The following is a 121,896-nucleotide window of genomic DNA, read 5'->3' as shown; positions in this document are numbered from 1 at the left end:
GGTGTTGGAAAAGACTCTTGAGAGTCCCTTGGACTGCAAGGAGATCCAACCAGTCCATCCTAAAGGAGACTGGTCCTGGGTATTCATTGGAAGGACTGATGCTGAGGCTGAAACTCCAATACTTTGGCCATCTCATGCGAAGAACTGACTCATTGGAAAAGACCCTGATGCTGGGATGGATTGGGGGTAGGAGGAGAAGGGGATGACAGACGATGAGATGGCTGGATGGCATCATCAACTCAATGCACATGAGTTTGGGTGAACTCTGGGAGTTGGTGATGGACAGGGAGGCCTAGTGTGCTGTGGTTCATGGGGTCGCAAAGAGTTGGACACGACTGAGTGACTGAACTGAACTGAAGTTTGTGGACTCACTTGGAGGAAAAAACCATCCCTTATAACACTAGGGGCTAAATAGGTTTTGCAGATTATTAAACGACTGTCTTTCCATTGTGAATCTGCCTCCTGAGATTAAGTATCTTCATTCGAACAAGATAAAAGGAGACTTTTTTAACAAAAAAAGTTTATTTTCTGCACTAAAATTTATACAGCTGTAAACTTAAGGAGTTATCCAATACTTGTACAAATCTGGGGAACAGTTAATAAGCACCTTCAATTGTTTCCACAGTTTAAGAATTTACCGTTTAAAAAATTTTTAGAATGAATCTAGCAAAATGAATAAAAGTTATAAACATTATACAAAAATCATGACAAAACATTTGATATAAAGGGTTGGATATGGAATGATAAATAGAAAAGGAAAGTTAAACTAATTTATGTGGTTGGGCTATATAAAAGACTCATGTGTTCCCCAAACCTTGTGATTCTTGGGGATATAGTTGCTTCTCAAAACAAACTCCAATTATTCAAGGAAAGGCTCTTTCCATTCAGGCTCCTATGTGCTGTAGAAAAGCAGTGTGTGTACAGGGGAGTTCAGGGTACTGAGGTTTGCAGATTAGAAGAGGGATATCTTCCTTAAGGAGAAAAATAGGGAAATTCTTTCATGTCCATAAGTGTAGAAATGTCCTCTGGCAAGGAACATACCATTTTTTCTTTGGCATTGTTTAAGAGCTTTTCTTATTGCTATTGTTAAATCTCCTCCTTTATCCTTCCTCTTGGGTTTTCCATTTCTGCTGTTGATCAATCTCTTCGTGATACTTTTCACAGAGTCTTCTCACTTTTCATTGAGTCTTCTCACTTCCTTAACCCGATCTTCACTGACTCAAATTCCTTATCCTTAGCTTTCAATTCAAAATTTCCATTTTTTTAGGACTTTGGGAAGCAGTCACCGCACCCCGCCTCCAAATACCACTATCTATATATGGTCAGGAGATGTTTTCTAAACAAGCTCTAGAAACATAAATGTGAAATGTGGTAATGGTCCTTTTAATTACACCAATGAGGAACAAACAGTTTGGCCTTCCTGGATTGTGTCTGTGGATGAGACTACAGTGAGCAAGGGCCATGGATGGAGGATGAACAAAAGAGCACAGAGCTCACGATTGATTGCAGATTGGCTCTCATGGGTGGAGGGCAGAGATGAGGGACTTCAGGGGGTCCCCAGTCCCAGCCTGTATCTCAGATGGGTCTCCACGTGGAGGCTGGACACGGGTGCCAGCAGTGGGGCTGTGCTGCCCAAAGAACCAGATGCTAGGATCCAAGTACTTTGGATAAAGAGGAATACTTTGGTAATCTTTGGTATAATTTAAGGCACATCGATAAAATCCCCATCCTCAAACATCTGACTCTGCACCTTGAATTTCTCTGGACACACTTGATTTAAGCCTTTGCCTACCAACAACTACTTCAGAAATGCCAATAACTTATCTGGGAGAGGCTGCTCAGTGTCATCCACCAAATACCCATATATCTTTTGGGCACGGTGAGTTTTGACCAAAAGGCAGGGCTTGCTCACATCCTGCCTTGGGCAGGATGCAGGATGCAGGTAATATAGAACTCAAGGGTTAAATGCTATGAGTATAAAGAGGGAAATTAGAGCACCAAGAAAAACTGTGGGAAAGCAAGCTCCCTCCTTCGCTCACAGCCTTGATGTGTCCAGCAGCTGATGGAACAATGGGTGTCTCAAAGTGAGGCTGAGCTCGTGAGGCCACAAGGAAGGGGGGCAGCTCAGGCCATGAGAAGCTCTGCTCACCATGGGGGTATGAAGGTTGGGGCCAGTTTCCAGCACAAGGATGGGGCATATAATCCTCACTCAGGGCTGTATAAGCTAGTCTGAGGGTTAGGGTCAGGGAGACTTTGTGTAGGAGTACAGGCTTTCCCATTCCAGAAGCTGAGGGCATGTGTTTTGGGGAACAATGAAGGCAATGCTGTTGGGGCTCAGGCTGGGTTGGACCTGGGCCTGGTGGCCATTCAGCCACCAGGTCAGACAGTTTTCAGTCTGGACCCTTTCAAGAAGGGCGCTGCTGTGAAATACTTTGGAGAGCACACAAGGAACTCTTCATTTCCGCTCAATACAGTCAACTCCCAGGGTATTGTCAGGGCAACGGCAGGTCCTGCTTCCTGGGGTGGCCAAGCAGAGGTGGGTGCAGCCACCGTTGTTCACTGAGCAGTAGTTGTGACCTGGAAAAGGCAGAAGTAAGCTCAGTGGTTCGATCAGTTGAGAGAGTGACCTCCATACTAGCCCCCTGTTTGGTCTCTGGGAGGCCAAGCTTAGGGGGGGTCCTGGAGAACAAGGAAGCTGTATAGAAAATTTAACTCAGCTTATCTCCTAGCTGTTTCCTCATCATTAAGGATTTGCCAAATGTGCAAAAACCTTGATTCCTGATCTGGGGGATATGCAGATTTACCATCGAAGCTATTAGCAGAGCTCAGGGGGGTTTTCAGGTCTGGTCATAACATGGAGCTGGAATTTTAAAGCAGAATATGCTTTCTATGCAGCTTGGCCGCTTCCCTAGGGGGCAAGAGGGAAGCCAGGAAGGAGGGAGCCATAGCATAGACTCTGCAGCCAGGCTGCCTAACTTACCCCCATGTCTGCTGCCACGAGCACTGGAAGTGACCGTGTGACTCTGGGCAAGTGGTTTCAGTATCCTCATTTATAAAGTGGGCAAAATAATAACACCTACCTCATAGGGCTGCTATGAGGATTAAGTGAACCAGTGGATACAAAGCACGTAGTGACTTTTAATACACGGGATGTACCCAGCTCACAGGAAGTATCACATCCATGTTTGCAATTATTATTGCTATCAATTATTGTTGTTGCTGTCTGGCCAAATGGATGAACTTTTAAAGCAGGAGAGACCCTAATACTGCTTTTCCTCCTTGGAGCCTGAAGACAGCATACTTTTAGACCCACTCCAAGAGTCAATACTTCTCCTCACCCTTATCCACTATCCACTTCATTCCCTAACATTTTCTGTTGATTCATCTGGTTTACCCACTAATTAATGAAGACCCTTGATGGAATGGACTAGGTCTCACCTGCCCTGTGATCAGGGCTACCACAGGCCACATAGGGGGCAGCCAGAGTGTGGGCTCTGAGCCCCAGGGGCCAACCCAGCCCCTGACTACATAGAGCACAGGTGAGTTACCTTCAGGACACTGAGACAGGGCGGAAGTGATGCCATAGAGCCGGGTCTGCTTGTGGGGGTGGAAGGAATCCGTCTCTTTGGAAACAGCGAGATCTACAGCGACCACAGAATTCCTACAAAGGATGGAAAGTTAAAACGCATCTAACAGCAGGATTTCCCTGATGGTCCAGTGGATAAGACTCTTCACTTTCAATGCAGGGGGCGTGGTTTGATCCCTCATGCTATGCGGCATAGCCATACAAACAAAACCCAAAAATATACTAACAAAAAACACATCTAATGGCTTGAACTTTTCTCTACAGGGCAACCTCTTTTGTCGCTTGGAGGATAAAGTGAACGCGTTAGTCTCTCGGTCCTGTCTGACTCTTTGTGACCCCATGGACTGTAACCTGCCAGGCTCCTCTGTCCATGGGATTCTCCAGGCAAGAACACTGGAGTGGGTAGCTATTCTCTTCTCCGGGGGATCTTCCCGACCCTGGGATTGAACCTGGGTCTCCTGCATTGCAGGTGGATTCTTTACCATCTGAGCCACCAGGGAAGCCCTTGGGGGATAAATTGGAGGCCATAAATGGCTTCCCAGGTGGCTCAGACAGCCAAGAATCTGCCTGCCCATGCAGGAGACACAGGAGACGTGGGTTTGATCTCTGGGTTGGGAATATCCCCTGGAGGAGGAAATGGCAACCCACTCAAGTATTCTTGCCAGGGAAATCCCATGGACAGAGAAGCCTGGTGGGCTACAGTCTGTGGGGTGGCAAAGAATCAGACAAGACAGCACAGACAGACACACAAAAAACCAAACAGATACACTGGCCTTACTTCCTAGCCATCCCTCCCTCTTCCTGAAGCCTGCAATTCTCTGGCTTCTTAAAGAAAGGACGAAGGTCAGCTAGCTCTGCCCTCTGGCTCTAAATCCCAAGCTGGGAAATCCACTTTCTATATTGAAGCTCCTGCCACAGCCGCTTGCTTGGTTTAAGCCTACTTTTCTGCAGGAAAGGTCAAGAAGGAGCTTTGGGAATACTGCAGTATAAGAATTATAATAAAATAGTGGCATGGAGTAGGCACGGTCTCTCCTAGGGAGAGAAGGGACACACGCAGCAAGTCCCCATTTATGGACTTGAAGCTGCCCATCCAAGAGCATCTAGATGATACATGGCACCCCCTACTTCCCTAGGGTTACTGCCCTCTCCTTCCTTGCCCTCCTCTCTGACAACCAGAGGGCGAGGCAGAGGGGGCATCTCTGGAGGCGGGAAGGTCAAGCCAAGAAGCTGCTTGGAAAGGGTGTGGCCTCCAGAGAGGGCAGCAAGGCAGGTCCCCCAGCCCCCGCGCTGCAGCAGCTGACGTACGTCTTCCAGTCTGTGTAGTACAGATTCTTCCCAAAGCTCGTAACGGCGAAAGGATACTGCAGCCCTTCAAGAACCTTGCGTCTGCTGGACTGACCAGGCTTCAGGCACTCGGCCCGGTGGGCGCCTGTGTGGGATGAGAACAAGTCGCCCATTGTTCACACAAGAAATGGCCCCTTTGTGTCCAAAACGAAAAGCAAGGAGGGCAAATGTTACACGCTCAGATCCAAGAGGACACAAGATGTGCTCTCCTAAACTGGGAAGCTGTCTGTTATCCTCCCACGCCCCTCTCACTGCTCAGTCCCACCTCCATCCGGTACCCACACCTGGTTCTGACGGGGAGAAGGGAGCCAGAGCAGAGGAAGAGCACCCCATCTCACCCATTTCTGGAGCAGCCAGGGGCTTAGGAAGAAGGATGCCATCTTCCAGCTTCTGTTCAAATCCCTCCTGCCTGAAGCTCCTCTAGACCTCCCCTCCCTGTTTTCAGAGCCCTTAGAATTGCTAAGCTGCTCCCACTGGGTGAGCAGGTACGCACAGCCGCGCATCAGTGGCTGCATTATGACCAACTTAAGGCTTGGGTTTTCACTTAACTGTGCTGCTTTACTTCCTGCATCTCCCGTGGCACCTCACAGAGTCTAGAACAAAGGAGGAACTCAACAGAGACTTGATGGATGCCTGACATTCTTTCCCAACTGAGCATCCTGCCCACATCAGGGGCACCCCATATCTGCCCAGGCAGGAGCACACATCGGGACTGCCTTACTTTATCTTCCTTGGCTTCAAGTCCTGCCTTAGCCCTCCTTGGGGACAAGCAGGAGCTACAAAAATGTAAGTCATGAATTGCTTAATAGGTACCAGGATGAGGACAGGCTCTTGGGGGTCAGCAAACTTTTTCTTAAAGGGCCAGATAGTAACTATTTTAGGTTGTGTGAGCCAAGAGGTGAAATCGAGGACATTATATAAGAATTTGCATAAGCTTTTAAAATGTAACATTTAAAAATGTGAAAACCTTTTACAGCTCCCAGGTTATACCAAAACAGGTGGCCAAACCATTTGGCCCAAGGCTGTAGTTTGCTGACCCCTGACCTGGAAGATTGAGAATACTCCCTGGGCTACATCAAGCTGAGGGAAACAGTTTTAGAGCAAAGATATGCAGCTGATGTTTGTGCAGAAAAAAAGCAGTTATCTTATGCCTTATTCCCCACAATAGCTACTCTTGATAGTACAGTGGGTAACAATGATTATTTGGTAAAAAACGGTAAAAAACCCAGGAGCCAGGCCTGGGGCTTTCCGTCACCTGCATCCACCCAGCAGAGCTGAGACGAGTAGGCATCGAAGGTCAGCCCATTGGGCAAGCCCAGGTCGTCCTGCACCAGGATCCTCCGGTTTGTGCCATCCATGTAGGAAGTTTCAATTTTGGGGTTATCTCTGTTCCAATCCGTCCAATAAAGATTCCTGGAGCAAAAGGAAATGAAAGCGGAAGAGAAACAATGAAGATGTATGAGAAAAAGTTCACTTAAAGACACTTAAAAAGAACCTATGATAGGGAATTCCCTGGCAGTCCAGGGGTTAGAACTTTGCATTTCCACTGCAGGGGGCATGAGTTCAATACCTGGCCAGGGAATTAAGATCCTGCAGGTCATACAGTGCAACCAAGAAATTTAAAAATAAAATAAAAATTAATGGCTATAAAGGATCTGGAGGTGCCAAGACACATTGCCTTTGTAAAGATCCTTCTATTTGGTTTTTCACTTGAATTGTTCTGTTAATAACAACTTCACTTCCCTTAAATATAACTGACATATCTCAATGAAACTGTTTTTTAAAAACAGAGCACCATAACTGACATAAACACATGTGGATTCTCACATGCTGTCAGCACTCAGGAAGGCACAGCAGACCCAGAGGATGAAGCCCAGAAGCAATGCTGGCAGGATAAGTGGTCAAGGCACCTGAAATCAGAGAGGCGGCCAAACAGCCACAGAACAAGAGATGTGGTCTCACGTCAAAGCATCAAGGAGACATGGGCCTAGGGTGTAAGACTCAGAGCCTGCAGTGAGGGAAAGAATGTGCTCACAAAACCCCTAGGGAGGGCCTCCAAGGTGTTCATGCTGGGTTGGGCCCCCGGAAGGAGCCCCAGGGGGACACTGATGCTCCCTTGATATTCTTCTGGGGTTGATACAACTCAAATATTTGATTAACATTCAATCCAAGTGGAAATATCCAATTTCTGAGCCGTCAACTTACAAAGCTCTTGGTAGAAGATTTGAAAGTGGAGCATGGTACTGAGTTCATGATTCCAGTGGATTATAATAAATGTTCTGGCTTCACCTCAGATATCTAGAAGCCACCAATTGTGGCCTCATTCATCCTAAACTCATTCATTTCAGGACAGCAATGCTGGAGTTACAGTCGAACTTTGAGAATATGCACAAGGGCAGATGCAAATAGAAGAGACACACACACAGATTTACACAGAGATACCCTTTCACAGGGGCTTCCCTGGTGGCAAGATCCCATCCCAGTGTCCTTGCCTGGAGAATTCCAAGGACAGAGGAGCCTGGCGGGCTATAGTCCACAGGGTCACACAGAGCTGGACACGACTGAAGCGACTTAGCATGCACGCACCCTCTCACGGAATCTGTTACGATGCCTCTGGGATTCACCAAGTCAGTCTCAAACAGCACCCGGCGCTGGGTCCCATCTAGCTTCGCAACTTCGATCCGATCCAGTTGAGAATCCGTCCAGAAGATGTTGCGCCCAAGGTGGTCAAGAGCAATGCCTTCGGGGCTGCCAAGATCTGGAAGTAAACACCAAACATTACTGATGTTTTTTTTAAACGAGTAAGATGAGGTTTTTCTGATTACTCAGCGCTTTTTCATCTGGCATCCAACCCTTGCACTTTGAGAAAACCAATGGGAGTGTTAAATGCTTGTTAAGATAAACAACACTTAGTGACAAACGTTACGGGGCTACTCGTTCCCTTGATGGATGTCCATATGGCGAATGGACGGATGTGTACCATACTGGGAACCCGACCCATACGGATGCTGCAGCTGTGGTTGTTCAAGGAGCCCACGGCCAAGCACAATTCAGACTGAGTTCCAGGCTCTGTGGGAGCATGGAGCAGGAACACTGGACTTAGCCTGGGGAGACCAAGGAACACTTCCTGGGGGAGGCAATGCCTCATAAGGCTGGCTACTGCAGGAGCAACAGGACTTTCTCAGGCAAAGACCCTGGTCAAGGTTTTCCGAGTAGTGAGACCAGTACACTGATATAAAGGAAGAATGGATATGGCTTGAAGTATACAATGTCATTCTGTGTGGCTGGAGACCCCGAGGGTGGAGAGTGGCCAGAGATGAAGTTAGGATGCATGTGTTAACAAGCTTAGAGCTTATCTCTTATGTAAAGGGGAGGCACAGGAAGATCTAAAGATGGGGAATGGGACAGACTTATCTTATTCATTAACGGGGGAAAATAGGTCATTGCCAAGAAATAATATATGCAAGAAATCACAGCTGTTATTACTTTCATACAAGTGTTAAGAGTACAAAGAAGGGGTATCAGTGATTGCAAATAACACCCCAGAAGTCTTTACTAGGCTCTAAGTAACTGATTTTCAAGCCAGGGGTTACCACAGTATAAGCTGACTGCAATGGGAGCCTTTAGCACCCACCAAACCTAATCAGGAGTTCAAGACTGCAATGGTTTCCTGACTATAAATACAACCAAAGGGTTTTACTGGGGTCACCTTGGACTCTTCCCCTCTGCTGATTATGGAGGTGAAGGTCATTTAGTATGGCTGGAAGTGGTAACAGGAAGGGGAAGAGCCAAGGATGGAGCTACCCTGCCCCAGGGACTTGGTATGAAACCAGCCCTGCAACACTGTGTTCTTTCATCAATAGCGAAGCAGTCCCAACCCTCAGCCCCCTCCGTATCAGCTTTCACTAAACTCCTACGATGATCATGACTATGAATGATGGAAACATCCAAGCCCCCCTGAAGGACTCCCACCAGAGAAAGCTTATTAAGAGTTAGAAACAATTGTTTCTAATTCTAAACAAGGTCTTTATTATTCCAACCCAAAGCAAAGATTTATAAAGTATAACAAACTGGTTCCAAATGGGGAAAGGACAACATCAAGGATGTATATTGTCACCCTGTTTATTTAAACTTATATATGCAGAGAACATCATGAGAAATGCCGGGCTGGATGAAGCACAAGCTGGAATCAAGATTGCCAGGAGAAATAGCAATAACCTCAGATATGCAGATGACACCACCCTTATGGCAGAAAGCGAAGAAGAACTAAAGAGCCTCTTAATGAAAGAAGAGAGTGAAAATGCTGGTTTAAAACTCAACATTCAGAAAACGAAGATCATGGCATCTGGTCCCATCACTTCATGGCAAGTAGATGGGGAAACAATGGAAACAGTGACAGACTTTATTTTGTGGGGCTCCAAAATCCCTGCAGATGCTGACTGCAGCCATGAAATTAAAAGACACTTGCTCCTTGGAAGAAAAGCTATGACCAACCTAGACAGCATAATAAAAAGCAGAGACATTACTTTGCTAACAAAGCTCCATCTAGTCAAAGCTATGGTTTTTCCAGTAGTCATGTATGGATGAGAGAGTTGGACTATAAAGAAAGCTGAGTGCCAAAGAACTGATGCTTTTGAACTGTGGTGTTGGAGAAGACTCTTGAGAGTTCTTTGGACAGCAAGCAGATCCAACCGGTCCATCCTAAAGGAAATAGGTCCTGAATATTCATTGGAAGGACTGATGCTGAAGATGAAGCTCTAATATTTTGGCCACCTGATGCGAAGAACTGACTCATTTGAAAGACCCTGAAGCTGGGAAAGATTGAAGGTGGGAGGAGAAGGGCATGACAGAGGATGAGATGGTTGGATGGCATCACTGACTCAATGGACATGAGTTTGGGTAAGCTCCGGGAGTTGGTGATGGACAGGGAAGCCTGGTGTGCTGCAGTCCATGGGGTCACAAAGAGTCGGACACAACTGAGCGACTGAACCAACTGAAAATATTTCCCACATCCTTGGAGGCAAAGGGACAATGAGACTGACTTCCAAAGACCCCTTCAGACCTTCAGACAAAATCAGAAGAAATCATTCTAGGGTATATTTGGAACGAGTACATCCTGTCTGAGAGGCACAGGCTATTCAGACATGGTGGGACCAGGGAAGACTGTTTAACAAGAGTATCTTTACAAGTTCCCGGAAGGAACTCCATGCCAATTGTCTTTTTAGAAACAGCCTGGTCTTGACGTCAAACCCAAGAGCAACCAGAACTCCTCCCCCAACCAGAAAAAAACTTCTTTAAAGGCTAAGGAGCCAAAAGGAAAGGCCTGGAAAACCTCATCCTTTACTGTGAGTCAGGACAAGATGGGAAAATTGCAGGGCTATATATTCCACACTGATTATATCAAAAGGAAACAGATGATGATACTTATTAAAGATATCTGGCTAGGACTTTAACTCAAGGAAAAACAGAGAAGCCCGGGATTCAGACATTATGAAATTAGGAAGAAAAAGAAAAGATACCCACTACCATTTTCACTCGCTAGGAAAATACCATGATGAGAATGTAAGTGGAAGCTTCTTTCTCTTTTTTGAAATTAAAAGGACAATGTATTCCTAGTGATCTTTCTTCTACAAAGATCACATTCTGATTTAATTCTGTATTTTCACAGTGGGCTTTTGTCTGGAATGTTTCTTACTGGTCTTAATGCTTTCTTGGATCATTATCAGTTCCAAAAACAACAGGAAATAGCAAACGATGACCTACTCCCCACTTCCTGTGGGTTTTGAAGTCAAATTACAGATAATAGAAACAACATTTTCAACAGCATTAAGATGCAAAAAGTCATCTTCAAACTTGTATTCATTAGAAACTTCATTCTATTCATTAAAGCAAGCCATGAAAACTAGCAGACATTATTTAAATAGCACGTTGGCTTCCAGAAAAGTATTTGAGGTCTGTGTCCATAGTCGACCTGTGTAACTCAACCTCAGCTTAATTCCTGCTATATTATCTCTTATGAAGGAGCCAAGGAAGGAAAAATATATCCCAGCGGCTGTTCCACAGGCACTTCTGACACTATCAAAAGTTGTTAGAGAGATGTTAAATTAGAAAAGCTACACCTAGCCCTTGGAAGAAAAGCTATGACAAACCTAGACAGAGTATTAAAAAACAGAGACATGACTTTGCTGACAAAGGTTCGTCTAGTCAAGGCTTTGGTTTTTCCAGGAGTCATATTCAGATGTGAGCGTTGGACCATAAAGAGGGCTGAGTGCCAAAGAACTGATACTTTTGAATTGTGGTGCTGGAGAGGACTCTTGAGAGTTCTTTGGACTGCAAGGAGATCAAACCAGCCAATCCTAAAGGAAATCAACCTGAATATTCACTGGAAGGACTGATGCTGAAGCTGAAGCTCCAAAACTTAAGCCACTTGATGCTAAAAGCAGACTCATTGGAAAAGACCCTGATGCTGGGAAAGACTGAAGGCAGGAAGAGAAGGGGATGACAGAGAATGAGATGGTTGGATGGCATCACTGACTCAATGGACATGAGTTTGAGCAAACTCCAGGAGATGGTAAGGGACAGGGAGGCCTGGCATGCTGCAGTCCATGGGGTTGCAAAGAGTCAGACACAACTTGGCAACTGAACAATAACACTCAGCCCCAAGCATCAGTAAAAAGAAATACCAAAGAGGCTCAAATATTTTAAAGATGTATCTTTGCTTTTTCCCCCAAGCCAGGAAGTCCTTAAAGATGTACCTTTGAGTGTTTTGCAGAGAAAACAAGATGATTTTACATAGCACATCTCATTGGCAAGGCAATGTTTTTTGACTGAAAATATCTGCAAGGCAGCTGGTTAAGTCACAGACTGAGCAATGTGCAATATTTGACCTTTTCAGTAGAGGAGAATTTTTACAGGTCCTTGGACTTTTTGTCATAATGGACTTGAATCTTGATAAAACATATTCATTTAAAATAGTCTTGACTTATTGACTGTAGGCATTAAAATAATAGAGTCCTTGGCTTAAATTGGCACCCATAAGTTAAGGAATTGAGGTTAAATGTTAAGGGGTAGGCTGTGCCAAAGTGTCATGTGGTTTACCATTAGTGATGCAACAGAAACAGAAATATCTGTAAAAGTTCAGCCTACTTTGCTGTACTCCTCTGGCAATCTGAGCAAGGTCCAGTGAGGGTGAGATGGAATAGAGGAGACCCACCCCACCATGAGGTTACAGGTTGAAGTGATAACCCTTCAAATTGAAAACTGTCTTGGGAATAGACTCACCTCTCAGGGACAGTATTTGCCAATATGCTTGTGACCCTCCCATCTTTATGATTTTTCTGTTTATTGCCTCATGGACCACCCCAAGGGGCAGACAGTCTGAGAATCAACTCGAGGCTCAGCAGCCAGAGGGAGATGCATATATCCAAACCAGATGGTTGAGTTTAGCCTTTATTATTCCTTAAAACTGGCTACATACGCTTTCAGAGACAGGCATGGACACTTACCCTGTTTTAATTTTATTTCAGCAACACATCCCAGCTAAGATGTTCATGATTTAGTGATGAGTCCTTGGACTATTCAGAGAAGGCTAGAAAGGGTGATGTTTGGGCCCGAGAACCCAACCCATCTCCAATCACCATATCCTGCAAGCAACCATACACCACACGACTCTGCTCTCTCCCCCAAGAGCCACGTGGGCTACTAAAAGCAAAACCCAGAATGCTTGCTTGCCCACCTTGTCGAACGATGGTGGCTGGCTCTCCGCCATGCAGACTGGCTCTCCCGATGGAAGGTTGACTGATGTCGGTCCAGTAAACCATCTTGTCCACACAGTCGAAGGCCAGTCCGATGATGACTTTACCCTGGAAGTGTAGACCAGTGGTGAGAGGGTCCCTCTACTCGCGCCTCATGATAGTAGGGATCTTTCATGTGCTTACAGGCATTTGGACACCTTTCAAAATGAAGTGTCTTCGAGTCTTTTGTCCATTTTTAAAATTAAATTATCGAGTGGCAGGAGTTTTTTATAAACTTCAGATAAAAACCTGTTGTCATATAAGTATGTATACGTATGGGGCTTCCCAGGTGGCGCTGGTGGTAAAAAACCCATCTGCCAAAGCAGGAGACGTAAGACACATGGGTTTGATCCCTGGGTCAGGAAGATGCCCTGGAGGAGGGCATGGCAACCTGCTTCAGTTTCTCTCAGCAAATAGCACTTTTTCATTTTCTTAAATGATGTTTTTTGGGAGCAAAAGTTTTCAATTTTTGTAAAGTCCAATTTATTATTCTTTTATGGATAATGCTTTTTGTATATTATCTAAGAAACCTTTGACAAACTGAAGATCATAAAAAAGAAATAAAACACATAAATATTGGAAAGGAAGAAGTAAAATGATTCTATTTTAAGACAATATGATTATTTATGTAGAAACTCCTGGGGAATCTATACTAATATTTTAATTAATAATTGAATCTAGCAAGGTTTCAGAATCCAAGATCAACATAAAACTGTATTTCAACATACCAGCAAGAAGTAGGATTTTAAGATAATAATGTTTATAATAGCAACAAAACCAAAATATTTTAGGCTGAATACTATAAGACATTGCATACCAAAATTAAAGAAGATGCAAATAAATGAAGAGATGTTAGTTTAATGGATCAAAGATCCAATGCTATCCATATCAAAATCCCAGAAGGCTTTTCTTTCTTTCCTTTTTATAAAGTAGAAACTTACAAGTTCACTCGAAAATATATATGGAAACATAAGTAAAGCCCCTGGACACCACAGAAGTAAAAGACCAGGAAGATGTTTTAGGAGAGAACCAGTTATCAGCACACACTTCCCCTTTAGAGGTCAGGTCATAAAGGACACAGAGACCCTCACCTTACACCGTATACAAAAATAAGCTCAAGATGAATCAGAAACCCAAATGTAACCATTAAAACTATAAATTTCTTAGAAGAAAACATGGTTGAAAGCCTCATAGTGTTTGATTTGGCAATAATTTCTTGGCTATGACATCAAAAGCAAAAAATAGATAAATTGGATCTTATCAAAATGGAAAACTTTTGTTCAGTAAAAGATACAGTCAACAAAGTGAAAAGGTAACCAACTCATGGAAGGTGAGGAAATATTTGCAAGTCATGTATCTGATGAGGGGTTGATAAAATATATGAAGAACTCCTACAGCTCAGTAACAACAACAAAATAACCACAAAATGGGCAAAGGATATGAATAGATATTTTTCCAAAGAAGATATATAAGTGGCCCTTAAGCACATGAAAAGATGCTAACAAATGTCCATCTAGTCAAAGCTATGGTTTTTCCAGTGGTCATGTATGGATGTGAGAGTTGGACTATAAAGAAAGCTGAGCACCAAAGAATTGATGCTTTTGAACTGTGGTGTTGGAGGAGACTCTTGAGAGTCCCTTGGACTGCAAGGAGATCCAACCAGTCCATCCTAAAGGAAATAGGTCCTGAATACTCATTGGAAGCACTGATGCTGAAGCTGAAACTCCAATACTCTGACCACCTGATACAAAGAAGTGACTCATTGGAAAAGACTCTGATGCTGGGAAAGATTGAAGGTGGGAGGAGAAGGGGATGACAGAGGATGAGATGGTTGGACGGCATCACCGACTGAATGGACATGAGTTTGAGTAAGCTCTGAGAGTTGGTGATGGACAGGGAGGCCTGGCGTCTGCAGTCCATGGGGTTGCAAAGAGTCGGACAGGACTGAGCAACTGAACTGAACTGACCTGAACATCTCATTCACAATCCTTGTGAATGTGAAGTGAAAGTCACTCAGTCGTGTCCAACTCTTTGTGACCCCATGGATTATATAGTCCATGGAATTCTCCAGGCCAGAATCCTGGAGTGGGTAGCCTTTCCCTTCTCCAGGGGATCTTCCCAATCCAGGGATCGAACCCAGGTCTCCCACATTGCAGGAGGATTCTTTACCAGCTGAGCTACAAGGGAAGCCCAATAATACTGGAGGGGGTAGCCTATCCTTTCTCCAGGGGATCTTCCTGATCCAGGAATTGAACTGGGGTCTCCTGCATTGCAGATGCATTCTTTACCAACTAGAGAAATGCAAATCAAAATCACAAAATACCACTTCACACATATTAGTATGGCTACAATTAAAAAAAAATAATAATGTGTTAGCAAAGTAGCAGGGAAATTTGGAATTTTTGTGCTCTGGTGGTGGGAATGCAAAATGGTGCAGTTGCTAAGGAAAACAGTATGGCAGTTCCTCAAAAAATTAAAAGTAGAATTACCATGTAATTTCATGTCTGGTTTATTTCCAAAAGAAGTGAAAGTAAGGACTTGAACAGATGTTTATAAACCCATGTTTATAGAAACATTAATCACAATAGTCAAAAAGCAGAAGCAGCCCAAGTTCTCCACTGATGAACAGATAAACAAAATATGAAATATCCATATGATGGACTATTACTCAGTCATAAAAAGGAAGAAAATTCTGACACATGTCACAATATGGATGAAATCTCAAGATATTATGTTAAGTGAAGTAAGCCAGTTACAAGAGACCAAGCACTGCATGATTCCACTTAGAGGAGTTTCCCTAGAACAGGCTAATTCATAGAAAGTAGAATGAGGTTGCAGAAGACTGGTGGAGGAGGAGGGAGCATTAGTGAATGGATCCAGAGTTTCAGTTTGGGACAATGGATGGTGATGACGGTGGGATTTAATGCCACTGAACGGTGGCATTAGGTACAGTTAAACTAAAATACCTAGGTGGTAAAAACAGATAGCTAGATGGATGTATCCATAAATGGATAAATGATTGATAGATAGATAATAGATAGGAAAGACACAGTGAATATTGTTTCAGCACCTTCCCCTCCATGGATCACATCTCAGTTTCCTGCTTCTCACAGCCTCATTTGACATTTAAGCCTCTCCCCTGGGTGTTGGGGGAATGGCTTTCCCGACTCCTACTACCTGGGAGTGTGTGCTGGTGGATATAAGAGAAGAACAATGATTGACCCTTGAGGGATTTGTGCTTCAGTGAGGTAATAGGAAATCATAAAGATCACTTATGCATTCCTTCAGTAAATACTTCTCAAGTGCCAAACACTGTTTGGGGTCTGGAAACAGCATTTGAAACAAACACCTCCATGAAACAGACGGACAACTTCTGGTCTTGGTGTGCTTACAGTCTTTTTTTTAATTGGGGTATAGCTGCTTTACAATGCTGCGTTAGTTTCTGCTGCACAACAAAGTGAATCAGCCATAGGTATACGGCTATCTCCTCTCTCTTGGACCTCCCCGCTGCCCATCCCCTCTAGGTCATCACAGCACTGAGCTGAGCTCCTGCCCATCCCCTCTAGGTCATCACAGCACTGAGCTGAGCTCCCTGTGCAAGACAGCAGGTTCCCATCAGCTATCTGTTTTACACATGGGAGTGCCCATGTCAATCCCAATCTCCCAGTTCATCTTGCCTGCCATCCCCCAACCCCACCCCATCCACTCATCCGTTCCCTATGCCTGTGTCTATTCCTGTGTTGCAAATAGGTTCATCTGTACCATTTTCCTAGATTCCACACACATGCTTTAGTGTATGATACTTGTTTTTCTCTGATTTATTTCACTCTATATGACAGACATTAGGTCCATCCAGGTCTCTATTCTTGGTGGGAAGAGATACATGAGATACAGAACATGTACCCTGAGGAGTAGTGCTGAGTGTTTGCTAAAAGACAGAGAAGGGTGACTGGAGGCTGCAGTCTGAACAGGGCAGCCAGGACAGGCTTCTCCCAGAGGTGATGTGCAGCAGAAGTTTGTGTAAGGTACATGTGGCCGTGTCTATGTACATGTCAACCGTGCAACGTACATGTGAGCCGTGCCAGGGTCTAGAGCGAGAAAACTGCAGGCAGGGGCCAGCAGATGCAAATGCCCTGAGGTGCACGTGTGTGCGGCGAGTTGAGGATCAGCTGGAAGGCCAGAGGGCTGCGGCCAGTGAGTGAGGGGGCAGCTGCAGGAAATGGGGTTGGGACAGGTAGCCAAAGGCCACGAAAATAACTGATTTTTTTTCCCTCTGGGTGAAAGGGGAATCCATCAGAGGGCTTTGTGCTGGGGAAGAACAATCAAGGCTGCTTTGCAAGAGGCTTTTGAAAAGCATTTTTTACCATGGATGGACCTAAAGATTACCATCTCTAGTAAGTTAGTAAGCCAGAAACAGAAAGATGAATACCATACGACATCACTCACATGTGGAATCTAAAATATGACACAAGTGAGCTTATCTATGAAACAGAAACACACCCAGACAGAGAGCAGACTTGTGGTCGCCAGGGCAGTGGGGTGTGAAGGGGCAGGAACGGGAGTTTGGGATTAGCAGATAAAAACTATTGTGTAGAGAATGGATAAACAACAAGGCCCTACTGTATAGCATAGGGAACTACATTCAATATCCTGTGAGAAACTATAATGGAAAAGGGTGTGAAAAACCATGTATATATGTGTGTGTGTGTATAACGGAGTCACTTTGCTGTACAACAGAAATTAACACGACATTGTAAATCAACTATACTTCAATAAAATAAAATTTTAAAAAAGAAGCATTTTTACTTTGCAGACTTTTTTTGACCTTGGTCAAAAAGAAGAGCGGTGTGGCCGTGTGTGGTACCTATGATGTGGAGATTGATGCAGGAAGAGAAAATAGGGCAGGCAGCAGAGACAGGGGAGTGGGGAAGGAAGACGAGAAGAAAGCAACATTTCTATCCAGAATTTTCAAGAAGGCTCTGCAACCAGCACTGAGGGGTGATGAGGATTTCTGCTGGACTTTCATCTCCAAGGCCAATCTCCAAGGCCTGATGGACCACTCACTGCTACTTCTCCCCTCCTTAGAGGACCCTGATGGCCCACCAGTGTCCTGGCACCCCTGTAGTCCACAGTTGGAAGCCTCCACCAGGTCTTAAGTTTGATTTCCTGGCAGAAGGTCAGGATCCCAGATAAAACAACAGCTTCTCAGAGTGTCCGACCTCTATCTAACAGACAAAAATTCCCTAGCTCACAAAACACATCTTTGAAGCTTTGAAAAGCTCTGGTTACTGCCTCCAGGCAGACATGAAGATCTTGAGTTGAGTTGCTGCCAAAAGATGAGTCATTTTGTGAATTTAGCAGGGATGGTGAGATCAAACCTGACAGATGCTCGCAGATAAGATACAGTAAGCACAGGTGATGCCCTCCACTAGGGGTCAGATTCCAAAGTGGTCTCTAGCAGGCATTCCGTTTCTGTTCCCACCCTTGAATCTTCTGGAGGGAGGGGAGGGGACTTAGAAGTAAAGTGGTCTTATTTAGAGATAGACACCCAGGGTCACACAGAATGAAGAGGCCCTAGGTCCAGGGATCTAGTCCCAGTCCCTGGTCTGACCACACCCTGCTTGTTGCTCCAGGTCATGGAAGCAGAAATTGTCACTGAAGTGCCATCAGCCAACACTCACCGGGGCGTGAAGCAGTGTCTTGGCTTCCGACTTGGTCATGGTGCTTCCCTCCAGGGGAAGGCGCTCTATCTTCCCTGTCTGGGCGAAGAGTAGATGGGTCCCAGGAGGCAGGGGGATCACAGTGGTAGGGACCGGGGGTCCATAGTGAACTGGAGGAGCCACTGTACTCAGACCTGGGTGGCGGGAGACGGCATTGAGCAAGGCCCGAATGCAGCAGGAATGCACAAATACACGTGTGTGGGCACACACACACGGACTCATACACGTGCACCCACACGCCTGGTCACGCCACCTTCTCGGCACCACAAACTGCACAGTCACATGTGCCTATTAATATCTGAGAGCACAAGGAACAGAAGGACCACAGCCAATGAGAAGGCGTTTGTGATGAAGATGACACAGGGCTTGAGTATAACATTAAACGTCAAGTGGAAAAAACAGCTCAGCCTCTCCCTCAATGGAACTAACCTGGCTATGGGTGCCCTGCTCTGGATGCTGGGCATCCAGGCTGTGGCAGCGATCCAAAACAAAGAGACAGCAGAAACCCCGAAATCCTGGCCACAGGGAACTCGCACCCCCACGGGAAGCTGCTGAGTATTTTCATGCCCAGTGGACTTGAAAGTCTAGGCAAGTCCATCAGAGTGGACTTGCCCGCTCACCCCATCCCATGGGGGCAGGAGGGTCTCAGGCCCCACAAGCAGGAACAGAGTCCTTCTGGACTTTCCAGGACAAAACGAGGCGGGAGGCTCATCCTCCCTTAGACGCAGCCTTGCCTCCCTGCTGAGCTGCATGCCCAGCAGAGCTCTGGTTCACCTGGCAGAATCTCCCAGGAGGGGACATGCACCCTGGCTGAGGGTAAGGAACACACAGAGGGTGTCGGGGAACCTGGGTCCCCGACCTGGTCCTGCCACTCACCACGTGGACACATTATGGACCTCTGCAGTGAGAGGGTGGAACCAGGTCATGGCCAAGATCATTTTCAGTTCTTTCCTCTGGTCCATCTTGCCTGTTATACCCACTCAGTGACATAAACCAATCTGGTGGATCTCTTTAAATCTCTAGAATCTATCCCTGAGGTGCAGGTCAACCCTCGCCATTTCTCACCTGGCTTAACTGTAAATACTGCAGCAGCCCCCGGCTCCCCATGGCCATGGTCTCATTCCTTCCTCTCAGCTCTTCTAAAACTGAAACCTGGTCACATCAGCACCTGCTCAAAACCCTTCCTGGGCTCCCCTCCCCTGTTCTCAGGATCAAGCCAGATCCCTGCGCAGAGCCTCTGATGTCCTCACTTCCACTCTGCTCCCCCGGCATGGGACACAAACTCCTGATGGCTTCCTTCCTGCCCCTCAACGCGCTCCTGACACTGGAGCACAGATCTCCTCAACCCCACTTCCCCAGTGCAGGTGACTCTGGTCCTGTCAAGGCCTTGGGTCAGGCGGTATTGCCTGCAAAGCCTTCCCTGGCCAGCCCACGACCCCCCAGGTCAGGGACACTGTGGTCCTTGGTCTGCCTCTCTCTGAGGGTTCCTTTCCCTAGCCTGCCTCTGCTTCCCTGGCCCCTGAGGTTCTAGGGCCCACACTGGGGCCTTTCCCTCTGCAGATGCCTGCAAGACCATGGCATCTGACACACCAGGTTAATGCTGGCTGGGTGGGATAATGAAGTTTGTGAGTGATCCCTTCTTAGCAGCCTCTTAGCAGCTCTGGGAAACTATCTGGTAGGGGATCAATTTATGATTATTGGCTATCTGGTGAATGGAGATGTCAAGAATGATTATATTCGATTTCGGTAACTTGTGACAATTAGCCTTTTCTACATCTGGGACTGAATTTTAGAGCTGAGAAACATCTTAGAGATTATTTTGCTCAAGTGAGATGTTGAAGTCAAGGGCGCCAAAACTCAGGCAAGTGTCTGTCCAGTGTCACACAGCCTGGCCCTAGTCCCAACTTGACGCCTTCCTACCAGCACGGATTGTCGCAGAGCCAGCTGGCAGAAACCTTTGTGGCTGTTGGTTCCTGGCATCATTACAAATGGATCAAGCACCTAAAGGTCCAGGCACAACCTTGCAGGAGGCTGGTGTGACTAAGAGTTCCATGCCTGAGTAACAGGGTGCTGAGGAGGGGCTCTGGTTGGTCTCTCCCATGCCTGCCATGCCCCAGCACAGAGCCACTGAAAGGCCAGGCTGCCCAGCGCAGGGTTTACCCAGAGGAGCCCCAAGCGCACACACACACTTTCTGCTATCAACTGCAATCTTATCCAGCAGGCCCTGCCCATCATTTGCACAAGACAGGTTTGCACCGAAAAGGAAAAGAAAAGGGTGAGAGGAGAGAGAGGGTGAGTGGGGAGAGAGATGGTGAAGAGGGCTGTGAGTTACAGGGAGATGGAAAAGGGGGCTGCAGACGGGAGAGAGGAAGGGACGGGACGGGCTTTGAGTCAGTGGAGCAGGTCAGGATTCAGGGCAGGCAGAAAGCGCCAGCTGTGCCCCAGGCAAGGGTCCCCAACAATGCTCGCGGACGCCCGGACATCCCATCTCCGGCGCGCTCTCTGACTTACAAGGTGGCCTCATCCCAGACCTAGTCCTGGTCCCCTGCACCTCTCGGCCGTCGCGGTCCACACACCAGCAGTAGCCAGTGCTGCTGTGGCACTGGGTGGGCACGTACTGTCCATGCTCATCACATTCGGGGACGAACAGCCCAGGGGGCCGGGGCCGCGAGGAGTCCGCCGTCCCCAGGATGTGCTCCCGCTCATGCTGGCATCGGGTTTTCTCCACTACTGTTAGAGAGAGGGGCAAAAAGAGGGTCGTCAGTTCAAGCCCCTGCACCCAGCTCGGAACCTGGGGAGCTGCCTGGTCATTGCCCCGTTTTGTTTTATTAATTAAAAAAAAATTTTTTGTTCACCTTTATTGAAGGATGTTGGCTTACAATATTCTATTAGTTTCAGGTACATGACAATGATTCAAAATTTTTATAGATTATACTCCTTTTAAACCTATTATAAAATACTGATTTTATTCTCTATGTTGTTGCTATTGTTGTTCAGTCGCTCAGTCATGTCTGACTCTTTGTGACACCATGGACTGTAGCCGGACAGGGGTCCTCTGTCCATGGCATTTCCCAGGCAAGAATACTGGAGTGGGTTGCCATTTCCTCCTCCAGGGGATCTTCCTGACCCAGGGATCGAACTTGAGTATCCTTCTTGGCAGGCAGATTCCTTACCATGAGCCACCTCAAAAGCTCTATATTCCCTATGTCATGCAATATATCCTTAGAGCTTATTTAAAAATTTTTTAATTTAATTTTTACTTTATATTGGAGTACAGTTGATTTACACTGTTGTGTTAGTTTCAAGTCTACAGCTAAGTGATTCCGTTATACATATACATATATGTACTCTTCTTCAGATTCTTTTCCCGTACAGGTTATTACAGTGTATTGAGTGGAGTTCCTTGTGCTCTACGGTAGGCCCTTGTTGATTATCTTATATATAGAAGTGTCTATATGTTAATCCCAGATGTTTTATTAATTAAAAATTTTAAACATCATTATTAATTAGTGGACTTAACAGTCAAGAAGAGTATGTCTGCATTTTCTTTTCCTTTCTAGGCCATTTATTTTTTCAGTTTTGAAAAACAGAGGCAAAATTGACATAATATATAATCAGCCGTTTTACAATGAATAATTCAGGGGTATTTAGTGCAGTCACAATGCTGAGTGACCACCACCTCCCTCTAGTAGTAGCAACACATTTTCCTTACCTCAAAAGGAAATCCCAGATCTATTAACTAGCTGTCTCCACTTCTTCCTTCCTCCCAGCCCCTGGCAACCACAAGTCTGCTTCTGTCTCTATGGATTTACCTATTTTGGTTTGTTCTCATAAATGGAATCTTACAATGTGTGACCTTCTGTGTCCAGCTGCTTTCACTCAGCAGGCTGTCTTCAAGGTTCATCCATACTGTGGCCATGTGACAGGGCTTAGTTCTCTATTCATAGCTGAATAATATTCTATTGCATGTCCACACCACATTTTGTTTACTATTCATCACTTTATGGACAGCACTGACATTTGTTTTAAGAAACTTTAAATTTTTCTTAAATGTGTTCTTTTTGTCATTACCAGCTTCTTGATTAGCCACACTGAGTCCAGGTCAAAGATATGGGTGACCATAGGGCACATTTACCAGCATACGTGTGTTTCCTTTTAATTATGGATGTGAGAGTTGGACCATAAAGATAGCTGAGCACCAAATAATTGATGCTTTTGAACTGTGGTGTTGGAGAAGACTCTTGAGAATCCCCTGGACAGCAAGGAGATCAAACCAGCCAATCCTAAAGGGAATCAACCCCGAACATTCATTGGAAGAACTGATGCTGAGCTGAAGCTCCAATACTTTGGCTACCTGATATGAAGAGCCAGCTCATTGGAAAAGACCCTGATGCTGGGAAAGACTGAAGGCAAAAGGAGAAGGGGGCACCAGAGAATGAGATGGTTGGATGGCATCACTGACTCAATGGACATTAACTTTAGCAAACTCCAGGAGATAGTGAAGGACAGAGAAGCCTGGTGTGCTGCAGTACACGGGTCACAAAGAGTCAGACATGACTAAACAACCAAACAACAACAACAAAAGCCGCTTCCATACTGACTAGAGCTTAGCCACGATAGCATCAGACAGATGCAGACAGGTCAGCGTCGCCATGGCCTGTGCAGCATCCTCCATGTAGAGATGCCCAGGCACAGCCGAGAGCCACACTTCAGCCAAACCGAACGATGGCAGCTGCCCTTCTTTTGCAGGCCTTTCCATTCCCCCATTCATCCATCCTTTCATTTATTGTGTGACTCCCCCTCCTCCTCCTTCGGTGAATCCTTTAAGAATTAGCTCAGGCACGTGCTCCCTCCAGGAAGGCTTCTCAGGCCCTCCAAGAGTTCCCAGGGTGCTCTGGGTTCTCGTCACTCTGATGCTGAGACTCAGAGGCTGCTCCCTGTCTGTGTCCCTGAGCAGATTTTAGGCTCTGAGAAGACAGTGAGTGACTACATCCCCTTAGCCTTGACTTGGGAAGCACTTCCTGGGCTGGAGTCGGGATGCACATGGGAATAACTCCCAGGTCCTGCCCTCAAGGAGCTCATGGAGGGAAGGGAACAAGCAAACACAGAGTGACAATCCAGTGAGTCACTGCTTGACAGGAGAGCCTATGTCACAAAAGATACACAAGACATCCTTTCCTTTTTTTTCTTGGCTGCACCACATGGCTTGCAGAATCTTAGTTCCCCAACCAGGGATCAAACCCGAGTTCTTGGCAGTGAGACTATGCAGTCCTAGCCATTGGACCATCAGGGAATTCCCAAAATATCCTCTCTGTAGGGCTTGGAGAGCAAAGGTGTGGTGGAGTCCTTTTTTATTTTAATCTTTATTGGAAGACTGTGGTTATACAATCCAGGGCAGGGCTCTACTGACTTTTTCTGCTAAGGAGCAGAGAGTAAACATTTGGGTTTTGTGGGCCATATGATCTCTGTCACAATTCAATTCTATGGATGTGGCATGAAAGCATCCAAGTTTAATATATAAACGAATGTGTGTTTCAATAAAACTTTATTAACAGACACAAACGGTGGGCCACATTTGGCCTGTGGGGGATGTAGCTTTCAACCCTGGCTCTAGGACATTGCTAGTTACATTAGGGAGAAACCTCATATAAATACTCATGTATTAATATATTACTGTGTTAATACCATATATATAGTAATAATAGAACAGATAATACTATATTACATATTTCATAGAATTTTACATCTAAAAAGTGTTTTTGTTCCTCAGTGCCACCACTTCTGCTCTTGTCAGCAATGCCGGTCAACCAGTGATGTCAGGAGTAACTAATCCCCTGGTATTATATGAGACAAGAGTGGAATGTGCTGAGACAATGTGCACGGCTGGAATTTTAAGCCCTGCACTCCATGTTCATCTGTGACTGTATCCTCACCAGGCCTTCGCAGCGCCATTCGGGGTGTGCTGCCAGTGAGTGTTTCAAGTGCCTTTGTCTGCACTGCCAGTTCTCACGTCAGCCTGCTGGATGTGGCCGCCCCCTTGATTACAAGCAGTAAGCCCGCCAGAAAAGTGTGTGTTGAGCCTGGCAAGGGGCAACTGGGTCTGCTCGTTTGTCCCAAAGGCTAATAGAAAAACCAAAAACAAGGTCCTACTGTACAGCATAGTGAACTACATTCAATATTCTGTGATAAATCAGAATGGTAAAGAATATAAAAAAAAAGAATGTCCATATGTGTGAAACTGAGCCACCTCACTGTACAGCAGAGATTAGCACACACTGTAAATCAACTGTTTTTGTTCAGTCACCCAGTCGTGTCCAGCTCTTTGTGACCCCATGGACTGCAGCACACCAGGCTTCCCTATCCTTCAGTATACCTCAGTTAAAAAAAAGAAAAACAAACAAAAAGTATTTGATGTAGGAATAACCAAACAAAGATACAAAATAAGCCATCCGGTTGATAATAAAAATGTTGGTCCCGCTCACTCTTAGGGGTAGGGCTTGCTTACATCCTCAGTATCTTACATTTGTACAGGGTTTTAGTTTCTATACCAGCTGTGTCTGTTCACACAGGGTTCACTTAATTCTCGCTATAATCCTGTGCAACAGGCAACTATGGCTTTTACGTCAAATGAGAGAATTGAAGTTTGGATCGGCTCCCCCAGGCCACAGCACTAGCAAATGCTTTAGCTCAAGCTAGAATCCAGGTCTCTGGATCCCCAGCCCAGCCCCTGGCCCTCTGCACACACATGCCCCGTGCCCAGGACGGCCTGTCTGTGGTCTCTCTCTCTCTCTCTCTCTCACACACACACACACACACACATACACACTGGCTTAACACACTCACTGAAATTATCTGTGGCCCACAAACTTGTTTTCCTTCTGTCAGCATCTATATTTGGTGTTGCCTTTCCAATCAGAAAACACGCCTGGTGTTCTGTATACTGTCAACAAAACCAAACTTTTAAGGGAATGGGGGTACCTCTCTTTTCTGTGGCTGACAGGACTGTGTGAGCCAATACACGAAATCTCCAGTGATCTAGAATTTCCAGTGGAACTGTGAAGTGCTATATCTTGAACTTACGTAACAGTGGGGGGAGACCTCAATGGTGCCACAGGAAACAGAACTTCAAGTGTGTTTACGGAGGCTGTGCTTATGTTATCACTGTGCTCCTGGGAATGGCTTCTCAGCCTGGCCCACAGCGGCCCCTCCAGGCCCGCATGGGGAGGGTCCCACTATGGGTGGGGCAGGGGTGGGATGGTAAAGACACATATCCCGTCCTGGCTGCTGGTTGATAAAATGACAGCTGAGGCAAGATTCTCCTTAGTCTTTACTCATCTACTCTCTTTACTCATCTTTATTTATTCTTTCCTCTCTTTACTCGTCTCTTTATTTGCTTGAGGATATACTAATCTGGGGAACATCAGGGAGTCTGGGGTGACTTTTCTCAAACTGAGGACAAAGAGAATGGCAGGAGGTCCTTCAATAGATGAAGGATAAGAAAGGGACGGCAGAGGGAACTACAGATAGAAAAACAAGCTATGCTCCTAAATCCTTGACCCACAGAAACTGTGAGGTAATATACATTCACTATTTTAAGCTGCTAACTCTGGGGGATAATTTGTTTCAGAGACATAGATAACTAATATGGCAGTTTTCAAACTTCCTGACCATGATCCATAGAAATGCATTCCACTCTGCAATTCAGGACATATACACATACACACATTTACACATAAACACATGTGCATACAACTCAGTCATGCACTGGACAAGGATATACAACTATCATTTCATGAGACAAGACTTATTCCTACTGCACATACTCTGCATACTCTATCTTCTTGATTATTGGTTCCTATTTCATTCCATTCCGTTCAAATGAAAATGGTAATAACAACCCACTAAGCTGATTTCACAATCCACACACGCATTTTGGGCAAAGCGTGCAGAAGGGCAGCAGAGAACAAGTCATCATTTTTTTCTGTTTTGCTTATCGTTGGTTGATACTGCAATAGCCATGACCTTAACTGACTAACCTCTAAAGCTAGTTTTTTATTTAAAAATCAATCCCCTCTGTATAGAGTAGGTATCAAAAAATGCTGAATGTCTAATCCCTACACTTCATTACATTTGGCAATAGGAGTTTGAATGATACTATACTTAATTTTTTTGTCAATATTTCATTAGGTATTCATTTGTCAATATTTCATTAGGTAGTCTTTTAAAATTTTAAAAAACACGATGAAAACCTCAGGGTTCCTATTCCAACTGGAAATCCATTAGAAATACAAATGCAGCAAGGTTCCCTAACCCCAGTTTCCTCTCCTGTCATAGAAGGTAACCTTTATCCTGAGGTTTTGGCTTCTCATTCTCATGTGTGCAGTTTATCATTTTATGGCATATGTATATACATATGCAGGTTTCTTTTCATATAGACTTATATTTTATATAAATGTAAGCACACTGCCTATATTCTTTTGTGACTATTTTTTTAATAGGTAAGAAGTAAATTTATCGAGAGAGAGAGACACAGAGTGTGGGCCATCTCGAAAAGTGAGAGCTTTCTATGACTACATTTTTTGCCCAATAGACTGTTGAGATTTATTCATTAACTCTAGTTCATTCATTTAATTAATTAATTTTGGGGGCCACACTGTATGGCTTGCGGGATCCTAGTTCCCTGAGCAGGGACTGAACCCAGGTCCACGGCAGTCAAAGTGCACAGTCCTAACCCCCGGACCACTAGGAATTCCCTTTAGTTCACTCATTTCGACTACTGCTATATATTACTTCATGGTATGAATTGTACCCAAACTCATTTGTCCACCTCTCCTGTTGGTAGTCTCTTAGATTTCTTTTCTCTTAGAAACAATACTTGATGGAGACATGTATATTTCTAAAGTACATTCTCTCTCGAGCATATAAATAGATGATGAATTTCTTGAGAAAACAGGATTAAATACCAAAACAATCCTAGCAAAGAACCCTGATTGGTTTTATCTGCTCTTGTATCCCAGGCTACAGGTCTGGGTTTGTTTCTGTGTAGTCAACAGAGCCAAGGGGGCAAGGAGTTGGGTCAAAAAAGCAAAAATAAAAAAAATGAAACATCTGCTTCCTTTTGAACTGGAAAGATGTGAAGGAAGCCTAAGGAAATAGTGACTTAGTCATTTTTAATAGTTGCTGGAATGTCTTAATTAATTTCAGGCACAAAAGGTTGATGCTGCCTGGGCTCATCTAGGCTGGGGGTTGGTAAATTTTTTCTGTCAAGGGCCACGTAGGAAATATTTCAGGTTTTGCAGGCCTTGAAGGCTCTGCCGCAACTACTGACCTCTGCCTTTATGGAATGAAAGCAGTTGTACACTATTCCTAAACTAAAGAGCCTGCGTGTTCCAATAAAACTTTATTTTCAAAACACAGGCAGTGGGCCAGATTTGACCTGCGAGTCATAGTTTATGGACCTCTGTCCTAACCAGAAGAAAACAATTTAGACCAGCAATATGTAGTATTATGCATCAAAATTTAAACTTAATTTAATATTTTTCTCATTTTAGATCCTCAACTATTCTAAAAACCAGTCACACCAGTCCTGCTGAGAGTATGAATAAATAAATACTTGTATATACCACAGTAGGAATGGAAACTAATGTAGTCACTTATTTCCTTGATAACTATAAAGAACCACGAGCCCTACCATGGACCACGTAATTCTGCTGGACACTGGAAACAGGAAAATAAAATGCACAGGTACCTATGCTCAAAGCACTCAAGGCTAGTGGAGGAGACAGACATTGAAACAGTTCTTAATCACTCAGAAAAGTGGTTATGTGGGAAGTTCCATGTATTTCTTATTGAAACATTGATAAATATACTTGACCAACAACAGTAGCAACAATTAAAGTAAATACCAGCACAACTGGTTAACTCCAGTCAGAGGTGTCAAATGCATCCTTAATCTCATGACAGGTTACCACATGATTTGGGGAAGTGAATTCAGGTTAGAGTCCATTGGGCAGAGTTTAGTCTTAGTTCTGGCACTTACGACCTCTGGGATTTTGACTGTGCTTTTATTTCTTTATGTTTTAGCGTCCTTTATATAAATAGAAATAGTAATACTACTTGCTTTAAAGAGATGATTAGGAACATTACATGAAACGGGAGATAAAGTACCCAGCACACAGTAGGCGCCATACAAAAGGCAGCCAATGATATGTATTCATTCAAAAGTGTTTGCTGAGATCCAGGATCATTCCAGGTACAGAACTAGGGCCATCGTTGTCCTATGGTCTAACGAGATGATCACAGAAGTCTCAGGTCAGTAGGCAACTTTAGAAGCTCCACAGTCCAGGTATAACAGGTAATACAGACAATTCTGAAGAGTCCTAAGTCTGCCTGTTCCCATAACTGGTGGGCCTTCACCTTCCTCACCCCCACCCCAGCTCTGCTCCCCATGACTCTTCAGAACCTGCAATGGTTAATTCTAGGTGTCAACTCGATTGGGCCACAGAATGCCCAGATATTTGGTCAAACATTATTCTGGGTGGTTTCTGTGAGGGTATTTTTGCCTGAGACTAACCTTTCACTCCATAAAGTAGGTAAAGCAGATAGCCCTCCCTTACGTGGGTGGGCCTCATCCAATCAGTTGAAGGCCAGAATTGAACACAAATGTGGACCCTTCCTCAAGTAAAAAAGAATTCTCCCTTCTTGATGACCTATGAATGGAGCATGAGCTTTTTGTTGCCTTTGGACTTGAACAGAAACACTGGCTATCCCTGGGTCTCCAGCCTGCTGACTACAGTCCTTGCAACTAACGGACCTCTATAACTGTGTGTGGGTCAATTCCTTCTAATAAATCTCTTTATATGTAAATAAATACATTTCTCTCTCTCTCTCTCTCTCCACACACACACACACACACACACACGTTCATTAGATCTACTTCTCTGGAGAACCCTGAATAATACAGATCCGTTCTTACTCCTCTGATCTAGGTGTGGTACCCTTGGAACTGTGCAGTACACAACTGTACTGCTCAAAACCACAGCTGTGCTCTGATCACCCACCTCAGCTCTCCACGAGCCTCCCACATACCCACCTTGTCTTCTCTCCCAGAGCTATATACTCATGGATACAGACAGCAAAGACCTATCTACTCCAAACACCCCAACACCTCACCTCCAGGCACACAATGGAAGCCGTCTCCTTGGTAACCAGATTTGCAGCGGCACGTGAAGGACCCTGGCGTGTTGTAGCAGAAAGCATCGGGGTGGCATCGGCTTGGCTGGCATTCATCCACATCTGCAAGACAGCCACCAAGCCCAGGGAGACTGAGATTTCTTCCAGAATTCCTAGTTTACACAATAATATAAGCCACTCGCTCTCCATTTTTAGGGACCCAATTTCTGATCTGGGAACCACGATTTAAGAACTCACTAAACATTAATTATAAAAACACTGATTCATCGATTTCTATCTAGTGCATTTACAAATGCATTTCACTTTGATGTTTTCATGAAAAATCAAGCATACAAAAGGAAAAAAAATGAAAGGATTTTTATTCATTATTTCCTTCTTATAAATGAGAGCTTCAAAAATGTCTAAGAGTTGAGAGACAGATGATTAATTGATTGACAGAAAAATCTCAGAGACCAGAGAAAATTCATATTCTCAGTAACAAAGAAAAAGTATTTCAGAAATCATGATCTCTTAGAAAGGCTTGGACTTTCCAGAAATACTCTAGGGCATAATGTTAAGTAATTTTGCAAACCAAGGGACCAGGAAACTTTGTTCAGAGTTATCTTATTTCAAACTATCTTGAACAGCATGCTGGCCACCAGCGATCGGCTATCTGAGATCTGAGAGAATTTTATGAGTCATTTATTCTCTGCCTCTGCAGTCAAAAAGGGGACTTAATTTTTGGGGAAGCACAAAATTAGAGGAGGCCAGATGAACAACTGTATGCTGCTGCTGCTGCTGCTAAGTCACCCTTAGACAGCAGCCCACCAGGCTCCCCCGTCCCTGGGATTCTCCAGGCAAGAACACTGGAGTGGGTTGCCATTTTCTTCTCCAATGCATGAAAGTGAAAAGTGAAAGTGAAGTCGCTCAGTCGTGTCTGACCCTTCCAGGCTCCTCCATCCATGGGATTTTCCAGGCAAGAGTACTCGAGTGGGCTGCCATTGCCTTCTCCGGAACAACTGTATATATCTTAGTGAATAAAAGGCTGGACTTTAAGTTACATGTGTGTAAGCATTGTTAGTCTTTTCATGAAAGACAAACAATCTCCTTAGTCCCTAGCAGACAGCAGGCGTTTAATTATGCCTGAACAAGCAAGTGACATGGAACAAATAGTACAGGGAGAACAGGTGTCTTCTCCAACAAGACACAGCTCCCCAAATAAAATGCATAATTCAAACTACCAGAGACACAAAATGCAGCCTGTTTACTCAATAGAGTTGACAGATTTTGTTGTTGTTTAGTTGCTAAGTTGTGTTTGTGACCCCATGGACTGTAGCCTGCCAGGGTCCTCTGGCCATGGGATTTCCCAGGCAAGAATACTGGAGTGGGTTGCTGTTTCCTAGAGAGAATAATTCTCTTGGATTCAGAGGTGGGTGAGTAACTAGCATATGATAAGCATCACCTGGGGAATTGTTTCAGGTCTCACAGAAAGGCAAGTCAGAGCAACCACGCACCTTGGCAGGCTCGGCCATCCCCAGAGAAGCCTGGGAGGCAGGAGCAGGTGTAGGAGGAGCCGCCCATGTAGATGCACCGGGCCCGCTGGGGGATGTCACAGTCGTGAAGGCCAGTCTCGCAGTGGTTGACGGGGCGCAGGCCCACGGCAGCTTCAGACAGAAAGTTAACACACAGTGTTTAGGTGAGTCCCCTAAGCAGTCCCCAGGCCTTCCAAGCAGTGTAGTCCAATGAGCTGGAGACTGTGCCTGGGGCCCAGCCTCCCGGACGTCCCTTCAGGCTCATCCCCGCTCACAGCGGGGTGCTGTCCCTGCTCTCCTTTGTTTCCTCCCCTGATCCCACCTCTGCTAAGCGTGCACAGACTGACCCCACAGTGGGTCATACAGCCTGGCTTCCGACCTCAACTTCAACCCAGGGCTCTGTCTCAGGCCACTCTCCACACCCAGTGACTGGAACCCGATTCCCACTTCATCCGGATATGGAGGTGGACGCTGCAGGCAGACACGCTTCCTGTGTAACTGTTGGTGGAGCGTTTGGGCCTGAGGGTCTGAGACTGCCACACAGTATTTTTGACTTTGGCTCACTGTGCGTGCCTGAAGTCACTTCAGTCACGCCCAACTCTTTGTGACCCTGTGGACTGTAGCCCACCAGGCTCCTCTGTCCATGGGATTCTCCAGGCAAGAATATTGGAGTGGGTAGCCATGACCTCCTCCAGGGGGTCTTCCTGACCCAGGGATCGAACCTGTGTCTCTTACGTCTCCTGCATTGGCAGGCGGGTTCTTCACCACTGAGCCACCTGGGAAGCCCTTGGCTCACTAGGTGGGAGGAATATTTATTATGAATGCCAAAGTCAAAGTCACCCAACTTCCCACCAAGGAAGGAGAAATCAACTCCCAGGAAGTGAGACAGGGAGAGTGGAATGACTGCAGGGCTCTGGGGAGGGAAGCCCTGGGTTTCAACCAGGTGCATATGAGTCCACTATGTGACTTTGGATAAATCCTACTAACTTTCCAGAGTTGCACTTTCTTCCTCTGTAGAACAGGAATGACTTCCAGCTTTTCAAGCACAGACAGGTCCAGGAGATGGGTTTATTATTTTCTAAAGGGTCCTGATAACAAGACTCCTAGGATGAGGACTCAGGAAGCAGGCATGTGACACAGAGGCTAGACAATCAGACTCCAGCTTGTACTCTTGCCTCAAGATGACAGTCAAGGGTTGAGATGAACTAACTCAATAAAAAATGCTTGAAATAATCAAGGAAACTTGAATATGGACTGGGTATTCAATCATGTTAAGAAATTGTTCATTTTGTTAGGTATGGTAACAGCTTTGTATTTGTATTAAAAAAATTGCCCTTATATGTCAGATATATATTATGCATATAATGTGCATAAAAAACTAGTAACTCTAGTTAGATGACAGGATATTGGGGGTTTTCTTTAAAGACTGAAATATACCAGCAAAATACTACCAGCCTCCCCAGCAGTAGCAGTAGTAGTAATAGGGATGGAAAAGATCTTCACGACCAAGATAATCGCGATGGTATGATCACTCACCTAGAGCCAGACATCCTGGAATGTGAAGTCAAGTGGGCCTTAGAAAGCATCACTACGAACAAAGCTAGTGGAGGTGATGGAATTCCAGTTGAGCTATTCCAAATCCTGAAAGATGATGCTGTGAAAGTGCTGCACTCAATATGCCAGCAAATTTGGAAAACTCAGCAGTGGCCACAGCACTGGAAAAGGTCAGTTTTCATTCCAGTCCCAAAGAAAGGCAATGCCAAAGAATGCTCAAACTACCGCACAATTGCACTCATCACACATGCTAGTAAAGTAATGCTCAAAATTCTCCAAGCCAGGCTTCAGCAATATGTGAACCGTGAACTTCCAGATGTTCAAGCTGGTTTTAGAAAAGGCAGAGGAACCAGAGATCAAATTGCCAACATCCGCTGGATCATCGAAAAAGCAAGAGAGTTCCAGAAAAACATCTATTTCTGCTTTATTGACTATGCCAAAGCCTTTGACTGTGTGGATCACAATAAACTGGAAAATTCTGAAAGAGATGGGAATACCAGACCACCTGACCTGCCTCTTGAGAAACCTGTATGCAGGTCAGGAAGCAACAGTTAGAACTGGACATGGAACAACAGACTGGTTCCAAATAGGAAAAGGAGTATGTCAAGGCTGTATATTGTCACCCTGCTTATTTAACTTCTATGCAGAGTACATCATGAGAAACGATGGGCTGGAAGAAGCACAAGCTGGAATCAAGATTGCCGGGAGAAATATCAATAACCTCAGAAATGCAGATGACACCACCCTTATGGCAGAAAGTGAAGAGGAACTAAAAAGCCTCTTGATGAAAGTGAAAGAGGAGAGTGAAAAAGTTGGCTTAAAACTCAACATTCAGAAAACGAAGATCATGGCATCTGGTCCCATCACTTCATGGGAAATAGATGGGGAAACAGTGGAAACAGTGTCAGACTTTATTTTGGGGGGCTCCAAAATCACTGCAGATGGTGATTGCAGCCATGAAATTAAAAGATGCTTACTCCTTGGAAGAAAAGTTATGACCAACCTAGATAGCATATTCAAAAGCAGAGACATTACTTTGCCAACAAAGGTTCGTCTAGTCAAGGCTATGGTTTTTCCTGTGGTCATGTATGGATGTGAGAGTTGGCCTGTGAAGAAAGCTGAGCACCGAAGAAGCTTTTGAACTGTGGTGTTGGAGAAGACTCTTGAGAGTCCCTTGGACTGCAAGGAGATCCTACCAGTCCATTCTGAAGGAGATCAGCCCTGGGATCTTTGGAAGGACTGATGCTAAAGCTGAAACTCCAGTACTTTGGCCACCTCATGCAAAGTATTGACTCACTGGAAAAGACTCTGATGCTGGGAGGGATTGGGGGCAGGACGAGAAGGGAACGACAGAGGATGAGATGGCTGGATGGCATCACTGACTTGATGGACGTGAGTTTGAGTGAACTCCGGAAGGTGGTGATGGACAGGGAGGCCTGGCGTGCTGCGATTCATGGGGTCGCAGAGTCAGACACGACTGAGCGACTGAACTGAACAAAATGCTTTATAAAATGGAAATTGAATAATAGGTACAGCAGGGTTCACTATGTTTTTCTCTCTACTTCTGTATATGTTTGAAATTATCCATAATAACAATAATTTAAGCCTAAAAAAAAGTCAAGGGCTGAGGTCTAGGAGGTGATTTCTGATGGCTGGTTCAGATACTCTAGGGTTCATAAGGTACTTTAACTTCTGGTTTTATAGTTCTAAGGCCCAGGTCAGAGTCGTGGCCCTCACAATGTCATAATAGAACCTTTCCTTCCCTCCAAGGAGGCCCTCAGTGTTTAGATTATACTGGATACAAGAGAACTCCTCATCTTTTTCCTCAATGAGTCTTTCCAAGATTAATTCCAGTTTATCCTGCCTCAAGGGCTTCAGGAGAGAGAGTTCTTAACACTGCCAGAGGACAGGTAAAGAAGAGGATGCTCTTCAAAGGTCTGGGTCCATGCTGCTGCTGCTGCTAAGTCACTTCAGTCGTGTCCGACTCTGTGCGACCCCATAGACGGCAGCCCACCAGGCTCCCCCATCCCTGGGATTCTCCAGGCAAGAACACTGGAGTGGGTTGCCATTTCCTTCTCCAATGCATGAAAGGGAAAAGTGAAAGTCAAGTCACTCAGTCGTGTCTGACCCTCAGCAACCCCGTGGACTGCAGCCTACCAGGCTCCTCCGTCCATGGGATTTTCCAGGCAAGAGTACTGGAGTGGGGTGCCATTGCCTTCTCCGCTGGGTCCATGAGAGGTTGGCAAAGTACCGTATTGGTGGATGAAGGCCCAGCCTGTGGACTTAGCAGCTTAAACTCCTGAAGTTGAAATGTTAACTAACTCCCATGGATTGGAACAGGGATCACTGAAGCAACTCCTATGGGCTAGAGGGTTACTAGATTTTAAATTGCTAAAGTGGTCCAAATTTCTGTCTGGAAAACAGAAAACCAGATTACACGGAACCAACCCAAAGCCACACTCTGTTTCCTTGAACCCCTCTCGTCGTCTCACTTCCCATCATTTTTAACGTTCTTCTTTCCTCCAGGGTCCTCTCTTGACCAGTTCCTTCAGCTCACAAAATGTGAAAAGGACACACTTGGAGAATTGGGGTCAAACAAAGGTAGAAAAAATGTATTCAGACAGAATAATCAGCAAAGGAGTCTCAGTCCTCCTCCATTAAATATTTGTCATTTAAAGAATGCAAGTGATCACTCCACAGGTTGTGTTTGCTCCTGCCTCACTTTGCCCCACCCGTCATAACAGGGAAGGACCTTGCCACAGCCTAGATGGATGGGTCCTGCTCAGCCATCACCTTCATCTATGCTTCTGTTTATTTTATTATTATATGGGGGGCAGCCAAGCTGCGAGGCTTGAGGTACCTTACTCCTCCAACCAGGGGTTGAAACGGTGCCCCTGCAGTGGAAGCAGGGAGTCTTTTAACCACTGGACCACCAGTTCCCAGGATCCAGTTTGAACAAGGAATGCCGGGAGAGTGAAACTGACCACTAAATTATCCAATGATGAGCCAGAGTATATTTTTTGCTTTCAGGCAGACTTGGTTTTATCCAGTGAGCCATCACTCTGTGTGGTTAAGTCTCAAAGGAGCCAATTAAAAGAGACAAAAGGCCAAGTAAAATGGAATTGCGTAGAGGCTACTGACAGGGGGAGAAGCACTTGAACTCGATGATCTTCAAGTGGTTTTCATACTTGTTTCTAAGCAATGGGATCCATTACTCAAACAAAATGTTACTCGAAATTTCATATACAGGAAAATGAAATACTCTGTCCTTGGCTTACTTGTGTCCCTATTGGCAGATCCTGGGCATCTCTAAGGGCTCCTTGGGACACAGGAAGCCCATGGTCCAGTCTAATCACCTCATTTTACAGGTGACAGAGAAGTTAAGTGTCCTCCTCAAAATCAAAAGCCTAGGAGTAGACATTTGCTTACCACCTGTGTTACACCCTGCTCTAGCCCTTCCATGAGGGTGGATGCCAGGAAAAGCTGGAAACAGAAACCCAGGACATCATGCCTCACACATGTCTGTCCCAGCACTGTTCATGTCACCACCCAAGGGTTAAAGGATCTGCCACCCAAGTTTGAGCCGAAATGTAATGTAAATGGTACTGCCACAAAAATAGACCTTTGAATCTCCTTCATTGAAAAAAGCAGAGAAAGAAAGGCCAAATTCAAAGAAATTGTTGTTCTCAATGGGAAAAACAAAGATAGAGGGAACTTTAGCAGAGCTGAAATCTCAGCTCTGTGCAAAGGGACCTGGCTGTATCTCAGTACACAGATGTTTGGGTCATACTCAAAATATGAGAACAGCCTGTTCCCTCCACCCTCAAGACACCACCTCACCCTGGGACCTTGGCGGCCTCATATGAGTTTCAAGACACAGCAAACACAAAGCCTGCTAGGGTTTAGTAAACAGCAAGGAAGGGGAAAAGAGATGGTTCCTTGATGCAGTGAAAGAGAAATATGTTTTAAATTGGGAATAAATGTTGAGCTCAGATGCCCCTTCAGCATGTTGCCCTCCAGACCTAGAAATATCCAAGAATCTTTGAACCTGAAAGTCTTGGAAACTACAGGTCAAAGTGCAGCAGTGGGTAAAGGGGGGGAAATTTAAATAATCTGGCTCTTTGTAGTCGGCCCATCATCACCACCACGTGGGATCTTAGTTCCCCAGTCAGGGATTGAACCCAGGGCCTCTGCCGTGGCAGATGCAATCTTAACCACTTAATCTTCCGCCAAGGAAGTCCCCTTAACTTCTAACTTTGATAGGCTATGAAGTTATGCTAGTACTTGTGGTTTGTAAAACAGAAATCCACAAACAGAAAGGCCCCAAATGAGTTTTAGATGCAAACCAAGAAGAATTTAATCAAAGGCAGATAATGACACAAATACCTATAAGGTGTTCCCTCCACATGAATCCCAAGGCCACTGATTATAAGGAGAAACATGTCTAATTGTTTGAGTAGCTATTTAAAGAATAATGGAAAGAATTAAAAGGAGTTTTATAAGAAGAGAATGGTATTACTAGTGCAGACAAATAATACTGCTTATGCCTTGTATCTGTGACTCTCCAGGTAGTCAGAAGAAAGGAGCAGAGACTGATTCACCTTTGTAAACGGCCCTCCCCAACAACAAAACCAGGAATCTTCCATCTCAGCCAGGCTAATTACTGAGGCAATACCATTCACACAGGCACTGACATACATCCTATGAACACTCGTTTTGAAAAGTCATCTACTCACAGACATAAAGAACAGACTGGTGGTTGCCTGGGGAAGGGAGGTGGGAAAGGGAAGGATTGGGACTTTGGGGTTAGCAGATCCAAACTCTTATGTAGAGAATAAACAGCAAGGTCCTACTGGGTAATGCAAGGAGCTGTACTCAATATCCTGGGATAAACTATAATAGAAAAGAATATGGTAAAAGAACATAAACAAAAGTCACCCACAGCACTTACCCACACATGTTCCCGCCTCTGAAAACTGGTAGCCCTCCACACACTCACAGCGGAAGGTTCCTGGGTGGTTATTGCAGATCGCGTGATTGCCACACACCGAGGGCTGCTCTGAACATTCGTCGATATCTAAAGCAAAATTTTGTTTTAAGTGCAGACTTAAAAAAAACACCTCTCCCAACATCACTATACATAATAAAATATAAAGTATTTTGGCCTGCAAATGGATCCATTTTAAAACACATTTTTAGTATTCCAAAAGTATCAGTAAATATTTTCTTCTGTGCATAACTGGAGATAGTGATCCCAAGGCCCTCCTCATAAATAAAACTGTGCTTCTCCCACCTCCCCCCAACCCTTTCCACCTTCCATCTCCTGGAGTTAGTTGTTGACCCAGGGACCACTAACATCAGATGGGCACATCTGTATTAGAAAGATGTGCAGACAAGTCTCCCAACTCTGAATAAGGTTCCTAAGCTACAGACTGTAATTAAATATGCTCTGGTGGTGCTAGTGGTAAAGAACCAGCCTTCAATGCAGGAGACATAAGAGACGCAGGTTCGATTCTTGGGTGGGGAAGATCCCCTGGAAGAAGGCATGTATTTTTGCCTGGAGAATCCCATGGACAGAGGAGTCTGGTGGGCTCCACCAGAGTCAGACATGACTGATCACGCATGTGCCACCATCTTGAGTTTAAGGCACTAAAAGGCAAATCAATAACTCATAAGATTAAAAGTGATGTTCTGTCATAGGACAATTCTGCGGTCATCGAGTGGTATGACGGGAACAAAGAAATACACATTTCAAAGCTGAACACACACATACATATACACGTGTTAGTTGCTCACTTGTGTCTGACTCTGTGACCCCATGGACTGTAGCCCGCCAGGCTCCTCTGTCCATGGAATTCTCCAGGCAAGAATACTGGAGCTGAACACAGCTAGGTTCAAATCCTGCCTCCTTTGGTGACTAGCTTGTGTGGTCCTGGAGAAGCTGCCAAACTACTCTGCCTCAGTTTCCCTGTTAGTAAGTACGTACACTACTATTTATCTTGAGAAGTCCTTCTGAAGATTGCAGAAAATAGATGCAAGCCTGACCTGCTCAAGAAATGTACCTATTGGGACTTGCCTAGTGGTCCAGTGGTTAAGACTTCATGCTTCCAGTGCAGGGCCATGGGTTTGATCCCTGGTTGGAAAACTAAGATTTCTCATGTCATGTGGTATGGCCAAAAAAAGAAAAAAAATTAAAAATAAAAGAAATGTGCCTATATTAAGTATAATACCTATACCACCAGCATGAGGCTGTTCCATTTCTAGGAACACAGACCTTGGATGGCCACGGCATTGGGAGGCCAGTCTGTAGTTACCACTGCTGTAAGGCTGGTTGGCCCAGACAAAAAAATCAAGCTGATCTGTCATCTCCTTGGTTACCTGCCCACTGATGATTTGAAATAAACACAGTCACACAAGATCCCTCTGTGCCAACCTCATTCTCAGGGTGTAGTTACTTCTGGCATTTTTCGAACTCTTGGAGATGCATGTGAGGAAGATTTCATAATGTCTGAGACCACACAACTCCCCTCCCCTCTCAACCTCCCCTCCTCAACTCCATAACATGAATCTTGCTCGTGCGTTTACCTCCAGTGGCCTGTCTAGCCAGTCTCTTTCCTGATGAGGCAAAAGTCCTGCTGGCTTATTAGACAATGTCACACAACACAAGCATTTTTGCCACTTCAGCCCCACAGTTGGACCTACACTCAGACAAAACACAAACCAAATGGCATTCAGCTTTTTGAAGCCATACTGCAACGTACATTTCTGTGACATGCTTAAGATATAAAATCTCATATCACTTACATGTGGAATCTAAACTATGGCACAAAGGAACCTACCCACAAAACAGATCAAACCAGTCCATCCTAAAGGAAATCAATCCTGAATATTCACTGAAGGACTGATGCTGAAGCTCACGCTCCAATACTCTGGCCACCTGATGTGAAGAGCCGACTCACTGAAAAAGACCCTGATGCTGGGACAGATTGAAGGCAGGAGGAAAAGGGGGCGACAGAGGATGAGATGGTTGGATGGCACCACTGACTCAATGGACATGGGTTTGAGCAAACTCCGGGAGATGGTGAAGGACAGGGAAACCCGGTGTGCTGCAGTCCATGGGGTTACAAAGAGTTGGACGTGACTTAACAACTGAACAACAACAACTGAACAGAAACTGACGCATAGACATAAAGAACAGACTTGTGGTTGCCAAGAGGCAGGGTGGGCGGAATGGATCGGGAGTCTGGGTTTGGTACATGCAAACTACTACATTTAGAACGGATAAAAACCAAGGCCCTACTGTATAGCACAGGAAACTATATTCAATATCGTGAGATAAACCATAATGGAAAAGAATATTTAAAAAGCCAAGTATACATGTGTATAACTGAGTTCTTTACTGTAGAGCAGAGACTGGCACAACACTGTAAGTCAACTATACTTCAGTCAAAAAAAAAGAGCTGCAAGATGTCAGCCCAGGGGACAAGTCCAAGTTCTGCTGGAAGGTTGCAGAACAAAGCCCCACCGAAGCCCCCTTTTAAGAAGCTGGAGCTGGGTTGGGGTAGAGGGATATTCAGCAAGTGTGGCTTCCTGGCTCTATCCACCAGCTGCTGCCTCAGCAACATGGGAGGAAAAGTCATTCTGGCTTCACTGCCTCTGCACTGCAGCTCTCAGAGGACACCCCGTGCAGACTGCAGGGCTCCACAGCCGAGACTGAGCTGCCAGAGCACAGAGCAGCAGTTTTCAATCACAGGGACAGAACACAATCACCAGGGGATATTTTCCAAGCTTCATTTCCCCCGGAAGGTTTTTAAAAAAGTATTTATTTATCTGGCTGTGCTGGGTCTTAGTTGCGGCATGTGGGATCTTTAGTTGCAGTATGTGAGCACCTTAGTTCCTTGACCAGGGATGAAACTCAGGCTCCCTGCACTGGGATTGCAGAGTCTTATCCACTGGATCACCAGGGAAGTCTGCCACTGGGAGGTTTATGGAAAGGGAGATTGCATATTTCAAGAAAGCTTCTTAGGTGATTGGAAGGATGTCCTCTGGCAGGCCCTACTGGGAGAACCACTGGCAAATAGGATCTGGGGGCTCCTGGGATGAGGGAGGGAATGGTTCCCCAGCACCATTCCCACCTCCACAAAGGTCTACACGTAAGAGCCAAGCTGGGTGATGCCTTTTTTTTTTTTTTTTTACAGCAAAACCCTAGCAATCTCCCTGCTGATATCTCACGGTCCTTATAGTTTGGAAATTCTTTGAATGTCTGATTGAAACCCTCTTCTGTAAATGGAAGCTAGGACTCTAATCCATTCTTCAGTAGAAACAATGAACTAGTGATAACTGTTCCTTATAGAATATCATAATATTTCCTTGAAGATTATTGTTCTTGTTTGTGTGTGTGTATGTGTGTGTGCATATGCTCTCAGTTGTGTCCAACTCTTTGTGACCCTGTGGACTGTAGCCCTCCAGGCTCCTCTGTCCATGGAATTTTCCAGGCAAGAAAACTGGAGTGGGTTGCCATTTCCTACTCCAGGGATCTTCCTGACTCAGGAATGGAAGCTGCGTGTCTTCTGTCTCCTGCATTGGCAGGCGGGTTCCTTACCACTGAAGCACCTGGAAGTCCATTACTGTTCTTACTGGTCAATATCTGGACAACATTTTCTCTAGGAAGAGATTTCCTCTCAAATAAACCATTCCCTAACTCAACAGGAAGATCCTGAATTATTCTTGTAATCACTGCTTCCGTTTTGACTTTTTTTCTGAGTGGCTACTTTTCACATATTTTCAAAAACTCCAACAAATAATAGTTTCTCCAGTGTGTCCTCCTCATAAATGCCAGGCTCTGGGAGGAGACTCGTCTCAGGACAGATTTGTTAAATGCCTTGAGTGCACTCAAAATTACTCAATGAGAGATTGTCCAAAACTCTCTCTTACAGCCTCCCAACTGAGAAATACAGGGAAGCCGTCCTACCAGGCACCAGAGCTCTGATTCAACTGGAAATCTTCTCCAAATTACCCTGAACAGTCACCTTGCAGTATCCAACCAACCCCATCCTTGTTCTGGATGTCATCTATCATTATATCAATGCGACACACGCTGAATGACAAAGGCTCATCCTCATTCTTCTCTTCTGAGGCACTTTCTAGGTCAAAATAATATGTGAAGTGATCTGCTTAATGCAATTTCCTACCAACAGCCTGGTGTCTCAATGCATTAATACTACGAGGCTTATTCTCGTGACTCAGAACAAAAAGTAGCAGGACTGGGAACAGACCCACGTGCAGATTCCATGGGGCAAATCTGCCACGCTGAGGGCTAACCATAGGGCAAAACCAGGTACACATGAACATGTCTTCGTGGGTGAGGACATAAGAAGGGTTTCCAGGACAGCAACACATCAATCCATAAAGCATGGCTGGTTGTGCCTTGGGAGATGAAGCAGCCAGCCAAAGCAGGATTAGCCCAAGGTTATGGCTTCAGCGAGGCGGGCATGGCAACCCACTCCAGTATTCCTGCCTGGAGACTCCCTTGGACAGAGGAGCCTGGTGGGCTACAGTCCATAAGGTTTCAAAGAGTTGGACACGTCTAGAGCGACTAAGCACTCATGCACGTATGGCTTTAGCAGTTGGAGAAGATGGCTCCATGTTTTATTACTGTTCAATTTGCTTAGGAAGCTGAAGCTGGGCTGCATAAAGACTACAGAGTTGGAGGCTTCTGCTAGAGAAATGGGGTCGCCCCATCTCTATGTGTTGTCTGGCAGGGCTCTGCTCACACACACACGGGATCATGCTGCTCTAAACCGGCCTGAGCCAATTCAGCCATTCAAGACTGGTGGGCTCTCTGGGGAAATACTGGGAAACTCTGAAGATCAGAGGTGAGTAGGAACTATGTCCCCTACACAGTGGTATGTTACAAGGGAAACAAGTCTCAGACTGAATTCTGTCACACAGACAAAGATATCAGCAAGCTGGCTGAACAATCGTACAAGCTGTTTCTGTAAGCCTAGTTTCTGTTCTTCATCCTTTCAGGCATTCCAGCGAACACCATTCGTAAATTTCACTCTGAAGCAAATGCAGCATGATCAGCTAACCTTCACACTAAATCAGCACACTAAAGCTGCCATTAATTGGAGGCATTCAGTGGATTCAATTCAGTGGATTCCAGACCACAGGCATCATTCCCATACTCCAAATTCTGCTGGGCTACACAGATTATTTTGGCTACAGTCATTCAAGGGGGCTGCTCATCATTCTAACCAAACAGACATGTGCACACTACCCATTTCACTAGGGAAGCTTACCTCTAGCATTCCTTACATTTGTTGGTGAGCATACCGTGGCAGGTTAAGGAAGCATTCGACATTGTGGGTTTTTGGCCATAAGGCTCAGCTTGTGGGATCTTAGTCCCCCGGTCAGGGATCAAACCTGTGCCCCTTGCAGTAGGAGCTCAGAGTCCTAACCACTGGACCACCAGGGTTAGCAAATGCTAACCCTAGCATTTGCTATTCTTACACTAGTTGCATCTGTGTGGATTTTTCATCAAGATAGGAGTCAACTGTCTTTTGGTGGCAAATTAAAATTTAGTAACAAACATAAATATCAAGCTGTTTATGTGAAAGTATTCAAAGTGAAATTTTAAGTAATAAGTATTATACAATGAAGACAGTGGAATAGAGGCACTTAAGTCAGGTACTCAAGGTCCAACATTCTAATATCCTTGGTTCCAGTTTCCCATCTGTAAAAACAGGAGTAAACTTCCCACCCATGAGGGTGGCTGCTATCAAAAAAAACAAAACAAGTGTTGGCAAGGATGTGCAGAAATTGCAGCCCTTGTGTACTGGTGGTGGGATATAAAATGATGCAGCTGCTGTGGAAAACAACGTGACGGTTCTTCAAAAAAGTCAAACACAGAGTTGATGTGATCCAGCAATTCTACTTCTGGGTATATCCCCAGAAGAGTTGAAAGCAGAGTCTTAAACAGATATTTGTACCCCTATGTTCACAGCAGAAATATTCACAAGAGCCCAAGAAGTAAAGCAACCCAACTGTCCACAGACAAATGAATGGTTTTTGTAAAAAAATGAATATATGCATATCATGGACTATTTCTCAGTTTTACAAAGGAGGGAAGGGGGTAAGGGGGAAGGGACAAACTGGAAGATTGGGATAACACAAACACACTACTATATATAAAATAGATAACTAATAAGGGCCTACTGTTTCGCACAGGGAACTGTACTCAATACTCTGTAATGGTCTATAAGGGCAAAGAATCTAAAAAGGAGTAGATATATGTAAAACATATTCACTTTGCTGTACAGCTGAAACTAATACCACATTGTAAATCAACCATAGTCCAATAAATTTTTTTTTTTAAGTAAGGAAATTGTGACACAGGCTACAATATGTATGAACCTTGAGGGTATGATGCTATGTGAAATAAGCCAGTCACAAAAGGACAAATAGTACATGATTCCACTTACATGAGTTACCTAGAGTCCTGGAATTTGTAGAAAGTAGAATGGTGGTTGCCAGGGGCTGGGGCCGGGGGCTATGGAAAGTCATTATTTAATGGCAATAGGGTTTCAATTCTGCAAATGAAAAGAGATCTGGACATGGACGGTGGTGATGGTCACACAACGTGAAAGTACTTAATGCCACTGAACCGTACACTTAAAAATGGTTAGAATGATCAATTTTATATTATGTGCACTTTACCACAATTAAAAATGATTTTTAAAAGACAGAAATGAAAACATCTATCAGAGCTGCTGAATTAGATGAGACGGTGTTTGTGAAGCACCTAACACAACAATGTTACTAACAGTTATGGACATATGTTAAGTCACTTGAGTCACGTCAGACTCTTTGTGACCCCATGGACCATAGCCCCACCAGGCTCCTCTGTCCCTGGGATTTTCCAGACAAGCATAACGGAGTGGGTTGCCATTTCCTACTCCATATGGTCATATTATGTGTAGTTATAAGCAGCCCTGACTTTCTCTTTCCTTTAAACCTGTGTATTCTCAAGATGAAGTGGTGTATGGCCTTATAAATTCTGCTCTGCTGCTTAGAGTCGGGGCATTGGATCAGATGATGAAGGGGCCAGGACCCTTACCATCGTGGGGAAACACCAAGTGTGGGGCTTAAACAACTCGGCACACCCATCAGTATTTATCTCCCCTGTGTTTCCTTGCCTCTCCCAGCTCTCTGCTTTACAGTATCTGTTTGCCCCCCGCAAGCCTCCCCACACACGTCAGAGTGAATGGCTGTACCATAGCAGGTCCGTCCGTCTCCTCGGAAGCCAATGGAGCACTCGCAGGTGAACTGGGTCCCTGGGCCAGGGCGACAGGCCGCATTGGAGTCACACCCATGACTGCCAATGTAGCAAGGATTCTGAAGGGCATCAGGGGAGCCATCTGCAAAGGCAGAGACATTGAAACCACGTGAGGATTCAGAAACACTTACAGGTTACCTCCTTCCCCAGAAAGTAGGACAGGATTGATGACCAGGAAACCTGCTGACTCCTGCTCACTTGAAGTGGGATCAGCAAACTACATCCCTTTGGACTCATGTCTATTTTTATAAAGTTTTATTGGAAACCGGCCACATGCATTTACTTGGAAGTGGTCTATGCCTGTTTTTGTGCTACAGTTGTAGAACTGCACTCATGACAGAAACTGCATGATGAGCAAAGCCTCCAGGATTTGCTGTTTGGCCTTCTAAGAAAAAATATGCCAACCCCTGATGCCTGGAGCTACAGCAGTCAAAGGAGGGAGAGAAACACCTGCCCTCTTCTGGTGTATGGAGAGCCAAGGGCCAATCTGACCAGCTGGAGAAGTGACCTGAGTATGGAGGGAGAACCAAAAATAACTGAGATAGAGAAATACCACACCCAGACACCAAATATACAGAACCTCTAGGGCTTAAAGACTTGGACTACGTGAGGCCTTGAGGCTGGGCTATCACACTGGCTCCAGCTTCTTCCACAACCAGAAGCAGCCCAGCCCAGACCCCAGCTCCACACTGTGCTGTCCCAGGGCAGAGAGCTCGCTGTAGGCTCTGGGCCTGACTTTTAGCAGATTTGATTTGGATTTCCCCAAGCCCTGAGCACACATTCCTTTCACAGTGAGTGTCAGAGTTTTTTAAAATAGGCACATGAAAAGATGCTCAATATCACTAACTATCACGTAAATGCAAATAAAAACTACAAGGGGTACTACCTTTCGCCAGTCAGAATGGCCATCATTAAAAAGTCTACACGTAACAATGGTGGAAAGGGTGTGCAGAAAATGGAACCCTCGTGCACTGTGAGGGAATGTAAATTTGTGTAGCTACTATGGAAAATGGTATGGAGGTTCCTCAAAAAGCTAAAAACCAGAGTTGCAATATGATCCAGCAATCCCACTCCTGGGCATATATCCAGACAAAACTACAAAAAGATACATGTCCCTATGTTCACAGCAGCCAAGACAGGGAAGAACCTAAACGCCCATTGACAGATGAATGGATAAAGGTGTGGTACATATATACAGCAGAATATTACTCAGCCATAAAAGGGAAAAGGGAATGAAATAATGTCATTTTGCAGCTACATGGATGGACCTAGAGACTACCTTACTAAGTGAAGAAGTCAGAAAGACAAATACCTATGTTATCATTTATATGTGCGACCTAAAATATGACACAAAGAACTTATTTACAAAACAGAAACAGGCTCACAGACACAGACAACAGACCCGTGTTGTCAAGTGTGGGGGGCAGGGGTGGGCGAGAAGGGGAGGGTAGGACTGGGGAGTTTGGGATAAGCAGATACAGACTATTACATATAGAATGGTATAGAATGGATAAAGAACAAGGCCCTACTGTATAGCACAGGGAACTATATTCAATATTCTGTAATAAATCATAATGGAAAAGAGTAGAAAATAAATACATAAATAAAAATAAATGCCCGGCTGCAGGCAGGTGCAGCCCTTGAATGGTCTACTCTTTACCTTAGGTTTTCTAAGAATCATAGATGAGAAGATGTTTATTTTTGTCAGGAGCTATTTTAGCATGACTTTCTTCTTACCGAGAACAAGAGATGAAGAACAACACGTCAAAAACACAGAGAGGGCCACGCAGGTAGACACACACACACACACACACACAACTCCCAGTCCGAGCCGCCACCTCTTACCCCTCACAGGACCAATGGAGTTGCTGAGAGCGTAGCGCAGGATCCTCTCCTCCTGGTTGTACAGGACAAACACGCTGTCCACAGAGAGCTGCTGGGTGCTGGGCAGGGCGGGCCGGGAGTCGTCGTGGAGGCACTCCCGGAAGGTGATGGTCTGGCGCCACCGGTAAGTGTGGGCGTGCGAAGGGGCAGTGCCATGTCGCTCGGGCTCCGTCACCGTGTACTCCCGGGTGGAGGATGATGTGATCACTGGATATGGGTGGCAAGCAGGAGACAGAGGAGAGAGCTTGAGGATGCAAGAGGCTTAGGACATGAAAATCATCAGCAGGGCTTCCCTGGTAGCTCAGTGGTAAAGAATCTGCCTGCCAATGCAGGGGACACGGGTTCGATCCCTGGTCCGGGAAGATACCACATGCTGTGGAGCAACTAAACCCCTGCACCAAAACTATTGAGCCGGTGCTCTAGAGCCCAGGAGCTGCAACTGCCGAAGCCCTGGGACCGTAGAGCCGTTGTTCCGTAACAAGCGAAGCCACTGCGATGAGAAGTCTGCCCCCCGTAACTAGAGAGCAGCCCCCACTGGCAGAAACTAGAGGAAAAGCCTGACCAGAAGTGCAGACCCAGCAAAACCCAAAATAAATAAATAAAATAATCAGCAGTATTCTCTGCTCATAATGTGACCAGATGACAGGTCAGATGGAACAGGATAAATAAGACCATTTATTTCAGTGTTGAGATTCATTCTGCGTTAGGAATATTTATTGCTTTTTCTCATCAAGTGTTTCTCTGTAAGTTCCTTAGTCAGCCCCGGGACTAAGGCCTGATGGAAAGAGCACCAGCTTGGAAAGAGATACGCGAGAATTCACAACTTGGACCTTCATTCACAAGGAGCATGATCACAGACCAGTTACTAACTTCTTTACCCTGTTTCCTTTACAACATGGACTGGGGTAAGGATGAGATAATATATATAGAATGTCTGGAATCAAGCAGGCTAATCCTCTACAAGACAAACTACCATTTATGGAGCACTGACCATGTGACAAGCAGAGTGCTGACTGCTTTCTATGGGTCATCTCACTTAGGATTCAATAAACAGTGGCTGCTATAAATAACTCTAGATTAAACGGTTCTCTGATGTATAAAAATGAGACACTAATAGGTTTCAGTAGCCAATTTCTATAAATTACTAAAGAGCTGTGAGCAAATCTCAATAGAGAAGAGAGACAGTCTTCCCTACTCAGAAGAGAGCTAGTTTACTTTTGGCCCACGCAGTGAAAAATCTTGACTTCCTATTTAAAAAAAAAAGAAGTACAAAAGGCTCTTTATATTTGTGTGCTCTGCTGTAGTTGGTAATAAAAGCCAGAGGATAAATAAAAGATTGGTGTAAGCTGCCTCTTGTCCAGTTCCCATGTGCTGGACTGCCAGAAACACCATCTGGTCACAGCCTGACTTGCAGGTGGGGTCCTCCTGATACTCCTCCCACCTCCTACCCACCCTCTCATTTTCCCCAGGAGAGCCCGAGCAGGCCACGAAGTCATGGTAATTGGTACAACTTTTCTAGATGGCAATTTAGTAAGAGACTTTAAAGAGTTTCCTTTGACTCATCACTTCTATTTCTAGGAATTCAGTCAGAAAAGAACCAGAAATTTGGTCAAGGTTTATGATGAAGATGATCATTGCAACTCATGGAGACAAGGAAAATTGGAAATAATGTAAGCTTTAGAAAAGAGAATGGTTTAAATTGACAGCCATACAATAAAATGGTATAGATTCATTGAAAGTGTTTGCAAAGCCTATTTAATGGAACTATCAAGCAGTCATGATTTGACCTAACCGGAAAAGTAAACATACAATAATGCGGTATGATTGCAATTTAAATCAAAACTATATACTTGACTGTAGAGTATACAATAGTATTGCATCAATGTTAAACTTCCTGATTTTGATGATTGTACTGGGACCATGAAAGAATATTCTTGTCATTAGAAAAAACATGTGAAATATTGTAAAATATTTAGGAGATGCAGGATCACAGCATCTACAACTTACTCTCTCTTATATATAAGGAAGGGAGAGAACAATTAAGAGAATGTAGCAAAATGTTAACAATCGGTGAAGCTGGGGAAATGATATGTGGATATGGTGCTATTTTCAACTTTCTGTAAATTTGAAATGAAAAGTTTAAAAACTACATATAGATATATAATAAAATTATTTTATTCTGAAATTATATCATATGATGAGCTATTTATGTTGGGCTAGTACACATGTTGATATATATGTGACTATATGTGTAATATACATATGTTGGGATATTTTTATATATAAAGAGAAGTACATGATTTTTCATATATAAGGATAGAATACATGTTGATATATAAATATATATATGTGAGGTATATATACGTTGGGATATATTTTGTATATAAGGAAAAGGCTGAAAGAAATACACTTAATTTAATAATTGTGTCCTGGTTTTAGGTCTGTAAGTCATGCTTATTTTCTTTTCTGCGCTAAAGTCTCTCCAATGAGCATGCTCAATGTCTGTAATTAAGGGAAGGTGATCTGAGTAAGGTAACCCCTGCGTTTCCCTTTCTGGAGGCCAGGAGACAGCATGAGCTCAGGCTGGAGCCCACATGCAGCGCTGCCCTGGGTTGAAGGATGCGGGACGCGGCTCACCCTGCCGTGAGTAGTGGTAGAGCTCCGTGTAGGGTTCGATGTGCACCGAGGAGCCAAAGGCGATCTGCGGCACGCGGCCCTCCAGCTCCGTGTCAATGGTCAGGTGTCCGTGCTCATCAATGCCGCTGAACTGCTGCTTAATGATCAGCTTGTCCCGGTGCCCCACAAAGGTCACCTCAGCCTGGCGGGTGAACTCCCCCCCTGCAAAGCAAGGTCAGTCTGTCACTTTGCTGTCAAAGAAGTCACATTCATGCCTGCCCAGACTCATGGTGGGGACAGGTTCACACCTCCTCTACAGACGCTTTAGTCTGGTGAGTAGAAACAGGGCCAGTGATGTCAAGGAAAGGGCCATCCTCTCAGCCCAACTCAGTCACGCACAAGGAACAAAGCCATTTCCCATCCGAAAACTAGCATCTGAGACAGGCGGGCTCAGGATTTGTGCTGGAAAAAGCAGGGTATTGGGGTTTGTGCTCAGTACTGGTCGGGTAAACTTGAATGAGTTACTTACACCCACTGAGCCTCCATTTCCTGATGATGAAACTGGTGTACAATATCTATCTTGCGGAAATTAGATAAGTATGTTAAAAAGTGCTCTGCCAAATGTCAAGTGCTCTAAGACATCAGTTAAGGGGATGACTATTGTTCACAGCTACGCCCCAGCCAGGATGGGTGAGTTGTTCAGGGCAAACCATCACCAAGTCCAGATACCATCCTAGAAGCACATACCATGGGTGCTGGCTCAGGAACTCCCCTTGGTCTATGCAGGGCAGCAGCCCCAAACAAGCAGGAAAAAAACATTCCACCTTCTTCCAGCTTCCTCCCTTTTCCACGTATGCAGTCTCCCCTGATAGCATGGCTGGCAGCTATTTCATGATATGTGAAAATTATATGAAATTTACATTTCAGTGCCCATGAATAATTTCATTGGAACACAGTCATGCTCATTGATTTGTGTATTATCTATGCCTGGTTTCAACTGATAAAAACAGAGCTGAATAGCTGCAACAGAGAACGAATAGCCCAAAATATTTAGGCAAAGCTTAAACTATTTATTCTCTGGCTCTTTGCAGAAAAAGTCTGACAACTCCTGCTTTACAGTCCCCAGGTCCAGGCAGATATCCCGCTGATAACACATGTTCTGGGGCAGTTAAGAAGGACCACTGTAGAAACAAATATTTGCTGTTGTAGGGAATTTGTAAAGATTACCTCTGCCTCCCTGAAGTTGGTGTAAGTCACAACGTAACTTCAATTTAAATCGACCCATATACAAAGCATCACCAATATGAAACCGCTCCCTGATCAAAATGTAATTCTAGACAGTCTTAGTTAATGTGTTGTTGCTGTTCAGTCGCTCAGTCGTGTGCAACTCTTTGTGACCCCATGAACTGCAGCACGCCTGGCTTCTCTGTCCTTCACTGTCTCCCAGAGTTTGCTCAAACTTATGTCTGCTGATGCCATCTAGCATCTCATCATCTCTCGCCCCTTCTCCTCCTGCCCTCAATCTTTTCCAGCATCACATTCTTTTCCAATGAGTCGGTTCTTCGCTTTAAGTGGCCAAAGTAATGGAGCTTCAGCATCAGTCCTCCCAATGAATTCAGGGTTGATTTCCTTTAGGATTGACTGGTCTCATCTCCTTGTATACTAATGAAAAACTTGATGATTTTACCCTAACACCTTACTTCCAGAGCCACAAAATACTTATTTGTAACTTATCTGCAGACACATAGAGTTCCCTTTCCATTCAACCCAGCCCATTAATTTTAAGGTCAATTACCTGTGATGCTGAAGCCATTCTTGAATCCGTCTTGCTCCACTGCAAACATCCATCCAATGATGCCTCCAATAGGGGCCAGAGGAAGCAGAGAGTACCCGACAGTCTCAGGAATGGTGCTGATGGCTGTGTAGGACCGCCCATGGTTCATTACCACGTACGAATGGAGGTCGGTGTTCTCAAAGACAATGGGGACCTGGCTGTCCCCCACAAAGATCCTCCCTTTCACCTTGCCGTTAACTCGCTGTGGGGAACCTGAAAGAGAAACGAAGAAAGAAGCCAGCCCTTCAGAATAGAATAGTGTGTCTGGTGGGCTCTGTACCCATAAAGCAAAGAGCCCAGCAGTGCTGGGGTAAAGGGCTTTTGGGGTAAGTGAAGGAAGTCATTCTTCCCAAGACGAAGGCAGTCCCTGCAGCTGTGGCTATGAGCTGCAGAAATTCCAACTTTCTTCCTCTCTTCCATATTGATGGATAATGGATAGCAGAAAAGTGGGACCCACTGTATGATGAAGGAACATCAGAGGCAAATAACACAATTTCAGGAGAATAGCATCATGGGTGATCCAGAACTAGGTGATATATAACTGATTACTTTTGAGAATATCAGGGACAGAATTAGTCATTTCACTGGGACAATGGGGCTAAACTGGATGGGACATTAGGTTGTCTGATTTATAACTTATCTTAAAAAAAAATAACTATTTTTGGCTGAGCTAGGTCTTTGTTGCTCTGCATGGGCTTTGCTTAGACACAGTATGCAGGGGCCGGGGGAGCTACTCTTCACTGCGATGTGCGGGATTCTCGTTGCAGTGGCTTCTCTTGTCTCAGAGCACGGCCTCTGGGTGCCCGGGCACAGGCTCTAGGTGCCTGGGCTTCAGTGGTTGTGGTGCACGGGTGTAGTTGCCCCACAGCATGTGGAACCTTCTTGGATCAGGGATCAAATCCATGTCCCCCGCACTGGCAGGTGGATTCTCACCTACTGGGCCACCAGGGAAGTCCCTAAGACTCTTAGGAACTTCTCTTAAAGAGCATCTCTGGCTCAAATATAAGTTGGCCAGTCTGAATCCTAGACCCTCACTAACCCAAGCCAGATAGAAGTAGCCACAGTGGGTATTGCAGGTCACACAAATATGCCCTCTGACCCATAACCAGCTTGTGGGCTGGGGTGTGTTTGTTGTTGGTCATTTCCTTTAGATGACTGGGAAAGATGTGAAACTTACTATGGCATATTTACAAGCTTTTTTCACATATTACCAAATAGTATATGTAGGACCCCATTTTAAAAAATTGCATTAATGATAGATGCTAGCATACTCATAGAGGAAAAATGTCTGAAGAGAGCTACACAAAATTGCTAATAGAGGTTAATTCAGGGCGATGTGGTGAACTTTCATTTTCTACACTATATATCTCTATAATGTTGGGATATTAATAACTTACATGTATTTATTATTGCTTAATCAGGAAAAGAAAAAATCTCAAGAAATCAAGTTGTTCTTGAATTTGAATAAGAAAATGGAAGGTTGCCATATGACCCAGCAATTCCAACTCCTGAGTATATACCCAAGAAAACAGAAAACACATGTTCACTTGAAAACTTGTACATGAATGTTCTTAGCAGCATTATTCATTAACAGCCAAAATGGGAAAGCACTCAAATGTCCATCAACTGACGCACAGATAAATAAAATGTGGAAAATCCATACAATAGAATATTATTTAGCTAGGAAAAAAGAATAAGGTACTGGTACATCCTAAACATGGATACACCCTGAAAACATTATGCTAAGTAAAAGAAGCCAAACATGAAGGTCCCATGATATATGATTCCATTTATATGGAATGTCCAGAACAGGAAAACCCACATGGACAGACAGCAGATTAGGTGTTGACAGAGCCTGGGAATGAGGATGAATTGAGGGTGGCAGCTAAAAGATCCAGGTTTGCTTCTGGCATGATGAAAATGCTCTAAAATTAGAGGTAACAGTTGAATAACTTAGTGAATATACTAAAAACCACCAAATGGTATACTTTGATTGTGTTACTGACATCTTAAAAAACAAAAGCTGAAGGAAGAGGTAAGTACATCAGGTTTGATGTAGAATTAAACTCCACCACTTATTGATTGTACATATCATGTTTCTCTTCCTAGACTGTAAATGACTAGAGACAGGACCTTCACACCCAACTCCCTGGTTCCGTCGTAGCAGAGTTTTCTGTACTTACTTTCTGTACTTACTTTCTGTACTTACTTTCTGTACTTACAGTACAGTTCTACAGTACTGTAAGTTCTACAGTAAAGCTTATAGACTAACCTCAGACAAATGAGCTCTCACCTGAGCACTGTCGTCTGTGTTCTGACGACTTTCTGCTGTGTTTAATATATCCTAGGGCTTCCCTGGTGGCTCAGACAGTAAAGAATCCGCCTGCAATGTGGGAGACCTGAGTTCGATCCCTGCATTGGGGAAATCCCCTGGAGGAGGACATGGCAACCCACTCCAGTATTCTTGCCTGCTGAACCCCCAGGACAGAGGAGCCTGGTGAGTTACAGTCCATGGGGTCACAAAGAGTCAGACACGATTGAGCAACTAAGCACAGCACAGCTACTAAACAGGGTCACTGAGGGCCTTCCCTGGCAGTCCAGCAGTTAAGATTCCACACTTGAACTGGAGGGTGCATGGGTTCAATCCCTGGTTGGGCCCTCATGCCACACAGTATGGCCCCCAAAGCAACAAAACCCCCCAAAACAAGGTCACTGACAAGCCAAGGCAGATTCGACACACAGAGTATTTCTGCACATAAACGGTGTCATTACACTGGGGGAATGCTATGGAGTTAGAAGACTAATATCAAAAAAATGCCTCCCCCAAACAATTACAGAAACAAGCAGGAAAGCCAAGGGAAGAAAACCACATTTTTTCCGTCAAACTTGGAGCTAGAAAAATATTTCAAAAGTAGTAAGATTCCAACAAATATTTAAACCACAAAACTATGACAGGGCGTGTTTAGAACGTCAAAAAATGTAGCTGAGCAATCTTTCATATCCAAGCTTGCTGCCAAATGCAACCTGTCAGCATTTCCAGCTCTGACATTTGGCATGGAAAGAGCTCATGAGATCGATCTTTGAGAAGAAGGGTTCATTGTAAATTGTGGAAGTTCTTCCCAGGGCAAGCAAAATATAAAAGCCAAGCCTAAAACAAAGCAGCAAAAGCATGTCATTCCTGGGGCGACGGGCAAGAAAAGAGATAACACATTTATAGATGTTAAAAACATCCCCCCAAATCAATATGCAAAGCATACAGAATTTTCTGACCTTGCTAAAGACAATATTTAACAAAACCTAGAAGGAACTTTTTTTTTTTGAACCTTTCTTTTTTTAAGCAAATTAAAATAACTGATTTAACTTTAGCTATGGCAGGAAATCTGAAAAACAGAAAAGCATTCCTCCAACTGAGTTTTATTTAGTCATATTTTGCCAAGCAACTGAGGTTCCTCCGTAAACATATGAGGAACATGACGGGTGACAAGTGGAGTGATCTGGCATCTGCAGAGACGTGTTCAGTATGGTTTGCTTTATTTTTGCTTTCATTCTAATTTATGGTCTTGGGTTCCCATAAGTCTCCCTCTCTAAGTAAACTGTTATCCGGACCCTCTAGACTTTTGCAGAGATTTTTCAGAACATCTGAGAACATCAAGACTGGTTGATCCTTTTTTGGGGGTGCAGAGCTCAGGACTGATGCCAGCCCACAGCCAAATATGTTTTGGAGTTGACAGCACAATGGGTCTGGTCTCCAAAGTTAGCTGTGATGCGCCCCTTCTGCTCCTCCATCACCATGCTGGGGTTCCGGGAACATAAGGACAGGAATACCAGAGAGTAGGGGGACTGGAATAGTCCTTACCCCCTACATATTGCATTGGCCAGAAAGTTGGTTTGGTTTTAAGTACAAATAAAAGACACATTTTTCATTTTCACCAAGACCTTTACTGAACAGAGTACTTATTGAACAAACTTTTGGGCCAACCCAACATTTTGGTCTTCACCAGCCCACCATGGCCCTGCTGGAGTTGAACCACCATCAGCATAGTCTGAGCGATGCCAAAAGAAGAGGTTTGAAAGAAACAGGAAAACGAGGGGGCCTGACAATTCATGGTCCAGGTTGCATAATTTCAACATTTCAGCCTGAAGATGGGTTCTCAATGGCCATCATTTCAGAGATGGAGAAACACCACAGGAAAGAAAGAGGCCTCCCCTTATTAGTAAAAAGGGCATTCCCTAGGACCTCTTCCTCCTCACCCCCATAGAGAAATACAGGCAAGAACGAGGAATGAGAGATGAAATATCACTGCCCAGCTGAAAACACCACCTACCTTTAGAGATCTGGGTAAAGGCAAGATTTCAAAACAAGCACCAAAACAAAACCACTCCTCCCTTTTCTCCCCTTAAAAAGGATCAGACAAAGACACAGTACCTTCTGCAACACACTGCCGGCCGTTTCCCGTGTAGCCAGCAACACAGCGGCAACAGAAGCCGGTGGCAAAGTCCCTGCACTCTGCGTGCACAGAGCACTGGTGCCTGTTGTTGGCGCATGTCTGCCGGGAATCCGTGTTGTATCTGAAAACTGCTCGGAGAGAACACAGCACACCAGTAAGCACTTCACCGGCTCCGGACGAGGAGCCTTTAGAACACTGCACCCTCAGCTGTGCAAGACTGGACGTCTGCTCAGGCCGTTCAGACACAGGCCTCTCTATCTGTGGCCACTTAACTAGTACAGTGGTTCCATCACTCAAATCACTGAGGCATGTAGGTCTAAAAGGAGTTTGAGAAATCACATGGGTGAATTATTACTATTTTAATTTTTACTTTTGGGCTGTGCCATGAGGGATGTGGGATCTTAGTTCCCTGACCAGGGACTGAACCTGCTCCCCTTGCGATGGAAGTATGGGGTCTTAACCACTGGACTGCCGGGGAAGTCGCAAGGGTGAATTTTTTAAAAATGCTATAATCCAATGTCCTTAGTATCAATGAATCAATATTGGGTGATAGCTGTCCAATGTCAGTCTTAATATGGCATCCATCAAACATCATCAGATATGCATCAGACCAACCTTTCTAATAAAAACAGCATCAAATTTGGGTGCAGACGTTAAAATATTTTAAAATTATATTTTATCGTGGTAAAAATACATACAACATAAAATGTGCCATTTTAATGAGCTTAAAGTATTTTAAACTTTTTGGCCCCATTCGTCTCACCAGGGGATAAATCAGAAGCTCTTAGAGTTAAAAGCTGGTTAGAAATAATTCCTCAGTCATACCTGCTCTAACAGCCTTTGGCCCAAGAAACATGAATTTCTCCCTAGTGCAAATGGTTCTCCCTCCCAGGTTGATTTTATTAGAATGATGAGCCAGCTCATTAAACTTAAAAATGCAGAGCACACTAATTTGGAATGAATTCAAAAGCACAAGGAGGGATGAACTTTTGGAGGGGATAATGACCCAATTTATAATTGGTATGAGTGAAAATAAAAGTAAAGTTTGACCCCAGGTAGATTCCAGGAGTTCTACACACCCAGAAGGGAATTTCCGGGATGTATAAATGGCATTTGAAGCCAAGAACACTTGGGCCCTGAGCTGAACGCATGTGATGCTACTGATTGCTTAAGCTCAGCTCCCAGTGGGTCTGTTATAGCTGATGTATCTGTGGATGACTATTCAAATAACACCAGGAATGCACTGCTGGCTACAGAAGACTGACCTTTCTAATAAAAACAGTGAAATAACTCGGATCAAGGGCAGAGAAAGATCTCTTTTAAACACAGTTGGGGTTCAGATCTAGGCTTTTTGTTGTTGTTGTTATCAGTACCAAGTAATATATTACCATGAGTTGTTGGGACTAGCTATGCTCTCATTTCAAAGTGATGGCTTCACAAATGAGAATTTCAGAGACACCTATGTGAGGTGAAAACAGGATGAGACTCAAAACTCAACATGCATGGAGGCATGCTAAGTCACTTCAGTTGTGTCTTATTTTTTGCTGACTCTGACCATAGCTCGCCAGGCTCTGTCCATGGAATTCTCTAGACAAGAATACTGGAGTGGGTTGCCATGCCCTCTTCCAGGGTATCTTCTCAACCCAGGGATCAAACCTGTCTCTTTTACATCTTCTGCAATGGCAGGTGAGTTCTTTACCACTAAGAGGTTTCCCTGGTGGATCTGACAGTAAAGAGTCTGTCTGCAATGCAGGAAACCTGGGTTCAACCTGGGTTGGGAAGATATCCTGGAGGAGGGCATGGCAACCGACTCCAGTCTTCTTGCCTGGAGAACTTCATGGACAGAGGAGCCTGGTGGCCTGTAGCCCATGGGGTCACAAAGAGTAGGACACGACTGAGCGACTAACACTTTCTTTACCACTAGCACCACGTGGGAAGCCCTCAGAACTCAACATATGCAAACAAACATGCCCATGACCTACCTTGGGGAGATCACTCTGAGACCCAGCTGTAAGAGCAGAGTGCCACATGCTAGATGTCAGCATCACCCCAGGAAATCCAGGGTGCCATGTGTGTAAGGGGAGCCCTGAGACATGAACCCATGTCTGCATGATGTCACTAAATGTCACCTCTCCATCTCTGTGCCTCAGAAGTAAGTAAGAACACTTCCCTGGCCACCAGATCCTGTCCATGCTTTGGGATACTCGATAAGAACAAACATTTATGATTATTGTATGAGACAAACCACAGCAAGTAAGGAGAAATAAAAATGGGTAAATAACGTGGAATGGGATAGATTTTTCTTTTTTTGAGTGTGATTATTTGTTTATTATTAGCTTCTACTATATTTCTTCAAGGTTTTCAAGTGTGGGAAATGTGACTTTGTTTATCTTAAACTCTTTTTTTTTTGGGGGGGAGTAGATTTTTTGAGGGCCTTATGATAACTTCATAGTAGAAACAATCATAGTAATTATCATTTAAAGGCTTGGGCCATCCCCTTGACAGGAATATTACTGGTCAACCTGAAGGGCAAAAAAAAAAAAAAAGAACACAGTCTAGTTCCAATGTCTTTTATAAGACAATTCAAAGCATGATGGGATTCAAATGGTATACTTGAAAATGCTACATTTTCCTCTGAAACTAGCAAAAATCTGATACATTCCGTTCAGTTCAGTTCAGTATCTCAGTCCTGTCCCACTCTTTGCAACCCCGTGGACTGCAACATGCCAGGCTTCCCTGTCTATCACCAACTCCCGGAGCTTGCTCAGACTCACGTCCATTGAGTCACTGATGCCATCCAACCATCTCATCCTCTGTCATCCCCTTCTCCTCCTGCCTTCAATCTTTCCCAGCATCAGGGTCTTTTCAAATGAGTCAGTTCTTTGCATCAGGTGGCCAAAGTACTGGAGCTTCAGCTTTAGCGTCAGTCCTTCCAGTGAATATTCAGGACTGATTTCCTTTAGGATGGACCAGTTGGATCTGCTTGTTGTCCAAAGGACTCTCAAGAGTCTTCTCCAACACCACAGTTCAAAAGCATCAATTCTTTAGCTCTCAGCTTTCTTTATATTCCAACTCTCACATCCACACATGACTACTGGAAAAACCATAGCTTTGACTAGACGGACCTTTGTTGGTAAAGTAATGTCTCTGCTTTTTAGTATGCTGTCTAGGTTGGTCATAGCTTTTCTTCCAAGGAGCAAGCTTCTTTTAATTTCATGGCTGCAGTCACCATTTGAAGTGATTTTGGAGCCAAAGAAAATAAAGTGTGTCACTGTTTCAATTGTTTCCCCATCTATTTGCCATGAAGTGATGGTCTGATATATTGATTTGGCCAAAAAGTTAAGTTCATTTGGGTTTTTCCATAACATATTATGGAAAAAACAGATGTTATACTTTAAAACCATCCTTGAAAAGTGGATCTGGTTATTTTGTATTTTTAATGTTCACAAACTAACTCTGAAACTGACTGGAGCCTGGAGGAAAAATAATCAACCATCCTCCTTCCATAAACCAAGAGGAAATAAATGTCAAAGATAAACCGTGTCAACAGAGGAACTTCTAAAATGTTTTTTCAGGTGAGTGAATATATTGCTGATCTCAGAAATCACAAATAAGGACATCTGACTTTCAAAATAATTCTAAAGCACTTTTCTCTTTAAAACACACACAAAAAGAAGAACAGGAAACTTGAAAGAGGACACATTCTACAGTCTCCCTAACCCCAGCCCTAATCTTGGATCCCTTGGTGTCTTTGCAGCCTTTGGGTCCCTCCACCCCATGCTCTGGTGGCTCCGATGGTAAAGAATATGCCTTCAATGTGTGAGACCTGGGTTCAGTCCCTGGGTCAGGAGGATCCCCTAGAGAAGGATATGGCTACCCACTTCAGCATTCTTGCCTGGAGAATTCCATGGACAGAGGAACGTGGCAGGCTACAGTCCATGGGGTCGCAAAGATTCGGGCACGACTGAGCAGCTAACACTTACACTTTTCACTTCACCCATGCTCTGTCGCTGTAAGTTCCACCCCTCCTTCTCCACTCTCATCCTTACAAACCTCCAAATAATGCACACAGCTGACACCCCCCCAGTAATGCTCCCCTGTGTGGAAATCCAAGTATCCAACAACATACCACATGCCACACAAATGGCCTTACCAATTTCTGTTTCCTCGACTTCATCCACATCTATGACTTGGGGCTGCTGCTGGGGAAACCTCTCCCCGGGCAGCTGGAAAGATCTGGTCTTCTCCGTGGGAGGTGTGAGGGGTCTCTCAGTAGCCATGCGGCGGGGGGAGAGGTCACTGGGCGTGTTGTATGTGCCACTGTCTCCCCTTCCTGGGGCCTCATAGGGGAAGGATGTAGTAACCGCGTCTTCCAGGCCCACACGCGTCACTGAGTCATAATCCTCGTCGTCATACTCTGTTCCGTCGTCCAGTCCCAGGTTCACGTCTGCGGGGACCACGCCGCTGGCCGTGGCCGGACTCCCGATCTCAAACACCCAGATGCCCTGTACCCCAGAGTTGCTGCTCCTAGAGGGAAGGACAGGCTTCTTGGAAACAGGCCAGCAACTTACAAACAGCCCCCACCAACCAAGAAGAAGGAGCCCTGGAGATCCATGTCACTTAAAAACCCCATGGCCTGCTACTGCCCACAGCCTCAGTGCAGGATAGGAGAGCAGATGTGGTCCTGTCTGGTCCTCACAGAGCTGAGACCATCCAGCAGGATATGGTGGAGATGTATCCAGTGGGCACAACCCTAGCAAAGGCTTCTTCTCAGCCATTCCAGAGGCATGCTCAGGGATATTTTCAGACCTTAAAATGTGTTTATATGAATCACTGGTCAGTATGAGCAACATGTTGACTGGATTTGTGTGCATTTTTTTCCATTATGCTCTTTCTGGAGACATGCTGTGATATGATAGTATTTGGTCTTTGTCTCTGGTTCTGGCATATAACCCCCAAATCCTTGTAATCTCTGCAGTGATAAGAATGCCTTTTTGTATGCTAATGAGATGGCTAGTGGCTGGGGACCCTGGGTAGCTTCAGAAAGGTGGTTGGTCACTAGGAAGACCAAGGCATGATTATAGGGTTGGAATTTTCAGCCCCACACCCTGACTTCCAGGAAGGGGGTGGGGAAGTGGGGTTGGAGATTAGTTAATCACCAATGGCCAATGATTTAATCAATCATGGCTATGTAATAAAAATTCCTAAGTTATCCGGCTGACAGAGCTTTTGGACTGGTGGACACAGTTGAGGTGTGCTAGGAGGGTGGTGTGCCCAGAGAGGGCATGGAAGCCCCTCACCTCCTCCTCCCCTCAAACAGGGCCCCCTGCCCTATGTATCTCTTCTATTTGGCTATTCCTGAGTTGCATCCTTTATAATAAACTAGTAATAGTCAGTAAAGTACTTTCCTGGATTCTGTGAGCCATTCTAGCAAATTATCAAACCTGAGCAGGGAGTCATGGAGCCCCAATTTATAGCTGGTTGATAGGAAGTGTAGGCAGCAGCCTGGGACTGTGGAGGGATGTCTGAAGGGGGGCAGCCTTGGAGGACTGAGCCCTTACGCTATGAGGTCTGTGCTGATTCCAAGCAGTTAGTGTCAGAACTGAATTATAGGATACCCAGTTGGTATCTGGAGAGTTGAAGAATTAGTTGGTAAGAGGGAAAAAAACCCCATGTATTTAGTGTCAAACGTTATCAGTGAAAACAGGACAGACTTGGTTTCCTAGAAATCCTAACACTGTTAGCTGTGGAACCGTGGATAGGTCTCAGTTTACCTTTTTATGCTCAGAGGGTATAGTAAAATGCAAAGGATATTCAGAATCTAAAGGCATCTTATAAAACACAACAGGATAACCCTAATCTCTACTTCTTGCCCTACCATTTTTACTGTTCTGATACTGTTTTACTATCAGAAATTGTATAAACTGACCAGATTATACGATAGAAAGAAGGGACATACACTATTCAGTGGAGAACACTGAGCAAAAGACTGGGCTGGGACAGGGAATGAGAAATCAAGAAAAGTCCTGCAGAAATCGGACGTCTAATTGGTCTGTCTACCTGGGACTTGAATAAAGGCAGTGATGTACAGGAGCTTGCTTGAACCAGCTTATAAAAAATCAAACTATATAAACTTACAATTTAACTATATTAAAAGCAGAGTCAATAAATGCTCCAAACTCATCCCATATGAATTATGTTCCTATTGGCTATGTTCTTGAAGTTATCTGAATCTACTGCACCTCTAGGGTGAGAATACTATATAATGGTTCACCTTTTCTCAACCTCCAGGTGAGTGACATGATGTAACAGCTGAAAACTGGACATGGTAGAAGTGTTTATACCATGGAAATAGGCAAATCCTATAAATGAGTGAGGGCTTCCCCAACCTGCACAAAGTCAGTTGTTAAATATTTACCAGTATACTGTCGAGGAGTTTTAGACTCCATTGACAAAGTGAAATTGGGAGGAGGAGGTGCTTCATTTTTTAAAGGATAATTAAGTTTAATTATTAGAAAAAAAAGTCTGAGCTTTTCCCCCTTTTGCCAAATTCTACAAAATAGACCAAGAAAGCACTGTTTCTATTATAACAACATTCCCCACCCCCAGTCAGTGTAGGGAAAAACCCTCTCAGCCATGGGTTCATAGCAAGAGATAGTTTTGAATAATTTGTATTTCTAACTTTATAGAAGAGATGATAAAACTGTTTCAAATGAAAATGATATCTAAAAACTTGGATGCCTTTCATTCTACGAGTATATTCCCTGAGTTCATCAGGAAAAAAGTACTATATAATATAAAAACTATATACAAAATTAAAAATTTTTATTTGTTTTTGGTCACACTGCACAGCTTAAAGGATTTTAATTCCCCAACCAGGGATTGAACCTGGGCTGTCGGCAGTGGGAGTGCAGAGTCCTAACTATTGAACTGCCAGGAAAGTCCCCTACAGGATTTAAATCCACATTTTTAGGTAATATTCTATAAAGCCCATTACATTATTCTTATAAAACAGTCAGATGAGAATCTTATTAAAGGGAGAATCTACTGAAAAATAAAAAAGCATACTTGGCCAGATTTCCAATTGATTCTTTGTCATTAGCAAATATATTATAAGCTCCGTCACTCTTCCATATTAATCCTACTAAACCTTGGCTGAAAGCAACCACCGCAGGAACCTGGTTCTCCTCCTTCTTTGAGAACGTCGTGTAGAACTGCAGACCATCCTCAGGATAAAGGAAAATGGCGTAGGTGCTGGAATCAGAGGAGGCCAGAATGGACTGGAATGTGTTTCTCTGTGAAGATGAGTTAAGATTCAGTTACTCGGGATCTTAAACTGTGCTATTCACCAGACTACATATAAAAAATACAGAGATGGCACTATTTGCACCTTATTCTAAAGAAATATTTTTGTAGCAAGGACAGTATTCCGGGATAATTCCACTTAAATATCTCTAAGGCTATGTCAACATGAAATTTTCTAATTAGTCAATGAATACCTTCTGCATAACTGTGACCTTAAGGTTAACCAAAAATTATAGAGATGTTACCTCTATCTCTCAAGCAAATTTGCAAATTCTTATCCCTAGAATTTGTTTCCACAGCCATTAAACATATTCAACCACATTTATTATTTAGTTTATTAAGCCCTAGCACTGTTCAGTAAGAAAGAACATGAGCTTTGGAAGAAAACAGATCTGGATCCAACTCCTTGCCCTCATCACTGGCTGAGTGACCTTGGGCATGTTACCTAACCTCTCTGAACCTTGATTTTTGAATCTGTAAAATGGAAAGAAAATCATCTACCGCACAGAAATGTTAGGAGGACTATGTGAGCCAGCATATGAGAATCGGGCAGAGAATGTATTCCTTCACGTTAGAATGTATTCCTTTCCTGTGCACCAGACATCGCCCCAAACACTGTGAAGACGAAGGATAATACATGATCCTGGCACTTGAGAATTTTCAGTTTAGGTGGGAAGACTGACATCTGAACAAAACATTCCCAAACTAAAGAATGGATTCTGTAACCAAGCTGCGTGCAGGCAAAGTGCCCAGGGCTGGAAGGGGTGGGGGCAGAGGAGGCTGAGTGAACAAGCAGGCGCTTAACACGAGCAGTGAGGGTCAGGGAGAGGCCATCGCAAGCAGAGCACAACTAGTGCATGAGATAGTGGCTAAAACAAACAAGCACAAAGCCTCATCAGGGAATTGCAAATAATCTGGTCCAGCTGCTACAGTGGGGAGTGGAGAAGTCAGGATGAGAGGAGACTGGGCCCACGAGGCAGGCAGGAGCTCTGTACAATGGGTCGGGCAGTTATTACTCAAGTAAAGAGGATGCACACTTGAGAAATCTAAGGTTTTATTTTATTGATTTATTTTTTTGCCATGCCATCTGGCATGTGGGATCTTAGTTCCCCCACCAGGGAAGGAATCTGGTGTCTTAACCACTGGACCACCACGGAAGTCCCATAAAATTGAAGGTTTTAAACAGTTTTCAAGCGTGTCACTCAGGCGGGTACAGGTGGCAAAGCAAAACATGTCAGATTTCTCCAAGTGTGCTCTATGGGATGCAATGTGTCTTATTTGGGAGGGAAAACGGTACAGCCAAGAGGTTTAGGGATGACTAAATTAAACTAAGTTAAGCAGGTTTCTGTACTGTAGGGCTTTCCACAGTGAGACACCAAGAGGAACCTATAGTTCTAGCATTTCCCAAACTCATTTGGCCCAAGGAGTCTTTTTCCTCAAGGACTCTCTGTAAGACCAGTATTCTGTGGTACACACTTTGGGAACCACCAGCCTGGACCATTTCCTCCATTTAAAGATGCTTTTGGACCTTTCAAGTTGTACTCTACCCTGTCATGCTATAAAACTTAAATAATGGTGGAGTGAAATTATTTTTCCATGGAGAAACTGAAGCATGTCCTAAAGTCTCACTTCAGATCTACAGATGGGCTTCTTGACCTGCTCAAAAATTCCCCTTCTTAGGAAAGAGACACGTGTACCCCAATGTTCATCGCAGCACTGTTTATAATAGCCAGGACATGGAAGCAACCTAGATGTCCATCAGCAGATGAATGGATAAGAAAGCTGTGGTACATATACACAATGGAGTATTACTCAGCCACAGTTCTAATGAGGTGGATGAAACTGGAGCCTATTATACAGAGTGAAGTAAGCCAGAAAGAAAAACGCCAATACAGTATACTAACGCATATATATGGAATTTAGAAAGATGCTAACAATAACCCTGTGTACGAGACAGTAAAAGAGACACTGATGTATAGAACAGTCTTATGGACTCTGTTGCAGAGGGAGACGGTGGGAAGATTTGTGAGAATGGCATTGAAACATGTATAATATCATGTATGAAACAAGTTGCCAGTCCAGGTTTGATGCAGGATACTGGATGCTTGGGGCTAGTGCACTGGGACAACCCAGAGGGATGGTATGGGGAGGGAGGAGGGAGGAGGGTTCAGGATGGGGAACACATGTATACCTGTGGCAGATTCATTTTGATATTTGGCAAAACTAATACAATTTGTAAAGTTTAAAAATAAAAAAAAAAAAAAAAGAATCGGGAAAAAAAAAAAAATTCCCCTTCTAAGCACAGGTCCAAGCTCTACACACCCTAACATCTTTCCCAACCGCTGAATCTAAAAAAACCGCAGCCCTGCTTATGAAGAAACCTGTGTCCTGAACCATTCACATGGTACAAATAGATGATGGGTGGGTTGTTCCCCCAACTAGAACATGGGTCTTATCTTTAGTTCTTCACATCCCTTGGGACTGCTTTATTATTTTAATTTATCACTGCATATTCATAAACTTGTAATAAATTCTCTATCTAGAAACCACCTCCCAAAGTAAGAGCAGCTAGGGCTGTAATTTATCAACTCTGTTCTTGCCATGTGGCTCGTTATCTCAGGGATCTTGGCTTTCTTTACATCTGATCATCATTACAACACAGATTTAGGTAGCCTGCAGATAAGATTTTGGACATTTCAGATCTGCAATAAATAGCTTATTAGATTTTGCTTTGGATGTCCTATCTTTATCAATCGCATGGACATGGTGTACATCAGAGTAGCACAAACCAGAAGACCAAAGTGTGCAAAGCCAACGTATTAGACTCTTTGCCCCTGTGCCTGGACGGGTGCTTACCTTGCCTTCCAGGGTGGGGTCCTTGCTAGGCCCTTGGTAGGGAGCCACGGATTCCCAAGTGACAACCACCGCACTGCTGGGCTTGAAAGAGACTTCTGGGAACCCTCTCTGGACACACTCTGCTGCCAGCTGAGTGACAGAGGGAGACAAGTCTTCCCGATAGTAGACCTTCCCCAGGCCATCTGTTGTGTCCAAGTCCGCCAGGAAAGGGGCGACTGCTCCAAAGGTTGGTGGGAAGGGCCCAGGGTGGGTTTCTTTGGCTGGGGGTTCACTCATGGCAATGATGCCATTGGTGGTGACCTGTAAAAAACCAAGCATCATTAAAAGGAGTGCAGAGACTTAGAACCAAATTTTGTGCATTCTCAGTCATGTCCAGCTCTTTATGACCCTATGGGACTGTAGCCCACCAGGCTCCTCTGTCCATGGGATTCTCCAGGCAAGAATACTGGAGCGGGTTGCCATTTCCTGACCCAGGGATTGAACCCACATCTCCTGCATCTCCTGCACTGGCAGGGGGATTCTTTATCATTGAGCCACCTGGGAAGCCCAACCAAATATTGGGAACCACCCAGATACCCATCAACAAGAGAACAGGTAAATAAATTCTGGTCTTAGCATACAGTGGAATACTATACAGTGATTTTTAAAAATACACAAAACAACATGAGTGAATCTTATACATATTAAGCCGAGCAAAAGGATCCAGACACAACCATAGTATATGCTACATAATTTCACTTATATGAGGTTCAGATACAACAGAATTGGCAAAAGACATGATCTGGAATTATAAAACTCAGCATTCTCTTCCTAGAGAGGACAGCCTACTGGAAGGAGCAAGGGCAAGAATCATAGACCTTGGGCCTTCCCTGGTAATCCAGTGGTTAAGAATCCGCCTTGCAATGCAGGTGACACAGATTTGATTCAGTTGGGGAACTAAGATCCCACATGCCTTAGAGCAACCAAGCCCTAACACAGCAACTAGAGAGCCCAGGAGCTGCAACTAAGACCTGACCCAGCTAAATAAATACATAAATAAAAGAATCACAAGACCTGACTCTGGCATATGACTTGGGCAAGGGTCCTAAACTTCAAGTCTCAGACTTCCTATGTGTGTGCTTTGTGGCACAAAAAGCACCATTCAAACATAAGTCATCACCAAAGCCTGGCTTAATTTACTCAACAGATGAACTAATCGTGACAAACCAGGGCTGCGCTAGAGCTGTGGGTCCACAAATGGGCACCACCCAGATTCTGCTTTCAAGGCGCCCACCATCCAGAGGATGTGGAGGACTAACGCAAAAGACGACGGGACAATAAGTAAATGAGAGTCAAGGAGTAGATGTGACTGCGCCACGAGACTGTCACTACTGTGAACAGATTAATGACCTACATCAATAGCTAACTGTATTGGATGCTTACCATGTTCCAGACCTCTTATTACTATCGAATCCTCAGAAGAACCCATAAGAATAGCTAGTACTATTTTTTAAAATTCTGAGGGTCATTTTTATTCCAGTAAATTTGCTTTTTCCCCCAAATTTTCAAGATACATGTATTATGTGCATGATCAGAAAACAAAGTTCATATGTAAATAAAAGAACATTAAGATTCCAATGGGAAGCAGGCCAAAGGGTATTTCAAACAGTTTTCAAGAAGAAAGACCAATAAGAGGAATATGTTCCATTTCAACCTCACCAGTTAGCAAAAGGTGCCAAGAAAAGCAATCAGGTGCTACTCTCAGCTGACAGTGTTTTTAACAGCCCTGCTATCTGGGATCCCAAAGATGTGTGCATTTGAATTTCTTCTAAAATAGGAAAAATGAGTATGACAATGAATCAAACCTAGATTAAACCTGTCTTTTGCCAATGAAGTTGTCAAATAGAACTTTTGCTGTTTGTCATGTAGGAAGGACCCAAGAAAAGCCATTGGTATTATCCACATTTTTCTTAAGTGGAAAATAAGGCATTAATAAGTGAATCAATTTGTCCAAAGTTACCAATAAGTGGCAGCACCAGGATTTGAACCCAGGGAGACCAACTCCACATCGACCCTTCTTAATCACTATGTTCACTTAATTCACTTAGTTCACTGTGTTCACTTAATCACTTAATTCAGCCTTCTTGAAACCAGTTATCAGTTACCACTTCTTGAAATCAGTCATCATGTTTTTTCTTTTTTGTCTGCACTGGATCTTTGTTGCTGCACGAGGGCTTCCTCTAGTTGCGGCAAGCAAGGCTACTTTCTGGTTGCAATGCTTGGGTTTCTCACTGTGGTGGCTTTTCTTGTTGCAGAGCATGGGGCTCTAGAGTTCAGGCTCAGTAGTTGTGGCATATGGGATCAGTTGCCCCATGGCATGTGGGATCCTCCAGGACCAGGGATCAAACGCACATCTCCTGCATTGGCAGGCAGATTCTTAACCACTGGACCACCAGGGAAGTCCAGTTAACACTTCTTGAAAGCAGTCTAAAGCCTATGAAAATATTGCTGTGTTCTTACCCAAGTAAAATCCACATTCCCTGGGAAAATGGGGAAGTGTCCATAGACCCCTGGTGGTGGGCATGCTTGGGCCTCCCTGCAAAACCGGGCTTAGGATGAGGCTTTGAGTCTCTCCTATATCCTTCCAGGGCTTCCCTGGTGACTCAGTGGTAAAGAATCTGCCCGCAATGTAGGAGATCCAGGGTCAGGAAGATCCCCTGGAGAAGAAAATGGCAACCCACTCCAGTATTCTGGCCTGGAGAATTCCAAGGACAGAGGAACCTGGTAGGCTACAGTTCAAGGGATCACAAAGAGTCGGACACGACTGAGTGATTAACACACACATATCCTTCTTAATTGGAGAAGGCAATGGCACCCCACTCCAGTGCTCTTGCCTGGAAAATCCCAGGGACGGAGGAGCCTGGTAGGCTGCAGTCCATGGAGTTTCGAAGAGTCGGACACGACTGAGCGACTTCACTTTCACTTTTCCCTTTCATGCATTGGAGAAGGAAATAGCAACCCACTCCAGTGTTCTTGCCTGGAGAATCCCAGGGATGGGGGAACCTGGTGGGCCACCGTCTATGGGGTCGCACAGAGTCGGACACGACTGAAGCGACTTGGCAGCATCCTTCTTAATGCATAGTCCGCTGGGGGCAAAGAACACCACACAAGTGGTCTTTTTACTTCTGGAGTCCATGAATTTTTAAAAAAATCCTGACTGCAATGGGAGTGACTTTGCATATGGTCGCCTAGTTTGCACTTCAAGAAGCTACAGACTGGAAGAACAGGAATGCATGGAAGGGAGTTGCAGCTGTTCAGTTGATTAGAAGTCCTGTGAGTTTTCCAGGTGACTTCCTTCCCTCCCTCCACTTCCCATGGCCTCATCATTCAGTCACTTCAGACCTCACTCCTAGAGGAGGGGGCAGGGGCAGACAAGAAACCCTACAACATGCCAAGAACCAGATAAAAAGGTTCAGCGTTGATGGAGCCAATTTGGGCCCTGGGAAGGGAGAAGAGCAACAGGTTTGGGAGTTACTGTAGACTTAGCAAAACCCTCCCATTTTACCAAGTTCATGGGCTGTTAAGTGTTCAGGTGACATAATTTCCATCACCACCTGGCACCAGCAATGATTATCTGGAATGCATGGACAGGCTGTAGAGAAGGGAGTTGGGGAAGGAGCTTGTCCAGCTGGTCTCTTGCCCTTTTTGCCCCAACCCCATCCAAACATCTCCCAGCACAAACATCCTGATTGGGTTGCCGTGTGGGAGCGTGGGAAACAGCTCACTTTCTCAAGCCACCAGAAGTTGGCAGTTACCAGCTGCCAGTGGGAAGTGATCACACGGAGGCCCCATACAGACAACTTGGTTTTAAAAAGCTGTTTTCCAGTGAAATTTAAATCAGGCCAACAGTTTTGAAAACGCTCCCAGTGTCTTTTATTATTGAGGATCTGGGCACAGGAATGTTCCTATTTTCACAAGAAATGCTTTAGGAATTGAGGTTTTAGACAAGTATCATGAATCCCTGCCTGCAAATACTTTGGACAAAGACCAGATAACCCTCATTAATATTAGCACTATTAGGAAAATTACTTTTCAGCCAGTTTTATGGCACATTCAACTCACTTCTCTGTGATAATGAAAAAAAGATGTCATATACAGAACATCCCGAAGTTTTGATTCTTAAACGTCTCTGTAAACACTTTTGATTTTGTTTTTGTTTCCTCCAGATGTAACAGTTAATGGCAGAGCTGATGAACAACGTTCTCTTACATTTGGGTGCCAGTCTCATCTCACAAATCCATCCAGCTTGTAATGCTCCTACTGGACTGGTTCCTTTTCTCAACCTTTTTAAAGTTGAGCAATTCAATAGAAGGGCAGGCGCACAGAAAGAAGGGCCTAAAAGGCCCCTAGTGGACCAGGAGGAGAGACTGAGTACAACTGAGACAGGCTTCGAGCGCCTGCACTTGGACCTGGACAAATGCCTCCCCCAGCAACAGAATATAAAGAAACTATAAAGTACTAAAAATAACCACACGCATGGGCAGTTGAGACACATTGAGAACAAGATACAAAAGGGCCACAAACCAAGGGCCACTTCTGAGGAGCCTGGAGCAAAAGCAGGTAACTGCACATGATCCCTGCACACAGCACCACCAAGGGGGCAGGCAGACCACATAGGCCTCCTCTTCGGCCCAGCTCGCCAATCTGCCCCCACCCTCACCCCGTTTAGGGGACCAGTTCACTTCTCTCTAGGAGAGCGAGCAAGGGCACCTGTTTCTTGTTTTTGCTCCCTCGTGCTACAGCATGAGTCCCCATAGAGCCTTGCCTGAGTTTCTTGTCTGGCTTCTTATCAATTTCTATTGATTAAAGAGTCCAAGAATCAGGTGCGTAACAGCTTCTCCAAGGGGACGAGACTGCAGACCACAGAGAGTCATGTAGTCCCCCTGTCCAGCTGCCCAGGGCTGTGCCCATAACAGCCACTGATTGACCCAGCTGCTTAAGCCAGGAGACCTGGCATTCGGCCTTGATTCCTTCCTCTTTCTCATCCCATGTTCTGTGTGTCCTGTCTCTGAAGTATACAGCACTTTCTCCATCCCTGAGACCACCAGCACCCTCTTCCCCACCTCTTGCATCCACATAATGGGCTATTTCTCACATCTTCCAGGGCGCCACTGAAATAACACCTTCTGAGATTTCTTTGGGTAGTATAGTCATTTTCACAATACTGATTCTTCCAAGAACATGGTATATCTCTCCATCTGTTTGTGTCATCTTTGATTTCTTTCATCAGTTCAGTTCACTCACTTAGTCGTGTCCAACTCTTTGCGACCCCATGAATCGCAGCATGCCAGGCCTCCCTGTCCATCACCATCTTCCAGAGTTCACTCAAACTCACGTCAATCGAGTTGGTGATGCCATCCAGCCATCTCATCCTCTGTCGTCCCCTTCTCCTCCTGCTCCCAATCCCTCCCAGCATCGGAGTCTTTTCCAGTGAGTCAACTCTTCACATGAGGTGGCCAAAGTACTGGAGTTTCAGCTTTAGCATCATTCCTTCCAAAGAAATCCCAGGGCTGATCTCCTTCAGAATGGACTAGTTGGATCTCCTTGCAGTCCAAGGGACTCTCAAGAGTCTTCTCCAGCACCACAGTTCAAAAGCATCAATTCTTCGGCCCTCAGCTTTCTTCACAGTCCAACTCTCACATCCATACATGACCACTGGAAAAACCAGAGCCTTGACTAGATGGACCTTTGTTGGCAAAGTAATGTCTCTGCTTTTCAATATGCTGTCTAGGTTGGTCATAACTCTCCTTCAAAGAAGTAAGCGTCTTTTAATTTCATGGCTGCAGTCACCATCTGCAGTGATTTTGGAGCCCCCCAAAATAAAGTCTGACACTGTTTCCACTGTTTCCCCATCTATTTCCCATGAAGTGATGGGACCAGATGCCATGATCTTCATAATTTTCTGCATACAGGTCTTTAATCCCTTTAGGTAGGTTTATTCCTAGGTATCTTTCAAAAGAACTAGGCCAAAAAATTTCACAATTTGTATGGAAACACAAAAGACCCTGAGTAGCCAAAGCAATCTTGGGAAAGAAAAATGGAACTGGTGGAATCAATCTCCTCGACTTCAGACTATACTACAAAGTCACAGTCATCAGGAGAGTATGGTACTGGCACAAAAAAACAGACATCTAGACCAACGGAACAAAATAGAAAGCCTAGAGATAAACCATGCACCAATGGGTACCTTATCTTTGACAAAGGAGGAAAGAATATACAATGGAGAAAAGACAGCCTCTTCAATAAGTGGTGTTAGGACAACTGGACGGCGACATATAAAAGAATGAATTAGACACTTCCTAACACAATACACAAATATGAATTCAAAATGGATTAAAAACTTAAATGTAAGGCCAGAAACTATAAAACTCTTAGAGGAAAACACAGGTAGAACACTCTGACGTAAATCAAAGAAAGATCCTCTTTGACCCACCTCCAAGCTCAATGGAAATAAAAACAAAAATAAACAAATGGGATATAATTAAATTTACAAGCTTTTGCACAGCAAAGGAAACTATAAACAAGAAGAAAAGACAACTCTTAGAACAGGAAAAAATAATTGCAAATGAAACAATCAACAAAGGATTAATTTCCAAAATGTATAAGCAGCTCATGCAATTCAATATTAGAAAAACAAGCAATCCAATTAAAAAAATGGGCAGAAGACCTAAGTAGACAGTTCTCCAAAGAAGACACACAGATGGCCAATAAACATATGAAAAGATGCTCAATACTGCTCATTATTAGAGAAATGCAAGTCAAAACTACAATGAGGTACCACATCACACCAGTCAGAATGGCTATCATCAAAAAATCTACAAACTATAAATGCTGGAGAGGATGTGGAGAAAAGGAAACCTTCTTGCACTGCTGGTGGGAATGTAAACTGATACAGCTGCTATGGAGATTCTTGAAAAAACTAGGACTAAAGCTACCATATGACTCAGCAATCCCACTACCGGCCATATACCCTGAGAAAACCACAATTCTAAAAGACACATGTACCCCTTGGGTACCTTCAGGCTTCCCACTAGTGGTAAAGAACCTGCCTGCCAATACAGGAGATGTAGAGAATCGGGTTTGGTCCCTGGGTTGGGAAGATCCTCTGGAGAAGGAAATGGTAACCCACTACAGTATTCTTGCCTGGAGAATCCCATGGACAGAGGAGTCTGGTGGGCCACGGTCCATGGGGTTTCAAAGAGTCAGACATGACTGAAGCAGCTTAGCAGCAGCAGCAGCACCCCGATATTCATTGCAACACTATTTACAATAGCCAGGACATGAAAGCAACCTAAATGTCCTTCAACAGATGAATGGATAAGAAGTTACTTTACATATATACAAAGGAACATTACTCGGCCATAAAAAAGAACAAATTTGAGTAAGTTGTAGTGAAGTGTATGAACCTAGAGCCTATTAATACAGAGTGAAGTAAGACAGAAAGAGAAAAGCAAATATTGTATATTAATGCATATATATGGAATCTAGAAAAATGATATGGATGAACCTATTTGCAGGGAAGGAATGGAGACACAGATGTGGAGAATGGACTTGTGGACACAGCAGGGGATGTAGAGGATGTGACAAATTGAGAAAGTACTATTGACATATATGCACCACCATCTGTAAAACAGATAACTAGCGGGAAGCTGCTACATAACATAGGGAGCCCAGCCTGGTGCTCTGTGACAACCTAGAGGGGCAGGATGGCAGAGCGGGGGTGGAAAGGGGTGAGGAGAAATGGGTGGTAAGGAGAAGGCTAAAGTAGAAATAGATGTGCTAGGAAAATTTGTTTAATTGCTTACACTTCTCCAAACTCACCATGGTGTTTCACCTACTTAACTGCATAAAAGGTTTTGCATCTATGTTTCCCTTGGCCTCAGAGATCCTTGCTTAGCTTTCATCCTTGGCAAAGTCCCATTTCTTCCTGTGAAGCCCTCCTGCCCTCTCCAAGTAGGGTTTACCACCAGCTCCCGTACATCTGCACCTCTCTCTCTTTTGTTAAAAAACAACAGAAAAAAAAAAAGGAGCAAACAACAATAACAAAAAAGGAAAAAACAAACAAATAAAAAGACAACATGCCCAAAATGGAGTCACTTATGCTAAGCCCCACATCACCAAATCAAGCCTTAATTATAGTTTCCACTATATGCAGGAACCATCTGATTAGCAGTAGTGAAGTAATCTGCTGGGTAGACCCCTGCTACCTTAAAGAAAAATAACTTTGCAATAATACAACCTACTTTTTTCTTTTGCCAGATAACTTTCCTCTTCCCACTCCCTTCTGCCTAATAAAGTCTTTCATTTCATACAGCTCCTCAGAGCTCCTTTTTATTTGCTAGATAGGATGCTGCCCAATTCAAATCAATTTTTGCTCAAATAAACTCTTAATTTTTTAAAATATATGCCTCAGTTTATCTTTTAACAGTTTGCAAATTAGCACCTTGGAATCCTGATTCAGGTTCCCTGAGTTGCGATGGCACCAGCACATTCCTTGCTGTAGATTATGTGATCAGATCAGATCAGTCGCTCAGTCGTGTCTGGCTCCTTGCGACCCCATGAATTGCAGCACGCCAGGCCTCCCTGTCCATCACCAACTCCCGGAGTTCACTGAGACTCACATCCATCGAGTCAGTGATGCCATCCAGCCACCTCATCCTCTGGCGTCCCTTTCTCCTCTTGCCCCCAATCCCGCCCAGCATCAAAGTCTTTTCCAATGAGTCAACTCTTCGCATGAGGTGGCCAAAGTACTGGAGTTTCAGCTTTAGCATCATTCCTTCCAAAGAAATCCCAGGGCTGATCTCCTTCAGAATGGACTGGTTGGATCTCCTTGCAGTCCAAGAGACTCTCAAGAGTCTTCTCCAACACCACAGTTCAAAAGCATCAATTCTTCGGCGCTCAGCCTTCTTCACAGTCCAACTCTCACATCCATACATGACCACAGGAAAAACCATAGCCTTGACTAGACAAACCTTTGTTGGCAAAGTAATGTCTCTGCTTTTCAATATGCTATCTAGGTTGGTCATAACTTTCCTTCCAAGGAGTAAGCGTCTTTTAATTTCATGGCTGCAGTCACCATCTGTAGTGATTTTGGAGCCCAGAAAAATAGTCTGACACTGTTTCCACTGTTTCCCCATCTATTTCCCATGAAGTGATGGGACCAGATGCCATGATCTTCGTTTTCTGAATGTTGAGCTTTAAGCCAACTTTTTCACTCTCCACTTTCACTTTCATCAAGATTATGTGATATTTGATCAAGATTATGTATTATATTAACACATATATTATTTATATATTAAATTAATTAATTTTAATATAATATATATTAATAATCATCATTAATATTTCATCAAGATTATGTAATAGGGAAGAGCAAATCTGACTCCACATTGGATCTTTCTTTTCCTTTATCCTTTGTATCCTATTGCTTTTGCTACAAGAATGTTGCCTAGGGCCTGAAATATACAGGCATTTTCAAGGCTCTGACCTTTAAAGGTATAACACTTTCCATTCACTAGAGATAAAAAGTTGCAGAACAGAGAATAACATTTGTCTTGTTGAAGTTTATAGGGACATTGTCACCAAACCTACATGGAGGACTGTTGTAAGAGCAAAGGATTCTCACACCAAAAAGTTTGCAGCAACCAACACCCCTTCCTGTTTGGTATAAAAAACAACCTGACTCGTAACTCAGGAAAGATGGTTTTTTGGGACACAAATCCACCATCTCCTTGGTCTGCTGACTTTCTGAAAAAGCCACTATTCCTTGCCCCAACCACTCTCATTTATTGGCTTGTCATGAGGCAAGCAGTATGAGCTTGGACTTGGTAACTGTTACATGGCAAAACTCTTGTGAATTTGGTGGAGGGGAGGGGGGTGCTGTGCCATGTGGCTTGTGGAACCTTAGTTCCCTGACCAGAGATTGAACCTGTGTCCCTTGCAGTGGAAGCTCAGAGTCCTAACCAGTGCACTGCCAGGGAATTTCCAAAACTCTTTTGAACTGAATGCATTGCTGAGAAAGTCTGTCTGGATCATTGAGGGCTAAAGTAGTAATAATATTATTGTCTTAGGGTAACTCTCACCAAATACTGCCTAGCTGAGGTTTTTGGTAGAGTAAATAATACCTTGCTTCTTTATTGAAAAACAGCCACATACAGCACATTGAATCTTGCTGACAGTTTACACTGCGAAAAAAGAAGTTCCTTCAGCAAAGGTAATGTTCAGCCTAACATTTTACTAGCACAACTTAACACCCCTGTACAAAACACACCTATTCATTCACCCCAAGGAACACACCAAACACCAGGCTCTTCATCCAGCTGCACCATCAATTACATCACAAAATGCCTCTGGTGAAAATGCAAGCCCCACACAGCTAACAGCTGGATCCACTTACAATCCTTTCAACTCTGTTGACAGTAAGAAGACGTGGGACGGAGCACAAACTCACAATGGAGGAGTGGTCCCTATTTTAAAAAGCACTTCCAATCTCCATGCATCTTTAAAGTGAACTCAGAGACACGTGAAGACACGTGAAGGAGAAAGTCAAAGGCAGATACTCCAAACATTAAAATTATGTGTTAGATTTCTCACATTTAAGTGCACACTGAGGCAATGAAATAACATCCATTTTTTGGCTCCAAAGAGCCTAGTAGCAGAACCTCAGGGCAGAAAGCAGCCTGCAACACTGAGGGGAAAGCCTTCTTTAGAACAGATGTGGTTAAGAATACTTGAGGTAGGCACAAATAAGAAACAAATGGGCCCCTTTTAGAAATGCAAATAGCTGTACTGGGAAGACAATGAAATTGGTAGGAGTTGCAAAAGCAAACTCCAAGGGTGGGAGGAAGCAGGAACCTAAGGTAAAGTAATTTGGGGCCAAGAAGGAAAAGGCAGCAAATGCTTCCTGCTAAGTTTGAGGCCTTTTACTAAAGCTGTTCACACTTTTAAAAGTTTAATACCACCACCTGCTTTTCAGGTATATGAAACAGATAAAGAAATGACAAGACTTAATTTAGCTTCCAGTCACACAGTCCGCAAGAGATGGGACCAAGATTTGAACCCACACCTGGTCGGGTCCATGACCTGCGCTCTTTCTGTTATATTCAGCCATGTAGTTTAGAGAAATTGGGAGCAAAAGTCCTGGAAGTTGCAAAGCTTCATGGGGTGGCTTCATGCTTAGAGGTTGGGCAGCTAGGAAAAGCTGGAAAACAAAAAGGGCCTAAGAAAACAAAAACTTGAGGAAGAAGCCCCTGAAATAGCCTGAACTAGTAACAGTCAAGGTGGTGGAGATCGACTGATTCCAGCTTAGAGCCCGAAGCGGGACCTGGGGCCTGCCCCACTTTTTTTTTGTAATTTGGCTGCAGCATGTGGGATCTAGTTCCCTTACCAGGGATTGAACCCAGGCCCCCTGTGCTGGGAACTTGGAGTCTTAGCCACTGGACCACCAGGAAACCCCTGACCTACTTTTGTTGTATTTGACAGTTTACAAAGCATTTTTACTCCAGCTATCACAGTCAAAGTGCTCAGTTGCTCAGTCGTGTCCAACTCTTTGTGGCTTCATGGACTGTAGCCTGCCAGGCTCCTCTGTCCATGGAATTTTCCCAGCAAGAATACCGGAGTGCGTTGTCATTTCCTACTCCAGGGGATCTTCCCAACCCAGGGATTAAATCTGCATCTCTCATGTCTCACTGCATTGGCAGGCAGATTCAGTATCATATTCATCCTTCATTTGAGAAAAAAATGAATTTCCGTTTATAAGACTTGCCTAACATCATACACTAAAAGTGAAAGAGGAAACAGACAGAACAGGCTCCATCTTGAAAACAGGACCCTATCTTGGGCTGGACTGTGGACTTTGAACTATATGCCCAGTATTTATGGAAACAACATACCAACTGGAAAACCAGGCCCCCTGAATGGAAGAGCCCCAGGGCTCGTACCTAGACTCTCTGTTGCCTAAAAGAATACCCTAATTATCTGTGTAACCGAATAGAATCATAAATTCTATTATGCTTACCGGGGTATGACCACAGGCCTGTTGATAATTGTCCACTGTTAACTACCTAGGCTTAAGGCATATGGATCCAGGCTAACTTTGATTGCATCTTTCTTTTCCTTTGTTCAGACCAGTTTCAGGGAATTTGGGGAGGTGGGTTTGGGCACATGCACTTAGGGTATATAAGGTTTTCAGAAAAACTAGTTAGGGTCCTTGGCTAAGAGGAGACTCTGCCTTGGGCCCACCGGTGGAATAAACTGCACTCCACTATCTGCATTGTCCTTCTGAGTGAGTTTGTTTCCCAGAACACGTGGCTACAACATTTGGTGCATGGGCCGGGAAACACCTCACTTTGAGAAGACAAGTCCCATCTGGGACTACTCTGAGGCCTTGCGGCTCGAATCTTCTAGAGGAGGCATGGCGCCTCGCCCTTCTGGAAGGATTCTGCTTCTCAATGCCCAGACCCTTCATGTTAGCAGATAGTGGGCGGCAGCAGGGGAACTGAGCGCTCAGGTGAGAAGGAACCCACCCGGTAGGATGGAAGAGAGGGCCTGATCACCCCTCTGGGAGGGACTAGAAGGAGCGGGGACCCACAGGAGCCTGGAATTGGCAGGTGGCAACACGCTGACGAGTGTGTTAAGGCTTAGGAAGGAAATTTGTGAAGGTCATTTAGGAGGTGGTGTCCACGCCGTCTAGGGGAAAATTATTACCAAGCCATTGCCAGGGGATTTTTAGGAGAAGAAATTTGGTTTTTGTGTGTTCGTATTCTGCTCTCCCCAAGGAGGTGTCCCATCTGCTATGAAATTCTTGACCCCCTCGGAATTGTCAGGCTAGAAGAAGGGGGATACATAAGTGAGTACAAATTGGCTTTTCCAGAGACGGCCTGGGACATGGGATATTTAACCCATCTGTATTTTCATCCGCATCTAATCAAGCCCACCAAGGCAGAATGGACTTAAAAGTTAAGGGAGACACAGTCTTGGACCACGTGGTGTTCTGGTTCGGCTGTGCTGACCGGCAGGTGAAGACACACAGATCCCCCTTCTCCCTCTGGGATCTGGCAGGTAAGGCTCTTCTCACCCCAATTAGGAAGGAGGCAGAATGGCAATTTAAGTGTCATTGAGTGGAAATATCAGAAGTACATAGGGTACTGAGAACTTCGTAGACAGAACAAAAAGGAAAAGTAGAAGGTCCGAGAAGGTAAGCAAGATGGGGGGAAGTGAATCTAAGGCAACTGTATTGGAGCGCATGATTAAACATTTAAAGAAGGGATTAGGAGGAGACTATGGGGTGAAGATGAAGCCTAACTGCCTCCACATACTCTGTGAGGTCGAATGGCCCCCTACGGGAGTAGGATGGCCACCAGAGAACACCACGAACTTACAAATAGTGGAAGCAGTCTAGACAGTAGACTGTTGGGATATGCAGTAGTCATGGAAGAAACCATCGTTGGGGCTAGCTCTCTGCCATCACACTGGTCCGCTCAACAGGCCGAACTATATGCTCTAACCCAGGCCCTCCAGCTGTCAAAAGGTAAGAAGACAAACATTTATGCAGACTCCAGGTATGCTTTTGCCACATTACAGGGCTCTGTATAAGGAGAGAGGCCTCTGATAGCTAGTGAAAAAGATATTAAAAACAAGGAAGAAATTAAGACTCTATTAGTGTTCTTGCCTGGAGAATCCCAGGGATGGGGGAGACTGGTGGGCTGCCGTCTATGGGGTCACAGAGTCGGACACAACTGAAGTGACTTAGCAGCAGCAGCAGCAGATGCTGCTTGGGAACCACAAAGGGTTGCAGTCATACACTGCTGAGGATGTCACAAGGAGGATACTCCCCGGGCTCAGGGAACAGACTGGCAGATAAGACCGCTAAACAAGCGGCTGAGGGCTTGGGGGTGACAAGTGAAGCCCCTGTTAAAGCTCTCATATTGGCGGAGCTACCTGAGCTAACGTTAGACTCTCCAAAATACACTGGAGCCCAAAACCAACTAGCCAAGGCAGAGGGGCCATCAAGACTGAAAAGGGATGGTGAAAATTGCCAAGTGGCAAATTATTAGTACCGGAGGAGCTGGCACCCACTCTGTAAGCCAAACGCACCAAGCAACCCATCTAGGCCATGATAAACTGGAAGAGCTAATCTGAAAATATTTCTTGGTTTCGCGCCTCTCTTCCCTAGGCAGGACAGAATCTCAAAATTGCCCTGCCTGCTCACAGGTCAATGCTGCCTCTCGGCACAGACAGAAACCTCCAGGGATTCAGGTAAGAGACTCGCTGCCCTTTGAATACCTGGAAGTGGACTTCACTGAAATGAAACCTCACCGACACCACCATTACCTGCTGGTCATAGTATGTACGTTCTTGGGATGAGTAGAAGCTTCTCCTACCCGGACTGAAAGAGCATCACAAGTAGCCTGGTGCCTGCTCAGGGAGATAGTTCCCAGATTTGGATTTCCTACCAGCATTGGATCAGACAATGGCCCGGCTTTCGTAGCTGATTTAGTATAACGAGTAAGCAAAACTTTAAATATCAAGTGGAAATTACATACAGCATATAGGTCCCAGAGTTCTGGGATGGTGGAAGGAACCAACTGGACACTTAAAGAGACAGTCTCTAAGTGGATCTTAGAGACTGACGGTTCCTGGGTGGACTTGTTTCTGATGGTTCTGCTCAGACTCATGATGACCCCACAGTCCCATGGCTCTTCTCCGTACAAAATTGTGTATGGGAGGCCCTCTCCCATAATAAAACAGGTGTCAACAAATTTGCCTCAGGTAAGGGGAGATGAGATTTCACAGCAGATGGAACAACTGGGTAAGGTAATAAATCAGGTAACTAAGTTTGTACAAGAAAGGGTGCCATTCCCCCTTGGGGAACGGATTCACGAATTTGTGCCCGGGGATCAGGTGTGATCAAGGACTGGAAACACGACTCCTTGGCCCCACATTGGAAGGGTCCATACACTGTTGCTCTAACCAGCCCTACGGCAGTTAAAGTTGCAGGTGTCACTCCCTGGATCCACCACATGAGGGTGAAAAGAGCATACCACGCAGACCCGGACGACGCCGAGCGGACTACACAACAGGACCCCACTGACCCCTGTGAAACCAAGGTCATCCTAAAGAAGAACAAGAGGTGAAGCTCTACAATCAACTGCTGCTACAAGGACTTGCTGGTATCATCTTGAGACTAACCATAGTTTCAGTAGAAAGAGGGACCTGTGCTTTAATTAAAGTTGAATGTTGTGTATATATTCCTGATTTATCCGGCTATATATCAACCACCCTAGATGACATGAGTCGGACACGACTGAAGTGACAGCAGTAGCAGCAGCAGCAGATGACATGAAAGGTCAGGTAAAAGTTATGTCTGATGATAATCTTTCTTTTTGGACTTTGGTCCTATCTGGGTGAAGGATGATTAGTGGAAAACTATATTTAGCATTGTCATAGTTGCCTTGATAGTTCTGCTTTGTGGACCCTTTATTTTACAATGTGTTATGAACTTGTAACCCAAAGGTTGTTGTTCTCCCAAACTGGAGGTCAGAGAGTCAGGGCGCAATATATCCCTATGAGTGATGCTCATACTATGAGTTATGAGCACCAAGAGAGGGGAGTGAAGGAGGAAACAGACAGAACAGGCTCCATCTTGAAAGCAGGACTCTATCTTGGGCGAGACTGTGGACTTGGAGCCCTATGCCCAGTATCTTTGGAAACGACATACCAACTGGAAAACCAGGCCCCCTGAATGGAAGAGCCCCAAGGCTTGTACCTAGACTCTCCATTGCCTAAAAGAGTACCCTAATTATCTGTGTAACCGAATAGAATCATAAATTCTATTATGCTTATTGGGGTATGACCACAGGCCTATTGATAACTGTCCACTGTTAACTACCTAGGCTTAAGGTATATGAATCACAGGTTAACTTTGATTTTGTATCTTTCTTTTCCTTTGTTCAGACTAGTTTCAGGGAATTTGGGGAGGTGGGTTTGGGCCCGTACACTTAGGGTATATAAGGTTTTCAGAAAAACTGGTTAGGGTCCTTGGCTAAGAGGAGACTCTGCCTTGGGCCCGCCGGTGGAATAAGCTGCACCCCACTATGTGCACTGTCCTTCTGAGTGAGTTTGTTTCCCAGAACGCGTGGCTACAGCAAAAGTGCCAGAACAAAACTCTTGAGTCTAAATTGCAAATGTTTTCTCTTAACCCCACTGATCCAGGGAAATGACTCTGGCTTGAATTAGAAACAGAAACAAAAGGATTAGCAGATTAAGAACAAGGGGCAACCTAGGGGTAATAGTTAAAAGATGAGCCAATGTTCTAAACTTAATCCAGCTAATGCCTAATGAGAGGCTCTGGATCAGTTAGCCATTTCTTATGCAGGGAATTACTATTGAGACACTGAGAAGTGGTTGAGAGTCTTTAAATTTTAACTTCTGATGTGTCTATCACAGAAGAGGTAGAACTGTCCTTCTGCATTCCAGAACAGTAGGTGATCAGGGAAGGGAAGAGAAGGACCTAGTCCAAACCGGCAGTCTCTGGGGAGAAGCCTGCCTCTCTAACACCTCTGATGGAGAAATCAGAAGTTTACCTGTGCTGACTAGGGCACCAGGACTCCCTGAATTTGGATTATATCAACCCCTTAATTTGAACATCAAATATCACAAGGAAAGAATTAAGCACTCATCTGCCTTTCCAGAATGAACCATGTCAGTATAGCCCCAAAGCCCCATTTGATGAAGGACTTTCACTTCACTCACTTCACATGTGAAGCCAGCTAATAATGTATTAACTGAAAGAATGCTAGAAACCAACCAGCAAAGGCAACAAGCCAACAGCAAGACAAAGTAGAACACCATTTTGCAACCCTTAATTTAGTAACTGATTTAGGCAAAGAGTATCAATAGTTGCCAGAGACATTAAGTGAAAGGTTGGTGGGCAAGAGGACAGCTGTGTAAAGTCAAAGTATCACCCCATTGCTTGCCCTCTGCTCACAAGGGGAAAAATGTAACCCAACAGACATGATCTAAGCTGTCATCACCTTAACACAAGCAGCTAACAGAGATCACTTGCCTCCTGATGTTATACAGTGTGACATGCACAGCTTCATTCATGAAATATTCTTGTTAAATGTTTAACCTACTCATCAATGAAAATATGAAACCAATTAAAAATGAGCAAGGGATATCCAACAGCCAATAAGGACATGAAAATATGCTCAACATCATTAGCATCAGGGACATGCAAATCAAAAGCACAATGAGATACCACATTACACCCACTAGGATGGCTAAAATCATAAAGTTAGATAACAACAAGTGTTGAGGATGATGTGCAGAAACTGGACCCCTCATACGTTGCTGATGGGAATGTTAAATGGTACAGCTTCTTTGAAAGCTGGTTTGACAGTTCGTCAAAATGTTAAACATAGAGTTACCCTAAGATCTAGCAATTCCACTCCTAGGTATATCTAACAGACCTGAAAGCAGATGTCCACACGAAACCTGGACACGACAGCATTATTCCTAACAGCCAGAAAGGAGAAACAAGCTGAATATCCATGAGCTTATGGATGGACAAAGTCAACAACAGAATATTATTCAGTCATAGAACCAGGAACTGATATGTACAGCAAAGTGGACGAGCCTTGAAAATGTTATGCTGGGTGAAAGGAGCCCGTCACAAGGGATCACATGTTGTATGATTCTATTTATGTGAAAAGTCCAGCACAGACACATCCATAGAGACGGGCAGTAGATAAGTGGTTTCCAGGGGCTGGGGGAGGTGGGGAGAGATGGGAATGATTGCTAAAGGTTACTGGGTTTGTTTGGGCAGGGGTGGGCTGGGGTGGGGTGAGGTGTGAGCAAAATATTCCAGAGTTAGACCATGCTGCTGCTGCTGCTAAGTCACTTCAGTCGTGTCCGACTCTGTGCGACCTCTACCACAGACGGCAGCCCACCAGACCATGATGATGGTTGCACAATTCCCTGGGATATACAAAATCATTGAACTGTACAGTGTAAAGGGGTAAATTTTATAGTACGTAAATTATATCTCATAAAGCTGTGATTTAGAAAATCAAGGAAGTGTACAAAACAAGAGGGAATGTGCACATACACATGTTTGTACATTTGAGAATCTCTCTGCAAGGAGATAAAAAATTCATGAATAGTAATATTCTCTGGGGAGAGAACAATGGGGCTGAAGGCCAGGCTAGTAAGAAAACTTAGCACTGTTTTGGCGAGTTTTTTTTTTAACCCATTTGCACTGTCTTACTATTTCCCAAGTTAATTTTAAAATAAAATTCTACGTTTTCTAACAAAAACAATGTTTAACCTGAATATTTCCAAATTACCAGTTTTCAGAAATTATGGAGATGCAATTACAGGCTAGACTACATTACAAAAAAAGTCAAATGCAGAAAATAGGACATTATATAGGACAATAAGCAGTGACCCTTAAATAACTTGATAAATCAAAAGTGGGGAGAGGATCAGTAAAATTAAAAGAGACTTAAGAGTCAAATGCAGCGCTTGCCATTCTTTGGTCCTCAGTCCGAATAATTCTAGCTTGTAAAGACAGCTTTGTGGATATCAGAGATTGGATATGGACAAGGCATAAATTGAAAATAGGAAATTATTATTGATTTTGTTTTTGTCATTATTGATTTTGTTAGGGCTTCCTTGGTGGCTCAGGCAGTAAAGAATCTGCCTGCAATGCAGGAGACCTGGGTTTGATCCCTGGGTCGGGAAGATACCCTGGAGGAGAAAATGGCAACCCATTCCAATATTCTTGCCTGGAGAATTCCATGGACAGATAAGTCTGGCAGGCTACACTCTATGGGATCACAAGGAGTCAGACACAACTGTGTGACTAACACACACACGTTGATTTTGTTTAGTGTGATAAAAGTATGCTGGTTAGTTAGGGAAATGCTCTTATTGTTTTAGGAATGCATATAAATGTCATACTGACTTTAATTTATTTTGGATACATGAGTAAAGAAGAATCAATTAAATAGGGAAAATGCTAACAATGGTTACATTTATGTAATGTGTCTATGGGTGTTCGTGATACTAATTTCTCCCCTTTTTTGTATGCATGTGAAAACACTTCTGAGTAAAAATTAAAGGGACTTCCCTAGCAGTCAAGTAGCACTTCCACTGTATGGGGCATTGGTTCAACCACTGGTTGGGAAACTAAGATCCCATATGCCCCATGCCACAGCCAGAAAAAAAAAAAAAGAAAAAATTTACCTGAGGAAAAAGCAGTCAATAAGCCTGCTCCTTAAGGACTAAGAACCAACTTTTTTCACAAGCAATGCAATGGTGAGTGTTGTGATGTGTATGTTGGGATGCAGTGTGAGTGGTGTGTCAGTAGTGAGTTCCATGGCAGCAAGAACCAGATGAGGTGTCACCCATCATCTGATGTAGCCACACACACCTGGCCCCCAAATCTGTACACCACAGTGCTGATCAGACACTGTGAAATGAATAAACCAGTGAAGGAAGGGAAGAAATCAGTGCCCAAGGTGGCACAGTACAAAGACCATGGAACTCGGAATGGTAAGATCTGAGTTCAAGGTCCACCTCAGCACTAGCTGAGTGTATTTTGACAAGGTATTTGACAAGCTGCAGGGGTCAGTTTTCCTCTCTATAACATGGGGCTGGTCCTAGCAGCTGCCCGAATGACCTCACAAGGCGGCTGTATGTCTCAGATGTGATAACATGCGAGCAAGCCTCCTTACACACACAACCCCTGTCCAGACACTGTCACACCCTCCCCTGGATGCTGGCAACAGGTCTCTAGCTGTGGACTTTACTCTTCCTCCTCCACACTTCCCCCCAAAATCCTCTATCCAGAGGCAGCCTAATTTTTTAAAAGCTTCTTATGATAAGATTACTTATAAGGGAAAAATTTCAAACACACAATGAAGAATCACCAAAAGTATCCACACGCTCTAGTTCTCATTTTATCTATTTTTTCCACATATGTGCATTATTTGTTTTTTTTTTCCTCTTTTGAAGTATTTTAAATGAAATCCAAGGCATCAGATTATTTCACCCATCAATAACTCCATATGTAGCTCTTCTAGAAAAGCAGTTTGTCTCAAAAACGTCTTTTCCGGCCACTTTGTCTCCATCAGGATTCAACAAAGTCTTCACTTTGCATTTGACTAACTTGTTTCTAAAACCCTTTTAATCTAGGCAGTTGTCCCTCCTTTTTCTCTAACACCATTTTTTTGTTGAGGAAATGGAAATCTTTTAAAAATAAATCATGTCAGGAAGGGATGGGGATAAATTAGGATCGTGGGATTGACATTACACACTGCTATATTTAAAACAGATAACCAACAAGGATATTGTTGTTGATAATCAACAAGGATACTGTATAACACAGGGAAGTCTATTCAATATTCTATAATAACCTAAATGGGAAAATAATTTGAAAAATAAATATATGCAGTAATTATGTATAACTGAATCACTTTGAATACCTGAAATTAATGCAACATTGTAAATCAATTAAAATCCCATGGACGGAGGAGCCTGGTAGGCTGCAGTCCATGGGGTCGCTAGAGTCGGACACGACTGAGCGACTTCACTTTCACTTTTCACTTTCCTGCATTGGAGAAGGAAATGGCAACCCACTCCAGTGTTCTTGCCTGGAGAATCCCAGGGACAGGGGAGCCTGGTGGGCTGCCATCTATGGGGTCGAACAGAGTCGGACACGACTGAAGCGACTTAGCAACAGCAGCAGCAGCATACTCCAATATTGGAGAAGGAAATGGCAACACACTCCAGTACTCTTGCCAGAGAATTCCATGGACTGAGGAACCTGGCAGGCTACAGTCCATGGGGTCGCAAAGAGTTAACACGACTGAGCAATTAACACACACACATACTCCAATATAAAACAAAAATTTTTTTAAATCAAGTCACTCATCAACTCAGAATCTCTAGTGGCATCCCACTGCTTTATAGAATAAAGAAATACCTAGAAGTCATTCCTTCCTTCATTCATTCAACAAACCATAACAAAGGCCCTGCTGTCCCCCAGACACTACTCCTGGTATCAGGCAGAGAGCGGTGAATAAGGCAGGTCAGACTACGCCTCCTTCAAAGGGCTCAGAGTCTAATGAAAAAAGACGAGTAACAAACAAGTGAACAAATAAACTAGTTTTAGGTGGCTATACATGCTGGGATGAAATTAAGACAATGCAACAAAACATCACACACGGGGGTCTGCGGGTGAGCAGAGACCTGCGTGACGGGAAGGTGCAGACACATGGAGATCAGAGGAGAGAGAAGAGCCTACACCAGCGTGGGACAAGCTGGCTGTACTCAAGGAAGAAAAAGTGGCTGGTGAGGCATCAGTCTGGCATGAGAGAAGAGCGGGGTAATAGGATGAGGGCAGATAGCCAGCACGGCTGTACCATGTAAGTTGCAGACACGTGGTGAGAAGCTGGCTATCAAGTGCAAAAGGAAATGCTCGGAGGGCTTTGAGCTGGCGTGTCCAAGTCTGACGTAGCTCCTCCAGTTCTTGCCCCGCCACTCTCACTCACATCGGCTCTCATCCCATCCCAAAGACATGCCAAGCTCTTCCTCTCTACCTGCTCCTGGTCTTACACTCAGTAGTGAGCCACCATCCTGACCTTTCCCTTTTTCACATGGCTAACCCCCTTTTTCCAGGCTTCAGTTTCAGGTTGAGAAGATCCTCCTGACCCTCCACCTACCTCAGTTTCACCACAATACATGAACTTCTTCTTCATAGCACTTATCATAGCGGCAATTGGTCAATGACCTGTATCATTACTGATTTAATGTCTGTCTTCCTCACTAGACTATGAAGAGCAAAAACAACACTGGTCTGGGTTCAATCTCTAGCTCCAAAGCTTAGCACTGGTCCTGGCATGTTAGGAAACAGAGTAAATATTTGTTGAATGACTAGACGATGTATTTCAACACTGCACTGCATTTTATAAGAAACAGCCAGTGTCCTGAAATAGGGCTTCCTAGGTGGTGCAGTGGTAAAGAACCCACCTGCCATCGCAGGAGACTCAAGAGACACGGGTTTGATTGATTGATCAATTGATCCAAAATCTTGAAATTAAAATGGAATCACAGATAAATAGCCTGGAGACAAGGATGGAGAAGATGCAAGAAAGGTTTAACAAGGACCTAGAAGAAATAAAAAAGAGTCAATATATAATGAATAATGCAATAAATGAAATTAAAAACACTCTGGAGCCAACAAATAGTAGAATAACAGAGGCAGAAGATAGGATTAGTGAATTAGAAGATAGAATGGTAGAAATAAATGAATCAGAGAGGATAAAAGAAAAACGAATTAAAAGAAATGAGGACAATCTCAGAGACCTCCAGGACAATATTAAACGCTACAACATTCGAATCATAGGGGTTCCAGAAGAAGAAGACAAAAAGAAAGACCATGAGAAAATACTTGAGGAGATAATAGTTGAAAACTTCCCTAAAATGGGGAAAGAAATAATCACCCAAGTCCAAGAAACCCAGAGAGTCCCAAACAGGATAAACCCAAGGAGAAACACCCCAAGACACATATTAATCAAATTAACAAAGATCAAACACAAAGAACAAATATTAAAAGCAGCAAGGGAAAAACAACAAACAACACACAAGGGAATTCCCATTAGGATAACAGCTGATCTTTCAACAGAAACTCTTCAAGCCAGGAGGGAATGGAAAGAAAATAACCTACAGCCCAGATTATTGTACCCAGCAAGGATCTCATTCAAGTATGAAGGAGAAATCAAAAGCTTTTCAGACAAGCAAAAGCTGAGAGAATTCTGCACCACCAAACCAGCTCTCCAACAAATACTAAAGGATATTCTCTAGACAGGAAACACAAAAATGGTGTATAATCTCGAACCCAAAACAATAAAGTAAATGGCAACGGGATCATACTTATTAGTAATTACCTTAAACGTAAATGGGTTGAATGCCCCAACCAAAAGACAAAGACTGGCTGAATGGATACAAAAACAAGACCCCTACATATGTTGTCTACAAGAGACCCACCTCAAAACAGGGGACACATACAGACTGAAAGTGAAGGGCTGGAAAAAGATTTTCCATGCAAATTGGGACCAAAAGAAAGCAGGAGTCACAATACTCGTATCAGATAAATTAGACTTTAAAACAAAGGCTGTGAAAAGAGACAAAGAAGGTCACTACATAATGATCAAAGGATCAATCCAAGAAGAAGATATAACAATTATAAATATATATCCACCCAACATGGGAGCACTGCAGTATGCAAGACAAATCCTAACAAGTATGAAAGGAGAAATTAACAATAACACAATAATAGTGGGAGACTTTAATACCCCACTCACACTTATGGATAGATCAACTAAACAGAAAATTAACAAGGAAAAAAAAAAACAAAAACATGTATCTATAAAGCTCACTAAAGCAAAGCACAGTAAAATGAGGTATGGCAATAAAAGGCATTAAATTTATCAAATAAAAAAAAAAAATAAAGTGCTGAAAAATTAAAAAAAAAATAAAAAATAAAAATATTTCTTTAAATTAAAAAAAAAAAAAAAAAGAGACACGGGTTTGATCTTTGGGTCAAGAAGATCCCCTGGAATAGGAAATGGTAACCCACTCCAGTATTCTTGCCTGGAAAATTTCATGGACAGAGGAGCCTGGTGGGCTACAGTCCACGGGGGTCTCAGAGTCAGATGCTATTGAGTGAGTAAAGGTACCTATTCAACATCTGGTCACTTGATCAGAGAACATCAAAGATCCACGATAAAATGAACCTTAGAGATAATCTTGTCAAATCTCTTCATTTAATAATAAAAAGAGGTCTGGAATAGTAAACGGGTGATATATGAAGTGACTGGACCTCAATAATAAATCAGTTAATCAACATGATTCATCAATTTCCTTTTCACTTCTGATGGAAATTAATACTCTATTAAGTATTCTGTGACCCAGCCAGGGCCACTGTTAGACCGTAGGAGGCCTTTAGGCAAAACAGAAGCAGGCACCCTTTTCTCTGAATGGAAAGGCCCATGCTGAGGTTCAGGGCTTGGTGAGTGGCCTGTGGGCTGGACTTTAGCCAGTCTGTCCTCTCAGCCAGAGCCCTGTGCTGCAAACCACTTGCATAACCATGGGTGGTGGTCTTGGACTTAAGCGTAAACTTCCTTTGTGCCAGTAAGTGCGGCAGGTCCATGAGTGATGGCAAGAGGCATACAACAACCTCACGGAGCCAGGCTGGCCTGCAAGCCACTCACAACTAGGACAGTTGCAGGCAACCTCCCATCCAACCCAGACTCTAGCCTCCCCCAAAAAAGTCATGGGAACATGTTGAATATGGAGAAACATCTATTCAGCTTTCAATCTGCTAAAAAAGAACTTAATCGGAGTGCCAAGACATATGAGAAATTATAAAAGGTTGGAAAGGCCAAGATTAAAAAACCAATTCAGAAGAGCAATCCAGAAGTTACAAGAACACACGCTGAAAATGCAATCCACCAGAAGAGCCAAACAATTAATTTCTTTTTTGTTATTTATTTTTAATTGAAGGATAATTGCTTTACAGTACTGTGTTGGTTTCTGCCATACATCAACATGAATCAGCCGTAGGTATACAAGCAAGCAATTAATTTCTTGAGCAGGAACACTGGGCTTCCTGCTGCGGCAGCGGGAAGTTCAAACTACCAGCAAAGTGACAAAGTTCACAGCTGCTGGTTGGGTCTGTAGATGCTACACTAAGGAATATGAACCTTGAAAAGATTTTGCCATGATAGGTACATGAGAACACCAACTGGAAATGCTGAAGGTTCAAACACAACAAAAGGAAGACGCAACGAGTAGTCCCACACCCTAACACCACCACAAAACCAAGGGGGTATGTTGCTTCAGGGAATGGCAGATGACACTACTGATAAACAGATAACTAATGAGTACCTCGGAGAAGGCGATGGCACCCTACTCCAGTACTCTTGCCTGGAAAATCCCATGGATGGAGGAGGCTGGTGGGCTGCAGTCCATGCGGTCGCGAAGAGTCGGACACAACTGAGCAACTTCACTTTCCCTTTTCACTTTCATGCATTGGAGAAGGCAATGGCAACCGACTCCAGTGTTCTTGCCTGGAGAATCCCAGGGACGGGGGAGCCTGGTGGGCTGCCGTCTATGGGGTCACACAGAGTCGGACACGACTGAAGCGACTTAGCAGTAGCAGCAGCAATGAGAACCTACTGTATGGCACAGGGAAATCTACTCAGTGCTCTGTGGTGACCTAAATGCGAGGGAATCCAAAAAAGAGATATATGTATACATACAGCTAATTCACTTTGCTGTACAGTGGAAACTAAAACCACGTTGTAAAACAACTAGACCCGAATAAAAAAATTTTTTTACTAAGTAATAGAAAAAAAGGAAATGCCAGATGAAGCTGGTCATGATCTCAAATCCAACGGCCACGGAGTCAGTAGGTTCTGTGGGCACAAGTGTTGCCTCGATGAAACACCATGAACTATGCAAGAGACTTGCTTGCCTGCATGATCAAGAGTAATTTACAGAACTGGTGCTTCTGTTTACTTTACTCGCTTCTAAAATATTTAGTGTGTATATACAGAAAAGTTTCGTTCCAATTACACTAAGAACACTATATATGCCAGAATGTCTAAACACTATTTGTCTGTAATGCTTTATTTTGCTTTGCTATACTTCCTAACACATTAAGAAATTGCAGGGCATTTCCACTTTGACTTATTTTGTGGTTCTGTATATTATGTGTACAAGGGACATCTTTTCGTTGATGTCTTTGAAAGAGTAGCATTGGTTTGTTGTGCGTGAAACATGTTTCTCAAAAGTTACATCAAAAAACTGAACACCACAGACTTCCTTGGTGGTCCAGTGGCTAAGACTCCTCACTCCCAATGCAGGGGGCCCAAGTTTGACCCTTGGTCAGGGAACTAGATCCCACATGCCGCAACTAAGCATTTGCATGCCACAACTAAAGATCCTGCATGCAGAAACTAAGAGCTGGCTCAGTCCAATGAATAAATAAAAATAAATATTAAAAAATCTAATACCAAGAGTGAAGTATAGAAGAAAGGTTTGGATTTAAAAAAAAAAAAAAAAAAAGATGTGATCTCTGCTCTCAGTGGAGAAGCAAGCCCAGTTTTAGAGCACACTGCCTCAGGATAGTGCTTTAAACACAACCCAGAGACGCTGCCATGGAGCAAGCAGATGTAGCCACAGAGTTTGGTTACAATCCCCAAAGAAAGGAAAAACTGAACAAAGGAAATACACTCTACAACTTTAGGGGCTTTGTCATCTGTTTGTGGACAGACAGAATAGAGGATGAGATCAGCAATGATCACAGTACAATGTTTCAAGGACTTAGCTCAAACCTACTAGGGTCAGGGACTGAACCCGGTTGAGTGGAGCTCGTCCGGAGACTCTGAGCTCCTCAAGTGTTGAGTGTTGTTCCTTCATCACGATTCACAGTGCAGGGCACTGGGACCACCTGTTCCTCTGTGGCTCCCTCCTGACACCGGGACTTCCTTGAGGGCACGGATCTGGTCATATTCAGAAGCTGCATTTCACATGGTTTAGAGCCCCAGCGCCTTGCACAGTCCCATACAACACACAAGAATCTCTTGGTAATCCCTTGGTGGGAATGAAGCAAGTTTTGAAGAAAATGAGCAGTCTATATTGGCATAGAAGCTAGGGTAAAAGTTGGAAGAATATTAGAAGGTCTTAAAAGGAGAGTTAAATTTACCCTACCTAAGGAAAGATTCCTATGTGTAAGTGATATAATGAAAATCAATTTGTGGAAGATGTGGTGTGTGTGTGAGAGAGACACAGACAGTCGTACACAAGGAAGATGAGGAGATGAGTCAGGAGAGTCAGGATACAATCTTTTTTCTTCCAAGGATATCCTTTTATTGTTTTTCCATCACAGGAAGAATTTTATTTCCCACACCAACTGAACATATTAAATAATAACTAATTCATTTCACCATGTGTATGAATCAAGACATAAAGAATATCGTATGCAACTGAATCACGTTCTAGAATTTCTTCTATTGGCCTACAGGCAATTAGAGCTTTCAATCAGCATGAGATAACCAGCCTTAGTAAATCGAGGTAATAAGATTCCAAACAAAAGAAGTGAATGTCTTGATTGTTCTGCACAACTGCATTGTGTTTTTGAAGAACTCTTGCCTGGGGGAGTTCACAGCATTGGCCAAGGCAGCAGAGCTGGCTAAGCAGATTTACAGACTGGCCCACTCCCCACTCATTATCCAGGATAGGGTCCAAAGAATGACTGGCTTCATCACTGGGACTGCCACTTCAAAAATAAGAGGTTATCCCACAGGGAGAGAAAGATCTTATCATGCAACGGCCCACAAGAGCAAGGTGGGCAACCAAGAGGGCCCCTCGCCCCACCATGGCTCAGTCATGAGACTTGCTTTAGTCTGTGAGATGTTAGGAAACGTGACCCAAAAGAGAAGACTTGAAAAAGCACTACGCAGTTCCACTTACTCTCTTACATTTTTGACATCCCCATGAAAAAAGAACATGCTGGCCCTCTGAAACATCACCATCTAATAGCATTTTTAGTGGTAATGCATACATTCAACAGCAGCAATGTCAGCTATTGTGATTCAAAAGCTGAAATTTTAATATTATTTCATTTTAATCAATTTAATTTAAAATAGCTATACATAGCTAAACGGCTATCATATTAGGCAAAACAGCTATGCTAAGTGACAGACACTTCCCACATCCCTGCCTAGAGTAGAACCAGATCATCCCAGTTGCTCCTGCTGAAGCCACCCTATATGAACCCACCATCTACTAATTCCAGACACATGAGCAACAGATGCTTATTGTTACATGCCACTGAGGTTTTGTGGTTGTTCGTTACACAGCAAGAGCTAGCTGATACGTTTATTTTCTGACTCCCATCTGCCTATCCCAGGAAGAATCCTCCTATTCCAACAAAAACACTCTGCTCCAGTGGGGTCATATTCCTCACTTTCCCAGCACCTGCCAAGCTTGTTCCACCGTCATGCACTTGCCCCAGCAGTATCTTCTATTTCTGGCCTCTCCATTTCTGCCTCCGTCTACTGAAACTGGACTCGTCTTTCAAATCTTAAATGTAATCTCCTCTGTAAAATCTTCCCTCATGACTCTAATTCACAGCAATCCCTTTGGTCCATCACATGTTTTAGGGTTGATGTTGAAAGCATTATGAGTCAGACACAGACTTGGGCTGATATCCTAGCTTGGGCATTTTTAATTGATGCTATGCAGATGACACCACCCTTATGGCAGAAAGTGAAGAGGAACTCAAAAGCCTCTTGATGAAAATGAAAGTGGAGAGTGAAAAAGTTGGCTTAAAGCTCAACATTCAGAAAACGAAGATCATGGCATCCGGTCCCACCACTTCATGGGAAATAGATGGGGAAACAGTGGAAACAGTGTCAGACTTTATTTTTCTGGGCTCCAAAATCGCTGCAGATGGTGACTGCAGCCATGAAATTAAAAGACGCTTACTCCTTGGAAGGAAAGTTATGACCAACCTAGATAGCATATTCAAAAGCAGAGACATTACTTTGCCAACAAAGGTCCGGCTAGTCAAGGCTATGGTTTTTCCTGTGGTCATGTATGGATGTGAGAGTTGGACTGTGAAGAAAGCTGAGCACAGAAGAATTGATGCTTTTGAACTGTGGTGTTGGAGAAGACTCTTGAGAGTCCCTTGGACTGCAAGGAGATCCAACCAGTTCATCTGAAGGAGATCAGCCCTGGGATTTCTTTGGAAGGAATGATGCTAAAGCTGAAACTCCAGTACTTTGGCCACCTCATGTGAAGAGTTGACTCATTGGAAAAGACTCTGATGCTGGGAGGGATTGGGGGCAAGAGGAGAAGGGGATGTCAGAGGATGAGATGGCTGGATGGCATCACTGACTCAATGGACGTGAGTCTCAGTGAACTCCGGGAGTTGGTGTTGGACAGGGAGGCCTGGCATGCTGCGATTCATGGGGTTGCAAAGAGTCGTACACAACTGAGCGACTGATCTGATCTGATCTGATGGCCTTGAGTAATTACTAATTATTATTTCTTCATCTGAAAAAAGAGGGGCAAGTTGCTGTGAGGATTAAATAATGTAAGACTAGCTAGACCCTGACACATGTAAATATACTCACCCAGTAACTGTTTTCCATTTCGATGGCTTTCCTTTCTTTTTCCTAATCTAGTGCCCAGAACAGTACAGACCATCTAGTTCATACTCACACTCCCTGTCAATTCACTTTTTCATTCAGAGCCCTGTAAGGGTTTCCACCAGCTAAAAGAGCATCTACACAACAGATAGTGGTGGACGCTGTGACATGGCACCAGATCCCCCTTCAGCTCCCAGGAATGCAGCCCACAGCCCTCCTCTTTGATAGTGCCTCTTGTTTCCATGGAAAAAACTGCCTCACCCAAGGGTCATAACTCCTTCCAGGGCTGCTGCTGCTGCTGCTGCTAAGTCGCTTCAGTCGTGTCCAACTCTGTGCGATCCCACAGACGGCAGCCCACCAGGCTCCGCCATCCCTGGGATTCTCCAGGCAAGAACACTGGAGTGGGTTGCCATTTCCTTCCAGGGCAGCCCTAATCTAATCACTGATCACCTTCTCAGGAGACTTGAGAGCTCTGAAAGTCTTATCCCACCTTGAGAGCTCCCAGAGGGGTGGCAGGCATCTTGCTGACCTGCATTGCAGCTCAGCTACTTCACGGCCCTCCTTTCCACAGGGGTGGATCTGAGGAGCTCTCCCTAATGAAATAACCTGCCTGCTAATCTCTATCTCAGGGCTTCCCTGGTGGCTCAGACAGTAAAAAATCGGCATGCAATTTGGGAGACCTGGGTTTGATCACGGACGGGGTCGGGAAGATCCCCTGGAGAAGGGACTGGCAACCCACTCCAATATTCTTCCTGGAGAGTCCCATGGACAGAGGAGCCTGCCCAGCTACAGTCCATGGGGTTGCAAAGAGTCCAACATGACTAAGTGACTAACGCTTTCACTTACAATCTCTATCTCAGGGTCCTTCCTGGGAACTGAACCTGTAGCACAGAAGTTAAGATGTGCAGAGAGCTCTGGGAGTCTTTCTCCTTGATATGTAGATTAAAACCCCAAATAGGCTCAGGGGACTTCCCTGGTGGTCCAGGGGCTAATACTCCATGCTCCCAATGCAGAGAGCTAGGGTTCGATCCCTGGTCAGAGAACTAGATTCCATATGCCACAACTAAGGGTTCCAAAGCCCCAACTTAAAAAGAAAAACAAAAGATACTTCAGGCTGCAACTAAAGACTCTGCATGCCACAATCAAGACCTGGTGCAGCCAAATATATAAACATTTTTATAAACAAACAAATAGGCTCAAAAGGTGTGGATTGACAGGAATCACTTTTCAACAATAGATTTTCTAGGTCTGCAGAATGTAATGTGTTTAGTCTGATGCCACAAGTAAAGGAGAGGAGAAGAGCCCTAATTTAACATAGAGGTTCTGAGCTTAGGATCCAATGACCACCTACCCCCCATAGAACTCATGGGTCTGTTAACTTAGAAAAATAAACTTCATCTTAATTTTCAGTAGCCCATAACCCAAATTTAGCATTTCCTTCCATTGTAAGTGTAGGTAACAATTGTATTAGCACTTAATGACTATGCCACTAACAGAAGTCACAGATATGCTCCTATCACTATATAGTCATTATAGAAGGTGTAGGTGTATAGTAGGTGTCTCTGAATACTGTTTACAGTCCCATGACCTTTAAAGTTCAGTCATTAGCTGACCATACAATGGAGCCACTGCTTCACCTTGTTATTTAATATAATTCTTTTTTTTTAAATGACATATATTACTTCAAACAATTTTTTAAAAAATATTTTAACACGTATTTCAACAGAAATTGATTTCCTTGACAATCCTATGGATTTTATCTTGCACATTTAAAAACCTAAGAGGGAGTTTTCTAGGCTACAGGAGACTGCCCAAGGAGTTCAGGGCGGTGGGGATAGCAAGGGGACACCCTCTGTGGGTGGAGACTTCAAGGACTCATTCTTTTTCTGCAAAGCCGACAAGCTCCACGTGGGTGTTGTCCCGGGCGCAGTCTGCCGGGATCAGACCAGCAGAGCCATTTCAGGGGCAGGACAGGCTCCAGCCGCTGTTGGAGCTGTTCCCCCGCCCCTCTTCTGGAATGCACACAGCTTTATATGAAATCCACATGGTGCGCGGCAGCGACAGGAGGCGGCACGAAAGGACTTTACCAAGTTGACAGCGTCCCCGCGCCCAGCCAGTCCGGAGAACGCTCCAGAGAGCCAAAGGTCCCTCCCTGTCCCTCTCCCCATCTGGCTCCCCACCCCCCATGGTGACAATGGTCGGCTACAGGAAATTGGATCACCGAGGCACTCTGCTTTCCCAGCCCTGAACTCTGGACACAGAGCAGAATCATTGCCAAGATGTATCCGGAATCCGCACACACAAATGCAGGAGCTGTCGACTGCATTCCCGGGGCCGAGAGCTGGGCTTGGCGGTCTTTTTCTGCCCCGGCACCTACAGTAATCCCGGGGCCCGCGAGACGGCCGCTACCCAACTCTGGCCTTCGTCCGGCGCCTGGTCCCAAGCGGACCGGGTCCTGTCCCCCAAAAGCAGGGGACAATGGCTAGATGCGGACAGACTTCCCGGCCCACTGCCGCGGGAGAGGAAACTCCGCCCGGGTCCCGGGGTCCCGGGTCACAGAGTCCCGGAGCCTGGCACTGCGCGCGCGGGGCGGCGCAGACGGGGCGAACTCCCCAGAACCCAGTGACCCTCCTCGAGCGACCGTGACCAGGCGGCGGGGAGGTCGGCTGGCCGGGCGGAGGCGGGAGCCCACTTGGGTTTGGAGACGGAGCGCCGCACCCCGCGCCCCGGCGGCCACCGGGTGCGGGTGCCCGCCCACGACGCTCCGGTCCGTCCGGCTCCGCGGGCGCCCCCGGCCCGCCCGGGCCTTCCTTCAGACGCCGCCTCAGCCCCTCGCGGCCTCTCGCCCAAGTGCCCCCACCTCCCGCCCGGGGTCGCACTCACGTAGACCGAGTCGATATCGGATCTGTCGAAGAAGTGGAGCGCAGTGCTCAGCTCCAGGGCTGGAGAGACGAGGTCGTCCCCGGCCTCCAGCTCCAAGTCCCCATGTTCGGGGCCGAAAGGAAAGAGCTCCTGGCGGCTCAAGCAGCCCCCAGGCCCCGCTAACAGCAGCTGCAGCAGCAGCGCCCGCGTCCACGCAGCTCCGCTCCGGCGGACCGTGGCCAACATGTTCCCGGAGCGCCGTCCCACAAACCGAGGAGCTCTGCGGCCGGAGGGTGAGGAAGGCGGAGATGTAACCGGACGCCCCTCTGCAGCCCCTCCGCGCCTCCCGCCTCGCGAGGTTCCCACACCGGGAAATAGGGGAGGGGAACCGAGGGGAGATGGGGAGGGCCCTGCCCCGCCCCGCCCCGTCCGCGGAGGCTGCCCAATGGCCGCGAGGGGGAGGGCGAGGGGCGACACCGAATCCCCCAGCCGTTCGGGTCCGGTCGCCCTCGTTCCCCGCCGGGTAATGGGCGCTAGAGGCCGCGATTCCCAAAACCAACCCAGTTCCGACCGAACGGCCCCTGCGGGAGGTAGGAATAGAGTGCCAGGCTTTGCACCATTGTCCTTGGCCCAGGGCTAAGTCGTAGAGATCCGGGGACGTGGAACTACCCCGCGTTCGGACACAGTCCACCCCAAAGCTGTTTGGTGGCGTCCGGAGGTCGGACTCACATGGTCAGACTGGTAGGAAGAGGGGGTACTAGATGCTGAGGATTAACAAGAAGGGATCCGGCCAGGACCACGGCTATTGACTCAAACATCCATTCTTTCAACTTAACAGTGAGTGTGGGATCCTGTGCTTCGTAATGGAAAGTTGGGCCAAAAATCCGGTCCAACCTCCAGAGTCAAAGTCATGAGTGTAGAACATCATTCAGGCAGGCTAAGGCCCCCAAGTGATGAAGGACATCAGGACTGGAATAATTGGTCAAGGATAGCGTCTCTGGGGTTATGGAAATCAAATCAGGTCTTCCGGAAAAGATAAAATTTCACCCAGGGGACTGGAGAAGGTACGTTCTAGAAGCTGGAGTTGGTGCCGTTCCCCCAGGAAAGGAATCCTATGCCTAGTAAAACCTTTAATACCAAAGCTAGGAATTTGAACTCTCTCTAACATCTACAGAAGAACTATTTAGAGTTTTTGACAAAGGGAGATAGAACGGTGTAAATTGTATCCTAAATAATCCCTTGATCATTAATTTGGCCCTGGGTTGAAAGAAGAGACGCAGGGGTCATCCAAGGATCATTGACAGGAAAAATAAAAAAAGGATGAGAAAAAAAAGTGGAAGTTGAGGAAAAAATGAATTTAAAAGGCATTACAATGAAAGAAGGAATAAAACCTGATTATAAATTTGATATGGGAAGGGAGAGGGGAGAAACGTTTAACTTGAGTGGAAAGTTTTGAGTCTCAATTCAGTTCAGTTCAGTTTAGTCGCTCAGTTGTGTTTGACTCTTTGCCTAGAGCATTGCAAACCTCTGCTGCCTTTTGAAGTCAGGGGATGGGAGCTGGGACTTTGGGAGTTCCATTTGTTTGATGTCAGACTTGTTAACCTGGAGAGGTCAACAGGGTATCAATCCTTCCCTCGCCCACCCCCACCCCCCCAGCCCTGTTGCCAGCTAAAATTAAGGACCTGGGACCCAGTCTGGGAGAATTCTCCCAAAAAACAGCGAATTCTGTATCACATTTAGGGAACATGAGTCCTGAACCAGTAGAAACTACAAGGAAAGTCAATGAAATACACCCTTGTTTTGCAATCACAATAACCCAAGGAGACAGAAAGCACCTCCACATACAGAAGATGGACAGAGAGAGCCAGAGAGGTTTAAATCACTTTGCCAGAGTTACACATCTGGAAGCCTGTATGGGGACCCAGGGTGGTCCGATTCCAGGGACCTCTTAACCACAACGTTAAGTGGAACCATTATTGCCACAATTGTTTCCCTTGATGCTAAAGAGTGATTAACACAGCCTGCAATCTGTTCCCAAATTTAGTGGCTTTTCCTTCAATTCCTTCCCAGAAATGCAGTACCCTGGAGCCTCTGTCCTGCCCCGGAAGCCCTCTGACTCTATCCCATGCTATCCATAGTGGCCTCAGCTGCTGCACCACCCATTTCGGTGCTTTTGGTCTCTGGGAGACTCATCTTCCTCCTCTGTGCTCACCTGAATGGCCTCAAATTTCCCAGTGTGTGCCCGGCCAGCCTCATCCCGCCTGCCCTTCAGATTTTCCCCTTCCAAACTTCCTCCCCACACCTTTTATCTCACATCACTGCCGGCTCTGAAGCCTCAGCCTGCCCCTGGAATGATCTCACCCCTTCTCCTGAATTCTCTGCCTTTTTAGTACTCAGACAGCTTCTGAAATTCCCATTGGTCCATGGAAATCTCCTTCGCTAACACAGAAGCAAGAACCATTCTCCTCTCTGCCAGTTCAGGGTAGCTTGGAGTCCAGTCTGTCTGAGGCTCTGCCATTTACTATCCCTGTTAACTTGGGCAGGTTTCTATATCCTTCTCATTTGCATGGAATGTTCATACCTACAATCAAAGAATTGTTATGGGAATTACCCAAGATGATCCACAAAATGCTCCTAGCACCAAATTGGAGCATAAAGGAAGTACTCAGTTAATATTAAGCCATCATTATCTAAATGTATATTTTTCATGATTTTTATTATTTCCGCAATTACTAAGAATCCATTTGGAGTCAGACACTGTACTAGGAATTCTAAATACAAAGACTGTTAACTCATAATCCCTTTTGCAAGCAGCTCATAGTCTGTTGGGAAAGACAGACACACCTTTAACACCGTGGGATGTTTAACAGATAGAAAGCAACAGCAGACACCCCTCGTTGAATGCCTGCTTTTGCTAGATGCTTTATGGAGCATCAGATTTAATACTAAAAACAACTGTGCAAGCTAGTAGTTTTATAGTAGATGCAGGGGAAATGAGATCTGCAAAAGTTAATGTGCTCTGTAAGGTATAGCTCAGGCTGAGGCAGAAAGAGGAAAGATGACCTCAACAGAAGTAGGTTACCTTTATTCAGACAAGGAGGGGCAACAGTCGGCCAGAGGACCAGGCTGAGCACAAAGGACCAGGCTGAGTGCGCAGAGGGATCAGGGAGGCTCCATATTTATAGGGAGGTTTGTGTAATCGATAAGAGAAACGTTAATCAGGCGGGATGTTTTGGGTATACTTTAGTTGAGATGGCATTTGTAGTTGGGCAGGGGGTGATAAGTCTTCTGGACAGGTGTAGGGGGTGGAAGGTTTCCGGACAGGCGGTGATAAGTCTCAGATAGATGCAACCAGCCTAGAGCATCAGGGCGGGACCTAAAGTTCTGTTTTGTTTTCTCCAAAGTTAGATGATTCAACGAGGGCCTTTGAAACTGTTGTTTTCTTTTCTAGGCCCCAAAGACTCCTTCATGCCCAGTTTCACACAGTTAGTGGAAGAGCCGGGTTTGAATCCCAGTGTATCTGAAACCAAAGCTGATATTTCTACCACACCTTCCTGCTTATCTGTAGATGGAGAGCTTTCATCCTCAATTTCCATCTGCAAAATATATTTGCTCCCTTGTTTATTATACACAGTGTTCACGCTCTATTTATGTATGCTTGCTAAGTGTGCGCTAAGTCGTGTCAGTTGTGTCCAATTCTATATAACCTTATGTAGTGTAGCCTGCCAGGTTCCTTTGTCCATGGGATTCTCTAGGCAAGAATACTGGAGTGGGTTGCCATGCCCTCCTCCAGAGGGTCTTCCTGACCCAGGGACTGAACCCTCTTACGCCTTACTTCTTCTGCATTGGCAGGCAGGTTCTTTACCAGTAGCGCCACCTGGGAAGCCTATTTACATATGTGTCTGTTCCCTAATGTCATTAGTATCATCTTGCTTCATAAATCTGGGGTATACTGTAAACTGTCTGTCATTTCCTCTTTATAGCCTTGCACTCACTGCACATTTCGTGGGCTGGGGGAACGTGACATCTATGCTCTGCCTCCCATTAGAAGAATATGGGCTGAGTGCCAGCCACTTTAGAATGTATAGTTTCAAATACATCTAGGGTGTAATCACAATCTACATCATAGAATATTTAATTTCATACTTTGCTCTAGTCATTATCTAAGTGTTTTTAACACCTACATGTTTCTAGTTGTTTTTTGTGTTTTTTCTTTCCCAATATAAGCTTCTTGGAGTGAGGATCATGTGTTCTTTTCTTTTCCAAAGTTCACGGAACCTAACCCAACACTGTATGCAACCTTTAATAAAAGTCAACAGTTTCAGAATTCCCTAGTACTTTTAAGAGTCATTTGATATCTGCAGTAGCATTCAGTTCAGTTCAGTTGCTCAGTTGTGTCTGACTCTGTGTTCTGTAGCATGCCAGACTTCCTTGTCCATCACCAACTCCTGGAGCTTGCTCAAACTCATGTCCATCAAGTTGGTGATGCCATCCAACCATCTCATATATGCACTCACAGTTACATGATTACACCAGTTTTTTCCTACAGCTGGAAATGTAAACCCTTGCATATATTATATTCTTTTAAAAGGGCAGCAGAGGATGAGATAGATAGCATCACCAACTCAATGGACATGAATTTGAGTAAATTCCAGTAGATAATGAAAGACAAGGAAGCCTGGCGTGCTGCAGTCCATGGGGTAGCAAAAAGTCAGGCATGACTTAGCAGCTGAACAACAACAAAAATTGACTTTTGGGCTGTGCTGTGTCTTTGTTGCTATGTGAACTTTTCTCTAGTTGCAGTGTGTGGGCTTCTCATCGCAGTGGCCTCTCTTGTTGGGGAGCATGGGCTCCAGGGCGTGCGGGCTTCAGTAGCTGTGGTACATGGGCTCAGTAGTGGCATATCTGAGGTTATTGATATTTCTCCCGGCAATCTTGATTCCAGCTTGTGTTTCATCCAGCCTGGCATTTTGCATGATGTACTCTGCATATAAGTTAAATAAGCAAGGTGACAATATGCAGCATTGATATACTCCTTTCCCAAGTTGGAACCAGTCTGTTGTTCCATGTCCAGTTCTATCTGTTGCTTCTTGACCTGCAAATTTCTCAGGAGGCAGGTCAGGTGGTCTGGTATTCCCATCTCTATTATAAGAATTTTCCATAGTTTGTTGTGATCCATACAGTCAAAGGCTTTGACATAGTCAATAATGCAGAAGTAGATGTTTTTCTGGAACTCTCTTGCTTTCTCTATGTTGGCAATTTGATCTCTGGTTCCTCTGCCTTTTCTAAATCCAGCTTGAACATCTGGAAGTTCACAGTTCACATTCTGTTGAAGCCTGGCTTGGAGAATTTTGAGCATTACTTTGCTTGCATATGAGATGAATACAATTGTGCGGTAGTTTGAACATTCTTTGGCATTGCCTTTGAGATTGGAATGAAAACTGACCTTTTCCAGTGCTGTGGCCACTGCTGAGTTTTCCAGATTTGCTGGCATATTGAGTGCAGCACTTTCACAGCATCATCTTTCAGGATTTGAAATAGCTCAACTGGAATTCTATCACTACCACTAGCTTTGGTCACAGTGATGCTTCCGAAGGCCCACTTGACTTCACATTCCAGGATGTCTGGCTCTAGGTGAGTGAGCACACCATCGTGGTTATCTGGGTCATGATGATCTTTTTTGTATAGTTCTTCTATGTATTCTTGCCACCTCTTCTTAATATTTCCTGCTTCTGTTAGGTCCATACCATGTCTGTCCTTTCTTGTGCCCGTCTTTGCATGAAATGTTCCCTTGGTATCTCCAGTTTTCTTGAAGAGATCTCTAGTCTTTCTCATTCTGTTGTTTTCCTTTATTTCTTTGCATTGATCACTGAGGAAGGCTTTCTTATCTCTCCTTGCTATTCTTTGGAACTCTGCATTCAAATGGATATATCTTTCCTTTTCTCCTTTGCCTTTCATGTCTTTTCTTTTCTTAGCTATTTGTGAGTCTTTCTCAGACAACCATTTTGCCTTTTTGCATTTCTTTTTCTTGGGGATGGTCTTGACCACTGCCTCCTGTACAATGTCATGAACCTCTGTCCATAGTTCTTCAGGCACTTTGTCTATCAGATCTAATCACTTGAATCTATTTGTCACTTCCACGTATACTCGTATGGGATTTGATTTAGGTCATACCTGAATGGTCTAGTGGTTTTCCCTACTTTCTTCAAGTTAAGTCTGAATTTTGCAATAAGGAGTTCATGGTCTGAGCCACAGTCACAGGAAGCCTAGCTCAGTGCTTTGTGATGTCCTAGATGGGTGGGATGGAGGTTTGGGAGGGAGGTCCATGAGGGAGGGGATATATGTATACACATAGAGGATTCACTTCATTGTACAGCAGGAACTAACACAACATTGTAAAGCAATTATGCTCCAATTCTTAAAAAAGAATTTACACAGGTGGGTGTGAGAGATAGTTTGATTTGGGGTGATCAGGGAAGCCATATTCAAGGATCTGTTTTTGGAGTAGAGGTCTGAGGAAGTGAGGGAGTAAGCTGTAGTGGTGCAGGGTGAAGGAGATTTCCAATTGAATGTCTGGGCACGGCTGCACTGGGGCACCAGGGACTGCAGATTTCAAGTTCCTGAACAACAACGGACTCCCTCTGTTAAAGAATAGCGATTGGGCCAAGGAGGCAGAGCTGAGTGAGCCCCAGTAAGGGCTTTGGACAGTTGGCCATCACCTGACAATAATTCAGTAACCACCAGCCCATGTGGTTTTCCATGAGGCAGTTGGGGTGATTTGGGAAATGATATTCCAGAAAATTCCTCAGCCAGCCATTCCCTAAGAAAGGGAATGTGTTTGTGCTAGTCAGCTCTGACTTGTATAAGACTTCTACGTCAAAACCCTCACTTTAGGCAGGTCTCCCAGCTGTCCCTCTGGACATTCAGGGTTCTGCTGAGTTTGACCCGAATGTACCTCTTCGAACTTACTTCCACTGGCTGACTTCAGTACCCTTCTTTTCTAGTGAGTTCTTTGCTGTCAGAAGGTAATTTTTGCTGGTGGTTTTCCAGCTCTCCAGGTGAAATGCTGCCAGGTTGTAGAATACCTCAAGTGGGGTCTTATCAAACCTCTTACACACCCATTCACTCCTCCTGAAACTCTACTGGGTTGCAAAAGCAAGCCCACGTTCCCTGAAGATAAAATCCAAGTGCAATTTCTCACTGCATAACCAGAACCAACTTTTTGTGTTTTCTGTGGGTTAAATAACAACCCTAGGAACAATTACATTGCAGTTACATCATGATGATCAGTCAATAGATAAGAAAGGTCAGTCTAGGGCGTCAAGAGGCTGGAAGAGCAGGCCTGGCCCAGCTTATCACACAGGTCAGGGATGGGGGTATATTTTCAGGCAATGAGGAGCCACTGATAGTATCTGAGTGGTGATATAAGCGGAGTTGTCCTCTGAGAAGATTACTCTATCAGTAAGCTTTAAATGGAACTAGTGAAGAGATGTCATGAAAATGAGAGTGTCTGGGACAATGGAAAGATATCAATCCATTATGGAGATGAACTCAAGCAGGGGAGAAAGGAACAGGGGGTTGTGGTAGCCATGGAGCTGTGCTGCTCTGATCTGAATCAGCGAGGACAGTTGACTGACAGCACTGGTTGCAGGCCTCCTGCACCCACTGCCATATCAGGCCGTGGCCCCACTTTCTTGAGTTCCATGTGCAGCCCCCCTCCTGCAGGATGCAGTTACTCCCTTCGGGTGACATGGGCAAGAGTCATGCCACAGCCTGAGTGTCTTCCCACCCATCCTCTCACTTCCCCCATCTCCTGTCACAGGTGTGAGACCTGTACTGAGTCTGATGGTCCTCCCTGCCTTCTCCTGCTCCCTTGATCCTCCTCAAGCCCAAGAAAATGGGTCCAGGTTGGGGACCAGCTGACTCACCGCCTGGTGGTCAAAGAGGATGGTTACATCTGTGCCATTCACAAAGTACTCAGGTTGGCCAAAAAGTTCAATCAGCTTTTTCTGTACGATCTTATGGAAAATCTGAATGAACTTTCTGACCAACCTCATATGTATCACAGGGCTTCCCAGGTGGCCCAGTGGTAAAGAACTGGCCTGACAATGCAGGAGGCACAGGAGACTCAGGTTCAAGCCCTGGGTTGGGAAGATTCCCTGGTGTAGGAAATGGCAACCTTCTCCAGTATTCTTGCCTGGAAAATTCCATGGACAGAGGAGCCTGGCGGGCTACAGTCCATGAGGGTCCCATAGAGCTGGACACGACTGAGTGACTGAGCATGCACTAACTATTACAGCAGCCTTGTAAGAGGCTATGATAGTCTTCATTTTACTGGTGAGGAAACTGCTACTGCTAAGTCACTTCAGTCATGTCCGACTCTGTGCGACCCCATAGACAGCAGCCCACCAGGCTCTCCCGTCCCTGGGATTCTCCAGGCAAGAACACTGGAGTGGATTGCCATTTCCAGTTTAAATGGTTGCCCAAGGTCTCAATAGCTAATAAATGTTATAGCTGAGGTTAAAGAATGTGGTCTTCTTCTAACGGCAAGCAGGATACTCTTTCTACTCCTGTAATGATATTCAAGTGTTTGTGTAAACATTTTTTAAGCCAGTCTGAGACTACTCCTTTGCTGACAAAGGTCCACCTAGTCAAAGCTATGGTTTTTCCAGTAGTCGTGTGTGGATGTGAGAGTTGGACTATAAAGAAAGCTGAGCGCCGAAGAATTGATGCTTTTAAACTGTGGTGTTGGAGAAGACTCTTGAGAGTCCCTTGGACTGCAAGAAGATCCAACCAGTCCATCCTAAAGGAAATCAGGCCTGAATATTCATTGGAAGGACTGATGCTGAAGCTGAAACTCCAATACTTTGGCCACCTGATGCGAAGAACTGACTCATTGGAAAAGACCCTGATGCTGGGAAGGATTGAAGGCAGGAGGAGAAGGGGACAACAGAAGATGAGATGGCTGGATGGCATTTCTAACTCGATGGATGTGAGTTTGAGCAAGCTTTGGGGGTTGGTGATGAACAGGGAAGCCTGCTGTGCTGCAGTCCATGGAGTTGCAAAGAGTCGGACATGACTGAGAGACTGAACAGAAGACCATTCCTGAAATACAGGTATTTTTTTTGTATTCTAATCTGCTCATATATACAAATATTCTATACAGAGCTGCAATTAGAGGTTACATTATTGTTGTTTAGTCACTAAGTTGCCTCTGGCTTTTTGCAACCCTGTGGTCTGTAGCCTGCCAGGCTTCTCTGTCCATGGGATTTCCCAGGCAAGAATACTGAAGTGGGTTGCATTTCCTCTCCAGAGAATCCGTCTGACCCAGGGTTCATACCTGCATCTCCTGCATTGGCAGGCGATTTCTTTACCACTGAGCCACCACCACTTTATATTCATTTTTTTCTAGATAGCATGATAATGTCCATGTTGTGACAAAGCTTTCATAATTATTACTTTGCAAACATTGCACCTATTAGCACTTAATTAATCTGAGCATTTCCCATCTGTTAACATTTAGGGTGTTTCCTTTTGAGGCACTATTATTAAAAAACATCTGCAGTGAATATTGCTCTTTCTCTCTGGGCATTATTTCTTCCCATCTTCTTCCCCAAATAGAATTACTGGGTTAAAGAATGTGAATGTTTTTATGGTCCTCGATAATGTATTGCCACTGCTGGGAGTGAGGGTAGGGAGAGGTGAGAGGGAGAATGTGGACAAAATCACCACTGACACTGGAGAAATGAGACGTGTGCCTTTTACTTTTTCTCTTTGTGTGTGTGCCTGGGCTCTCAGTCATGTCTGACCCTTTGCAACCCCATGGACTGTAGCCTGCCAGTCTCCTCTGTCTGTGGGATTTACCAGGCCTGAATAATGGAGCGGTTTGCCATTTCCTTCTCCAGGGGATCTTCCTGACTCAGGAATCGAACCTGAGTCTCTGCATTGGCAGGTGTATTTACTGCTGAGCCACCAGGGGAGCCCTCGCACTCTACCAGATCAATGATTATAGCAACATCTCATCTTGGTTGAGAACTCTTTAGTTTACAAAGTATATCTACAATCTCATCTATTCTGCAGGAATACTTTAAACCTCATCTTACAGATGAGGAAACTGAGGTTCAGACTAAATACTTGGCTCAGGGACACTCAATTAGCAAAAGGCAGTGCTCGGTCTTCAAAGGCAGAGCTCTTCCCTTTAAAGAGCTATAAGAGGACAACTCAGATCAATAGTGACCATTTGGTCTTTGTCCAAAGAGGCTGCTGCCCAAGAGTTGGCTACATTGGCTTTTTGAAATAGTGCTGACTTCTACACTTGGCTAGGCAGCCTCTTCAACTTTCAGAAACTCCACTAGGTTCCAGAAAAACACTGTCTTCCAGAAGAGTGGTTCCCAGCAGGGTGGGCTGAGAGGTGAGAGGCAAGGAGAAGGGGTGTGGGGTCAGAATTCCCTTCCCTGGATTCCAGTAAGCTTGGGTGTGTGCCCAGGTCTGGGAAGTAGGTGGGACAGCAAGGTGGGAAGGAAGGGGCTGGATAGATGGAGAATCATTGATCAAACCTGACCATCTGCTGACTGTTGGAACTGAACTTTGTCCTCAGGCTCCATTCCAGATAATTCCCATCATTCCATTTAGTTCTGATTACAAATAACCCATTCCTTATGCACAAACGAAGAAGTTGTAAGAACAAAGAAAATTTAAACCCAGACAATGGAAAGAGATCAAGGAGGGGCATTTCAACCTTTCTTCGTTCTTTTTTTTTTTTGAAGTTTATTTTATTGAAGGATAGTTGATTTATCACATTACTTTTCATATTTTTCCATTATAGTTTATCATAGGATGTTGAATATAGTTCTCTGTTCTATACAGTAGGACCTTGTTTTTTCTCCATCTTATGCATACAGTTTGAAGCTGCTAATCTCAACAAACTTGGGCTTCCCTGGTAGCTCAAATGGTAAAGAATCTGCCTGCAATGCAGGAGACCCAGGTTCCATCCCTGGGTCGGGAAGATCCTCTGGAGTAGGAAATGGCAACCCACTCCAGTATTCTTGCCTGGAGAATTCCATAGACAGAGGAGCCTGGTGGGTTTCAGTCCATACCTCCCCTTGGCAACCACAGGTCTGATTTCTATTGAGTTCTTTGATTAAAAGGAAAATGGTGTTCATTTATTCATTTGTTCATTCTTTCAGCATCTGCTATGTGCTGGGTATTGCTTTAGGCTGGGATAGGTGAATGCTTTCTGTAAAGGGCCAAATAGTAAATAAAGACTTTAGTCTTTGTGGGTCAAGAGGTAATAACCTCAGCTCTTAAAACAATTTTCTCTCCAAAAGGCTAAATAGTGAGTTTTTGTTGTTGTTTTGGTTTGTTTTTTTAAAAAACATTTTAAAATGTAAAAAATTTCTGCATTAAACTTATATTAAATCTATATTCAAATGAAATATAGATAATGATATAGATGTGTGGGTGACCTCTCTAATAAATTAAACAATGGTCTAAATTGTGGATTCTGAGACTAAATATTGAATGGTGTCAGTCTTCAAAAAAAAAAAGGAAGCTATTTTTACAACTTAAAAGAAATTTTAAAGTTCTTATTTCAACTTTCAATTTAGAAATTCACTGGTCTTGGCGTTCTATATCCCTGGCTAAGTCAATAATTATTTCATATAAGCTTATTTTTTAATCATTTCATTACACTGTTTTTCCATCAAAATAAATAAAATATAGTAAAATAATAAAATGTAAAAATATTTCTGAGCTTACTGACTATTACTAAAACTAGGGTGGGTGGGATTTGGCCAGTGGCTATTATTTGCTGACCCCTGGTTTTAGGCCCTGGGGATGGAGCATTGAATGAAAGGGTTAACTTTCCTTCTATCATGGAACTGACATTCTAATTGAGAGAGTCAGAAAATAAATATAATAAGTAAATTATCTAATATGTAAAAAAGGATAAGTGCTATCAAGAAAACAGAGATGAGCTGGGTATTGGGAATGTAGTGATAGAAGGAAAGTATGGATTTTGTTTATTTATCAAAGTATAGTTTCTGTACAATACTGGGTTACTTTCTGCCATAGGGGAGTGTGAGTTTTAAATAAGGTGGTCAAGGAAGGTCTCACTGTAAAGGTGTCAACTGAGGAAAAACTAAGAGGAAGCCAAGGAATGAGCTGTGAGTGTTCCAGGCAGAGGGAGCCGTCCGTGCAAAGGTCCTGAGGCAGGAACCGGCCTGGTGTGTGAGGTAGTCAGAGTGGCTGAGCAGGGTGAGAGAGGGGAGTGGTAGGTGAGGTCAGTGTTAGACGCATGTATGTGTGCATGTGTGTGAGTGTGTGTGCTGTGTATATGTGTGCTTCTGTGGTGTTTGGGGTGTGAAGAACAGCTGCTGAAAGGGCCACCACCTGGTGTCTGAATTCTGCCTGATTTTCTGAGCCTGATTCTGTTCTGCTCCTCCCAATTAAACCACAAAGGGTCTGCTATGAGTCCTTGCCCAGGGTCATCTCCCCTGATTCTCTCCAGTCTGTGCAATGGCTTGACCCAGGCCTGCCGCTTCTCCTGGCCTGTGGGGAAGAGCCAGAGTTAGCAGTACAAGCTAATGAGCAGGGCCTCTGTTTTAAGGGGGAGTCAACAACTCACTAGAACATCAGTTAACCTCTCAGATTGGAAATGAAGGGAAAATATAAAGGATTTCCTATTAGAGGTGAAAGGACAAATGGGAGGGGGATGGATATTTTGGGTGGTTGTTTTTCAGGATCTTTACTGGAGGAGGGAAAAACGAACCACTTCCTGGGAAAGGAAAGACCCACCCCACCCCTACCCCCAGCCTATGTGTACCAAAAGGAGGGGAACACAGATGGTGCTGTCTGTTTTAGGGCATCACATAGTGCAGCCAGGCCAGCTGGGACCCTATTCTTAATATCTCTTTTACTAGCTCCCAGAATTGTGGAATCCTGAGACCTATGAAATTTAAAGTGAAATTTGAGGGGCTCGAGAGAGAATCAGCAACTTTCTATTGTCAACACCATTATTTGATAAATGACAGGACAATTTCACACTCAAATATAGGAATGACACAGGGTCAGAATCAAGAAGAGTTCTTTTAATTGCATATGGTTAATTATGAAAAATACACTTTACATAAAGAATGAAAAGTGGAAGCGTTAGTTGCCCAGTTACGTCTGACTCTTTGTGACCCTATGGATTGTAGCCTGCCAGGCTCCTCTGTCCATGGGATTCTCCAGGCAAGAATACTGGAGTGGGTTGCCATTTGCTTCTCCAGGGGATCTTCCAACCCAGGGATCAAACCTGGGTCTCCTATATTGCAGGCAAATTCTTTATCATCTGAGCCACCAGGGAGTGAAAGTGAAAGTCACTTAGTCGTGTCCAACTCTTTGCGACCCCATGGACTGTATAGTTCATGGAATTCTCTAGGCCAGAATACTGGAGTGGGTAACCTTTCCCTTCTCCAGGGAATCTTCCCAACCCAGGGATCGAACCCAGATCTCCAGCATTGCAGGCCAATTCTTTACCTGCTAAGCCACCAGGGAAGACCCACATAAAGAATATAGAAATGTGTATGTAACTACATATGTCTGCCAGCTTGGGGCTCCCATGGTGTTGTGTGTAATGCACATGAATTTTCTCTTGGCCTTGAAACCCTGCAGATAAATAAATGGCCAGAAACCCCTGAGGTCATTTATTTTTGTGAGTGTACAGACCTACTACCCATACAGTTTATACAGTTTATTTATGTCTGGTAACTGTAGACCTAATAGTTTTCATTCGAGTTAGAAGATCTGAAACAAACGCCATCAGCCGTCCACTCATTTCAGCCCAAATAAGGTGTGACGTTTTGGTTCAGAACATATGCCCCATGGGGTTGTCCTGCAGCCCAGGGAGGTTTAGCAAAGTCAAGTACTTTTCTTCTTCCAGGAACTTGAACGCTAAATATTGACAAATGTAAAGAGAGACGGCACGCCTGAGATCCTCTCAGGGGAGGAGCGTTTAGCTGAGACAGTTTCTTTTGCTTTCTAGGTTTATACTAAAGATAGATTATGGCAAAACAAATGATGGAAAATGAGAAGCATGTTGACCTGGTTGTTTGGACAACATCTCACCAGCTGGCCAGCCTGGCCCACCTGTGGGGCAGTTCAGTCTCATTCTGCTCATCTTAGCTTTCGACCCACCCTTTACTACTGTCCTGTTACAGTACCAGGGCTTTCCACCCACTTCCCTGCTCTCTCTGAGGCTGAGGGAGCCATTGGACCCCAGAAGTGGGTTGTCTTCTATTAAAAAAAAAATTTATATTTTTGGCTCTGCCAGGTCTTTGTGGTGGCATGAGGGATCTAGTTCCCTGACCAGGGATTGAACCCCAGACCCCCTGCATTGGGAACATGGAGTCTTAGCCACTGGACCACCAGGGAAATCCCTGTCTTCTTTTCTGAGCCGCATTTTAAGCTAATGTTTTACCTCTCTCCATGGTGTGTATTTCCCACTAAAATATCTAGACTTAAACTTCCCTTTTCTAAATTATGAAAACAGGTGCATGCCTATTATAAAAACTTCAAACATTCTAGCCTGTATAACGTTCAAAAGAAAGTTTCTCTTTTCCGCTGCCTGCAGCCCATACTCTAGAGGTTATTAGGGATTTCTCTTAGGAACATGGCCTCTGGAGTCAGTGCCTAGGTGCAACTCTGCCATGCTTCTTGGAAGACCCTAGGCAAGTCCCTTGATCTCCTCATGTTTCGGTTTTCACATCTGTAAAATGGGGACAATTACAGGATTCACCTCATAGGGCTGTTGTGAGGATTAAACAAGCTATTGCATGTCAAGTGGCTGGAGTAGAGCATGGCACGTAATAAGCACTAGATGTATGTTCGTTACGGTTATTAGCAGTGGTAGTACTATAAATACATACCATGTTACTTAGAATATAAGGTTAACTGTTACAGTAAATCAAACAAGATAGATGTTTCTTTCTCTTTCTAGAAGTGTTTGGAGGAGTGGTAGAAGGCAGGTAGTTGCCTCTGTTCCATGAGGTTTCATCCCCTACTAGGGGTCCTTGTCTGCATCAAAGCCTTATCTCTGGGCGCAGCTGCAGGAAGGGGATAGAGGAAGTGAACCACTAACTTCCTTTAGAAGGATGTGACCACTTGGTTGCACAAATTACTTCTGCTCGCATCCCATTGGCCAGAATTTAGGCTCTCTGCCAAAGCTGGCTAAAAGGGAGCTTTGGTCACCCACTTAAATGTAGGATTGGGCTACATCACCCCCACCTAAGCTAATGTGGTCTTTGTGCATTAGATGCTTAGTCGTGTCCGACGCCTGAAGACCCCTTGGACTGTAGCCCACCAGCCTCCTCTGTCCATGGGATTCTCCAGGCAAGAATACTGGAGTGAGTAGCCATTCCCTTCTCTAGGGGATCTTCCCAACCCAGGGATCGAACCCAGGTCTCCCGGTATTGCAGGCAGATTCTTTACCATCTGAGCCACAGGGAAACCCAATATCATCTTTAGCTACCCACTTACTAATAAAATGGACAAGAGTGGGAGGAGACATGAATTCTATTACTAAAGGAAATAAAGAAGGGATTCTGCAAACAACTAGCTATCTCTGCCCCCTGTACTTTCTTTAATGGTATCATTTAATGATACTATTAGTAATATTAATGGTATCATTCCAGACATAGATTTTCCATTTAGCAATATATTGAGTAGGTTTCCCTGTATTAATATAGACAAAGCTACTTTATGTTGCCTCTTAGCTCACTATATTCCAGGGAATGGAATATAATGAATGTCATTCAATGAATGTCATTCATTCAATGTCTGTCATTCATTCAATGAATGTCATTCATTGAACCAAGCCTTAGTGATGGGCATTGAAGTTGTTTTCAACCCTTGTTCTTACAAAGGGGCAATGTGCATCCTTCTACATAGATATTTTTTTGCTAGCACTTCCATGTCATAGGGTTACAGAAGTGGGTTGCTAAGGAAAAGAGCATATGCATTTCGAATTTTTGCATACTGTGAAATTCTCTTCTGAAAATATTGTACCAGTTTGTGCTCTCATGACAATACAGGGCTTCCCAGGTGGCTCAGTGGTTTAAAAAAAAATCCACCTGCCAATGCAGGAGGTGCAAGAGACGTGGGTTCAATCCTTGGGTTGGGAAGATGCCCTGGAGGAGGAAATGGCAACCTGTTCCAGTAGTCTTGCCTGGGAAATCCCATGGACAGAGGATCCTGGACGGTTATAGTTCTTGGGGTTGCAAAGAGTCGGACATGACTGAGTGAGCATGAGCATGAACAATATAGGAAAGTCTTCCTGTCATTGTATCTACAGAGGTGAAATCTGCCCTTTGGAGTGACAACTGTCTCCATCTGAAAACCGTGGAGAGAGGATATGGAGCAACAATGGTCCTCCCCAGCCATACATGATCATCTTAATTTATAGTTGGCCCTGTCAGTGGGACTTGAACCCACTGTCTTTTAATTGAAATCACACACCTGGTCTCAGGACTTAATGAAGCTTGAGTTCTTTGTGTCTGGTCACAGAAAGAATTCAGTAAGAGACAAAGTGATAGGTAAGAAATGGATTGCCCTGCTCCTTCCCTCATGTTTCACAAGGATGAAGTTATTACATGTAAAATACTATAAATAATGTCTGGGTCCACTAAGCATCAGGGATGGGTTTGCTATTCTTTCCCCATCATCCTCATCACTATGGACCTAGAAGTCAACTAAACTGGATTTCATTGGCATCCCAAGATTTCCTTGCACAAAATAACCATCCAGATGATACTGAGGGTCTGTGCACACTCAGCATAGTGGGGGACATGAGCCATCCTAGGGCAAGTACCCCTGCCTTTGATTCTGAGACACAGTTGTCTAGTCCATGGAGGGAGCTTTAAGGAGCATCTTTTGCAGTTTTTCACTAAGACACCCTTTCATGGCGGGAGGCAGAATTTGGCAGTCAATGGAGCAGCAGAGGTAGTGCGTGCCGTCACTTCAGTTGTGCCCAACTCTTTCACGACCCCACGCACTGTAGCCCACCAGGCTCCTCTGTGCATAAGATTCTCCAGGCGAGAATAGTGGAATAGGTTGCCATGACCTCCTCCAAGGGATCTTTCCAACTCAGGGATCAAACCCATGTCTGTTAGGCCTCCTACATGGGCAGGTCAGTTCTTTACCACTAGCGTCTCCTGGGAAGCCCAGGACAGGTAGAGCTCCACACTAATCTGCTGACAGTGGCAACAAATATTAAGGGTTCCCATCTATTAGTTCCACTCAGTCAAACTCTGAACAAGTAGTTATACGTAATCAAATTACATAAATATAGCCTCTTGCCTGCCCCAGACATGCATGGTATTGTCACAAAACGAGACAAGCTTTAAAGTTAATTTGAAATGCATGTGTCCTCTGCAATGCCAAAGATGGTAAAGCAACTGCATTGCATTCCCACGGACCTCCAACACTTCCTTCCTTCCTGGCTAGAGTATTTAACCCACTTCTCAAAGTACCGACTGTCTGGGGCTGGAAGGTGACGTGGGACATCTGGTCTCCCTGGTCCACCCACATAATGCATTCAGAGGATCTGCACTCTACATGGGGGCTCACAGCCTCCACGTTATAAGCAGAGACAGGCAGAAAAATTGCAAGTAAAGTTTTTTTTTTTTTTTTTTATTCATAAGGAAGAGAGAAGAAAGCAAAGAGGAAACTGAAACAGAATCACAGACCATTAAAGGGACGTTTGAGGGGCTCCTAGAGCCTTCTTGTAAGCTTCTTCTAAGTGTTTGTCCTGCCTGTCTTTGTGAGCTGCCTGCAGAAAGCAGGCACCCACCCACTGGATGGCAGCACCTCTTCTAGGGGGGCCTCCCTCTTCCATCAGCAACTATCCCAGCATCCTTGTTGAGGGCCCTTCTTCTGCCCCCTCTTCATGCTGGTGTCCTCCAAGTTTTCTCCTCTGCCTTCTTGAAGGCCTTTTCCAAAATGACTCCATTTAGAAGTCCAGCAGCAGTCCCCAACCTTTTTGACATCAGGGCCAGTTTTGTGGGAGACAGTTTTTCCACGACCCAGAGAGGGGTAGATGGTTTCAGGATGATTCAAGCAATTGCATTTATTGTGCACTTCATTTCTGTTATTATCACATCAGCTCCACCTCAGATCATCAGACATTAGATTCCAGAAGTTGGGGACCCCTGCTCTACTGGCTTAAACTGCCTCGTTTGTGCTGTGTGTCCTCCAGTTCTCCAACTCCTGCCCAAATCTCTGTACCAAATGCCTGCTGGACATTTCTGCTAATGTCCCACAGACATCTTCAGCATTTCCAAAACTGGAACTCAAAACTCCCTCCCCCAAGTGTGCTCTTCTACCTGGATTCCTCACCTGGGTCTGGACACTGTCTTTCCCCTACTTTCTGTCTCAAAACCTGAGTCTTTAAGCTCTCCCTTCTCATCTCCTTAATGGTGGTGATTGGTGGTTTAGTTGCTGAGTTGTGGTTGACTCTGTAACCCCATGAACCACGTAGCCCACCATGTTTCTCTGTCCATGAGATTTCACAGTCAAGAAAACCAGAGTGGGTTGCCATTTCCTTCTCCAGGGGATCTTCTGGACCCAAGGATCAAGTCCCAGTCTCCTGCATTGCAGGCAGGTTCTTTACTGCTGAGCTACCAGGGAAGCCCTATCAGTAGAAATAATTACAGCCAACACTGAATGGGCACATTAGTATACTGTGGCAGACATTATACTAATCCCACACATTTTCATCTAAAACACCTATTGTACAAGGTAGGTACTCTGATTAGCAGTGCTTTATACATGAGGAGACTAACACAGAGATTGTTTGATTAAGGTCACAGAGCTAATAGACAGCTGGGCTGAAACTTGGATCTGTTTAATTCCAAAGTTCAAGCTCTTTGTCACCACCCTGCACCAGCCTTGATCACTTGTCCTGAACAGTCTCTCCTCTGCATCCTTTTTTTCCAACTCCTGGAATGGCCGTTTTTTTTTTTTTTTTTTTTGCTTGCATCATTTCTCACATGGACCAATGCTACCCTCTATTAATTCTCTAGCTTTGAGCCTCCACCACCATATTGCTAATGAGATCTAAAACCTTTCAATGGTTTGGCACCACCTATAAGAGAAAGTGGAAAAATAACTCTAGAAAGAATGAAGAGATGGAGCCAAAGCAAAAACAACACCCAGTTGTGGATGTGATGGGTGATGGAAGTAAAGTCCAGTGCTATAAAGAGGAATATTGCATAGGAACCTGGAATGTTAGGTCCATGAATCAAGGCAAATTGGAAGTGGTCAAACAGGAGATGGCAAGGGTGAATATCAACATTTTAGGAATCAGTGAACTGGAATGGGTGAATTTAACTCAGATGACCATTATATCTACTACTGTGGGCAAGAATCCCTTAGAAGAAATGGAGTAGCCATCATAGTCAACAAAAGAGTCTGAAATGCAGTACTTGCATTTCAATCTCAAATGAGACAGAATGATCTCTGTTCATTTCCAAGGCAACTCATTCAATATCACAGTAATCCAAGTCTATGCCCTGACCAGTAATGCTGAAGAAGCTGAAGTTGAATGGTTTTAGGAAGACTTACAAGATCTTCTAGAACTAATGACCAAAAAAGGTGTCCTTTCCATTATAAGGGACTGGAATGCAAAAGTAGGAAGTCAAGAGATACCTGGAGTAACAGGCAAATTTGACCTTGGAGTAAAAAAAAAAAGCAGATCAAAAGCTAACAGTTTTGCCAAGAGAACACACTGGTCATAGCAAACACCCTCTTCAAACAACACAAGAGAAGACTCTACTTGATTATATTCTTTGCAGCCAAAGATGGAGAAGCTCTATACAGTCAGCAAAAACAAGACTGGGAGCTGATTGTGGCTCAGGTCATGAACCCCTTATTGCAAAATTCAGACTTAAATTGAAGAAAGTAGGGAAAAACCACTAGACCATTCAGAGATGACCTAAATCAAATCCCTTACGATTATACAGTGGAAGTGACAAAAAGATTCAAGGGATTAGATCTGATAGACAGAGTGCCTGATGAACTATGGATGGAGGTACGTAACATTGTACAGGAGGCAATGATCAAGACCATCCCCAAGAAAAAGAAAAGCAAAAAGGCAAAATGGTTGTCTGAGGAAGGCTTACAAATAGCTGAGAAAAGAAAAGATGTGAAAGGCAAAGGAGAAAAGGAAAGATATACCCATCTGAATGCAGAGTTCCAAAGAATAGCAAGGAGAGATAAGAAAGCCTTCCTCAGTGATCAATGCAAAGAAATAGAGGAAAACAATAGAATGGGAAAGACTAGAGATCTCTTCAAGACAATTAGAGATACCAAGGGAACATTTCATGCAAAGATGGGCTCGATAAAGGACAGAAATGGTAGGGACCTAGCAGAAGCAGAAGATATTAAGAAGAGGTGGCAAGAATACACAGAAGAACTATACAAAAAAGATCATCATGACCCAAATAACCACGATGGTGTGATCACTCACCTAGAGCCAGGTATCCTGGAATGTAAAGTCAAGTGGGCCTTAGGAAGCATCGCTATGAACAAAGCTAGTGGAGGTGATGGAATTCTGGTTGAGCTATTTCAAATCCTGAAAGATGATGCTGTGAAAGTGCTGCACTCAATATGCCAGCAAATCTGGAAAACTTAGCAGTGGCCACAGGACTGGAAAAGGTCAGTTTTCATTCCGATCCCAAAGAAAGGCAATGCCAAAGAATGCTCAAACTACCACACAATTGCACTCATCTCACACGCTAGTAAAGTAATGCTCAAAATTCTCCAAGCCAGGCTTCTATAGTATGTGAACTGTGAGCTTCCGGATGTTCAAGCTGGATTTAGAAAAGGCAGAGGAACCAGAGATCAAATTGCCAACATCCACTGGATCATCAAAAAAGCAAGAGAGTTCCAGAAAAACATCTATTTCTGCTTTATTGACTATACCAAAGCCTTTGACTGTGTGGATCACAATAGACTGTGGAAAATTCTGAAAGAGATGGGAATACCAGACCACCTGACCTGCCTCCTGAGAAATCTGTATGCAGGTCAGGAAGCAACAGTTAGAACTGGACATGGAACAACAGACTGGTTCCAAATCAGGAAAGGAGTATGTCAAGGATGTATATTGTCACCCTGCTTATTTAACTTATATGCAGAGTACATCATGAGAAATGCCAGGCTGGATGAAGTACAAGCTGGAATCAAGATTGCCAGGAGAAATATCAATAACCTCAGGTATGCAGATGACACTACCCTTATGGCAGAAAGCGAAGAAGAACTAAAGAGCCTCTTGAGAAAAGTGAAAGAGGAGAGTGAAACAGTTGGCTTAAAACTCAACATTCAGAAAACGAAGATCATGGCATCTGGTCCCATCACTCCATGGGAAATAGATGGGGAAACAATGGAAACAGTGGCAGACTTTATTTTGGGCGGGGGGCGGGGGGGCTCCAAAATCCCTGCAGATGGTGACTGCAGCCATGAAATTAAAAGACGCTTGCTCCTTGGAAGAAAAGTTATGACCAACCTAGACAGCATATTAAAAAGCAGAGACGTTACTTTGCCAACAAAGGTCCATCTAGTCAAAGCTATGGTTTTTCCAGTAGTCATGTGTGGATGTGAGAGCTTGACTATAAAGAAAGCTGAGCTCTAAAGAATTGATGCTTTTGAACTGTGGTGTTGGAGAGGACTCTTGAGAGTCCCTTGGACAGAAAGATCAAACCAGTCAATCCTAAAGGAAATCAGTCCTGAATCCTCATTGGAAGTACTGATGCTGAAGCTGAAATTCCAATATTTTGGCCACCTGATGTGAAGAACTGACTCATTTGAAAAGACCCTGATGCTGGGAAGGATTGAGGGTAGGAGGCGAAGGGGATGACAGAGGATGAGATGGTTGGATGGCATCACTGACTCGATGCACATGAGTTTGAGTAAGCTCCAGGAGTTGGTGATGGACAGGGAAGCCTAGTGTGCTATAGTCCATGGGTTTGCAAATAGTCGGACAGAACTAAGAGACTGAACTGATAAGAGAAAAATTGACAAATTCCTTTGCCCAGATTCGCAGCATCATCTCTCTGCTTGCCCACACATGTCCTGTATTTCCATCTGCTCCATGGGGGGTTATGGTCTTTCACTTTTTATGGACTTTGCCCAAGTTACTTACTCTCTGGGACCTGCCTTTCTACCTTCTATGAATTCTACTTGTCCCTTAAGACTCAGCTTAGATGGGAATTTCCCTCTGAAGACATCTGTGATTCTGTAGTGTATAATAAGAAATATCTATTTGGTTTTTGTCCAGTCTAGTTCCTGGCATGGAGCTCTTGAAATCTTGGGATTTCTGAACTGATAAGAGAATTAAAAGAAGTGTCTTTTGTATTTATCAGACGACACTTTCAACTACACACGAGTTGATGTTAATAAGGTGACTTTTGGAAAGTCCCTCAGGATAAGTGCTTGTTCCCAGGGGACCAATGATGGATGAGAGAGCTGGAATTTCAATCCCCAAACCTCCAGGGAGAGGAGAGGGGCTGGAGGTTGAATCAATCACCAAATGCCCAGTGATTTATCAGGCATGCATATGTAATGAAGCTTCTATGAAAATCCCTAAGGGATGCTATTCAGATACTTTCTGCTATTCAGTGAGATGCTGGGAGGAGTCCCAGGGAGGGCATGGAAGCTCTGTGTTCCTCTCCTATACAGATGCCCTGTGCATCTCCTCCTTCTGGCTGTTCCCGAGTTGCATTTTTAAATTATAAACCAGTAATGAGGGCAGGAGGAGAAGAGGGCAACAGAGGATGAGATGGCTGGATGGCATCACGGACTCAATGGACATGAGTTTGAGCTAACTCCAGGAGATGGTGAAAGACTGGGAAGCCTGACTTGCTGCAGCCCATGGGTTTGCAAAGAGTTGGACTCAACTTAGCCATGGAACAACAGCAATCTAACACTGGGGCTTCCCTGCTGGTTCAGTGGCAAAGAATCTGCCTGCCAATGCAGAAGATGCAGGTTCAATCCTTGAGTGGAGAATATCCCCTCACAGAGGAAATGGCAACCCATTCCAGTATTCTTGCCTGGAAAATTCCATGGACAGAGGAACCTGGGGGGCAGGCTACAGTCCATGGGGGTCTCAGAGTTGGAGACAATTTAGTGACTAAACAACAACTACAATCTAACAGTAAGCAAACTGTTTCCCTGGGTTCTGCAGCCATTCTAGCAAATTATTGAACCCAAAGAGGGGTTCATGGGAACCCTCAATTTATAGTTGGTCAGAAGCATGGGTAAGAACCTGGACTTGAGGTTTGTGTCTGAAGTGAGGGCAGGAGGTCAGTTTCGTGGGACAGAGCACTCCCTTAACCCATGGGAGCTGATGCCATCTCTGGGAGATAGTGTCAGAACTGAGTTGAACTGTAGGACACCCAGGAGGTATTGGAGAATCATTTGGTATAGAAGATCAGTTGCTCAGTCGTGTCCAACTCTTTGTGACCCCATGAATCGCAGCACGCCAGGCCTCCCTGTCCATCACCAACTCCCGGAGTCCACTCAGACTCACGTCCATCGAGTCAGTGATGCCATCCAGCCATCTCATCCTCTGTCGTCCCCTTCTCCTCCTGCCCCCAATCCCTCCCAGCATCAGAGTCTTTTCCAATGAGTCAACTCTTCACATGAGGTGGCCAAAGTACTGGAGTTTCAGCTTCAGCATCATTCCCTCCAAAGAAATCCCAGGGCTGATCTCCTTCAGAATGGACTGGTTGGATCTCCTTGCAGTCCAAGGGACTCTC

The 121,896-nt window shown here is 44.4% G+C and overlaps 1 protein-coding gene across 2 annotated transcripts; it reads right to left on the bottom strand.

Moving 5' to 3' along the window:
* Nucleotides 1-1,117: 1,117 nt before the first annotated feature.
* NID1 (nidogen 1) lies at nt 1,118-98,631 on the bottom strand. Of its 2 annotated transcripts, none has more exons than XM_086382814.1 (20): nt 98,129-98,631; nt 65,982-66,281; nt 62,889-63,115; nt 59,974-60,347; nt 55,799-55,948; nt 51,334-51,585; nt 49,560-49,760; nt 46,884-47,129; nt 44,977-45,120; nt 37,653-37,778; nt 31,130-31,279; nt 29,616-29,738; nt 20,955-21,173; nt 18,405-18,577; nt 12,666-12,792; nt 7,517-7,688; nt 6,186-6,343; nt 4,892-5,015; nt 3,549-3,661; nt 1,118-2,577 (listed from the first exon to the last, which is right to left on the bottom strand). In XM_086382814.1, exons 1-20 carry the CDS (start codon nt 98,351-98,353, stop codon nt 2,456-2,458), a joined length of 3,726 nt encoding a protein of 1,241 aa, XP_086238940.1. In that variant the 5' UTR covers nt 98,354-98,631; the 3' UTR covers nt 1,118-2,455. The 2 variants fall into 2 exon arrangements, with proteins under 2 accessions (XP_086238940.1, XP_086238939.1); XM_086382813.1 differs by having other exon boundaries at nt 20,955-21,170; nt 98,129-98,630.
* Nucleotides 98,632-121,896: the final 23,265 nt, after the last annotated feature.

The sequence above is a fragment of the Bos grunniens genome, chromosome 28 (assembly GCF_055505025.1).
Source record: "Bos grunniens cultivar Pamir isolate PY7600 chromosome 28, Bosgru_T2T1.0, whole genome shotgun sequence".
Classification (NCBI taxonomy): Eukaryota; Metazoa; Chordata; class Mammalia; order Artiodactyla; family Bovidae; genus Bos; species Bos grunniens.
The sequence above is the reverse complement of the archived record's forward strand: the minus strand, read 5'-3'. Positions and strand labels throughout refer to the sequence as shown.

Bases quoted from the DNA above. Each gene is read 5' to 3' on its own strand.
- NID1 (XM_086382814.1), bottom strand. From the start codon at position 98,353: ATGTTGGCCACGGTCCGCCGGAGCGGAGCTGCGTGGACGCGGGCGCTG. The intron at 63,116-65,981 runs GTAAGCACCCGT...TCATCTTCACAG, and splicing joins ACCCCACCCTGGAAGGCAAG to AGAAACACATTCCAGTCCAT. The intron at 45,121-46,883 runs GTAAGAGGTGGC...CTGCCTTTGCAG, and splicing joins CTCCATTGGTCCTGTGAGGG to ATGGCTCCCCTGATGCCCTT.